At 39.5% G+C, this 144,179-nt stretch overlaps 1 protein-coding gene and 1 long non-coding RNA gene across 2 annotated transcripts; both read left to right on the top strand.

Annotated features, from left to right (window-relative positions):
* The first annotated feature begins 32,634 nt into the window (after window positions 1–32,634).
* On the top strand, window positions 32,635–33,432 carry LOC127645105 (uncharacterized). The gene is made up of 3 exons (XR_007970761.1): window positions 32,635–32,799; window positions 32,950–33,165; window positions 33,331–33,432. It is a non-coding gene; the product is annotated as an uncharacterized LOC127645105 (long non-coding RNA).
* A 22,117-nt stretch (window positions 33,433–55,549) lies between these two features.
* On the top strand, window positions 55,550–141,785 carry LOC127645103 (cadherin-7-like). The gene is made up of 12 exons (XM_052128633.1): window positions 55,550–56,007; window positions 65,999–66,446; window positions 86,370–86,664; window positions 88,687–88,806; window positions 90,304–90,471; window positions 93,112–93,299; window positions 100,795–101,048; window positions 105,451–105,587; window positions 112,757–112,878; window positions 122,826–122,943; window positions 123,127–123,378; window positions 139,945–141,785. The coding sequence occupies exons 2-12, from the start codon at window positions 66,204–66,206 to the stop codon at window positions 140,451–140,453; spliced, it is 2,406 nt and encodes an 801-aa protein (XP_051984593.1). The 5' UTR covers window positions 55,550–56,007; window positions 65,999–66,203; the 3' UTR covers window positions 140,454–141,785.
* Window positions 141,786–144,179: the final 2,394 nt, after the last annotated feature.

Below are 144,179 nucleotides of genomic sequence, written 5' to 3'. Positions count from 1 at the left end.
GTAGAGACATCAGATTCATAGTGTGATCCTTCTGCATCATTGGAAGTGCTAGGGGTGGGCCACCAAGGCTTAAGCCTTGAATTGTTTTTAGTAAAGCCCCAAATGTTTTTTTAGCATCATTTGGTGACATCAGAAAGTACCAGTGCTCAGTAACAAGTTAATACTGTATATTTTAATATTAAATATTTATAAATTAATGAGACCAGTCTTTCTACAGTACTGTATCTTGTTGATGGCTTCTGTGTGCATCAGGTGAATCGGGATGTGTGTGAATGTGGTCAAAATGCCTTGTCTGGCATTTTTTGTCTAAAACGGTGTTGAGCTTTTCCATTAAGATGCAGTGAGTACCACATATTTAAGGCAGATGCTATTTGCACCCTTTTATCCAAAGCGACTTACAGTGCACTTATTACAGGAACAATCCCCCTGGAGCAACCTGGAGATAAGTGCCTTGCACAAGGACACATTGGTGGCGGCTGTGGGGATCGAACCAACAACCTTGTGCTTAACAGCTCAGTGCCTTAGCCCACTACACCACCACCACTTTTAGACATTAGCCAGTTTTTGTCAACACTTTTATTAAGACAAGATACCAACCTAGCAAACTCTGGCAAAACTAGCAACTACATTTTCCTCATAAGCACCTGTTTCAGCCTATTTACTGCCTGTTATCTTCTAAACTAACTTAAAGCACCTGACGAATCAACTAAATACCATAAAACTGTGAATTGTACACAATGTCCACTGAACTATGGAAAGGCAAAAGGGACAAAATAGTGTTTGTTTGTTTGTTTGTTTTTAAAATCACATTTTAAAAATAAATAGAGTTAAAGGAAGTGAACATTTTGAGTAAAACTGAGTTAAAAAGTTTAGTAGGTCCTTTTAGTTTGAGTAATATTAGATATCTACTACATACATTAAACCTTACACATGTAATGTTTTAACTTTTATTATAAAGTGTATTATATTGTAATAGTACATCAAAGATCATACATATCCACAAAATTATTCACTGACCCTAGAACCACCCCTGGTCTGCATTATAAGTGGACTTCAGAGAGAGAGAAAACAATAAAACGATTAAAGAAAGTGTTAAATTACCCCTCTAAATTTTATTAGGTACATGCACTTGTACTACATTAAAAACACATTTTTTAAAAAGGAGCTAGTCTGTAAGTTTTAGTCTGCAGTACTTGGATAATAAACACTGTGTTAAAAATACATGGCGTGAATAGTTTTGTTGTGTTTTAAATCACTTATCAGTTTTGTCTGGGATTTAGTGCTGTTTTGTTGCATCTCATTTAAAAAAGTGTTTTGGTTTCTACTATGTGGGTATGTAAAAGAAACATTAATTTCTCAGAATTAACAAACAGGGTTCAGAAGAATTTGCAAACCCCCAATTTCTGAATTTCTGGGATGAGGCAAGGAGTTACTGTGCATTTATATGAGGGTATTAAGCAAATAGTTAATTCCACCCTTTTTTGCCTTTGAAAGGAGCTCATTCACTAAGCTCTTAACAAACTTCACCTGCTACTCAGTCCACCATTCTTTTTTTCAATTAACGAGAAGCGTCTGAATGAGTGAATCATTTCATAGTCCTGTCATTGTTGATTATTAACCTTCCACTGACCTCTCAATTAATCCAACCAGGGGTCATGGCAAGCAGGGCAAAAGCAAAACAGCCCACCATAGCCAGACAAGCTTGCTGTATTCAAACAGCCTGATACCATCTGCTGATGCACATTGGTATTCCGCTCAGTGGAGAGTGTGTGTGGAGAATTAATTTGTTACATATGTCATGTTCCTCATGCAGTCCTGGCACACATTATGGCAGGGTCTTCTGGGACTATCCTCAAACCATGCTCCGGGGCTGTTTCCGCACTCCCAGGGGAGCTGAAGTAGATAGAAGGGGAAGAAATAAGAAATTAAAATGATGCACAGCCCCAGGGGATTAGCAGCCAATGCCTGATAGCACTGTAGCAGGGAGAATGATGCACATGATCCAATGCAAAAGCAATACACTCTGAAAAATAATAAAAATAGTGCAGCATAAGCAAGGTAATGCTTTGTCTGATATTGATATGTTGTCTACAGATGGACTCACCAAATTCCTCACAATAAGAGCTGAACAGAGCTTTGATGCAAACACAGCCATCAGCAAAATCTTTCTCTATGAACAGAGCACAGATTAGGTCAAGGAATATTTTAGGTACCTCACAGCAAAATCAATAAAGACAGTAAAAAGGTGAAAGCACATTATGCTACTCTGTTCAAACACTTTTCACAGAGATTTATGATGTACTTCCACTTTTGCAGGGTAAATTAGCTTTTTCCCACTTCATGTACATTATTTAATGCATGTCTTTATATCAGTGTACTTATTACTCTGGCAATAAAGGGAAAGTTCACCCAAAAATGAAAATACAGTCATCATTTACTCTGTGTTCCAAACTCTTTCTTCCATGGAGTGCGAAAGAAGATGTTGGGTAGAATGTTATTCTCAGTCACCAATTAATTTCATTGCATCTTTTTACATGCAATAAAATTAAACGGAGACTAACATCTTCTGTTGTGCTCCACAGTAGAAAGTCATTCAAAATGGTTTTTAACAACTCAAGGGTGAGTAAATAATGACAGAATTTTCATTTTTGAGTGAACTAAGCCATTAATAAATTAAAAGGAGCAAACTAGTCATCAATAATGTGAAGTTTAATATACAGCTGCTAAAAGCAATTTTTTTTATTTTGCTGTTGGCGTAAAAGGGAACATTTAAAAAAAAAAAAATATTTGGTTAACTATTTACATGTACACACCATCTACACCGTTTACCCTGCTATAGTCCATTGCATTCATAACCTGGACATTTGGAAATGGTCCATTGCACCATAACCTCAGCAAAACATAAGAGACAAGATCCTTAACCTCTATGGTGAGGGGAAAAAGTAATAATAAAAGTATGAGATGAAATATAAAAGAAGAGGAAGAGCCTAAAAAAAAGTTTCAGTGTTTTTCTCAAATGTAAGATAATTGAATGTCTTCAGCACCGGAAAAAAATAAATAAAAAAAATATCTTGCTTCTCTTCAGTCTCATCTATCTCTTATTTCTCTCTCACTCCCACCCTATCTAGGGTGAGATGAAGTGCTCTAACTCATTAGTGTCACATCTGTTCGCAGTGGCTGAGGTGAGAGTCGTCCTTCTAGGCGACTGGGTGATTGACACATTTTGGTGAGCTCTACTTGATCGATTGCTCCTAACCTCAAATCACAATGAGGGCTCAGCACTGAAATTGCTCTGAGTTTTGGCTCCAGCTCAGTTGGAACACAATGACAGAGTGTGTCTTAGTGATGCTGTCCCATGGCCAGCCTCTCCTATACTCTCATCCCCAAGGACTCTCTTTAAGTGACATTCCCACAATGAAGCTTCCGATGTCCAACGGCTCTAAAAAAAAAAGAGGCTGGCGTTCTCATCCGAATGACCAAGCCTCTGCTGGAAATTGATTTCTGTCTGAGCACCTCGAGTTGTCCCCATTTCCTCCTCCATATATTTAAATCATTTGGGTCATTTACTGCAGCAAGAAATAGAAAAAATGTTTAAGATAAGTTTTGTGGAACATTAGGGTCACTGTTGCCAGTTAGAATTTTTTATCTTCACCTAGTTCATTAGCCATTCTGAGCTCAGCTGTAAAAAAACTGAGACCTACCTATTAAATATAGGACTTATCCACTCATCTAGTTTACATCCAATTTTCACCTGCAGGGTGACTTGTGTGCTATTTTAATATTATTTTAAGGTGCTGTAAGAGATGTTAGTCATTCTGGATCAGAGTGCAACTGTGTCCATACACAGCCATCTGTCATGTTCCACAAGTATTTTCCCCATTTATTTTTTCCATGGGGATTTGTTAAATTCCTTCATAAAAGTGTACGAATTTATGGACAATACTGACCATGACACTCTGAGGTGAATCACCAGATTACAAGCTTTGATTTGAAGCTAAAAAGTACTTGAAAATCTAAAAAATGTACTTGATTATGTGTGCCTATGATCATTCATGATGGAATCAATGAACTACAATCCCATGAAGCATTGAGAATGATGTGTTGCAAACAATGGAAATATAAAAAATGTAGCGATTTTAGCATTCTGAAGCTTTCACATGACTAAGCCATCGAATTAGCCACACCCCCTCATTCCAAAACCCGGCCCTCCAAAGATAATTTTGAGACCAAAACTATTGGTGCACGATCAGGAAATTTCAATACCGATATCTGATTTTTTAACACTAAGATCAGCGAATACTGATACCATTGTTTCATGTTCATATTTGTTCATGATACCTAATGCATTAACTAATGTTAACAAATGGAACCTTTTTATAAAGTTACCAAAATTAAATTAAAATTACCTTAATCCTGAATTTCTAACATTTATTTGATTTGAAACAGTTATGAATAGTTCTGTTGTCAATATCAAAAGGTCATTGTGACATACTGGTAAGCAGTAAAAACCACATCCCACACAGCAGAGATACGTTCAAAAATAAGAATAATAAGTTAAAACTGCTTCAGTGAGAAATCTTTAATATCTATGATTTGTTTACCATCTTTGAAATTTTGCTGTAACACAAATCACTAATTATTAAGCAAATGCATGATGCCGTTGTGGATAAAATGTAATTGCTGTGATTAGTGGTATTGTGACCGACATTAATCTGATTTAAATAGGAATCCTCACAAAATAGAGCTGATATTAGTGAATGATGAAATATTGAGAGCACCTGGAGAGTGTGCATGTTTGACTGACACCACGAGTAAGCATATTGAAAGAAGTGAAGCTGATTGCTCAAACAGTCACTATCATTTACATTTATGCATTTGGCAGACGCTTTTATCCAAAGCTACTTACAGTGCACTTATTACAGGGTCAATCCCCCTGAAACAACCTGGAGTTAAGTGCCTTGTAAGGACTATGGGGTTCAAACCAGCAACCTTCTGATTAACAGTTATGCACTTTAGCCCACTACGCCACCACAACTATTGCTCAACCCTACGTCTGATTGTTACAACTCACGTTACATCATGTATACGCTTGCAGTCTCTTTATCCTCTCCGTGCTCACAGTGCAGCGAGTCAGAATTACTGCCATAATGACTCTGGAAAATGGGCAATTTAATATTCATATATTCATATTTTCCATGAAAAAATAGCTTACAGCACCTTTAATTTTAAGTGTAGAAACAATGCATTTTAAGTTTATTGCTAAATGGTCTAACATATACAAGTATATTAGTCGTTTAAGAGTGTAGGAAGACATAAGAGTCGCTTACATCATTCGCAGTGAGTCATGGAAGTGGGTGGTCGCTGTTGGGCTTTTTTGCGCTGTTCTCCACTAAGAATTCTGCTATTAAACTTTAAACATAAAATTATTATTATTATTGAGTGAAAATAATAACAATGGATGGCTTAAGCAGAAGGAAATATATGCTCATGCTCATCATAGACTGTAATAATGCCATGTCTATGCCCTAAATATCACATTTGAAGCAATAGCACTTTTGAAGCTATCATCATGGGTCTATTTTAAAAGACAGGAGGAGATTACTTAATACTTAATTAATACCTGGCATTGGCCTTTGCATGTAACAAGACATTTCCTGCGGCAAAACCAAGCAAAGGCCTCAGCAGAGAGTAAGAGGATCTGCTCAGTGTGGAACATTTGTGTGTGTGTGTCATATCAGATGGTGTCATCTTAATATAATAGACCGATGTCACTCGTAAGTGTTTTGACCCATCACTTACATAATTGAGTGTTATAAGAACTTTGCTGGGGATAAAGCCTATTCTTAGTCCTTTAAGTACCGAAAACGGATGGGAAAAAAGGACACAACAGGTTATATAAGGCAGAATGGTAGCCTTATACTAACCATTCACTTTCATTGTATGGAAAAAGTTGCAAGGATAGTGAATAGTGGCTTAATCTAATATTCTGCCTAACATTTTCTTTTGTGTTCCATGGAGGAATGTATGTCACATGGGTTTGGAATAACCCAAACATTTTTGTGTGAACATCCCTTTAAATATAAAAAGCATGTGGTGCCACATAAGTGCAATCCTTTAATAATGGTCATGAACCAAATAGATGGGCTTTAATCACTCTAGACAGTGTTTTCTATGCTGTCGCTGTCTTGCAATATTCCATAGAGTGCATGGCAATGAATATCTCTAGGTTTAAGTCAGGTCTTCATTTTAGCGTAATTCAGTGTGTCATCTGCATTCTCAGACTTTGCAGACACAGTTATAAATTAGATCGGGGAGCTAGTGGCAGTAGGACGGTCACTCAAGTGCAGAGCCACTGTGCCATGTCTGCGGCTATAGGGACAGAATGTGATTTAATAAAGACTTTCATTGAGGCAAGGAACTTGATATTTCAGGCATAGCTATGATGTCAAAAGAGCCATGGCTGTTATGAACTTTTATGACCTCGTGCTAGGGCATAGACGTCTTGAGTGTTGTTTTATGTGACCTTGAGCTCTGGGCTCTATATCCAATTAATTTCAGTGTTCCCATTAAACATGCTTCTTATGGGACAATGGCTCATGCCACGAGCATTACATTGATCAATACATTCCTGCTCAAATGAATGATTACTCTTGCATTGAGAAGCACCAAGACTTTGTAATCCACACAACTACTGTATTTTTACCCATAATAAATTGATATCCCTGAGTGCATGTAGCATTAGACTGTAAATCAACTCTGACCTCCGCTGCATAAAAGGTTAAGAGGATTTTACTTGTCCAGATGTCGATAGCTAAAACAAGCAGCTGGGAAAGTGGCTGTGGGTGAGCAGATTTAGGTGATAAAGTCTGTGTGGAGTCAGAGGACCATTGACTCAGACAGAGGGGGTAGTAATTCTACGGCTGCTGCCGCAATAGTCTCTGCATGCCCATCGGTTGATGGGGACTAACTTGGGGATCCTTTGATCTGGAAGGTCACTGTTGAAGTCCTCATTAAATATAGTTTTATTTGCCTCCCAGCCGCTTGTCTTCCACCTCACTAACCTCTGCTGCCACGTTCCATTTGCATCATAGTGCTACAAACAATTTCAATAGCTTTCTCTCCTGGAGTGTCTTGTTACCTGGGCATTCATTGAGATGACCTCAAGATAGAGGCTTTGTTGCTGTCACTTTGAACCGATGATGAGTCAAAGGGACCCCTACAGTGAGAAATGATATGTGAATTGAACTTCAGGTTCTGTGGAGGTGAAGCATGGCTGTATAGAGAGGTATATGTGGACCTGTAAATGTCAGTTTATATTTGGTCCTGAAAGATGAGATTCAGACTGTACAAAAGACCATGTTGTAAAATGATATACTGTGGCTGTTTATATGATGTGACAAATTACTGTGTTTACCAAGAAAAATGCTTTGGAGTAGTATATGTTTGACACGGAGAGCAAGTTTTGAAGGCTGTATACTTCGTGATCAGCAAGAAAACAATGAACACTATCAGAAGGGTGTGGAGACATGTGCATGTGCTTTAGTGTAGGGGTTTCATCTCGGGCTATGCTACCCCTTAAGCCCCCTAACACCACCACTGCCACCAGAAAAACTACAGTAAAAAAATTGTGCTTTGTGTGTTATTTTCTGTATGCATTTACTGTAAATTAACTGATTTTATTCAAGTAAAAAATATTATTTAATATCAATGAATCAACCTAAATACATTAGGTGACACCAACAGAACTACTTGTAAGGGCTAGATTAGGTAGAAACAGTTCATGAACAATTGCAGGTTACTACTTTGAACATGTAAAAAAATGTCAGAAGTTATTAAAAAATTATGTAGAATACTGTATATTAAATTCATAATCAAATTAATTTACACATTATATTTTTGTAATTATCCACAGTTTTCCTGAGCAACCATTGGGTGGTAATGTAAAAACTACCAAAACGAGTGATCCAGATGGAGAACAACAACCATTTAAGTCTTATATGTGTGGCAGTTTGTATTTGTTTTAGGTTAATTCCAACTAAGGCGTCAATCTCTAAAATAAACAGAAGTTTAAAATCTGAGTCTGAAACGCTTGCTCGCACTGTTCCGACCACCACGGCGCCAATTCCTGCCTCCGTCTACTCACCTTCCCTTTGTTTGCCTCAGTCACTAGCCGATGTAACGGAGCTGCTACCTGAGCAAACCCCTCTACGAATCGCCTGTAGTAACTAACAAAACCGAGAAAGGTCCGCAGCTCTGACACCGTCTTAGGGCAGGGCCACTGCGCTACGGCCTCAACCTTTCCCGGGTCTGTAGCCACCCCCTGGGACGATATTATATGTCCCAAGTACTGCACTGTTTCCCTGAAAAACACACACTTTTCAAGCTTAACTTTGAGGCCAGCGGCTCGTAGGCGACCCAGCACCATCCTCAATCTCTGCAGATGGTGTTGCACAGATGAGGAGTACACAATAATGTCGTCAAGATACAATAAGACAGACTGGTGTCGCTGGTCGCCAAAGAGCTGCTCCATCAAACGCTGGAAGGTTCCGGGTGCGTTGCACAGGCCAAAGGGCATACGATTCCATTCGTATAGCCCAAAGGGTGTGCAGAAGGCCGTTTTATAACGATCAGATTCCGCAACAGGGACTTGATTATACCCGCTGGCCAGGTCTAATGTAGTGAACCAGCGGGCCCCTGTTAAAGAATCCAATGTTTCCTCGATTCGAGGCAATGGAAACGAGTCTCTTCGAGTCTTAGAATTGAGTTGACAGTAGTCTACGCATAAGCGCAGGCTACCGTCTTTCTTCTTTACCAATACTACCGGGGAAGCATATGGACTGCAACTCTCCTGGATCACCTGAGCATCTAAAAGCTGACTAATATGAGTCTTAACCAACTTATATTAAGATGGAGGGATTCGTCTATAGTGTTGTCGGACTGGAGTCTCATCTAATAGAGGGATTTCATGAGACAAGAGGTTAGTGCAACCCAAATCTCCCTCGCCAGTGGAAAACACACTCTGGAACTCCCAAAGGGGAGCCCTCACCTGTTCCTGCTCTTCATCTGACAACCCTTGCAATTCTACCTTTTCGACGCACTCTGCCCGATACCACAATCCCATCACAGGTTGCTGTCATAGCAGTCGCTGTCGAAACCTCAGTCAGTCCCACAGGAGGATCCACGAAATACACCTCCTGCAGCTTCGCTAGGATTGTTGTGGGATATAAAACAGCATCAAGTATACCAACGTTAACCACAGGTACTAAAACTGTATCACCGCTTACGCGCACTAAAGACGGAGAGGCTAATAAGCCCCCAGGTAACCCGGTCTCAAGGGGCTCAAATAATACTGTCTTACCACTAAACATGGACGAACATGTAGCAGTTACAAATCTCAGAGTGCCGCCTGGAACTCGACACACTCGACACCCATGGATTTTGGTGTTACCTCCGCATGTAAGAACGCCATCCACTTTTTGACAGGCTTGGAGAGCCTGGGATAATTCCGCATCCTGCGTTACTAATGGCAAATCAAATAAGGCTGCTCCGTGCTGTCCGAAGAGCTCACTATAGCAACGCCTAAGAACATTCATTCCTAGAACGCCAGGAGTAATCGGATTAGTGCCTGGGGGGTCACGAACCACCAATATTCCACACCCGGATATAATACGACCACACAGTCCAATGTCTAATTCTATATAACCAATGTAAGGAATTTCCAGTCCATTGGCGGCTCTAAGCCACAACCAGTGACATGACTGCAACCGATCCTGGCCCTACGGTTCAAACAACGACCTAAAACAGCTCTCTGTAATGGTCGATACCATGGAACCAGTATCTATCAGGCAGGGCACTGAGACACCCCCAATCGTAACAACAAGGTGTGGGCAAGAGGAGACTAAATGAGACGTGGAGACGCCATCAAAGAATACATGGGAGCCATTCGTAACCCCAACCGGACTGTGGCTCTGCAGCCCGGTGGGGGAGACCAGACCTAACGTCGCTGGATAACCGATCGACATGGGTATGAGCTGGAGGGCCAGGAGAGCGATGTTGCCGATTACACTCTCTAGCAAAATGCCCGGGCTGCTGGCACCGCCGGCAAATCACGGACGTAAGACGTGGCGAAGGACCGCGAAACTGGGGACTTTGGCTACGGGTTAGAATCTGAGTAAGTTCATCAATTTGCTTTTGCTGCTGATGCAGTATTTCCCGTAATTTCCCTCATTCGGATGGATGCCTCCCCTGTTTGGAATTGATCCCCATATCGCCTTGAACCCCACATTGATTCCCGTGCACTAAAGGTGCAGATTGGCTCCGGCCCCTGGCACCACCTGGCATCCCCTCTCGCTCCCAGCGAATAGCTTCCCCTCGCACCTCCAAAAGTGTTGCAGCAGGCTGACGCCGTAATAGCTGTTTTAATTCCCGGCGTAACGCATTATCTAGCACACATTCAATAAATTGGTCCCTTACTATGACATTTGCATTCAAAATAGTATGCGGTGACTGTTGTTTAAGTTTATCGAAAAGACCCAACAATACCAGGGAGAATTCTTGTAACGTTTCTCCCTCCAATTGTCGCCGCGAGTAAAAAGCCTCTTGAAGTGCAACGTAAGATACTGCACAACCATACAGCTCACGTAGTGCTGAAATACTTTTTGTTGGGTCATCTTTATCCATACTTGGTCGGTATTTAATTTCATCACGAGCCTCTCCTTCGAGATGATCGAACAAAAAGAAAGCCCTTTCGGCAACAGTCATAGTCCACATGCGCATACATGCCTCTGCTTCTTCGACCCATTCTTCAATGCCTATACCAGATCTACCATTGAATTTTGGACAACGCCGTTCCCGCGGAACAAACACGAAGCGTTCGACGGTACCAATATTTGAGTCGACAGAACTGGGCGTTACCGGTCGCGACGCAGTACCAGAGGCTGCGCCAGGATCAAGCAACTCAACCGGTGCCCGCTCCTGTCGCAGTCTCTCATTGTCAGCCTTTAACTGAATCACAAGATCTCTCATTTCCTGTAATTCAGCCTCCATTCCCAAATACTATAGGGGGCACTTACCAGATGAATATCCACCATATTGTCACCACTCAAACACACACAATGACCAAAAAACAAAAGCAATCACCATGTCTGAATCTGTACGACAGCCACAAAACCCTGCCGAACTACGCCAAATGTGGCAGTTTGTATTTGTTTTAGGTTAAGTCCAACTACGCCACCCGGAACTAACCCGGGAACCCACAAATCATTCAGGTACACAAAGCACACAGATACGTTGTGGCTGAGTCAGATAACAGACACCGATGATAGTATAAAACAATTTATTCAAGAAAACACCATTTAATAAAATACAACACGATCTTTAGTAATAAATCCTAAAATAGATCAAACCTCACATTCACACACACATATATCCTACCACTTCAGAACCTGGGGAATTCGTCTTGCCTATCAGCTGGACACAGCAACCACTCGTGCTCTCTCACAACACTCCACCCATTGTGAACACTGCAGACTGTCAGTCAGTCCACCACCACACCCAAAAGACTTCAGGAACCACAGGTACCCCAGATTCTGAAGGGAAAAGACATGAACAATCAAAATAACAATAAACAAAAAAAACACACATATACTTTCCACATAAACTCAATCAATGAAGCGTATAAATCACACAGCCACAAGGCCTATCTTTCTCTCAACAGCAACACCAGCTAACCTGCTGATGTTCGTAGACCGTGATCAGCACAATGGGCGATAATGGGTCATTCCCTTACTACTTGACGACAAAATGAACCCAAAATCACAAACAGAAAATCAATGTAACACAAAAGAACAGAAAATACCAAACCCAAACCAAACCAAACACTACTATAGTATACAAGTATCAGGGTGACACACATAGACCTTCGTCCTGCAAGATTACCCCCCGTCCTCAGTCCATCAGTCAAGGAACACTGTCCCAGCACCAATTTGGATGTATCCTGGCAGGCTGCACGCCCGAAGCGTGTCTTGATCCGCTTGGGAGTCGTCCTCCACCAAATGGAGACCGGCACACTGTCGAGTTAGAATTAGCATACAGTTTCACATAAAGAATGCACAGTTTGAACAAGAGACGGAAGGGTGGGCAAACACGGCGACTGGTAAGTGAGACACCATCTAATCCGTCCGGAGTCACCGTTGTCCCACGCAGATACGGATTACGAAAAGTAGCACGAGCCGACAGCGTCCTCAAAGCCTCTCAAAAGTGTGCTAAGCCTGCTGAAACACCTCCACGCCTTGTACCACTGCGTTAAATAACTCACACTGCGCAGTGCACTTGAAGACGTGTTAATAAACAGCTCGCTATAAGCGTTCACTCCACGTGTCTTCCATCCTCCTCAGCCACACTCCTGAACCTAAACCGGCGCCCCAACAAATGATGTCATTTCCCGAACCCAGGAATACCACGCTTGCCTAGATGTCCGTCGCACCTATTTTATATGTTCACGGAACACCATATTTGGGAATTAACCCTATAATGGCTGATTACATCACCACATATGGAATAACAAAATTACTTTATGTCAACTTGGTTGGCTGTCATAACTCATAGTATGATATCAATGCTTCATGACATCACACTTCCTGCTAAGAATATGCCCAGATGTGAGTGAAAACACTTGAGACAGGATACAATGGATTATTCTGGTCCTGGACGCTGATTGGTCAACCCCCTCCACATGATGTGCTTCCTCTGCTGACCGGTAAGACCATGTGTGTATTCAACCTACCCCCTCCCCTCGGGGCCGGGTGTGGTCTCCGTGGTGTCCTCCTCTTTGGAGGGACACCCCCCAGCTTGGACCATATATTTGGCCCCCAGCCGAACGATTTCGTTCATTTTACAGGGGAGAATAATAGAGAGAAGGCCCCGGCTAGGCCAGTCAGTCCTTATACTTCTGAGCAGTTAGTCGTTCCCTTAGGTGCAGGGGACCGCTTCATGCCTGCCAGTGTGTTGGGGGTAGTAATGCGACGGCTTGCTGTGCTGGCTACGAGGCACACAGAAGTTTGCCCGTCTCGCACGGCCAGTCTGCGTAACTCGGTTCAGCTCTATGCCATTTTCCATGGGGACCCCTAGTGTCAACTCATCGACACAACGTCGAGTGAGTGACAGACGGGGAAGGTCTCGGTTACTGACGTAGCCTCCATTCCCTGATGGAGGGAATGAGACGGTGTGTCCCGCCAGCCACAATACTGAACCAACCGCTGAAAGCGCCGGGTCTTTGGCTCGGCTCCTCAGTGCGATACCTGATGTGTATTTGCAGCGTCACTCCTTTTATACCCGTATGTCCGCGGGAGTGGCATGCAAATTCCACACGCCAATTCTCATTGGCCTTTTCTCAAAATCAGAGATGTCTGGGCTCTGCAGGAGCGACCCCTAGTGTCAAATCATCAACACAACGTCTCATTCCCTCCATCAGGGAACGGAGGTTACGTGAGTAACAGAGATGTTTGGATAAATGTGTAAAATTGATTGAGAAAAATTGTAATGTTAATTTCATGTTAATTTGTTAAAATGTTAAAATGTTAATTTTTATCTAAAGTTTTATTTGTTAACATTAGTGCACAATGAACTAACAATGACATTTTTTTTACAAAGATGAACATTAACAAAGCAAATGCTGTTAAAAATATATGGTTAATTGTTTGTTAATGATACATATGCATTACCTAATTTGAACAAATGGAACCTTATTGTAAAGTAAACAATTGCAAGTAATGGTATGTTTTATTTGCTTGCCTTATTCTCATTCTGTACTCACAAGTTCTGTACTAACTCGAATTATACCTTTTCAAGAGAGTTCCAGTAATTGCAGCAGGAAAGTTTGCATGAAGCAGAGAAACACCCCTGTGGCCTTAAATTGGAATTCTGACAACAAGAGTACAGACCAGGGGCAATAACTGTTCATGTCAAGCCTGCATGACTCCAAATGACTGGACCCTTTAGGCTGTGTACCTACAGTTAAACTACTTTACAGCACCTGACCTGCTCTTACAAAGGCTTTGCATTTGTTTGGTTATTTTCTTCCTCACTGAATTCTGTTGAAGCTAGCATTCAAACAGTGACCTGAAGCTGTTGATCATTACTTTGTGTGGAACTATTTTTTTTCTGTCAACCCTTATATTACAATTTTTCAGAAAAGGGTAAAGCCATTTGTATGTTGAGTTTCCAACCTGGTCTCATAGAATGAACATTACTCTATATACATTTTTGCAAACTGACTTATACATGTCGCTGTCTACATTTCGCTGCAGTTTTCTGGTGAAATGAACACTAGAGGCACTACAACAACTGTGCGGTTTAATAATTGTCTCACAAATCAGTACAATTGCAGATTTTGATCTTAGAAAAAAATTGTTTTCACTCACCACCCACTATGTTATGATATCAAATCTCTTTTACTTTAACACATGATATGAAAAACAAGACATTTTAACACTTGTATTACAGACCCATTTACATAAACACACTTATCACTATGCTATTAACTTTCTTGATAGCTCAGTTGATAGAGCATTTGACCTTGGGTTTGATGGCTGTGGTTCAAGTCCAGCCAAAGTGAAAGTGGCATAGAAGTGACACAAAGGTATGTGGTTGCTTCACTTAATTAGTTAGTTTATTTATTTTTTATTTCAGATTTGCATTTTAAAACACTGTCGGTTTGGGTTAGGTGCTGGTTAATATAAAGATGTCTGTTTTGTAAAACTAATTTATCTTTTCGGACACTATTGGTTAGTTTAAACTTTTAGGTTAGGGAGTTACGTTTTACTTATTAAAAACTTCATCTAAAGTTCACCTTAAAAACCTCATCTGATTACAACCTAATTTCACTCAGTTTTGTCGCCCCCCCTCTGGAAATATTTTCCAGATTTTTCCAAACACTGTGGCTCTATGGCATAATCAGATCAATGCTGTTTGTTTGAGCATCCTCACCAAAACGACACCGCAACATTTGCTTAACAAACACTGTGAGTTTGGAGTGGGACTGTCTGTTTGTGCCACAAGTGGCAGCTTGAAGGAGCATTCAGGGGAAAGCTGTTTGAAAACAATGTTCAATTTTGCAATTCCTTTTGGTGACACTGGTGGCACAGAAATTATAAACATACACAGCTTTAATTTAAGCAAATGAAAACAGGCTGTGTTCGAAAGAAGAACAGTCACAACATCATTTTCATTGCCATGAAATTAAATATGGCACCTACCCTGACCATGGTCCATGGAATACTTCATTTTTCTTATGCACTGAAGGTTAGTGCAATTATCTGCCCCTAAATGATAATTATTATTATGTCTAGAAAAAGAAGGGATTAAACACAACACAGGGATAATACGAGATGAGGCAATTATGGAAAACGTGTCCCAAACTCAAAGTGTGGTCCAGTATGCAATTATTTGTACCTGTTTTATCAGGCATCAGGTTTAGGAGGAGCAGGGCAATGATTAAACTTAGCCAATCATTACTGCACTGAGAAATACCAGTCAACTCGCCGGTTGTTTCTTCCCTGAAAAAAGATGTTAGCTTTTTCACAAATCCAAGCACCTCAAAACATGGTAAGTTTCTGAGAATGACAATGCATAACCCATATTCAATCCAAGGAACACAAATTTGATAAGTACACAACTAGAATATTTCATTTTGATTGGTCAATCACAGCATTCCATGGTCAGATTAGTTCGTAAAGTGACTGCTACATTGTATATTTGACCACTGCAGTGGTAGTCTTTATTCTGATCCCAATGGGCAATTTGAGTGCAGCATGTGACTTTATAAAAACATACATCGTCCCTGGTAACCAATATCCTATTCTGTGGATGTTTCATGTTTAATTTTTCTCATATAATAAAATAATTCAGTGTCTCAAATTAGTATTTCATGTCCATTTATGAATTTAAGATGCAAAGATGATACTTTCTTGATCACCCTGTTTGGGTTTATTTCTCAATAATTACTGGCTGATTGTCCATTATTTGTATTCTTCATAATCAAATTTAAGATGTACTTGTCACACAGCTAATCAAGGAAATAGTTTACTTTTTTGTCAATTATATTGCAGCATATACCAGACACAAATTCTCATTAGAGGCCTCATTGCTTCTGCTACCCTTTAAATAAAGTCCTCTACTAGTCAGTTCAGCTTGCATTGGAGAGTGTTATGATCTGCCGTGTCGTGTAATGAAATGTATCCAAAAACATAAGCAGTCATTTCAAAGTGTGGCCTTGAAACGGTCACCACCATATCCTCCTTATTGTGTTTCCTGTGGTAACGAGGCGAGCTGGGAATGATCCTGATCTAATGGAGCATGATTGAATGAGAAATAATTGAATTAAGAGGGGACAAATCTTCACAGCTGAGAAAATGAATCAAGGCAAAGCGCCTCAGCTGTTGACTGACTAGCAAAACTATTTAGGGCTGTTTATGTGCGTTTCAGCGGCTTTTCACAGATGCAACTTGACTCAATCCCTTCAATCCCTCTCAAGAAGCATGGAAAGTCGACCAGAAAAGCTTCAAATATTGAGGAGCCACTTCAACTTACGATTAGTCTCATGAAAACCAAACTCCATTACATGAAAAGTCACTTCATTCAGTGATCCCTTTACATAGCATGGTGGCATTAATACAGTTCCCACAGCATGCTCCTTAGAGGCTAATACCTTGTTGGCCTAGGCTTTTTCAATAAGATCAGTAGCTGAAGTGAAGGCTTTGTGCATTAGTACTATCACTCCCTTAGTTACTGTCACCTACCAGCTGTCATAATATAAAGGAAACTGAGCATCGCTAAAGAGCTTGTCTATGGAAAATTTTAAGAACAAACACTACCAGTCAAATGTTTAGGCATACTTGACTGAGTTTGTTTTTCTCAGTGTCTTAAAAACATTATATTAATTTATGTATGTATTTTTAATTCATAAGCATTTTTGGTCATGTGTTATTTCATAGTTTTGATGACTATTATAAAATGTGGAAAATAGTCATTATAAAGAATGAGTAAGCGTGTTTAAATGTTTGACTGCTAGTATAATTAATATCATGGATACTTTCAAATGGCTGTGGACTTACAATTAACATTCATTAGAGGAGGAGTCTGATGCATGATAAGTGCTGTAATCTGCATTTCTCTCCCCACTAGAGAATACGTTTTCACTTTACAAACACTGATATTTTTAGACCTGTGCAAGATTACATATCTTTCTTTTCCATATCAGAGGTTGTAGTATCTCTCTCTCTCTCTCTCTCTCTCTTGGTTTGTTTTAAGCGGGACTCACAAGCCACACAAATGGATGGCAGGGACAAATGAGGCTTTATGCATAACATTAAGAGGTGGACAGCTAGGCCCTTTAAGAGCATTTCTGTCACATGAACAATGCCTGCTTTGCTGCATGCCTCATTATTTTCCAGCATGCTCATGTGTTTGGCATAAACATTCAAAGGTATGCTGTTCCGCTCATAAGAGTGGGAGATTGCTGCCTCTTGCCATTTGTCTGTGACAACAGAAGGGGAATTCATGACCATGACCTCAAAATAGCTTATGTATAGAATACACAACAGATTTTTGAGTCAAGGGGATTTTTAATGCAACATAAAGAAAAAAAATATTTGTATAAGCTATTTGATAATTAAGCTGCACAGTTAAATTAGGTAATAAAAAGTGTTTTTCTACAGTGCTGTGAATGAAATCAGTCATTCACTTAAATTTGCTCCATCCAGTCCAGTTTGGATTGTGTTTGGTGTTCCATGGACACGGACCCTAAGTAACTGATTTAGGTAATGCAGGCTACAAAAGATAATCAGAAGACATTCTTTTCCAGTCCTAATCTTGCAGGGGGAAAAGACCCCGCGGAGACCACATCCTGCCCAAGCTGGAAGGAGGTGAAACGTGGCAAATACGTCACATGGGTTTTCAGGCCACATGTGGAAGTGGTGCGGTGGTAGATCCTACCTAGCTAGGGAGGATTTGCTACAAACACGGCGACCGGGGCAGAGGGGACTGCCCCAGGGAGACGCGGGATGCCTCATTACCGCCTGACAGGAGGACCGTAATGCAGAAAATACATCACAGGGGGTTACCATGATAACCGGCACTTATGGAGCACCTATTCCAGTACAGAGTAACTAGTACCCTTAGTGGGTCTGGTCGAGAATTCCTCCACTGAATTCACGAGCCAGAGGGCTGGGGAGGAGGAACATCCAGGGAGCGTGAGTTTAAGGACTCACCTGGGAGTAAAAGCGCATGTATTTGCCTCAGTGGTGGGGAAAGGCGCTAGTGCAAGTGGTACACCTGGTCAGTTGTCCAGTGTTACTGAGTTCTACATACTCGGACCTGACAAAACACGTGACGAAACTGACTCAATTCGGAGATTGTAGAATCTCACAATACTATTGTGTGTCTCCCAGCCTGCTGCTCTACAGATGTCTGCTAGAGAGGTGCCATTGGCCAGTGCCCACGAGGATTCCACACATCTTGTAGAGTGTGTTCGAACCCACAAGGGGGCACGGCCTGGGTCCGATAGGCCAATGCGATAGCATCTACTACCCAGTGGGCAAGCCTCTGTTTGGAGACAGCGTTCCCTTTCCGCTGTCCGCCAAAGCAAACAAAGAGCTGCTCAGAGAGTCTAAAGCTCTGTGTGCAATCCAAATAGGTATGCAAAGCATGTACCGGACACAGCAACGATAAGGCTGGGTCTGCCTCCTCCCGGGGCAGTGCTTGCAGGTTCACTACCTGGTCCCTAAAAGGGATCGTCGGAACCTTGGGCACATAGCCCGGTCAAGGTCTTAGGATGACATGAGCATCTGCCGGACCGAACTCCAGGCAAGTGTCGCTGACAGAGAACGCTTGTAGGTCTCCAACCCTCTTGATGGAAGCGAGCGCAATCAGGGGGGCCATCTTCTGGGAGAGGGCACTTAGCTCGACTGACTCTAGAGGCTCGAAGGGGGTCTTTGAATGCCTGAAACAACTATGGAGAGATCCCATGAGGGGAACAGGCATGGCCTGGTATGGTTCAACCTCCAGGCGCTTTAGAAACCTGATAATCAGGTTGTGCTTCCCTAGGGACTTACCGTCCACCGCATCATGGTGGGCCACTATAGCAGCAACATATACCTTTAAGGTAGAGGGGGACAGCCGCCCCTCCAGCTTTCCCTGTAGGAATGAGAGCACTGACCTGACTGAGTACCTCTATAGGTCTTCAGATCAGGAAGAACACCAATTTGCGAACAGGCGCCACTTTAGGGCCTAAAGCTTTCTGGTGGAGGGAGCTCTGGCTTGGTTGATGGTGTCTACAACAGCTGGTGGTAGACCACTCAGATCTTCCACTTCCCGCCCAGGGGCCAGATGTGGAGGTTCCAGATGTCTGGGCACAGTCGAAGGTCTTTCCTCAGGGATATTGCCAGGGAGGTGCTGTCGCGAGGAGCATAAGATCCGAGAACCAAGTCCGATGCGTCTGGACACCTGCTGCAGGGGGACTCCTGTCTTCAGAAAACAGAGGTCTGACCAGGGGTTGAATAACTGACGCCAGAGGGGATGAAGATCACAAGATAAATGCCACTGTGCCATGCCCATCTTGAGACTCGAGTCTGAAGCCAGTGCTGGAGCAGTCTCATATGCATCAATCCTAGCGGCGTGTCCACGGCTGAGGATACCATATGACCAGGGCCGGAGTGGCAATCGGGAAGATCGGGAGAATTCCCACTGGGCCGGCCAAAAATTGGGCCGGTAAGGTCTGCATGTTGATTGACAAACTTTCATCATATGTCGCATAACAATTGCAAGCAGTCCACAACATCCTGTATTTAAAGGATCAGAATTGCGTTCTGTATTATAGCAGACACAGTCTATATTTTATCATCTCACACCCAAACAAATGAGAGAGTAGCCTGTGAGAGATGAAACTGATGTTGAGCCGCTTCATCACAGCACGGGAAGGATCACAGAAGATCCATCGAGAACAGATAAACTTCTAATAGCTGAATGAATGAATGTGCTTCAGGTACAACATCATCTTAAATTTAATAATGACAGCAGTCACACAATCTCAATAAATTAATCTCTGAAATCTTCTTCCCTAGCAGTGCAGAATGATAATAGCTAAATGATAATTCTTTTGTCACATAATAAGAGTTATAAACATTTACAGTTCTACAGTGTAATCATGTGCCTAGATAGTCTTTAAAATAAACTTAGTTTACCCAAAAATGAAATTTATCTCATCATTTATTCACCCTGATACCACCCCAGATATGTATGAATTTCTTTTTTCTGCTGAACACAAATTACACTTTTTAGAGAATTACTCAGTTCTGTTGGTCCTTTCAATGCATGTGAATGGTGATCAGAACTCAGAAGGCACAAAAATCACATAAATGCAGCATAAAAGTAATCCATACAACTCCAGTGGTTTAATCTATGTCTTCAGAAGAGATATGATAGGTGTGGGTTAGAAACAGTTAAATATAGAAGTTCTTTTTTACTATAAATTGTCCTCCCTGTCCAGTAGGGAGCGATATGCTTATGTAAAACCCCCAAAACAGAATAAGAAGAATGAAGCGCTTATGAAAGTGGAGATTTATAGTAGAAAATTACTTAATTATTTATCTGTTTCTCACTGCTCATTTACTTGAAATGAATGGACCAACAGAGCTGCGATATTCTTCCAAACATGTTTCATGTTCTGCAGAAGAAAATCATACACATCTGGGATGGCATGAGGGTGAGGAAATTCTCAAATATCCCTTTAACATTCACTTATTTTTACAACACATACAATGAAGCCTTACGACAAAGTGAAAATCTTAGTGAATGCCATATGTGGTATAATGACATGGAGAGCTTAAATAATTTTCAAGTAATTTACATTTATTAATTTGGCAGATGCTTTTATCCAAAGCGACTTACAAAAGAGGAAAACATAAGCAAATCATCTTCAGGAGACAGTGGTACGAAAAGTGCCATACTACAAAGTTTCACTATCATCAGAATAGTATACAAAACAGATATAAGTGCAACAAGAATTGTAAATATTTTTATTTTTTTAGAAAAAGTAATTGCATATATTGCATATCTATTGTTATCATCTTCATCTCCAACCCCCATTTTGGGTGTGGGCTGACTTGAACATGACATCCTGGGCTGAATATGAAACCAACTCCGGCCCTGTATATGCCTCAGGAGCCTCTGGCACTGTTTTAGAGTGACTGCAGTGCCTATTTTGAACGACGAGATGTAATTCAGCCTTGCGAATTTGTGTCCTGAGACATGTGTGTTGAGAAAAAACTCAAGGCACTTACCTTGCTCCGTGTACCCAGTAGGGGGTGGGTTAGTGACTGACGAAAAGGTCCTAGTGAGGCGTCCTCTGGACTAGTCAGAGCCAAGCCAGCCGGGGTTGTGAACACTGTACAGACATGGATGTGAAGGTGAAGTTTCTACATCCAGAGTGCCACTTTGCCTGTAAGGTTTTGTTGCCGGGGCGCCATGAGAACTGCGTTTGCGGGCACCGGCTAGGTGACCCAGGGGATGAGGAAATCACTCTTTTATTGAACAAGTGGGAAATCAAGGAGTGGTCTGGCTACCAGCTCCTGAGCGAACATCTCGTGCCCTGGGTAATCCGTCTCAGGAATGCTTGGAAGCTTTCCGGGTCCTTGAGGAGGTTCTTGAGATGGGGGTATCCGCTTCATGCGGATAGCTCTATGCTGGGGCTGAGATCTGGGCCCAGGTTGAGGAGGAGCTACCTGCTGGTTTCTTGCCGCCGCAGGGAGACCATCGCAATGCGTGACTTCGAGCAGCGCCCTGACCCGAGGAAACAATCGTCTAGCCATGAGGGTTGAGGGGAGGACGGAGGATTTCAGTCCAGCTCCACATTCATGCCGGCCTGGGCAAGCATATCGGACATCTGGGCATCAGCCTCAAACTGGGGGGCAGGCCAGAAGCCAGAAGCCCAGCTGAGTCCTCCGCATCAGACGCTGTGAAACACTCTGATGCAGCGGCGATGTCATCATCCTGCTCCATGGCACCAACAGAGATATCAGACTGGCCGTGAGGCAAGCCGGTCTCACGTCAAGCCTGGACGGAAGCAATGGAGCGTGCTGGGGGTGGGTGGATCGTGGGGATTAATTTTTTTAATTGCCGACCCAACAAGCATTGTGAATACATTGATGTCAGTGTTGTCAAATAATGCCGTAGGTTCTCACAAGTCTACTGACCAATTGTGACATGCAAATGTTTAGATTTGTATTTTTGAATGAGAGGTGACTGTCTTCATGGACAGAAATATTTTCAGTGATTAAAACCTTTAGCTTTCAATCTGTTCCTCAGATGGAGCAATCGCATGGTTTGAGAAGACATTAAATGCAGCATAAGTCAATTGGAACTTTTTTTTTAAATAATAATTGTGACTGTATTTGCATCTGCTTATTACATCTTTTATATTCTTGGTTTGATGTATTGCTTTACTGTAAATTATTGGTTAGGTTTAGGTGTAGGGGTATGTTAGGTCTTCAGAATTAACTATATATTATAATGTCTAAACACAATCAACGTGACTACATTTACCTGCGTGTTGTTTAGTAATAGGGTTGGGTTAGGCCATCTAAAATATCGATATGACATCAATGCATAACTTAACCAATATATTTATATGTACAATTAAACATATTGCAGTTAAACACGCACAATAAAACCAAATAATTATTTTCTTCTTTAGCCGCAAAGCAGGAGGAAAAAGCCCTCTTCAACTTTCATGGAAATCTACTCCTAGATTTCATGAGGTATTAATCACCAGCATTTCACTCACGCCTGACAAATGCCACACCTGAGATACAATGGCTTAATTCTTAATTCTGAAACCCCCAAATGTAATGACAGCAGCGGCAACATCTGGGAGTACTTTTCAGATGTGTTTTCAGATGTGTTGAGTGTTTACTCAAAACAATCATGTTACTGATTTGGGCAGACAGGCTTCTTGAGAGACATCATGTTGCCTGACATAGATAAACACCCATTTATCTTTGTGTTTTCTTTTTGGGATGGGGGAGGGGATTGGAAGAATTCAGATGATAAAATTAAAGGGATCCTGAAACTGTCAAAGGGATTCTGTGGGGCTTTTTCATTTACTAGCGATGTTGCTGGCAGTTCACTAATCCATTCTAGTTCCTTTTCATCTTGGCCTTCATCTGACTCTCCCCTTAAAATTTGGATTTCATGCTCTAATTATGTGTATCAGTGTAATCTCGGTAGCCTCCTCCATGTCATGTAAAGATGGTCACTTAATTGTACCCCTGACATATCCCTTAGCCAGAGTGCATTACATCTCTCCATATTGACTGTATCAAATCCAGTCACATGGTGCTTTGTTGAAGTGACACAAAGTGTGTGTAAAAGCAGCTTAAATAGCTTTGGTTCCTTTGAAACTGAAGCTAAATATGTTCACACCCTCAGTGGTGGCCTGCACCACTCTGATTGGTCACAGTGTGTCTGTTTGAAGGAAGAGAGTGAGGGTGCAGAAACAGAGAATGAGTGGTTAAAGAGGAGGATTTGTTTGGATCTACGCAAGCATGATGACAGGCCCAACTGTGTGAAAAAGAGCAAGATGGGGCCCCTGTCATTCAGCACGACCATTGAAGCATGTGCTCACCACACACGCCCTGCAGGACATAACCAAAGACACACAAAGACCCCAATCTTAAAATCCACCCTCTCCCTCTTTGTGTTTCCTCATCAATAGAGGAGAGAGATGTGTGTGGTTCAGGGGGTGGGTCATTGAGTTGGTGCCCCAGTGTTGGTGACATCTGCTAGTCTTCACTAAGAGCCTGATTGATTGAAGACATGGTCAGTCTACAAAAGAAGGAGAAAGCCACTGAAGACTAAAAGAAAAAGCATTGAGATAAACGAAAAGAACAGTGACAGTTTTGTCCTCCTCCTTTTAATCCATGGAAGGAAATTTATGCAATTTTTTGGTTTTTTGAAAGCCATTAGAGTTGGCTTGGGGTTTATTGTGTTCTGCCTGTCACTCTTTTCACTGGTCAGACACCTCCGTGAAGTTGGCACCCCATATAATTAAAGAATCACCAAAACTATTTAATTAGTTTTTTGCTGTGTTTGTGCTGATTTGTGCCGCAAAAATGAACGTTGGTGCCGGTTTTGGTGTTTGAGATATTAAGCATTCTTTTTTGATCTGTGTGACATCACTCTCCACCCCATCTTGCTCAAATCGATCCAAACCAGTGCTGGTCGTATGTGCTCGGTTTGTGCCATTAAAATGAACACTATCTTTTTCCATTCCTTAGAAATAACAAATTTGATTTGGGGCTGTGATGTCACTTTCCACCCCATGTTGTCCGAATCGTTCCAAACTGTGATCGTTTTTTAAATATAACCAAAAATTATTTTTTAGAACAGTGAAGTCACTCTCCACCCCTCTCCGCATCTGCTGCGGTTTCGATGCGCTGACATTAGATTGTAGTCGCACAACTGCCAGCTGAAGATTTTTCTCCCCCTTTGCCTTGACTTTGTCTTTCTTTGTCAGCAGCTGTTCCTCTGCACAGCGTGTGCCAGGGTGGAGGTCAGCCGCCCGCTCTTCCATTCAATGTAACTTGTTTTCACCGCTTGCGTGATCTCAGGTCTCAGAAAAAAGTTCATTCAGGTCTCAGAAAAAAGTTCATTCAGGTCTCCTTTACTGTCCGAGTCGGGAGAAGCTGCTTGTGGTGCTAAGAAGATCCTACAGGACCTCCTCCTCTGTCTACAACCCTCCCCCTGCCAGGTGCACGGAAGGAGGTAAGTGCTCTGAGTTTTTTCTCAGCACCCAAGCCTCGGGACACGCTTTTGCCTCCCGACGCACTATTACCTGCTCCCTCCCACCATGAGGCCCCACCCGGTACGTCCAAAACGATCGACCCATTAGTGCCCGTTGCACGGGGCTTAGACGCATGGCTTGTGCTTCCCAGCTCGTCGCGATGGCTGGCCAGGACCACCCGACTTGGCTATCCGATTCAATTTGCCAGCCTCCCCTTGTGTCACTTCAAACGACACAATGTCTCATTCCTTCCATCGAGGAACGGAGGTTACAACAGTAACCATGACGTTTTGGGGAGTACAAGTTCAGCCCTTTTTATGCAGATTCTATTATCCCTATAAATTTATTAAATTCAATGATTATAGAATTATATTATAAATAAAATAATAATAATATAAAAAATTTAAATAGAATATAAAAAATTAGATAATAAAAAGTACTTTTTATACAGATATTATAATTCTTATAATTTATAAAGTCTCTCTGTAAGTATGACCTGATCATCAGGTTCCTGAGAGGTGCCAGGAGGTTGAACCCTCCTAGGCCGCACCTCTTTCCTTCATGGGACATCACCGTGGTTCTTTTAGGCATGCGGAGAGCCCCGTTTGAACCCCTAGAATCAGTCAAGTTAAAGGCCGTCTCATTGAAGACTGCCCTCCTGACCACGCTCACTTCCATCAGGAGGGTCGGGGACCTGCAAGCATTCTCTGTCAGTGAAGAGTGCCTAGAGTTCTGTCCAGAAGACTCTCACGTGATCCTGAGACCCTGACTGGGCTATGTGCCCAAGGTTCCCACGACCCATTTTAGGAATCCCGGAGGAGGCAGACCCAGACTTATCATTGCTTTGTCCGGTGCATGCTGTGCTCATCTACTTGGATCGCAAGCAGAGCTTTAGACACTCTGAGCAGCTCTTTGTCTGCTTCAGCGGACAGTGGAAAGGGAACACTGTATTCAAACAGAGGCTTGCCCACTGGATCGTGGATGCCATCGCTTTGGCCCCCTTGCGGTTCCTCGTGGGCACTGGCCAATGGCAACTTTCTAGCAGATATCTGTAGAGCAGCAGGCTGGGCAACACCCAATGCCTTTGCGAGATTTTACAATCTCTGGGTTGAGCCGTTTTTTTTCCCGTGTTCTTTCAGGTACGAACAAGGGTGTACCACTTGTGTATAGCACCTTTCCCCTCCACGAGGTGAAGCCGTGCACTCTTCTCTCCCATGCGTGTTCACGATCTGTGAACCGTGGATATCCTTCCTCCTAGCCATCTGGCTCACGAATTCAGCGGAGGAATTCATAGTCGGACCCAGTATGTGTGCTAATGTGCCCCGTACTGAGGTGTTTGCTCCACAGCTCTTGGTTACCCCGGTAACCACCTGCGATATATCTTCCGTGGTACGGTCTCCCTTTCAGTAGACCCACTTCTACCTTGGCAGAGCCCTCTCTGCCCTGGTTGCTGCGTTTGTGGAGCTACTCCCCTACGAAGGGCAGGACCTACCGCTGTGCCTCTCCCATATACGGCCTCTGGCACATATGACGTATTCGCCATCTTTTACCCTCCCCTTCAGGGCAGGGTGTGGTCCCCATGGGGTCTTTTCCCCCTGAAATTTTATGAGTATTTAAATGCCCCAGCTGAATCTAATATTCTGTGCAGTGAAAAAGCAGGCACAGCCTGCTCCCATACTAGATACATCTGCATCAGTTGCTTGGGATTTACTTTTGTTTATTGAACTGTTTATCCGTTGTTGCAAAGCCTCCACCAGCCTTCCTGGAGACCTCACCTCCCTAGTACACAACACCGGCTCACTGGTGAGTGTTTAGATATTTTCTCACCTGTCGCTGACCGTTTGGCAGACTAGTGCAGGCTATTCTTCTGCGTGGGGTGCGTGGGCTAAAATGAACTGAATTTTGGGTCTGGTAGAAGGGCCAGCAAGGATGGATAATTTTTGGTGTGTCTCTCTGGTCTTTTTTAGATTTACTATTCCTTCACGCAACCTGCAGCTTGGAATACGCTGCTTTAATATGGATCCAGGCTCTGTTTTTCTTCCCAACATGGCCCTCAATTATTCATTCTTGGATTTACATCATTTTAATTCATCATATCATCTCTCTGCTGGAATCTACTCTCATTGTGCTACCCTGGGAATCACACATCGACCACAGTATGTCCACCAAGGATCTTGTCATAATTCATGCAGGTAGGTGTCTGATATCTCCTCTGATGGTTCCCACATTCCGGCAATCCCACATTTGTGTCATCTCACTGTCCCCTGCCTGGGTTTTGGATAAAACAGTGTGTCAATCCTGACAATCCTTACGTATGTTGAAGCATGCCTCTCCTATCACTACCAAGAACTTATAATGATAACTTTTTTTAAAGAACTTTTAATGAGACTTGGCTCAGCCCTGGTGACCCTTGGTGAACTATCCCCTCCGGACTGCACTTTCTTCAGTTTTTTTCTTTTCCACAGCCTGGGTGTGATAAGCCAATGAAATGGCGTCGACAACCCAGTGGGCGAGCCTCTGTTTGGAGACAGCGTTCCATTTCCGCTGTCCCCCGAAGCAGACAAAGAGCTGCTCAGAGCGTCTAGTGCTCTGTGTGCGGTCCAGATAGATACGCAAAGCACGTACTGGACACAGCAACGAAAGGGCTGGGTCTGCCTCCTCCCGGGGCAGTGCTTGCGGGTTCACTACCTGATCCCTGAAGGGTGTGGTAGGAACCTTGGGCACATATCCCAGTCGCGGTCTTAGGATCAGGTACGTTCCGGACCAAACTCCAGGCAAGTGTCGCTAACAGAGAACGCTTGCAGGTCCCCGACCCTCTTGATGGAGGCGAGCGCGATCAGCAGGGCGGTCTTGAGAGAGAGGGCCCTGAGTCCAGCTGAATCTAGCGGCTCGAAGGGGGGTATCTGGAGGCCCGTGAGGACGACCGAGAGATCCCAGGAGGGGAACAGGTTAGGCTGGGAGGGAGTCAGCCTCCAGGCACCTTTTAGGAACCTGACAATTAAGTCGTGCTTACCAAGAGACTTGCCGCTCTGCGCCAAAGCATCTGCCCCGAGGGGAGCCTCTGTCAGGGCATACCAGAGCGGGCAGTGGGAGGTTTCCTGGGACTCAAACAGGTCTATCTGGGCCTTGCCGAACCTGTCCCAAATCAGCTGGACCGACTGGGGGTGGAGCCTCCACTCTCCGCCGGGTAAGCTCTGTCTTGACAGCGTGTCCGCTATTGCTTTGAGGTTGCCGGGGATGTGAGTGGCACGCAGTGACTTGAGTCGCTGCTGACTCCAAAGGAGGAGACGACGGGCGAGCTGTGACATGTGGAGGGAGCGTACTCCGCCTTGGCGGTTTATGTAGGCTACCACCGTGATGCTGTCTGTCCTGACTAGGACGTGCTTGCCCCGAATTAACGGGAGAAACCTCTTCAGGGCAAGAAAAACAGCCAGCAGCTCTAGGCAGTTGATGTGCCAGCGCAGCAGGCCTCGGTTCCACCGGCCTGCAGCTGCGCGCCCGTTGCACACGGCGCCCCAACCCAGTTTGGAGGTGTCGGTTGTAACCAGAACGTGTCGGGACACCTGCTGCAAGGGTACTCCTGCCCGTAAAAAGCAGAGGTCTGTCCAGGGTTTGAAGGCTTGGCGGCAGGCAGTGGTAACTTCCACGTTGTGCGTACCGCGGCGCCATGCTCGTTTCGGGACTCGAATCTGGAGCCAGTGCTGAAGTGGTCTCATATGCATCAACCCCAGCGGCGCTGCCGCCGCGGAGGATGCCATATGCCCCAGGAGCTGTTGGAAACGTTTTAGAGGGACCACGGCGCCTGGCTTGAAGGAAGCGAGGCATTTCAGCACTGACTGAGCACCCTCGTTGGAGAGACGTGCTGTCATTGAGTCTAACTCCAAACTGAGAAAAGAGATGCTCTGGACCGGGGTGAGCTTGCTCTTCTCCCAGTTGACCTGAAACCCCAAACAGCTGAGGTGCTTGAGCACCTGGTCTCTGTGTGCACATAGTAACTCTCGCGAGGGGGCCAGAATGAGCCAGTCGTCGAGGTAATTGAGTATGCGTATGCCGGCTCCTCGGAGCAGGGCAAGAGCTGCCTCTGCTACTTTCGTGAAGACGCGAGGGGACAGAGACAGGCCGAAGGGGAGGACTTTGTACTGATACGCCTGACCGTTGAACGCGAACCACAGGAAGGGTCGATGTCGAGGGCGAATCGAGACGTGGAAGTACGCGTCCTTCAAGTCTACCGCTGCGAACCAATCTAGATGCCGGACACCAGATAGAATTTGTTTCTGGGTGAGCATTTTGAATGGGAGTTTGGACAAGGTCCGATTAAAAACTCGCAGGTCCAAGATCGGTCGTAAGCCGCCGCCTTTCTTGGGTACAACGAAGTAAGGGCTGTAGACACCCTTCTTCGTTTCGGTTGGAGGGACAGGCTCTATCGCGTCCTTGGTTAAAAGGGAGGCGATTTCTTCGCGCAGGGACTGGGCATGTTTGTCGGAAAAATGAACGCCCACGAAGGGGGGCGGAGGCCTGGCAAACTGAATTGCGTAACCGAGTCGAATGGTCCGGTGCAGCCAGCGTGACGGGCTGGGCAGTGAAAACCATGCCTCTAAGCTCCGTGCTGGGGCACCAAGGGGACGAGTATTTTGGACATACCCGGCTGGGCTTCCCAGCGGTGCGGAACAGGTAACGTGGCATCGGGAGGCAACATGGCATCCCAAGGCTCTGGTGCTGAGAATAAACTCAAAGCACTTACCTTGCTCCGCGCACCCGGCAGGGGGTGGGTTCGTGACTGAGGAGGAGGTCTGATGCTGGCGTCCTCTGAACTTCAGACAAACTTGTGTCTTCAGTGCCCAAATGCTTAATAAGTATTATTTGAACAAATGGTGATGTTTCACAGTGGTAAAAACTCGACTGTCCCAACTTTTTTGGAGCGTGTTGCACTCATCTGATTTGAAATTACTGTACATTTTCAAAAAAGGAAAATCATCATATAATGTGTAATTTTAGTGCTTTCAGTCTAGCAAAGGGTGAATATAATTTACAAATCACTCCTTTTTGTTTTTATTAGCATTTTTCATACTGTCCCAACGTTTTTGACATAAGGGTTGTACATCAAGTTCTTCTAGACTTTTTGGCTAACTGAGTATATGAGACAATCTTCAATACCAGTGAAGCTATCTTTAGTGGTCGAAAGAATAGTACTACCTGAACGATTGCATGGTGTAGATTGAGTGACATTAGCTCATCGCAACAAAAAAGAGATGAGATAATGATCCGAGATGTCATCGCTCTATGGTACAATTTCTATATTATCGACATTAACTCTGTAGCATCTGGACCAATCAGACACAATTATTCATTATTTAATGGATAAGCCAACAGATGTCTCAAGACTGTAACGAGCAAAGGCCCAAGTAGGCCCCAGCTGACTCCGTTATGTCTGCTCCCCCACTGATCATTATCAAGCCTTTACACATCTTTACAAGGTCCAGCATTTAGTGGATGTCAGTGACATTCCAAGCGGGGGAGGTTGGGCAATTTTAGAGCAATTTTTCCCCCATAAGAAATGGACCCAAAGCCCAGAACAACAGATTTTTCTTCACTAAATTATAGACAAACTGTCTATAAATTAACATGTATATCCACAGGACTTAGGAGTATAGGATCATTACTGTTTTGTAAAATCTTTTTTGTACTGTATACTATTTTATGCATGACTTGTGACAGGACTACTACCCAGATAGCAAAAAATATCCGCACGGCTTCTTTTTGCCGCCGTCCCTAAGCTGTTGGCTATAGGTGCGTCCCACTGACGGGGATGAAACGTTTGCCGGCGAATTCGTCACTCCCATTTCTTGCGATATGCCGCCGGCGGTCAGACGGCGGGCCGCCCGCTTCATTTTTTCTGGCGGTTGCCTCGGGCTGATCGACCACGGGCGGCTGGCGGCAAGCCGCTTTGAAATACAAGGATTTCTACTCTCAAAATCGACCAGCCATGTTGGCTATTATTATTTTTTGCTCCAAAGCCATTAGGGTTTATAACAGAGTCTTGACTCTTGATTCCATGATAAGGTAAGGTTTAGGAAATTACATTTAAATTACTTTGAAACTCTGAAGCGATTATACAGTAATATATGTAAAATATGTTGAATTATTTTATGCACTTGAAAATTGTTTACATTTCTTTGATTGCTGCGCATTTGAGACATACACCAATAAACCAAAAAGAATTCCTTTTGTAAAACTTACTTGGCAATAAATATCTTTATGATTCTGATTAGGTTTTAAAATAGATATTTAATTCATGGTATGAACAATTTAGCAGAATAAATTGATTAAGTTAGACTTTTCACGAATGCCTGACTATCAGTGAACAGTGAAAGACATCTGCAACATGGCCAAAATCTCGGGTATACTTTAATTTTTTTATTAATTTGCAACCATGGTGATATCTGTCATAAACATGAAAATCCCTGTTTTGACGTGAAGGATAAACTCAATGAAAAGCGAAATTATCCTCTGGTTTCACAGTTGCTGCAGAAATTTCGTTTATGTCTACATTTTTTCCAACCTCGATTTTTTTTTTGTTATTTTACCTTTTACAGGTTTTGCAATTATGACCTGTACAAATGTTTAAGAAAGTGTTAAAGTCCAAAAAATCTAAACGCATTATAAATGTTAAAAATGTATTGCTAAAACACATTACAAAGACTGAACTGTGAAGTTCCGCTATCGCCATATCTGTTTCCGGTTTACTTGCGCGTCACCCAAAATGTCTGTTTTTACTCGATGTCTCCAGAATCTTCCGAAAATACGCGTCAGCGATGTTCATCGCATTGTTGATGCCTGGTCCCCTGCTTCGACAAGCAAGAGGGACAAGGGCTTTAAACTTTACATATCGAGTTATCTGCACAACTACAAGGGTAAGTATTTTAATCTAATGTGGTGTGCCGGCAGATAGCGGCTAAGCTAGTTCGCCACGTGTTCATTTTTTATGTAAGGTTAGTATAGAAGCTTGTTTTTTCTTAGTTTTAAATTATATTAACTTGCTCTCCTCTCAGTTTCTAATAAAGATCAGGGCACAGGTGAAGTCACTGTCAGGGCATTGTGTTACAGGTCCACGAGTAAAACAGATAAACCTCACATTTTGAGTGTATGATGAAGCTAGAATTGACAAGACCGCAGTTACAGGCTTGTTACTTTAATAGCCCGATGTTCCTGGGGACTCGGCTAAGGTTATTCATGTTTAATGTAACTCAAATCAAATAAAAACAGTTATTGTAGGCAGTTAAGTTTCCCTAGCTGGTCCCTTCTGTGTAAAATGCGTTCTTATTCAAGTTTTCAACTCAGTCATTCGTTTAAGATGCAATCTTGTGTTATAAGTATTAGGCTATCATGATTATACAGTGAGCAAGCTATATAAATAAGTATTTATTATAATAAAAGTGTAGAGCAACAACCGAGGGTGTAAGGTAAAGGCTGAATATTGTAGATTTATTACAGTATGTTGCATGTTTGAATTACAATACCTGTGGATATGCAGGAGCACACACTCTACAAAGGCCTGACTGGAGATTTGCCTGATCTATCCATCCTTCAGGTGAGTAGGGATACAACAATAGCAAATTTCACTGTACAATATGATATATCAACCAAAATCTGTATACCAATATTTCATTATTTTCTTTTTCCTCCCCTTTTACAAACAAATATTCTGCTTCAAAGAAAAAAAATGAAAATTGATGTTATCACAAGGGTTCTTCATTATGAACTTGTATGCCATGCATAACATACTGTGGATAGAAATTACAGGGAAAGTTACTGGTATGATAATTGTGGTTATATTATATTACTATTATATTTAGTGTATTGCTAATCAATATATTGTTACTTCCCAGGTGACAGCGGCTCACTTCAAGAGCAGGTGAAGCAAGTTGGGACAATGTTGAAGACATTTGCTCGCACTGGGCAATCAGGTACAACTTGCAAACAACACCTGTGGTTGTTGGTTTAATTCCCACTGGGGCCACCTGTACATGTAGTAGACCTAGATATAAATGTCATAGTTTAGTAGTTGAAGGACCAGGACTGACTACTTTATTCTTTTATTCTGGGAACCCCTGTAGGTGCAGATCAAACCCTAATGCTGCGACGTCTTGGAGTTTGGCGATGTTGTGCGTAGCATGGACAACAAAATGCTATGCTGCAACATTTCAGTGCCAATGTGTCTGTTGGAGAGTTATCCCTGCCAGGGGATCTGTTACTCCCCCCTAGACACCCAGGAAGATTTGGCGTTGCTTGACAACAGTTTGAGGCAGGATAAAGAGCTCCAGCAACGATTTGTAAGTGTGCCGATTTCGTTTATAACACCATAGGGTAATCTAAAAAGTAAAATTAAGATCGTACACTGCATATTCTACAGTCTGAATCCACAGCCTGTCACATTTTAAATTTATGAGAAGCTTCAGAGAAATGTAATTTGTAACATGTTTTTTTTGTATTTTCAGCTTCGGTTTTTGGCAATCAAATGTGGGAGGGACCTAAAGACAACCGTGTGGCGAATGCTTCAGAGTATCTTCTCTAATCACCTTTCCATCAATACAACCTGGACTGGTGTAGGGGATAAAGCATGTTTTCGAGACATGTTCCTGAAGACCATTGTTCAAAGTAAGTTGGATATTTTTTTAAGTAGATGTGTATGACCTTATGCCATTCAAATGGAATGACAGATCTTTATTTTCTACAGGAGCCATCCGGAAGAACCCGGCAACCCAGGATGCCACTGATGAGGCGATCCAGGTTAACGTTACGCGTTACCTGAAAGGATCATCTGAACATGAAGGTGGAAAAAGGTGCCGCACAGCTGAGAGGGACCCACAGCCGACCCCTTAAACCTAGGCTGACTACTGACACCCCAGCATCACTGACAACTGGAACCCTTTCTTTATCCTGCAGTCAGTAACATCAAGACCCCTAAAAAAGCCTGCAAAAAGTGTCAGACTACACTCACCCAATCCACACTGTTCACTGTGGAAATTGCTTCTTTTTTTTTTTTTTTTTTTTTCTTTTCTCTCGTGACCCTGCTTTGAGGGCAGCTCCTTGGATGAATATGGGATGGTTTGTCCTTTTATACAGGCGCACGAGGAATCACTGAAGATATGCCAATTTGCACTGCCTCATTCTGGAGGTCGGGGAAAACCGGTGATCTTAGCCCACTACGCCACGCAGTCCCCAACCTCTCCAAACATTCTGATTGGCTGTGTTCTCTACAGCCAGATTTTCTGCTGTTAATTATATTTATTCCCACTTGTTGTCATGTGTAAGTTGAATGTCAAAATGTATATTATACCTGTTATCCTGGACATTCCTTGATACCAAAGATCTCAATTATTTCATATACAATTTGCTGCTTATTTCATTGTTACAGTGCTTAACTATTCTATTTTTAAATATAGCTTGTAAATCCTAGATTATACATCTAATACTTGATATTTGCACATTATCTGGTATCAAATATTCTACTTACCGTGACTTTAGTATTGGCTTATTTCATTCCGTCAGTGCTTAACGATTCTATTATAGTTTGTAAATCCTATTTCATGCCTGATATTTGATATTGCACATTAACTAGTACCAACAATTCTACTTTCATTCCGTCACAGTGCTTAACTGTTATTCTATTGTTAAATATAGCTTGTAAATCCTTGTGCCACAGGTCAGCATTGCAGTTATAATGGTATATTCTACTCCGGAGCTTTACTCTAAATTATTACCACTTAACCTATTGTTAGAAATGACTTGTAAATATGATGTTATACCTCAATTTATTTGGTATCCTGCACTTTATTTGGTACCAAATATCCTCATTGCTTATGTTTACTGGTAATTCTTTTCATCCCAGAGCTGACCTCTTTATATTATTAACAATTATTGTAAGTGTTACAATAGTGTTGTATTATATATATATATAAAATAAGCGGCGGCAGATCGCTCGAAAAAAGCGTTTGCCTCCGACGGTCCGCCTTCGATATAACGGCGGCGGAACGGCGGATAGCCAGCAGGCCGGCCGCGGAACGAAGGTGGTAGGAAGGCGGCTGCCGCTTTTAAAAAGCGCTGCCGCCAGCGGTGCGCCATCAAACGTGTTTGCGATATCGCCATTCTGCCGCTTCTACTGCCGCCGGAGCACCGCCAGCGGCCCGCCGACTTATTGCTATCTGGGTAGTTATTATTTAATATCATGTTTCCTACCAAATGTATCCTTGTGTGACATCCTGCACAATAGTATATATATATATATATATATATATATATATATATATATATATATATATATATATATATATAATTCTGACAGCATGCATTGTATGCTTGCTATATTAATCAGAGCATAAATGGGCTTAAACTAACCCCAATCATGCAAATGAGTCAGCTTCCAAACAAAGAAACATTTCCCGCTTGGAAATTGCACCTTTCTCATTGGTCAAGCCAAACTTGAGAGGAGGGACCTCCAGCAGAAGTTAGAAGACACATCTGCATTAACTGCTAGATCTGATAGAAAATTTGCAAATTCACCAAGGAAACCAGAGTAAGGCCTGGGTGATCTATATACTGTAGTAAGGGCACAAGATGACAGAGTATTTTTTTTTTTTATATCTGACGGTGTCATATTAAGCATTATTAGTTTTAAAACGTAAACTTATATCCTGTCCTCTGAGTAACACCAAAAACTTCAATGTGAATTGTAGAAATACCTCCTCCTCAACCCTTCAGATGAGGCTCATGCTTATAACAATAACCTGGCGGAGCATATTTATTAAATCTGGGTTTTTCACACTAGCCTCCATCAAGAGGGTTGGGGACCTGCAAGCATTCTCTGTCAGTGACACTTGCCTGGAGTTCGGTCTGGCAGATACTCACGTCATCCTAAGACCGCGACCGCGCTACGTGCCCAAGGTTCCTACGACCCCCTTCAGGGACCAGGTCGCTGTGTCCGTTACGTGCTTTGCGTATCTATTTGGACCGCACGCAAAGCTCTAGATGTTCTGAGCGGCTCTTGTCTGCTTTGGTGGACAGCGGAAAGGGAACACCATTTCCAAACTGAGGTTATCTCACTGAGTTGTCGATGCCATTTCCTTCTGACGCCAGTCCCTCTGCCCCCGGTCGCTGTGTTTGTAGAGCTCCTCCCTCACCAGTTAGGACCTATCACCACGCCACTTCCACATGTGGCTTGACAACCCATGTGACGTATTGGCCACATGTCACCTCCCCCCAGTCTGGGCAGGATGTGGTCGCCACAGGGTCTTTTCCCCCTGAAAGAATAGGAATGGAAAAGATCGCCTTCCCCAACGCATTTCATAGCATTAAGATAGCCCCAGCTTTATGCTCTATGACGAGAAACATAGTGAGAAAAGGCAGTGGCTGGCCGGTTTGCTCACATGTTAGTCATGTCCCCTTTTCCCCCATTAGGTGCGCTGGAAACCTAAGGTCTGTATATGACGTGGGTCTAGTGCATGGTGTTTTTAAATGGGACACCTTGTGTCACTACATTCGACACAACGTCGAGTGAGTGACAGAAGGGGAACGTCATGGTTGCTGTTGTAACCTCCGTTCCCTGATGGAGGGAACGAGATGTTGTGTCCCCCTTGCCACGACACTAGACCTACCACTGTAAATGGCCGATACAGTCTCTATGTATTGTAGTTTATGTGACCAGTGTGACATCTCAAGGCGGCTAGTAGACATTTGGATTAACCAGTTTGTCTGCTTCCTGACAAGGGCCCCAGTTAGTCACATACTATAATTGTTAAGACTATGAGCCACATTACCAGAGAGGTGAGCAGCATCTTCTCAGGACGGATGGAGTCCGTCTCTCTTTAGCAGGTCAGGTCTACCCCAAAAACTCCTCAAATAGTCTATAAATCCTATGATATCCTACAGACACCAATCAGACATCCAGAAATTCAGTGACACTAATCTACTATAAACCTCATCCCCACGATGCGTGTTTCTAACTCATTAATCTTCTCCATCAGCTTGACTAATTCCTTACATTTATCTCATGTAACCCTCTCACTGCTGACGGAAGAAGCTATAGTAAATATGTGGCATGTTATGTAGCAATAACATGAGTGAATGCCATGACTTACTGCAATTGTTTGTTGTTGTTGTTGTGGTTTTTCTTGAGCGGCGAGGGTTTGAGAACGATGTGGTTCCTAATGAGCAGATGTTTGAGATTGATGCAATAAACCGTGTAAAACACAATGTAGAAAAATAATGCACGCAGTCGAGATGTGATATATAGGCAAGCGGAAAAAAGAAAGAAAATAAACGAGTGCGCGTGGTAAAATACACACAGCTGAAACAGCAGAAAAGTGGAAAAACCTGACGCACACGGTAAAATGGCAAAGGATAAAACGATGAAAGTATGAGCAAGCTACAAACACTCGTGCAGCGTGCCATCAGCAACAGGAACAGGTGCAGGTGCAGATCCAGGTGCAGTAGAGTTAATACAAACCCATTTAATAACATTTGTGACTTTATATCTATTTAGAAACATTTAATCTTTTTTATTTTGCATTAAAGCTTATTACATCGGAACTGTTGTAATTTGTATTTTACATGAAAGCAGAGAAAATTCAGATAGGTTGTAAAGCAAATGAATCTGCATCTGTACATGTCAGGGTTTGAATAGGTGTGAATAGGCCTTTTTGACAGTTATGTTTTTCTATATACTTCCTTTGGTTCTTATGTTGCAAAAGAAGACAGAAAGACAAGTGTGTGTTTGAAGTATCAATCATGTTCTCCACACACAACTTCAACTTTAAGGCAACCCTTAACATTTTCTATTCAGCTTTACAATAATCAGTGTACTAGCTGGGTGTATTTGTTAAACTGTGCACTTAAAGTAAATGCAATATCACAAGGCGGGCACTTACTTGGATAGCAAACTCCCCCCAGATTGACAGTCTCTTTAAGTGTCAAGGGCAAACTGTGGGTCGATCTATGAATGCCACACACTTGGACAAGTCTATAGCAGCCAAAATGAAATACTAAAGCACATCACCTTCTAAAGATTCCAATCTACTGCATATCCAGGTACAAATTAGCTTGGCTACATCCTTGCACATGAGCTGAAGATCTGCTCTAACATTCACTACTTCAAACAACTACTTTTTCTCTGCCTCAGCTCTTCTCAGCTGCAGGATTAAATGCAAGAACATTGGTCTCAGAGTAGCTCTATGAAGCTCAGGGCTCGCCCGTGTTAGTTAATCCTGGGGAATGTGACACCAAAGTGTGTCCCTATGTAATTGAGGTACTGTTGCATTTTTGTGGTTTTGTCTGGCTCAGCACTGCTGTTGAAAGCATAGGTCTATTGATGGTGACATAAGCCAGCAACAGTTAATTAACTTTTTCATAAAGTAATGCTTGCGGCTGGATTAGAGGACTCTCTTCAATAAAAAAGTTTTTCTTGTTTGTTTTAGGTCACAGAGGGATTGAGGGTTTTGCTTCCCTGGGGAACCTTGCAGCTATTTGACTTAAATCAGTGGAGTGGATGATAGACACAGGCACACACATTCTCACTTGGGACGTTTTGAACACATCATACTGTACATATCCAGGCAACTGAGTAATTCACTCTGGCAACAACAGACTGCAAACTCAGCAGCGGATGCATTAAACACACTTAATTTTTCTCTCTCTCAACGTCAGAAATCTAGGCAGGCTATTAAATTGGAAGTTCAAAATTACATTTATTCCAATAAAAACAGTAGGCTAACACTTTCTCTCTTTGGTGACAGGGAGAAAAGAAGAGAGAGGGAGAAAGGGAATATTCTGGTTAATGGAATAGTTCACAAGTTAAAAGAATAGTTCACCCAAAAAAGAAAATTCTCTCATCATTTTCTCCTCCTTATACCAGTCCAGATGTGTATGTTTTTCTTTCATCTGCTGAACTCAAATGGAGATTTTTTAGAAGAGTTTCTCAGGTCTTTTGGTTCATACAATTCAAGTGAATGGGTGCCAAAATTTTGAAGAGCTACATAAAATCACAAAAATCAACAAAAAAGTAATGTTTAAAGTGTTTCAATCAATATATTCAGAAGTGATATGATAGATGTGAGTGAGAAACAAATCACGTTCACATTCTTCTTCTTTTGTTTTTGGTGATTCACATTCTTCCTGCATCCCACAACCGACTGGGCAGAGAGAAGAATTTCTTGCAAAAGAACAACATAAATATTGATCTCTTTCTCACCCACACCCATCAAATCACTTCTAAAAATATGGATTAAAATACTGGAGTCGTCTGAATTAATTTTATGATGCCTTTGTGTGCTATTTGGAGCGTTAACATTTTGGCACCTATTGCCTTGCATTGTATGGACCTACAGAGCTTAAATATTCTTCTTTAAATATTTGTGTTCTGCAGAATAAAGTCAAACAGATCTGGGCTGACATGAGGGTGAGTAAATTAAGCTCAATTGATAGCATTTGTGGCATCATGTTGAGAACAACAACAAAATTATTTGGCTCACCCCTCGTTTATTTACAAAAAGCAAACATCACGGTTACAGTAAGGTAATTACAATTGAAGTGAATGGGGCCAGTCCATAAATTACACACTTGCAAACCTATAGCCACATGATATAAACATTAAACATGATGGAAAACACTCTTAAAATGGAATAAATAGACTATCAATGAATTGCCAACAAAAGCCTTCATCAGCCAACTAATAAAAGACAATGCATCTATGTGAACTTCTACAGTTAATCCAGGATGAACTTCAAAGACATTAGTCATTAATCTTACAGTTCACACAAAATCTTTATTCAAACACTGGGCCTTAACACTTCAGAATCAGAATCAGTATCAGAATGAGCTTTTTTGCGAGATATGCTTACACACATAAGGAATTTGTCATGGTGGCTGAAGCTTCCAGTGCAAAGAGAATGCAACCATATATACATACATACATACAAACATATACATTTAAACATATATACATATATTAACATAAAATATAACAGATATAAATGAGACGTACACAATAGAGCAATAATGTTTTATAGCAAGGTGGGGCGTAGTGGGCTAAAACACATAACTGTTAATCAGAAGGTCGCTGGTTCAATCCCCACAGCCAACAACATTGTGTCCTTGAGCAAGGCACTTAACTCTAGGTTGCTCCGGGGGGATTGTCCCTGTAATAAGTGCACTGTAAGTTGCTTTGTATAAAAGCGTCTGCCAAATGCATAAATGTAAATATATTTTATATATATATAATAGGGCTGTCGATTTAAAGCGTTAATAACGTGCGATTAATTTTACGAAAAATAAGGTGTTAAAAAAATGTACGCATTTAATCGCAATGCTCTCCTGAGAAATTCCTGAGAAATGCAAACTTGTAGTACCACCTGTTTACTCCAGAGGGCAGTAAGTGAAATTTCAGCTGTGTGAGCAACACACAGTTTATTACAGTGAACAAAACATTAACAACTCTTCAGCGGACACACAACACAAACGTGCATTACGTTCTTGTGTTCAAAACACTTGAAGGAGCGCAAATGCGAACTAAGGGATCTCAAGATGTGTTTAAAGATTGAGTATAAAACTATTTTTAACTTGACACAGTGACCTAAACATTTTACTTTTATGACGCAACTCACCCGAGATGCGACACAAGCATGTCTGACACAAATATTTAATTACCAACAAGGTTAAGGAGGTGTCCTTTATACTGTTACACTGTTTTTACTCAGTCAATCTTTATGTATGAAACATGCTCCCTGAAATAGATCCACTGTGCTCCTTTTGTAATGCTGTAGTAGATGAATCTGCCCCTCACCTTTTTTGGGAATGTGTCCACACTGTAGTATTTTGGAGAAAATGTTGTTTGTTTGTACATACCTCTATTTTAACTAGTTTTTCTTTGCTTTATAAAGACATTTTAATTGGTTTTCACAATTTTGATAACTTACGTTAATATTTTCGGAATAATCTGTTTATTTTTCTTGCTAAGTCTTTTATACATAAGTGTCAATTTATGTCTATAAAGCCCCTATTTGCACTTTTTTGTAAAGACATAAAATATTATTTAAATATTCTTTGTACCTCCAACAACTCCAAAGTATTGAAAACCATTGCACTATGTAATGAATATAATGTCTTGGCATTATTGTAAAATATATCTGTAGTATTGTGTACTATGTATACCCATGGCTTGTTTCTAAAAAAAAAAAAAAACAATGTCTGATGCAGGTGTACATGGATGGGTCCTTAAACAAGCCCTCATAATAAATCTCCAACTGATTGACAAATTTACTTGTGAAATGGATTGCTGTGAACTGTATGCCAATGATTATTATCAATAATATGGTAGGAAACAATACATTGTATTCTAAAGCTGCTTTTTGAATGGTCTTATCAATGATTAACTCTTCTGCCACAATAATGTAATGCATTTAAATTTTTATTTTATATATATATATATATATATATATATATATATATATATATATATATATATATATATATATATATATATTTTTAATATTTAAAGATAACTATGTATAATTATTTCATCATTATATATTGAAATATTGTTATATGAGGAGCTTTCTCAGCAAGATAATCGGGACACCATGTAATTAATTTGATTAAAAATTGTAATCGATTGACAGCCCAATACATATATATATATATATATATATATATATATATATATATATATATATATATATATATATATATATATATATATATATATATACATACACAAACAGTTATGTGCATGTGATTTAATGTATTAAAGAAGAGGTATGATATGTAATAAAATAAAAACTAAATATAGATATAAGCAGGCATGGATGGAGTGAATATTGCACTTGGTTGTGTTGACAAAAAGAAAGTATCTGGGGGCAGTTTTAACTGTTCATGAGGTGGATGGCATGAGGGAAAAAATTGTGTGAATGGCTGAGGGAAAAAACTGTTCCTATGCCTGGCTGTTATAGTTCTCAGTGCTCTGTAGTGCCAGCCAGAGGGCAACAGTTCAAAAAGGAATTGTGCTGGGTGAATATGGTCAAAATCTTCAATATGAAGATTTTACCAGCCCTTTTTGTTACTCTGGATGTCTACAGTTCTAGCAGGGTGGGTAGGGGAGTGCCAATAATCCTCTTAGCAGTCCGAACTATCCTTTGAAGTCTTTTGATATCTGACTTAGTAGCTGAACTAAACCAGAGAGTTATAGACGTGCAGAGGACAAACTCAATGACTGCTGTGTAGAACTGTTTCAACAGTGCCTGTGAAATGTTAAAATTGCTAAGCTGGCGAAGAAAGTACAACCTCTTCTTGGCCTTTTTCAAAATTGAGTCTTTGTGGGTCTCCACCTTCAGGTCCTGTGATACAGTAGTGCCCAGGAACCTGAATGAATCCACTTCAGCCACAATACTGTTCAGAATAATGAGCGGTGCGGTGCTCCTCTTAAATTCACTATCATTTCCACTGTTTTGAGCATGTTCAGCTCCAGGTTGTTTTAACCTGCTGTTCGGCCTCCCTTCTGTATGGAGACTCATCATCATCTTGGATGAGGCCAATGACTGTAGTGTTGTCTGCAAACATCAAGAGCTTGACAGAGGGGTCCTTGGCAGTGCAGTTGTTAGTGTACAGGGAGAAGTGTAGTGGGGAGAGCACACATCCCTGGAGGGCACCATTGCTGATTGTATATGTGCTGGAGGTGAATTTCCACATTCTCACTAACTGCTGCCTATCTGTCAGAAAGCTGGTGATCCACTGATAGACAGAGGTGGGAACAAAGAGGTGGGTTAATTTAGTCCATTGAAGAGCTGATTTAACCCTCTGGGGTCGACGGACGTGCCGGCGCGTCCTGCTGGATATTTTCGTCATTACAGCAGAAACATCTTAAAATACTCCGTCATTTTTGGGTATACAGATAAGTGTAAGACATCATTAGAGACCATAAAGGGTCTACTTTTATTTGTGTACACTCACAATAACAACAAAATCTTGTGCTTTTGTAAAATAAAGAAAATAAAAAGGGTGAGCTTTCAGCAGTCTCTGTGTTCACGAGCATATTTCAGAAACAGGTCACAAAAGTGAACTTAAACTCTGCGAATGCTTATTGCACAGACATGAAACATGTGTCTAAAGAAAGCTTAAAATGTCTAATTTTAAATAAAACAATTCAAATTTAAAACAAATATTCCCCTGCAATGTAATCTGTATGAAACAAAGCGATGTACGGTTTTCCTGGCTCAGCTTCATTATACAGTCAGGTCCATAAATATTGGGACATCGCGATTTTATATGAAAAGCCCAGTCTCACACCCTCAGACCACAGAGGGTAGATGTTGTTAAAAGCTGAACTGAAGTCCACAAAAATTATCCCTGCATATGTCCCTGGTCTGTTTAGATGTTGAAGCATGTAATGCAGTCCCATATTGACTGCATCCTCCAAAGATCTGTTAACTTGATAAGCAAACATCAGGGTATCCAGAAAGGGTCCAGAGATGTCCTTCAGGTGGGCTAACACCAGTCAGAGCAATGGGTCTGTAGTTATTAAGTCCTGTGCCTTTGGGTTTTTTTGGGATGGGGATGATGGTAGAGTGTTTGAAGCAGCAGGAACTTCACATTGCTCCAGTAATGTGTTGAAGTTCTGTGTGAAGAAGTTGGTCAGCTGGTCAGCACAGGATTTTACACAAGTGGGTGAAACATCATCTGGGCCATGTGCTTTCCTCTTGTACATCCTCTTCACAGATCCTAAGTGCAGGTTGAATAGCAGAAGAAGGGAGGAGGGTGGTTGCAGGAGGTGTAAATGTGTGTGATGTGAAGGTCAGAGCAGGTCTGGGGTGTGAGACTGGGCTTTTCAAATCTAAAGTAAAACACATCCAGATTGTCAGCCAGTTGTTGATTCCTTACAGAGTTCGGGGATGGTGTCTTGTAGTTGGTAATGTCCATCAGGCCTCTCCACACTGATGCAGGGTTGTTAGCTGAGAACTTTTTTTCAGCTTTTCAAAATAGCCTCTTTTAGCCACTCTAATCTTCTTTGTCAGTCTGTTTTTGGCCTGATTCTACAAGATTTTATCCCCACATGTGTAAGCATCTTCTTTGGCCTGACGAAGCTGCCTGTGTTCTTCTGTAAACCATTGTTTGTCATTGTTGTATGTTAAATAAGTCCCTGTTTGGATGCACATATCCTCACAGGAACTGATGTATGATGTCACAGTATCTGTAAGCTCGTCCAGGTCTGTGGCAGTAGCCTGAAAAACACTCCAATCAGTGTAGTCAAAGCTGGCTTGTAGTCCCAGCTCTGCTTCTTTGGTTCATCTTTTTACAGTATTTACTGCAGGTATAGCTAATTTTAGTTTCTGACTGTAGATTGGAAGATGATGAACCAGACAGTGATAAGAGAATACCAAAGCTGCTTGAGGGACAGAGCGATATGCATCCTTTATTGGTTTGTGTAGCAGTGATCCAGTGTATTTCAGCATCCAGTGTATACAGTATATCCAGCGTAGAGGAGGGAGAGACTTTTCGGTTGTGGGTCCTATTTTATGGAATAGTTTGCCAGTATCAGATTGTCACCTTCATTATCTGTTTTTAAATCTTCTCTTAAAACTCTTCTCTTTTCACTGGCTTTTAATGGCATGTAATGTCCTGTCTTAAATTGTTGTGTGTTTTTATAATTTTGTATTGTACAGCCTTGATGCTGTTTTAAATGTGCTAAATAAATAAAAAGAACTTGAACTTGAACTTTTCTGTCTCTTGTGGGGCATGTAATGGGCTGTCTGTATTTGGGCAGTTCACATGTGAGATATGCCTTGTTAAAATCTCCAAGAACAATAATAAGTGAGTCTGTGTCTGCACTCACACACATGTTTGTGGAGGAATATAAACACTCAGCAGAAAAAATTAGGAAAACTCCCAAGGTGAGTAGAAAGGTTTGCAGTTTATGAAGGGGACCTCTAAATTAGGACTGCACAACTTCTTTAATATTGTTACATCTGTACAACAACATTCGTTCATGTAAAAATACATTCCACCACCTCTCGTTTTTCCTGTTAACTCTGTGATCCGATCCGCTCTGAACAGCTGGAAGCCAGGCAGAAGTAACGTGCCATCCGAAATGGCTACATTCAACAAGGTTTCCGTGAAGCACAATGCAGCAGAATTTGCAAAGTCCTTATTTTGTGGATAAGAAGTAATTCATCTGTTTGGTTAGGAAGAGAGCAGAGATTCGCTAGATGGATGCAGTATGGTTTGAAATCTGCGCTATCGAAGCTTGACCAGCATGCAGGCTCACTTCCCTTGCTGCTCCTCCGACTAAAATGTCCAACAAAACGTCCGAGTAATCAAAAAATGGTAAAAGATTGTCTGGCGTGTGCTGCTGAATATTCAGCAGCTGGTCTATGGTAAAACTGATCAGAAATAAATGACTAAACATAGGACAAACAAACAAAAACAGCAAAAGAACCGGAAAGCTCCATTCCGAGGCGGCCATCTGTGGCACCATCTTCTTAGTTTACTAATTTTAAACCGTGACTTGCACTGGACCTAAATAACTAATATTGGCATTATATTCATGCAGTTTTTTTTTGTCTCTTGTGGAGCATGTAATGGCAGAAAAAAAGAGACAGAAAAAGGTTTTGTTGGACTCAAGATGGCGCCGAGTATGGCTGCTGCATTGCGAGCTCCGACACAACACTGCAGTTTTTTGTTTGTTTTGTTTACAGTTTTTTGTTTTTTTTTGTACAAGCTTGGTTCACTCTCCATCTCTGTTGCAGTGTAACCCGATCCTTCCGACGGGTGAACATCCATAAAGCCATCAGAGCGTGCGAGAACCAACTGGCTGAACAACGCAGTGCTGTGTTCTCAGCCCACTCCTGTATTCCCTGTACACACATGACTGTGTGGCAACATATAGCTCCAATGCCATCATTAAGTTTGCTTACGATACGACGGTGGTGGTCTACAGATACAGATACACACTGGTGTCAGGAGCACAACCTCTCCCTCAACGTCAGTAAGACCAAGCTTGTATTGGACTTCAGGAGGAATGACAGAGTACACAGCCCCATCACCATTAATGGAGCATCGGTGGAGAGAGTCAGCAGCTTCAGCCTCGGTGTCCACATTACTGAGGAACTCACATGGTCCGTCCACACTGAAGCCATTGTGAAGAAGGCTCACCAGCGCCTCTTCTTCCTGAGATGGCTGCGGAAGTTTGAAATGAACCACCACATCCTCATACGGTTCTACCCCAGCACTATAGAGAGCATCCTGACTGGCTGCATCACCACCTGGTATGGCAATAGCACTGCCTACAAACACAAAGCCCTGCAAAGGGTGGTGCAAACTGCCAGACACATCCTCAGAGGTGAGTTTCCCTCCCTCCAGAACATATATACCAGGCAGTGTGTGAAAAAAGCTTGGAGGATCATCAGAGACTCCAGCCACCCGAGCTATGGGCTGCTCTCATTGCTACCATCAGGCAGGTGGTATCGCAGCATCAGGACCCGCACCAGCTGATCACGTGACAGCTTCTACCCCCAAGCAATCAGACTTTTGAATACTTGATCTCTCATGATCAACATACATCAGCACTGCACTTTATTAATCTTATTATCCCACACTGGACTGTCATAATTATATTCTCTTCACAATACATCTACTGTATATATATTTTTTATATACTTTTATTTTGTATTTTTATTGTATGTGTATTCTATATTGTGTGTATTGCTTATTGTACATTGTATATTATTATTGTGTTGTGTAATTATGTGTACATTTGATATGTAAATTTGTGTTGTTTATTGTAAATTGGTATAGGTCTCGTCACTGTCATAACTGCTATGTTGCTCAGAACTGCACACAAGCCTTTCACCCACTGTTGCACTTGTGTATATGGTCGTATGACAATACAGTGAATTGATTTGATTTGCTGTATAGCCAGAGGGGAACTGACCCTCACAGTGAGCCTGGTTTCTCCCAAGGTCATTTATTTCTCCATTAACCAACATCTTATGGAGTTTTGTGTTCCTCCCAAAGTCACCTTTGGCTTGCTCACTGGGGTTCTAAATACCAGGGATGTAGTGCAGGGTATATGCAGGTATATGGCGTATACACACTTCTTTATAAATCTGCATTGCGTATACCCACTTCTAAATCCCCTCTGATGCGCATCACTCAGTAGTGTCCTGCATTAGCCAAAAACATGGCAGTCAGAATAGCTAATCCAATTGAAGTGTTTCCCATTATTTGACTAGTCTAATTTGCCCCGCCACGGTCTCATAATGAACCTAATTTTTGTTTACACATCTCATCAAAAAATTGTTTCATTCTCAGTCTCACAATAACATCAAATAAAAGGCTGTGTTCCCTTTCAAAAAGCTACAATTATGATGCTGCGCTGAGTAAGCACTTTGGGAACAACTTTAGGTGTGACCAGCTGTGAATATGTGTGTAACACTTCAATGAAAATTGACCGGAATTCATAGCCTCTGCCGGTGACATCATTGGATGCACCTTTAGCAGGGCTATAAATAGATGCGTTACAGGTGCATCTTCAGATCTTTTGTTTTCAGATCACTCTGTGTGTGTGTGCTTCATGAGCCTGTCAGAAACTTTCAACTAACATCTGTCAGGAGTTTGAATTGTTAGGCAGTGCGCAGAAACCTTTCCATTTCTTTGGGAACAAGGACAAAACTTTCATTCTCGTTGCCCCGGTTTCGCATTATGGCTTATTTGGTGATGCTAAATAGGTTTCAGGAGGCAAATCCTGGAGCCTTCAGGCAATTCCTTCCTCGCCACACTCAGGGGGAGGGGCCGTCAGCCACCCAACCCCGCCCTGGTCCTTCTAGACGTGAGGCTCAAAAACAAAGCATGGCGAATCGTGCTCCCTCTCGTAAAGACTGGGGGCTGGTTCGTCGCCCTCAGCAGCCCCCAAAGCAAGACATCAGGGCAGTTATTTCTAAAAAGAAAAAAAAAAACCCTGACGGTTTTGCACCCAGCTTTGTGGGGGTAGCCCCCCTTGAGACGGGTCACGTGAAATATCCACCTGTACCCTCCCGATACCCCCACGAAACCGCTCCATTCACGCCACCTCTGGTGTTTAGGGAGTTAGCGGTTTCCAGCAAAATGTTGGGTGTTCCGTTGTTTCCTGCCTTAGTCCAGGACATGTGACACTTGACATCCCCTCAACAGGAAGTGTCAGAATCGATACCCATCTCAGAGAACCTGGCAGTGTGGAAACTACTGGTTCTATGTGGGTCCTAAGAACAGTAGAAAAAGGCTACAGAATTTAATTTGTTCGCCATCCTCCGCTTTTCAACGGCGTGGTTCCCACTACCGTGAAACCGGAGCAAGCATGTTTACTGTTGAAAGAACTGCATAGAACATGTTCCCCATCCAGAGGGAGAGTCAGGTTACTACAGCAGATAATTCCAGGTTCCCAAGAAGGATGGGGGGTTGCGTTCGATCTTTGACCTTCGAGGCTTGAATTGCTCCAAGGGCGTTCAATTTCAAGATGCTAACCGTCAAGACGGTCTTGTCTCAAATCCAACATCGCGATTGGTTGTCACGATCGATCTCATGGACACGTACTTCCATATAGAAAGTCTGCCACAACACAGGAAGTTCCTGAGGTTCGCTTTCGGGGGTGAAGCTTTCAAATATCGGGTTCTTCCATTCGGTCTAGCCTTATCACCCCGCACATTCACGGAATGCATGGATGTAGCACTGCCTCATTTGCGACTCCGGGGCATCCGCATTCTGAATTACATAGATGACTGGCTGATACTAGCACAGTCACAAGAACTGGCATTACAGCACAGGGATATCATCTTAGCTCATCTGGTTTCTCTGTGGTTGAGGCTCAACACCAAGAAAAGCATCCTCCCTCCCACTCAGAAAACTATCTAGGGATTGTATGGAATTCGATCACAATGCGGGCACAATTGTCTCCCGCTCTAATGGAGTCCATTCAGAACACCCTGAGCAATGTCATGCTAGGCCAAGGTTGCACTGTTTGTCAGTATCAACGAATACTAGGTCTCATGGCAACTATGTCCTTGGTGATCCCTTTGGGCCTTTTTGCACATAAGACCATTTCAGTTGTGGCTCAAAGCCAGGGGATTTCATCCAAGGGCCAATCTGGCTGATAAGGGTTACGCGGCACATGCTACGTACCCTTTCTATATGGTTCAGACCCCAGTTCCTCACTTTGGTCCCACTCTAGGTCCGTCTTGCCATCGCAGGTTGCAGGTTAATGACAGACGCCTCCCTGGTGGGTTGGTTAGCGGTCTTAAGTGGTCGTCCAGCTCAAGGGGAATGGGAGGGTCGTCAGCTTGATTGTCGCATTAACTGTCTCGAGTTGATGGCTGTATTTCTGGCCGTGAAATACTTCATCCAGAGGCTGCCATGTCTTGGTGCGGGTGGACAACACAGCGGTAGTCTCTTACATAAACCATCAAGGAGGTCTACGTTCACGCCAGCTGAAAAGACTGGCACGGCATATGCTCCTTTAGGCCCAGGGCAAGCTCTTGTTAATCAGAGCAGCTTTTATCCCTGGATGCCTGAATGGGAGCAGATTTACTGTCCAGACAGAAAATAACGACGGGGGAGTGGAAACTTCACACCGAGGTAGTGGAACAAATCTGGGTGAGATTTTACAGGGCAGAAGTGGACCTCTTCGCCTCTCAACAGACAGCGCAATGTCCCCTCTACTTCTGTCTGAGTCACCCAGCCCCCTGGGTCTGGACGCGATGGCGCATACATGGCCCAGAATGCGTCTGTATGCGTTTCCCCCGGTTTCTCTGCTCCCGGAAGTCTTGGCCAGAGTTCGACAGCAAGGGTCCTGCCTCTTACTGATAGCGCCGTGCTGGCCGAACAGCGTATGGTTCTCGGAGATAATGTCTCTACTCGACGGCTCGCCTTGGGCGATTCCGGACAGGAGGGACCTTCTGTCTCAGGCTCAGGGAACAATATTTCATCCCCGGCCCAAGCTGTGGAACCTTCATTTTTGGCCCCTGAAGGGTACCAACTGAGGGACACTGGGTTTTCACCTGAGGTTATCGAGACCATTTTAAGTGCTAGGGCTCCCTCTACCAGAAGAATCTACACCAATAAATGGGGTGTCTTTGAAAGATGGTGCAGTGCACATAATGCAGATCCAGTTAACTGCCAGATTGCTTCAGTTCTGGACTTTCTGCAGGAAAGAATGTCAGCAGGCACATGCCCCGCCACTCTCAGGATCTATGTGGCTGCCATTTCGGCTTGCCATGCCTTGATGGACAGGGTGCCGTTGGGGGGACATCCTCTACATGCTCGCTTCATTCGTGGAGCTATGCGACTGAGGCCTACTGCTAGGACCAGGACTCCTTCATGGAACTTAGCAATAGTCTTTGTGGGTCTGGTTGAGACCCCCTTCGAACCTCTAGATTCAGCGTCTGATAAACTTCTGACTCTCAGGATGGTTTTTCTTATGGCAATAACCTCTCTAAAAAGAATTGGGGATCTACAGGCTCTGTCTGTCTTGCCAGCCTGCTTAGATTTTGCCCCAGGAATGGCTAAAGCAATTTTGCACCCTCACCCTGACTACATGCCTAAGGTTCCTTTCTCGATCTTATATCCAATCACTCTCGAAGCCTTCTGCTCCCCGCTGTTTACAACACCGGAACAGGAAAGACTTCACAGACTTTGTCCACCGCACTAGCCAGTGGCGTAAGTCAGGGCAACTATTCGTTTGCCATGGGGGCCGCAACAGGGGGGTGGCCGTCACCAAGCACACTATGTCACATTGGGTGAGGGACGCTATTGCCCTGGCCTACGAGGCATGCGGTCAAGCTTCGCCAGTAGGTATCAGGGCTCACTCTACCAGAGGGGTCGCCTCCTATAAAGCCTTGGCTAGAGGTGTCCCTCTGCAGCATATTTGTGATGCGGCAGGCTGGTCCTCTCTGCACACATTCATTAGATTTTATAGTTTGGATGTTCATGCCACTCCGGGCTCTTGAGTCGACATCACAAGCACATGTCTGAGACCTCTCGTGCTCTTGTGAGCACACTACACAACTGTGAGGGGTCCGGACATCCACAGTGCGGTGGCATGGGTATTCTCATTCCCAAAGCGCTAACTCAGCGCAGCATCATAAGTGTAGCTTTTTGAAAGGGAACGTCTCGGGTTACTTAACTTTAACCCCTGTTCCCTGATAAAAGCGGAACGAGATGCTGTGCTTCATTGCCGCACTGGGATGCCACAGGACTGCTGTTCAGACAAAATTCCTGACAATGCACCTGTGACGCATCTATTTATAGCCCTGCTACAGGTGCATCCAATGATGTCACCGGCAGAGGCTATAAATTCCGGTCAATTTTCATTGAGGTGTTTCACACATATTCACAGCTGGTCACACCTAAAGTTGTTCCCAAAGCGCTAACTCAGCGCAACATCTCGTTCCGCTTTTATCAGGGAACAAGTGTTACAGTCAAGTAACCCGAGACATTTTGCACTCTCTCTAGTCAGTTCCTCATCCGATGCTGTAAACTCACACACTCGCAGATATCTGTACTGCAGTATTCCGTCCGTTATTTGGTTGAGGACGATGACAAATCTTTGAGGTAAGTAACGTTAACTCAGCCCTCTACATTGCGAATAAATCACTCACATATGCGAATAAATTACTCACTGTGCGACCAAAAAAACGTCTGTTATTAGCCACTGTCAACTAGTAAAGTGAGGCATAATAAAATGATGCCGCACTTTTAATAATGAAATTAACATTTCACTTGCCAGTGATAGAGTTGTGTAGTTTCGAACACCAAGTCCCTTTTACTGAATACAAAGAGTTGAAGCTGGATTCAGCCTCGTCTTTCCCTGAATGCTGTCTGATGAGCGCAGGAAAATGCACTTGTGTCATTCAGTTGTGAAGATGAATCACTTCTCAACGTTCTGATGTGCACGCCGTCTACAGAGACTTTCGCCAAACTCCCGTGAAAAATAAACAAGGTATAAACGTATTAATTTTGTAAACGCAAAGGACTCCAGTTTCAATTAACGGCCATGTAATGCAAATGGGGTTTATTCCCGCAGTGCAGCAGTGAGACAGAGGAGATGTCCTGCTCTATATCTGTGGAGTTGATCAAATGCAAGAAACACAATCTCAAAATCTTCCTTCATGAGAAATAAGGGCTTGTGAGTTAATCAGAGAGCCTTAAAATAATGTGTGAAAGTGAGGAATTTAAGGCAGAAATATTTTACTATTACACAATACAATACAATATAATATAATAGATATACAGGTTGGCTGGGTGAGTTTGTATGGTAATTAATCGTCATATTAGTGAAACACCTAAAACAGGCAATTAATCATCATAATCGCAATTATTTGTTTGACAATTAATTGTCAGCCCCTAATTTTCATTATTAGGTTCCCACCTTGTGAATTGTTTTGTTAATAATATGTATGAAATTTCAAACAGTGACAACAGCTTGTCTCATTAGTAAAAATATAATTTCATGACATCATAAAAATTTATAGAATGTGACATTTTTCAAATTTTTCCCAACTCCAACCATAAGATGGGATACTTCATATGCCATTGTCTGATCCTTGGTTTTAGGATGGACCACACCAAACCTCACCAAAATTACCGGCCAGGTTGAACTGCCTTTCACATCCCTGATCTCTGCCTGCATCACCTCGGTCTATTGATGGACTACGATCTTGAAATGGAATGCATAGACTAACAATTGCCAACAAAAGCCTTCATCAGCCAATTAACAAGGACAATTGCATCTATGTGAATTCCTGCAGTTAATCCAGGATGGACTTCAAAGACATTGGTCATTAATTTTACAGTTCAAACAAAATCGATGTTTAAACACTGACCCTTATCACTTACTTAGTTTAATCATTTTAAACCATGATTTTAACTATACATAAGTAATATTTACATTATATTCATGGTGTTAGCCAGAGTGGAACTGGCCCCCACAGTGAGTCTGGTTTATCCCAAGGTTATATTTCTCCATTAATCAACATCTTATGGAGTTTTGTGTTCCTTGCTACAGTCGCTTTCAGCTTGCTCACTGGGGTTATTAATACAATTATTATTGAATTACTTATACACGATTAACAATCATATTTTATCTAATTACACAATGATGATTCATCGACATTATAGACATTACTGTTTTATCGTCTGTTAATGCCTGATCTTCTGTAAAGCTGCTTTGAAATGATGTGTGTTGTGAAAGGCGCTATACAAATAAACTGACTGACTTGAAATTTTTACATTTTTAAAAAGCTCAAATGTGATTAAAATTATAAAGCAAAATCAAATATAAATTACATTATAAATGTGAATATATATGAAGAGGATCCCTCTCTCAGTTTGCTTAATATATTATTTAGTTAAATTGTGCTTACATAAGTTCAAACGTCTGGCGAGTAAAAGCAAAAATGTACTATCCAATGGCGATTTTTTTCTCCAACATGATCATAGAGGGTTGTTAACTAACATTAAATGTATCCACGGCATTTATACACTACTCCACACACAATTTATCATCAGTGTACAAGAGCAAACAGATAATATTTCTGCCGAAGTTACAATCATGATGATTAAGATAAATTAACATTAGCATACTAGGTTAATTGGCATAACGTTACACTGCTTACGCCTTCACTAGCTAGCTATCGTTAGCAGTCTGAGGTAACGTTAAAAGATAAAAAGCTGAAACTTATATCCCTAGTTTTTACCCTGCTTTTCAGATTGGTTAGAGCATGAAATTGTTAATGCTACAGTATTTATTCATTGAGAAAAAAAATTATATATAAAAATGTGAGAGATTAGTTGTGAGAGATTAGTTAGCACCACAGACTCTAGCTCTGAATGAAAAATGTGGATCAGGTAGTGTCAATCTAGGAAATTTTAGCCAATCGGTTTTGGCGAGGCAGGCCTTGGCTCTGTTTGTGAACAGCTGTCAATTAAACCCTGGCTGGGGGTGAAGAGCATCATGTATATGGGGAAGAATTGGGGGCGCTGTTTCTCAATTCAATTTATTTCCAAGTTGCCTACTGCAGCTTTAAGAGCACAAAACTGTTTACAAGAGCACAACACTAGCCTCTTTATTTTGCTCTCAAAGTGCACCAGACGGAAGTATTTATCTTTATTTTATCTATATTTTCTTACGGGTGAGCATGCCCCTGAACCCCCCTAGAGAGTTGGAGGTCCACCCCCATAGTCTCACAAAATCCCATTGGAAACACTGCAATCGCATGTCAATTAATGCAAATATACCCTAAAAACACCCAGTAAAGACTGCTGTATACTACCTGCAAGGTTAGAGAATAGTTGTCCAGTTTTCATGTGTGGATGGACTAAGGAATAAGGAATAGTTCACGCAAAATTCATAATTATGTAGTTGTTTCTTTCTATAGTCTTTGTGCCAGTATCAATTGCAAAATCTGCACCTCTTCTGTGTATAATATTAATTTCATAATGATCCTTACGCCGTGAAGTCAAGCAGCAGAAGTTAAGTGACAGTGTGCAAATACTACTGGACCATTTTGGGGTGAACTAAATATGCAAGACTAGTCTTACATGTCACTGTTTATAACACAGGGCATTCATTCTTTCATGGGCCGCTTTAAAAAAATGGGGGGCATAAAATAAGAGTATACCCACTTCTCCAGGCACCACATTTATTTTTATACACAATTTACATTCATATTAAATCAAAATACACAATGATGACTCTAAGACTTTATAGATATTACAGTTTCATTTTTTGTTAATGCATGTGTGGCATCCGGTGTGTGGTCCAGCGTCCGTCCCGAGAGAGAGAAAATGGTATGGGTGCATACACCTGAGTCAGATAATAATGAACACCTGTTTCCAAATGCAGTGAGCTTGGGGAGAGTGGTATATAAGGGACCAGAAGGAAAGAGAGCTACCCATCTGAGACAGACTGACGCTAATGAGTGTGACGCTGAAAAGTGATTTTGAGTTTTTGTATTAAAAGTTTTACCGCGATTTAAAGAATCAAGTTCCCTGTGTCCTCCTTTCCTCTGTGAAGTCTCTACAGCATGCTTTTCTGTAAAGCTGCTTTGAAACGATGTGTGTAGTGAAAAGCGCTATGCAAATGACAATGACTTGACTTTTTCGTGTTAACAAGATTTTAATATGATAAACTCACTTACTAACCTCATCTGTGTAAAGTTATCTCCAAAACAGGGACTAAAGGGATTACATCATCTTGACAGCATAGATGTAATACTGAATAACTTTACACAGACATGGTTAATGAACAATTTTATCACACTAAAATCATGGTAACACATATAATGTTAATGTCTTATGGCTATGCTTTTGAAACAATGCGTATTTTAATGTTTATGGATAGGCCCTTTTCACTTCCACTAATTTAAATTATTATTATTATTTCTGCAATCAACATTATGCCACAAAAGCTGCTGATTGAGCTTATCTTGTAATGGATTTTCTTTAAAGGGACAAGATAAAGCATGTGTTACTACTTTTCATTCATTACCTTACATTAAATCTCAGGTAATAATCTCTTTTCGTAATATGCCATGCTTAAAACGTCTTGAGGAGTCGGAGCGTGCAAATCCACCTTGGATACGCTGACTGACATCGGCACCTCCCCTCGATGCAACGTTTCCCTGATGAGCTATGCTTGAACAGCACACTAAAAGAGACTTGTTCATTTTGTTAGGGTAGAGTGGGCACTTTCTCCACAGAAAAGAAGTTATGCTCAACCACTATTTTTACTAGAGTTTATGGTGACTGCGGCTATCGGGGCATGCTTCACGGTTGCTTCACAGTGTTGTGGTCCCTTTGTGAGTCTCTCTCAGTGCTCGGTGCTCTCCCCTGGCTGAGGTTCGCTGCAGCTGTGGCTTCTCAATAGGGCTTATTGTAGCTGCTGTGTGTGTTATAGACGCGCGGAATCTGCACGAGCAGCGCACTCAATGCGATCACTTTGAGCAGGGAAGGACGTCTGTAGCGCAGGGATGCTGCTTTTGAATATGTTTCCTTGACTTCTTCATGAAGAGCGCGTGCAGAGCGGCTACAACGAGACGGAATCGTCCTCAATTTTCCACAGAACGTTTACAATTTACAAGCACGCCGAGGACCAGGAGGAAAAGGTACGATACTGATTTATGCAGTGTTTGTTGGTGTGCAATACCGTACGGACAGTTGGAGATTAATGTTAGTCATCTTTAGTGTAGTGTGGCTAGTGCACATTTAGAGGCATTACAACATCAAGCAATTTTGTTAGTGATCTAAAAGTTGTGAAAGGCTGACATTGTGGCATTATTCTCTCTCTCGCTCTCGCTCTCTCTCTCTCTCTCTCTCTCTCTCTCTCTCTCTCTCTGTATGTGTGTTAATGAAAGGTCAATTTAATTTAACCTAACGGGCTGCAACTATTGCCTGGCTACTCCATAAGGACTGAAAAAAACCACACTGATTCGTTAGCCAGATTGCAATAAATTATTTTCTGTACTTTCGGCTAATAATAATAATTATATATATATAGCTATAGGCCTATGTTCATTTCGAATCTTTTCCGGAGAATGTGGTCAGCATTAAGAGCAATGCTGATTTTAAGTGCCACACTTTTCAAAGTTTCCCTCACTGCCTGCGATGTTTTAATATTCAGTAGTTTCCCCTCAGGAGCACTAGATGCGATGTTCAAAAGTTTAGTTCTGATAGTCAGCATATTAAACGACTCGGTGCGATGTGCAATTTCTCAGTCCTAAGAGCAACATTTGGGACCTTGCCAGAGTCACATCTGTAATGCAAATAATGTCGTCTGAACTGTGTGAAGGACTTTATTTTGATGGCAACACTTAAACCATTTCCACTGTGAAAAATAGGCTTGTAGTCTTTTTATTGAGGTGTACTGTGTTTGTAATTATAATTTGTTGTTTGTAATTTACAAAACAAGAGCAGTTATCAGATACAGAGGCTGATTTTCCTCACTTCAGTATCGATCTCAAATGCCTCCCTGTCAGGACGCCACTGCAATGCCAACAACAGGTTCATATTGGAGTCGACTATTTATGTCATGCAGTGGTCGCGCGGACCACTAGGTGGCGCATCGAGTGGACTGTGAGGCCAACTGAGAGGGTCCAAGCCACAGACTGTAGCGCGATGATGCAGTGGGTCTAATCCTCTGCCTAGGGGATTTTGGTGACGTAGTGGATATTTTAGTTTTTATGCGCTACACTGAGTACATTATTTCTTAGTATTAATATAATAATATAATAATTATATAAATTATGCAATATACTCCTCACTATAATGTGCTCCTCATTTGAACATCTCCTCCATAAATACCATGATGTGAATTATTTGTGTGTATATATTAACATTTAGTGGTCAAACATACTAGGAAGCAGTGACGGTTTGTGTATTAAAAGTCTAGGCCTTCAGTGTGATTCATGCCATTAAGAAAACACAGTTTCACAATGAATAAGACACCCTGTGCCTTTGGTCATCATACATTATGTCACAGCTAACTAATAATTCCAATTGACATTTTAAAAATAAGTCACGAAAGCCAGAACTTGAAACGACACTTAATGCTCAAGCAAGCCTAATTGTAACAGCAGCATGACTGTTTTGTGAAATGAACGTCTCCCAAACAGACATTCAAAAATCATCATTTTTCATATGAATCTATTAAGGAGGTCTATAATACCTGGAAAAATAATAATATTAATGATTTAAATGTTGCTTGCAATAAATTTCATTTATGCTGCGTTCCAGTTGGATGTAGGATATTCCTACTTGATATCTCTGACCATAAATGCATTCCATTCCCTGATATTCAGCAGTGACGTGCGGTGATGTCTTAAAGAGGCTAGGCACTGAGTTATGAAAGCCAGATTACCTGATTTATTGTTTAAGCTAATAATACGTAATAACAGTGAACGTTACACACAAGCGCGGCATATCAAGAAATGTACAAATCAGGATGTATATATACAGAGTGTACTCTCTCTCTCTCTCACGCACACACACACACACACACAAGCGCGTAAACAGTGAACGTTACGCACAAGCGCGGCATATCAAGAAATGTACAAATCAGGATGTATATATACAGAGTGTACTCTCTCTCTCTCTCACGCACACACACACACACACACAAGCGCGTAAACAGTGAACGTTACGCACAAGCGCGGCATATCAAGAAATGTACAAATCAGGATGTATATCGTGTATTCTCTCTCTCTCACGCACACACACACACAAGCGCACAGCCACATAGCCAATCTTTTCTTACATACCAATCAGTTTGAAATGATCGGATAAGTTTTGGGCCCTTTTGCTGTACTAGTCCATCTAAGGCTGGCGAAGACCTCCCTCTTGCAATTAACTCATATTTGGAATTAAAATCGAGCTTGGAAAAATTTCTTAATTCCGTGATTACGGCCGGTGCTGTCATTTTGATTTTGAATTTGGCTAGCTGTGGTGTAATGACGTTAGCTACGCAAATGTCCAGGAATATCTCGATTTTAATTGGTCCATGTCTGATACGTAACGGAGATGATTACGGGCATAACATATTTACGTCAAAAGGCACAGCAGATTTGTGCTTTTTGCCGTACATGTTAAAGAATACAGGATCGAAGTGCGCATGCGCAACATGGGTTTTCCGCTTGTCGTCTGCAATGAATGGACCGTAAAAGCACTGCTTATTCTACCATATGTTTTTAGTTGATTATGCGTAACTGCTACATTTGTCATCATAACGTCTAAACAATTGGAATAACACACATATTGCATATATAAATCACAAGAATAAAAAGTAAAAATATAAATACAAGTTTATTATTTAATAAACATTTTATTTTTGAATTTTGGCAGGGTAGGCAGTGCCTAGTTTGCCTACCCAGACCGCACGTCAGTGATATTCAGAACTGCAACGCTCCTGTTACTTAGCATGGGTTTGACTCACATTAGAGATGTGGGATCCTAGTGGGATGTTGTAAAATCAGACTTTCCGAGTTGAATGGAACGCAGGACTACTTTTCAAAACTTGATCCGACACTGAATTTTCAAGCAGCTTAATTTACACTTAGAAAACTCCTAATGTTGCTTTAACAATGAAATAGCACTTACCACTTTGCTTGAAGTAAATATCAGTCCCCCTTTCCTGTTTAATAAATTAAGCAATCACACAGTCATGCAGAACATCTCAGGTTTGTAAATCCATAAGGATCTCTTTCTCAATGGTGATAGAGGCAGTAATGACAGTCGACTCGTCAACAAGATCTCACCCTCTTCGCTTTCAAATTACATCACTTAAAGCGTGATTGCATCACTCAAGGCCAGCTAGAAGGCATCGACATATCCTAAAGATCACACCCACCAAGAACAAAAAAATCAATCTGACTGGCTGATGAATCTGACAATCTGACTTTAGTTGCGCATTAATTTGCACCGTTGAGGGATTCTGTGGAAATTCTGAAGGCCAGACGGGGTGGAGCTCAGACTCACGTGCTGCTTCGGCTAAGGAGCTTGGCTTTGGGCATGTGATTTTTTTATACAGTTGTCACGCTTCGCTTGTAAGCATCAAGGAATAAATTCTGACTGGATAAACTTTTAGTTTACTTTCTATTTGTTTTTAGATTAATTAAGAGTGGAAAGTGATTAAAAATACATAGGCAAAAAGGTGATTAAGAATGAAAGGATGAAAAATATTTATTTATTTGGAAGAATGCAAAAGTGAAAATAAAGTGAATCTGGAGTGCTTTAAAAATGACACGCTCAGCATATGGATCCGAATGGAGCACTTCTGTTACCCTGAGCACGAGATTGAGTTGTGGAGCACAGAACCACTCTGAATGCACTGTATAAAGGCTTATACACAGTACAGACAGGACAGAGCAACGTGCATAGACTTTGAAGCAAACAGCTTGATTTATTTATTCATTTAATTAAATCGTTGTAGCCCTTTGCTGTTAAATAATTGCTCAATGTCATATTGCGATTTTATTTTAATTAATTGTGTAGCCCTAATATGTAAAGGTGTGTGTTTGTGTGTTATATGAATATATATTGTATTAATGACCGTTAAGCAAGCTACAGTAATCTACAGTAATAAAACAAAACATTAAATTGTGAATACGCATGCATTAAAACATCCACTACATCACTAAAATCCAATACGCATGAGATTAGTTCCACTATGTCATCGTGCTACAGTCTGCATCAAGGAGTACTTGGGCCAACCTGCCATAGAACAAAATTAATATTGTGAGGTTCAGTTTGAATGAACGGTGTGTGAATTCTGAGTATTCTGTGGAGAGTAATTGTTCAGTTCTCTTGTGCTTCATTGAGTAATGTTACTATTATCTTATTTCCCAACTTAACACATGGCTGTTGACCTATAATGATGACGACGTTGGTAATCTATCCTTTTAATGATTATTTTATGGGCGGACATGCAGTATTCTAACCTAATTTATGTCCTCATTCATTTAAAGTCTATTTAAACAGTTGTGTACACCTAATGTACTTTAGTACACTAATGCATTTTACACCTAATAACATTTATTAATTTAAAGCAATTTAAAGGCTAAATAAAATGATTAATGTCTTCCTTACAATATAATCTTCAGAAAATCTACATATTTTATTTTTTATAAATAATTATATGAATTTATAGCAAAAATGTAAAATTAATCATTTAGCAAAAACATTTAAATTAACAATTAATATATATACTGTTGATAGATGAAATTTTGTGGCATAACTGACTAGAAACAGAGATGCAGCTGCTGTGTTTTCTGCAATTTGGTTTGGTCCAGTTGCCATGGCAATTCCACTGCTAACAGTACTATATAATGGTAAAAAACAGGTTTTACAGGTTACAGGTTTTAGTGTCTTTCCAAAGCTCAATGAACCTTTACACCCACAATATTTCAGTGATTTTTTTTAATCCCCTTTTCTCCCCAATTTGGCATGCCAAATTCACACTGCTTACTAGGTTCTCATGGTGGCACAGTTACTCACCACAATCCGGGTGGCAGAGGACAAGTCTCAGTTGCCTCCACTTCAATCCGCGCATCTTATCACGTGGCACACTGTACATGACACTGCAGAAACTCACGACGTGTGGATGCTCATGCTATTCTCTGTGTTCCACGCATAAATAACCCAGGATGGATTCCCATTGAGACCGAGAATCACTAATCACTACCACGAGGAGGTTACTGCATGTGACTCTACCCTCCCTAGCAACCGGGCCAATTTGGTTGCTTAGAAGACCTGGCTGGAGTCAGTCAGCACACCCTGGATTCGAACTCGCGACTCCAGAGGTGGTAGTCAGTGTCAATACTCGCTGAGCTACCGAGATCCCCCTTCAGTACATTTTAAACTCAGTACAGTTTTCCTGGTGTTAGACGAGATTCTGTCAGGCTTAATGTAAATATGGAAATATTATAGTGTTATGTTCATAATTTCTGTTCAGTTCAGATGATGCGCACGCAAGAGTTCCGGTGGAGGTCCGTGCTGTTATAATTATGTATTGTATGTATTGTGTATTTACCATCCCTCACTATATTATATAGTGCTGCAAAGTAGCAATTATTAAACTGTTACAACACAAACCTGTCATAGAATTGCAATTTTCCTGTGTTGCAACTGGACTCTTTTAATGCTTTTTTATGCTTTTATTTAAAAAAAAAAAAAGCATTTTTGGATCACTTAGGAGAACGTAAAAAAGTGGAATTGGTTGATGTGGAACATATAATAGGGAATTATAATGTTGCAGTTATGTTGCCAATAAATCACTGAAATACCCAGACATAACGAAACATTTCTTAACTGGACCATTCTGGGTAAGCTTGCGACATTAGGAGGATGTAAAGATGACGTTGTGAATTAGTAATTTAATGGTAATGAAATGACAGGCCTGTGAAATTGCTGTTACGTTGCCTGTTAGTAAGTCATGAAATTACCAAATAGAACGTATAAATTAGATAAATTGAATGTTGTTTGTTAGCAGGGTTACCCTTATTTTTCTACACACATATAACTTTCTTTTTTTTATAGAACACAACATGCAATATTAGGCTGGGTTTTACTCTAGGTCATCATTCACTTTCTTTGCTTCCTTTTTCCATTCAATCAAAAAGTGAATTGGGATTGAGGCTAACATTCTGCATTACTTCTACTTTGATGCTCCACAGAACAAGAACATTTATTTTTTTATTTTTAGATGAACTACCCCTTTAAGTTTGTGCAGGACCATTTTGCAATAACGGGATGAGGGCCCCTGAGCCAATAGGGGTCTCAGCAAAGCAAGATGATTATTATAATTTTTTTAATATACTAAAAGCTGCGAGAAAGACTCAGGTAGCTGTTATGGCTTAATTAGACAGTTGAAGGGGGCCCCCTTGTGGCCCGAGAGGGAAGGGAGGGGGTCCTACAAGTAGGATTTCGCTTAGGGCACCGTATGCCCAGAAACGTCCCTGAGTTTGTGCACATTTACAATAGCTTTATATATATATTTAAGGTTTTTTTGTGACGCGTGTTATGACAACGAAGAAGAAAATAAATATATCAAGTATAAATACTTTATATAAAATATTTATTTACTGTAGCGACCATTTGCATTCTCATAACCAATCATTTCCAGTTCAGATCCTTGCATAATCTTGCAATTGCCACCCTCAAGAGACTGCATGGGGAAGGGCAGCCATAAAAAGAGGGCCATATGCTACTAGTCCTCACTGTGCTGTTTGATGTCCAGATGCCAGTAGCCTTACTTGCTCTGTGTTTGAGCATACTGTCCCTGGTAAGCACCACAATCGCTCTTACACTACAGGGGGGGCTATGACTAGAGTGCACTGAGATCGGTTTTGGAGCTGCATCTCTGGCTGTGGCTGTGGATGCTCTCTCACAGGGCGGTCTGTTTTGGAGCCTTGGCTCTTCTCGTCAGATAGCATGGGGGCCTAATGAGACTTCATCATCCTGTCCCAGACCTTTTGGCGATCTGTGCTGAACACAAAGTCCGGGGCCTCAGCCAAGCCTGACAGCGAGTAGATTCGGGCAAAGAAAAAATTGTTAGTGGGGGTGCTGGAAGGAGAGAGGAACAGATACAGTACACTCAAGGCATGGCATTGTCACATTATAACATACTGTACAGTAATTCAAGATTAGTCTTATTGATGGTTTTTCCATTGATCTGTCTAATTTGCAGCAAAGACACAGATGCTGTCTTTGTACCCTGTATGTTTTAATTTATAGAAAGTGCCAGAAATAAGAAGGGAAATATTTGTTAAATATCCTAATGCCAGATGCACACAGATACAGGATCTCACTGACAACATGACTTGCAGACCCCACAATCTGGTTTTATTTAAATATCATTGATTGTCATTGGAAGTGTTTCATTTTTTTTGTTTTTAAACTCCAGCCAGTCCTAGACTTGGTCCTAAATGATTTAGGCACATTTTAAATTTGTCCTGTCTTGTAAACCTATCCTAAGATATTACTTTGGAGCATAGCATTACTAAATCCTAGGGGTTGTTTCCTGAGTCCTTGTTTGCCGTGTTTTAATGCAAGCCTGATAAATGATCCATATCACCTTCCAGCTCTCTTTATTAGCCTGCACTACACTATAAGCATTCCAGAATCAAGCTCTTTTATTTCATAGTGGTGTCATGTAGCACTTCAGTAAAACTCTTGGAGGTCAGAGATAATTGAGACATGTGGAGGACTGTGTTTTTCTTCATATCTGTTTGCCTTTTTTCAACTATGTTGAATCCACTCAGTCAAACTTGTAGAGATCTAATCATTCCTAAGCACTTGTAATTACCTAATAAAGTCAAGCTTATGATGGAGAATACAGGCTTTAGATGAGACTTTTCCCCACTGAGGGGTCCTGGCACTGTGGACTTCAGAAGCAAAGTTCAAGTCATTCTATTCTCCTCCAGCAGTGCTACAATAGTGCTTTGAGATGGGAGGGAATACACAGAGTGAATGAATTCTCTGAGGGATTCTTTGTGATTTACTCTTCTGTTCACCTTCAGAGCTCTACACTCATATATACAATTATTTAGCATTTTCTAGCACATTCACAGTGTCTGTCATATAGCTTAAATGTTAGAATATCGGTTTAGCATCTCATATTTAAACCCTTTGACATTCATGCTGCGATAATCATGGAGTTGTGTTTTTTTCCCCATAAACTCCAAGCCAAATAAGTTGTGCTGTTCTGTAATATGGAACGCTTGGGTCAGATATTTTCTTGGACATCGAGAGGTTTCCGTGGAGATTTCAACGTCCTCTTCGACATCAAAATAAGCTGTTAGTGCGTGAATCCTTCTGCAGTGGGTTTTGAACTGCTGGAAGGACAGATTTCTCTAGAGAGTATCTATGTGCTCTAACCAAAACCCTTTTGAACATTCTTTTCCAGACTTGTAAGTGTTTGACTTTAAAAGGATGTTGGAAACACCTAAAAGGCTCTCTTTAACCGAGAAGCTCCAGGGACCCCTTAGGAGGAATTTGTGCCTGAACTTTTGTCATTTCAACTTAGAGAGCACACTTTCAAATTGTTATTCATTGCAATTTGGAGCATGAGGGTTTCTGTACAACACTAAAAAAAATCTAGTGTCACTGACAAAACACATTTTCACAGTGTGGTGTGGATCAGAAGTTGAAGATCTTAAGTTATGTCCTAAGGGTGAGTTTGGGCGAGTCATTTAACTACAGGTTGTTCCTAAAATATAAATGTACTATAACTTTCAGAGGATAAGAGAGCGCCTGGTAATAACTACTAAGCAATATTACAGCACTGATATTTAGTTCAACAACAATATTGCTCCTGTGATATTTTGTTCTATAAAACAGTTCAAAGGTCAAGGAATTAACAGGGTAATTTATATTTCAGACACACAATGGCCAGTTACTGTGCTTGCAAAAATACAGTAGTTACAACAAAAACAGGATCAACCATTACATGTCACAGATTGACAGACAATGAGTGATACAATAGGGGTGGGAATTGCCGATATGCTATTATACCAATACAGGTGTACGGGTATTTATGTTTAGAGTACTGTGATTCAAAACTGTTGTATATTGCAATCTTTTTCCATTTTACTTGTTTCTCATTCAGCTTCTCAGGATAAGTGTGAATCATCCTGCCTAATGTCATTGTAGAACTATAGAAGTTGCTTAGAACATAGGCACATCAGTTTGATCAAATTAAACGACCTGAGAGAATAGTGCACCTTGGTAGCAGCGTGTATTTATTATTACCTTGGATCTGTATGGACATCCTTACAAATGAAACTTGAAGTTTTAAACTTGCATTTTAGTCAAATAGAAATAACATGTTGTTCGTAGACCTTATGCTGCAGTATTTTTCATGGTGATCTCATTTTGCCTAATAATATTAATAGTTAGATTTTGTATAAAATCTAATATAAATATAGATTTTGGCATTAAAATATAAGGTAAATATACATATATATTCACCCATTGCCATCATACAGCAAAGCATGGCATCTCAAAGAATGCTGCTTGTCCAATTAGAGGACCAGAACTAACAGTTCTACATTAACATAAACTTATGCTAAACGATTATTACAAGCTAGCTACACTGATAGGCTGAAGCCAAATATGATAACTGAGTTACTCTCTCCTATTTTGGAAATGGGTTGGCATATAGGCCTTTATTTGCTTTATTTCTCCAAAACTTTGCATTGGAGCTTTGCCTCTTCCCCTCTCCCTCCTTCTCTCCCTCCCTCACTGGCTTCCTTCAGCCCAAAAGATTAATGTGCTGCACATTCAGCAGCGCTGTCAAATACCCATCCAGAGGAAAAGGCTGCATGTCCGTTTTGCTCACCTGTAGCGGTCTGCCTGCACCTGCTTCTTAGAATGCTGTCTCTGAAATGCCAAAAGTCATGTTGTCTTAATCTGGGGAACAAATGTGATGTGATATTATAAAAAAATTCAGAAAATCCAGCATGCATCTGTGCTGAAAGACTAGTTGTTTTCTATATTTTTTTCTTTTTCTCACTGTCTTTTTCATTGTCCCTCATTCTCATTCTCACTCTCTCTCTCAATCTCTTTCTTTTCAACATCTCACCCTGATGTCTATTCTCACAACAGGTTTGAGAGCTTCAACTACAATCATCGTTCATTCCTGTGGTCTTGTCCATCAATCACTGGTCGGACTGTCTCCTCTACCCTTCTACCCAAGCCGGTGCTGAGGGTGGTGCACAGCTTTCCATAATCTACCGCTAAGCTTTGAGATCTTTGGCAACTATTCATTACGGTGGAGTGTATTTTTTGTTTCCTTTTTTCTTTTGTCCAAATGATGCATAGGGGTTCTGCAATGTGGAGTGGACTGAGTGTAATGACTATGCTGCTGTTGGCCCAGTGGGACATGAGCTGCTGGGGAATGACTCTGAACTCAGTCCCTCTCCGTCCGGCTTCTCAGAGGCATATCAGGGCTAATGTGGGCACACCACTTAACAGACACAAGCGCAACTGGGTATGGAACCAATTCTTCGTCCTGGAGGAGTACACAGGAGATGATCCTCTCTATGTTGGCAAGGTAAAGCACAATTCTTCCATTTAAAGAGTTCATATTTCATATAATTTTAGAATGAGATAAAGGAAAACACATTTGGCTTGTTGTCCAAGATGGAGAACTCTTGCACAAGACTTGACTCAAGCTCAAAAATAATACCCCCTTGAATACTTAAAGCTGAAGTGTTTTTTTTTAAATGTAAAATTACTTTCTTCTATTCTAGTTTAAAGTGCAGAGACAACTAAAAATATTTGTACAAGTAAGCCATTTTAGTAAGCCAGACAAGTAAGTAATTTGTAGGTTAAATATCACCTAAAAGTGTAACACTGTCGCTCTGTGGCACAATCAAAACCTTTCTCTGTTTGTTTGGGTATCCTGTCCAGACCAATACAGGAACATTGACTCAACAAATGGTGTGAGTTTGGAGAGGGACTATTAATGGAAAAAATGGGGACTTTTCTGGAATCTGTTTGAAAAGAGTGATCATTTTAGCAATACTTTTAGTGCATATAGTGTGACAGAAATTACACTTTAATTAATATTAAATATTAATAGCGTTAATTAATGAAGACTACAGGGAAATATCATCATTTATTAATCCTCATCTTGTTCCAAACACATATGGATTTATTTTTGTCCTGGAAAACAAAAGGAGATGTTAGGCAGAAAATTGACAGTCTCAGTTGCCATTCACTTTCATTGTACAGAACAGATTTAATGAAAGTGAATAGTGACTGAGGCAAACATTCTGCCTCCTTTTGTTTTCCATTGAAGAAAAAAATGTCATACAAGTTTGTCAAACAGCATAGGGGTCAGTAAATTATTTCAGGATTTTCATTTTTGGGTGATCTGTCCCTTTAATACACTTGCAATGGTAGTGTATAGAAGTAGACTTATAGTTGTGGTATTTTGAGTCGCAAAGATGCTGGACAAATTTACACAGGAGTGAAGTAAGGGGCTGTCTATGTACCCCTGAGTTGTGGTTAACAAAATGAAACAGACTCCTCCTGAATTTTCAGTTAGATCTGTATTAGTCTCTCAGATATATTAGCCTCTAACTATGCATGATGTAATAAAGCTAATCAATCAATCTCAATTTACTTTAAAGGAAGTTTAGGGTGTGCATAGACTCTTTTGCAGCCTGCTGTAAGTTGCCTTACCTGTCCTGTGCTTAGTGTCATGCTTTAGTGTTAGAAATACATCCAGAGACTGCCTGCTAACTGAGCTGACATGTTTATTTAGATAATGTGTTTTGGGTGCCCATGAAGCCAGCGGAGCTGTCCAGTCAAACAGACTTATTTCTCTGGAGTTTCTGGCAAAGCCTCCTGCCTCAAAACCCACCAGCTGCACGTGATCACTGGTTCTCCTTACCATATGACAGTTATTAAACATGACTACCTATTGGGTATGGACTATGCATACAGAGCTCTCTTAAAGGAATAGTTCACCTGAAAATGAAAGTTCTGTCATTATTAATTTACTCATGGCATTCTGTGGAATATAAAAAGTTAATTTTCTAAATATTTCGTCTTTTTTCCTTATAACGATAGTGAATGAGGACTGATGCCAACATGACAAAATAGCATCATAAAAGTGGTCGATTTGACATATGGAAGCTTTGTGGGGAACACACCAAAATGTCATGATTCACTAAAATTACCTAGCTCTCTTTGGCACGTTCATGATTTCATAAAAGAAGTTACAATGTTCGATTTTTTAACAAATCATTTGTTTGAGTTAAATCTATGCCAAAAACGGTTGATTCAGTTCTAAGTGGTATGACTGATTTGTTTAACAAATTGGACTGATTCTGTTCTCAAGTTCAACTCACTGACAACTCACTGATCCAGTCGCAGTTGCTGCAGCCTTCTGGAGGGGAAGATGTTTAGTGAATAACCACTTAAAATGGGGTCTGTTCATTAAACAAAGCTATCTTATGACTACAGAAGACTTGGAACATAATGCACACGAGTCTTTTGGACCAATTTTGTGACCACTTTTGTGTCCTTTAAAAAGCTTAAAAGCCTGAAAGTGCCAATTTATTGCAGTTGTATGCAAATGAGTGACCATTACACTTATTCTAAATTTCTGCTTTTGGGTTCCACAGAAGAAAGAAAGTTATATGGGTTTGAAAAGACATACATTTCGGTGAACTATCTCTTTAACACAGACTCTTACAGAGGAATAAAGAACTAATAAAAGTAGAAGATACTGTACTTTTGTAAGAAAGTACAGAAAATGCTTGATATTACAGTTGTTTTCAGATCATCTTTAAATGGTACAGAATATTGAAACATTTTAAACACTTATGTTCTATGTGATTGTCACAATTGCTGATATAATGTGTGGAAATAGCAGAGTTTTTTTGACTGCATCTGCCAATTAGAAAGCATCCCCTCTTCATTACTGCCCATCAAAGTCACATAAAACCTCACATGCATGTAACTCTTGCTCCTGATGTTTCTATAATGCTCATCTAGCATATCAGTACCTTGTAATGATGTGTCAATCTGTCTCCGTAATGAACCGCATGTAAAGAACATATGCTTTATCTGCCAGCACACTTCATACATGTAGCGTGCGATCAGAGTCATTAGGAATTATAATCAGGCAATTTTAAAAGCTTCCCTTAAAATTAAATGTCACAGATTTTAAGTGAAAGCTTCAGAGATTGAAAGTTGACATATGCATTCCATTCAAAGCCCACCGTAGACTTTTAAGTGTTTCTTGGTTGTCATTTTCCTCATATTAATGCTTGAGTGTGCAGATGAGCATGTTTGGTATATTAATCTCTCATGCATTATTTGATCAAAACTTTTTGGCATGTGGATGTTCATGCGTTTAATGTATATTGCATGTGTTGTTTGATCAAAACTCTTTCGTGTGGATTTTATAGCCTGCACTAAATGGTCCTAAATGAATTCTTACACTCAGAGAGAGAGAGAGAGAGAGAGAGAGAGAGAGAGAGAGAGAGAGAGAAAAAAGCCTCACCACAGAAAGGATGCTGCTCTTCTTTTATATATTGGCTCCAGTTCACAAGCAGTGTGATTGCTTTATATGCTCAGAATTGATAGTACTGTAGTTAAATCAATGCAAACACAGCCAGATACTTTCCTCTTTTCAAGATAATGTGTCAGATACTCCAACATGCCACCTGTTATATTCTTTTTTTTGTTTTTTTGTACAATACATTATCTCTCAGCCGCAACATCACACACACACACATCACTACCATAACACACTCAAGCCCTGACTGCCAGGTTGAACCTTATTCGATTTTAGCTCATCTCCAATTCACTCAACCCGGAGGGATCTGGGCAAAATTGAAGTGACTGAACACAAATGTTTCCCCCTCATTGAATGATGATCAGCAGAGTAATGTGCAGTATATGTCTGTATTGGATGGACTCTCTATCTTTCTCTCTGCTGAATCTATTGTGCATAATGGTCACTGGCTTTAACTTTTTGTTCTACTTCAGACTTGTCTTTTAAGTAGTCATCCATCCTTTGATCACAAGTGAGCGTGAAATGTGGTCTTGTTCATTAGACTGTCTATTAGCTTAATATAATACTGACATAAATGACAAGGTCTTCAACAACAATTGACCAAGTTATGAGTAGTGGTTGAATGACATGGATTCAAGATTTATAGAGCAGGGTGGCTGATGGATGATATTATAACAATTTAATTATACAAAAGTGTTAAACGTATATATATATATATAAAAAAGAAAAAAAGTCTTGCACTAGTTCTCAAAAATTCTGTCATAATTTACTCATGTCATTCCAAACTCGTGTGACTTTCTGTTTTCCATGGATCACAAAAGGTGATGTTTGGCAGAATGTTAGCCTGAGTTAACCTGCTGACTGAGAACTCATAAGGGTTTGGAGCAACATGAGGGTGAGTAAACAACATAAATAGTATTTGATGAAAATGTTTTTTTTATATATTTTAGTGAAAACAAAAAATTTGCATTACCCAGGCAGAATCCAGTAACTAAAACTGAAGAAATATTACTTTTGTTTTTTGATTTTGTAGTTATTTCAATGTTTTTTTTTTTCTGACTCTGAGCATAGTTAAGCCAATAGCTTCTGTCACAGGACAGAGAACAGTCTGAGAGACATGATTTCGGTTAACTCAGTTTTGAAAAAAAGAGTAGTTACTGCATTTTGATTCTGCAATGCAGCATCGACAAGTTGGTAGAATTTGGAACTGGCACTAGGAATGACCACTTCTGTTAATAGCCCAGTTGAGCACAGTCATCGGTCAATGCTGAGAATCTCAAAATGGCCAAATACGGTATAAGCCAGTTAATTGGATTGACAGATATGTCGTTCTATTACTAGTTATAAGAGCAACCTGGTCTCATAGTGAAAACGTGACTCTATTCATTTTTGCAAAACTTATTATATGTGCCTCCAGGTACAATTCCCTGCAGTTTCCAGGTGAAATGAACACTAAAGATGCTACAACAACTGAGTGTTTTATTCACTTTCACTCAAATCCATAGGCGGAAATCGCGACGTGCCTCAAAATATCTGATGGTTGTCCCCCCCTAAAATATCATTAAAATATGTGTATTGTAAATAATATAATGATATATTCATAAAATAATTGTTTAAGAAATAAAATAATACAAATGCAAAAAAACGTTTTAAACATTTTGAGTCCCCCCTCCCTTGCCTCACAGTGCTTTGGTCCACTGCCTCCGTCCCTTTTACCTCACCACCGACACTCACACATTCCGGTGGCGGGAGAGAAGAACAAAGTTTTTGAGTAGTTGTGGAACTCCAGTAAGTCAATGTTATTTTATTCACTTTAAACATCGGATGAAGTGATTATTTTGTCTTTAATATAGATGATGCTGAGTCATTAATAAATCATGTCAAAAAACAAATATATGATTGTGTACTTGTGTACCAATGTACTTTTGTCACTGATGCAGTCTGCTATGTTAGCGATTATAACGTTTAACGTTACCCTTGTTTAATACAGTCTATGCGTTTACCTAGCTTGTTTAATACAGTAGTATATCCCCACTCACACACACACCCATAGAGTGTACGCATACACTACGTGATGTAACGTTAGTCTTGTAGATTAGACTAGTCCGGGTGCGCTTTTAGATTTTAACACTTTCACTGTGATTTAGTCGGTTTATATCATTTAATATAGTTAATCTAATATAATATCACACGAAGAGTGCAGTTTTTCTCCAGATATCAGCATAACAAATGTGATTTTGATTTTATACAAGTTTAATAACAAGAAGTTGATATTATGTGATGTACATTTTAGACACCATATTGCCTGTTTTAGCTCCATGCTACACTAATAATAGTAGTAAGGCTTTCCTCGGTGTACACGTATCCTTGCAAGTACAATTTTGCCTCTTACTTTTTTTTTTTTTTTTACCAAGCTTATCTAATGTTAATGCAGAATTTTGAAAGTTGTGTGCTGTTATAAATGATTAAACAAACACACTTCACAGCCAGAAATTCCATGCTGACACTCCAAAGTTATTGAAGGATGTAAAATTTTAGATATTTTTTTTTTTTTTTTTACAAAAACCACCAGTGTCCATTATCCACAACCTTGCCATTTAAATATGTCTTTGTCAGTTTAAAGACTCTTTACAAAAACAGAAGAAACCTTTAATATACATCTCCAATCAACACTTCAAATAAAATGTTATGGTCTTGGTTTAACACTTTATTGATTGTCTCTCACTTGTGATTCACGCTGGAAAACAAGTTTTTTATTACTCTGAACAAAGAGCAGGGAAGCATACAGAGAAGCTTATACTGAACCAAACATGTGGTTGGACATACAGCACATGATCTACTCACCCTTTATTATCTGGGAAATTATACCAGAATGAATTTAATGAATATGTCTTTGCCATATTCATATTGTACCATCAGCGACTGGGATTATTGCCCATGGTGACCTCTTTGCAGCCTGATGAATATGTATATGACAGGTCCAGCTTGAATAAAATGCTCAAATGAGGGGATGTCACAGAGAGTGCAATGAATAATGCATATCCGTGTCTCCGGGGTGGGTTCAGTAATATCAACAATTATTAGAAATGACCCCAGTGTCTCCAATGAAAGTACACATTCATTACAGCACTTCCAGGCTAGTTCACTTCAGAATAAGCATAAACAAGTGTCCGGTGTCGTTAATAGTTCCACTGCACTAAGTTTTTGGGACCTTAAATACTGGCATATTGTGAAAGCTGACATGTTTTCAATGTTAAAATACTTTCTCCTGTCCCAGCTTAATATGCAGAGACTACGGTAAGTCATTTGTACGCTGATTTCCCAAAAAAGTGTAAACACTTTGAAGTGCTATTAAATCTTGCTCTGTTTGTGTGTCCCGGCCTGCTCGACAGTGTTCGATCAGTGTTGACTCAACCAATGGCATGAGATTGTGGCAAGAGTATCTGTTTGTTCAACCAATGGTAGATATGTGGAGATTTCAGGAAAGCTGTTTGAAAAAAAAAAAAGCTAACAAAAAAAGTTATGTTTGCAATTTCATTTGGTGACGCTAGTGGCACAGAAAGTACACATTTCAGCTTAAAAGATCTTGCCTGTAGTTGAGAATCACAGGACTAAACGGTACTGTATCGTGGGCCTCTCAGCTGCTTATTGTCCCACCATTCTCAACTTTGAGCTTCATAAGATCTGCTGTGCCTGTCAGTTTGAATCCCTTAGCTGGGCGTTGAGTGGCCGATCATATTCTTCCTGTATTCACTGAGTGCACCAGAGAAAAAGGCTTTGAAACCAACCTTAATTGGGGGTATCCTTTGATGGCGAAGTCTGTGTAATAGCACGGGTGTAGTGTTCCCAAGCCGACTTCCGATGCAGCCCATTTGCATTTCCTTCTTCTTGCATTTCCTTTCCCAAAAACAACTCATAACTCACCTTTTAAATGTGTGTTTAATGAGAAGCAGACCAGGAGTGCCGCTGTAACCCCTCACCGGGGATGCGAGATCCACATTTCTCTCCCCTCCGGCCACTGGGAGGCTTTCGTCAGCCTGGCCAAGCAGATTAAACACACTCTCTGTCGCACTCGCCCTCCCACCACATCAATGATTTGCACAAGATGAATTAAACAAAATGAAACAGAAGAGAAAGAGCTCTTTTCATGTTGTGGATCAACAATCATTCCCCAAATCCTCTTTGGAGTGATTTATAACATATGCTGGGTAATTAAATGCAATACGGGAGGAGATGGGCTGCTTTTCATCTGCGTCCCAGTCTGTACTGGTCCATGCCATGGCTATTTGTCATCAGAACAGATGAAAGTCATTGGGTTGGCAGTCACGGCCCGAGCACTGATGCCAATCCTGTGTGTTTCCACACAAACTCTTGTATACACACAAAACAAAGAGGTACACAGGGTTTGAGAGTCAATATATAAAAAATAGTGATGTAGCTAATATAACAACATTTTAAGAGTAGTGTAACAGTAGATCTGGCTGTTTTAAAAACAGTGTAGCTTATACTATAACAAGCTATTTTTCCAATGAGTAGTGGTGTAGTATGACAAAATTTTACATCAGTGTTTTTCATGTCACATTGTTTTACATTTACGCATTTGGCAGACACTTTTATCCAAAGCGACTTACAGAGCCCTTATTACAGGGACAATCCCCCCGGAGCAACCTGGAGTTAAGTGCCTTGCTCAAGGACACAATGGTGGTGACTGTTGGGCTCAAACCAGTGTCCTTCTGATTATCAGATTACCAGTTATGTGCTTAGACCACTACACCACCACCACCTCATACACATACCATTTGCACATACAGTTCCAAAGCTGGGCGAACTGATCAATCTGTCTGTCTGTCTGTCATCTATAATGTCTATAATCAGTTGTGTATTAAAAAATGTATTGATATGTAGTTAGCTACTTTTATTTAGTAACTTGTGTAGCTAAATACATGTTTAAAAGAGTAGCTTGAGCGTAGTTTAACTACTTTATATTATGAGAAGCGTGTAGGATGCAAAGCTTTTGTTTCAAATTAGCTTTCCCAACACCGTTGGCACCTATACCTGTACACTCACCGACCGGCACACATTTATATGGGTATTATACAGAAACACCCACAAAAGGGGAATGCGAAGAAAGTGAATCATGTCTTTTTTTCAGATAATTAAGGGTAAGGGCATTAAATGTGTCTAGACAGAGGTGCTTTTTAATAGAATCTGGCAGTATTTCTCATATGGAGAGTGATATAAGCTGACACCTTTGAATCTAGTGACTGAGGATAAGGAATCATCTACAATAAGGGTGTGATGAGGCTCACACTTCTTCAGTGAAGAGCAGCTCTATAACACAATAAATTACCATTTGCATTTATATAGCACTCTGCAGGTGTTGATTCAGGTGAAATATTAGAACAGGGGGAGGAATCACACACCACAAGACCATATTGAAAAGGCACTGGCAAATAGATCCAACATGTAAAAAGCTATCTCGTACAAATGACTGGCTTTTCTCACCGATTCAGCTGTTTGCCTTATTATAGGCTGGATTTTAGTCTGGCTCTTGTTTACTCTGGGTGGTAAGGCAGTTTTAAAAGGAGAGGAAAATTACATTGCAAAGTGCTACATTACCTGAGCTTGGAATAGTAGACAATACTCGTCCTGATTCTGTCGTTAGATATTAGAAGTCTCAAACAAAAAACACTGAAATATGAACAGCGCCAGAATGCCAAGCTAGGTTTCTTTCACCTTTAAACAGTGAGCCAAGGGTAGCGCTAAGGCAATTGTTGATTTAATGAGACTATGTAGGTCTATACTGTGCTTATGTGCTTATATGTCAAATAATATCTAAATAGCTTTGCTGTGATTTTCATAGAATATATGAAAATAAAACCAGAATGGAATCAAATATTCCTTTAAGAAACTAAAAATAAGTATTTCACAACAAAGTTATAATACAACATTCATAACTACATTCGAATGAATTTTAACAATTTATCCTTTAAAAGGATGGTTCACCCCAAAATGAAAGTTCTCCCATGATTCACTCACCCTTGTGTTGCTCCAAATCTCCAAGTCTTACTTTCTTCTGTGGAACACAAATAGAGATGTTAGGCAGTATGTTAGCCTCAGCCACCATTCACTTTCTTTGTATGAAAAAATAGATGCAATAAAAGAAAATTGTGACTAAGGCTGAGGGTGAACAAATAATTACATAATTGAAATCTTTAGGTGAACCATTTCTTTAAATCCTTAGCTATTTGCAGTATTACTATTTGTAGTATAACCAGTTGCCACATAGAACACTCTGAAGCTGAGTCACTGTGTTCAAACTCACCCCTGTTCATCAACCTGAAACAGAACGCAGTCATCCTCAAAGAGTATTGCTAATCATGCAATCACTGCAAAACTAGGTTACCTTCTCCTCTAGGAAATGGCAGAAAGAAAGAAGTTTGTTTGTACCACTTCTTGAAGATAATGCTACCTAGAATCACAAACAAAGCACATGCTATCTTCTGCCATTCAGAGATAAAATCAAATATGGTACATTTTGTGAAAATGTGCCATAGTTCTTACATAATAGAGCTGTTCAGTTTATAGTCCTAAAAACTGGATGAAAATTACAGGTCAATACAATGCAATTTGCAAAAAAGGACTCCCACAAGGTTGCAATTTTTCCTGCTTGATATATCAAACAGCCATTGTATGTCTAATGTAGCAACATCATTTTTTTTTTTATAAAGCACAGTGTCTAAATTTAAAAAGATCATGTTTGAAGTATGACTTTGTGTAATTTATGTTGTAGAGTAAAATGCTAAAGTCTTAAAACAATTAAAACAATGCATGGCACCTTATTGCTAGTAATCTAACTATGGTTTCCCTGAAACAAACTGTGGTATATGTAATGAAAAATAGTACCCCAAACAAGTAGAAACTACACTCACCTAAAGGATTATTAGAAACACCTGTTCAATTTCTCATTAATGCAATTATCTAATCAACCAATCACATGGCAGTTGCTTCAATGCATTTAGGGGTGTGGTCCTGGTCAAGACAATCTCCCGAAATCCAAACTGAATGTCAGAATGGGAAAGAAAGGTGATTTAAGCAATTTTGAGTGTGGCATGGTTGTTGGTGCCAGACGGGCCGGTCTGAGTATTTCACAATCTGCTCAGTTACTGGGATTTTCACACACAACATTTCTAGGGTTTACAAAGAATGGTGTGAAAAGGGAAAAACATCCAGTATGCGGAAGTCCTGTGGGCGAAAATGCCTTGTTGATGCTAGAGGTCACAGGAGAATGGGCCGACTGATTCAAGCTGATAGAAGAGCAACTTTGCCTGAAATAACCACTTGTTACAACCGAGGTATGCAGCAAAGCATTTGTGAAGCCACAACACGCACATCCTTGAGGCGGATGGGCTACAACTGCAGAAGACCCCACCGGGTACCACTCATCTCCACTACAAATAGGAAAAAGAGGCTACAATTTGCAAGAGCTCACCAAAATTGGACAGTTGAAGACTGGAAAAATGTTGCCTGGTCTGATGAGTCTCGATTTCTGTTGAGACATTCAGATGGTAGAGTCAGAATTTGGCGTAAACAGAATGAGAACATGGATCCATCATACCTTGTTACCACTGTGCAGGCTGGTGGTGGTGGTGTAATGGTGTGGGGGATGTTTTCTTGGCACACTTTAGGCCCCTTAGTGCCAATTGGGCATCGTTTATATGCCACGGCCTACCTGAGCATTGTTTCTGACCATGTCCATCCCTTTATGGCCACCATGTACCCATCCTCTGATGGCTACTTCCAGCAGGATAATGCACCATGTCACAAAGCTCGAATAATTTCAGATTGGTTTCTTGAACATGACAATGAGTTCACTGTACTAAAATTGCCCCCACAGTCACCAGATCTCAACCCAATAGAGCATCTTTGGGATGTGGTGGAACGGGAGCTTCGTGCCCTGGATGTGCATTCCACAAATCTCCATCAACTGCAAGATGCTATCCTATCAATATGGGCTAACATTTCTAAAGAATGCTTTCAGCACCTTGTTGAATCAATGCCACATAGAATTAAGGCAGTTCTGAAGGCGAAAGGGGGTCAAACACAGTATTAGTATGGTGTTCCTAATAATCCTTTAGGTGAGTGTATTACTACATATGCCATACTCATAAAATGTATATACATATAAATTAAATAAATACATATAAATAAATAAATAAATATAAAATCCCATTAGCGATTATTTAATGTTTTTACAACATTTCTGCCATATGACCTAGTTACTAGAGCTGCTATTAGGAAAACTATGGTAAATTTGCATGTCACCATACAGTTCAGAATGTTTTTTATATTAATTAAAGGTGCACTCAGTAATTATTTAGGTCATGTCATCTTGGACTTCAACTAACACCTAGGTGCTTGGATGCAACATCATTCAAGCTCAGTAGTTTTCAGTTACAGATGCCATTGTAGAAATCACGCATGAAGTCACACATGATTAATTAAATCCATGAGTGCAAGAGTCCAATAACAGGACGGTTACTAAGTTTAAGCAAGTAGTATGAGGGGAACCTCTCCATGTAATGTAGAATAAAACTTCTTTTCTAGGGTTACTGATATTACTGGAGTCTCCATTTCATCACGAGTCAACATGATTATATACATATTTTTCAAAATGACTATAATTTTTTTTAGGAATAAAACTCAGTTTCCTTATTAATTAAATTAGCCCTTTGGAGGAATCTTTAGAAATTATAACAAGGAATTTCTACAGATTTGTTGGTAAGATGTGGCTCATTTTGCTGCGCTTGATCTTCAGACAAGAGGCACGTTGAATGCTTTGAGCAGATATTGTTAATTAAGAGAGGCACCATCTGTAATGTAGCTAGCTGTGCAATTTCAGTCACACTTTCTGAATCGCTATGAAGAAATTACACTAAATCAGAGTGAATGCCTCACTGGTGCCAATCACTCCAGAAATGACACCCATATGAATTGTGCTATTTTTTGCGAAGTTTGTTTTAGTTTCAAAGTCACTCATTAGGTGGGATTTTGAAAGAAGTAATTGATGTGCGCTGGCAGGCAAAAACTTCGCATTTGCCATATTCATATTCATATTCATTCCATATTTGGAGGGAGTGAGAGCGGTTAAGTGGGGGAGCGTCATATTAAGGGCATCCCTGCAGGATGCAAGAAGGAGACAGATGAACAGTAAATTAGCTGTGTGTGAAACAGACAGCGTTTGTAATCTCACAACGTAATTGGGCTAGCTGGTTTGCCAGAGACAAATGACAAGGATGTAATGACAGTCTTCATTTGTCTTCTTTATTGCGGTGGAATGCACTGGCAGCGTGAGACTAGTCCTGATCCAGTTGAAGGAAATGTTGTGTTGGTGGGGATCATCCGCATCAACAACCACCCACGTAGCAGACTCAGAGTCAGACATTTCACGTAACATGACTCACCCGAATAGTTAATTAAGGCTTGCTGGCAGATCTCACTAAAGGCTTACAGAGAAGGTGAGCGTTCATCCCTAAACTTCACAGTTCTAACTGGCTCCCTTCAGTAGATCCCCTACTTTCTTCTTCTCTCCCACACTTCAGATGTTGTTCATCCTCCGCTTATTCTCATTTTTAGCCTCTTGTTCTCGACAGCACATTAACTTGCACCTTTTCGCCTCTCCGTCTCTCCACTTCTTAGATGTTTTTGATGGCTTTCTCTGTGCTGAATAAGAGGCAAAGGCCAAGAAACAGAGGACTAAGTCAAGAGATGACCCCGGTACTGCATTCCTGCATAGCAGAGTTATTCACACATCCGCTTGTATTCACACGGGCACTCATATACAAAAGGCTGTCCTCAAGGAACTGTCTGTGAACATACAGCTTTGGTGTTATAGTAGATATGAACATCAAAACTGAAAAGTGACCAAAGGTGTTTCAGTCAAATCTTTCAACATTAAGAAAATGTCCACATCCTTAAAGACATAAGATATAAAATTTAAAAACTGAAAATTCTGTCATGACATGTTTCAAACTGCAACATGATGTCATGACGTTTGGATATGAGACTTAGAATAACTAATGAGATTTGCTGTTATTGATGTAGTCACCATATTGGATTCCAATGTTGTTAATGAACATGATTGTTAATTTGATTTGAGAGTTAAATGTTAACTCAAGTTGCTCAATCGACAGCTTTTGCACTATAATGTTCATTACCACAAAAATGTATTTCGACAGCTTTCTCCTTTAAAAAAAGCAGAAATCGGGGTTACAGTGAGACAAGTGAATGGGAACAATGAAAGTGAATGTGGCCAATTGTTGGGGGGTTTAAATACAGAAATGTGAAGCTTATAATTATATAAAAGCACTTAAATAATTTCTTCTGTTAAAACGTGTGTATTATTTGAGCTGTAAAGTTGTTTAAATGGTAATTTCTACAGGGTTTGTTGGCATTACATCTTAATGGTATCGAAGTTGTACAATTGGCTATAACTTCACACAGAAAAAAGTTTGTAATTGTTTACACGCATATCCTATGTCTTGTGTCTAAACTTTAGAAACTATTAGTATTTTAACATTCCAATTTTTTTTTATTGTTTTTTAACTAGCCCCTATACACTTCCATTGTAAGTGCCTCACTATAACCCAGATTTTCTTTTTGTTTTTTGTTTTTTAAAGAAAAGTAGGAAAGAGTCTTTATTCTTTTTTGTGGTAATAAACATTATGACACAAATGCTGTCGATTGAGCTTAACTTGTACTTAACCTGGAATATTCCTTTCATTTCTATTTTTGTGAGAACTATTCTTTTAACAGCATAATATACTGTGAACAAATGAAAAGAACCAAAAACAGTTTTAAGCATTTTTTTTTTGTGAAAATATTGAACTTATTTGGCAGTGAATAAACGTATGTAGGTTAAACATTTTATCAACATGTGTGTTCTCTGGGAATCAATCCTATGATCTTGGTGTTGCTGGCGCAGTGGCGCCATTCTGTACCAAAGGAGCTAAAGAAACCTAGCTAAAGAAACAGATGGTGTTAGATTATCTTTCATGAAATGTTGGCAGCGATTTGGAAGTTTAATGCTTTACATACAATGGCAATAATTTTGACAGCTTTAATTATGTATACATTTAGAATTATCATGATGATTCTGCGAGTTTTGGGCAATAAAGCTGAGTCCACAAAGACTAATCATCTGCAGTCATCATCACAGTAAATTATGGTTAGAGAGTAAACATTTTGAAAAGTAAATTCAGACTGTGAGCACAGATTCAGACCCAGCCACACAACAATTATCACACTGAAGTTGGCCTTGGAGAACTGCCAGTGCTGACATCCAAACACACATTTACTTTGATTAATTTAACTCAAATGGCATTAGCACACTAAGTTCCGGTACTGAAACCATAGTTTTTTTGATTAACCAACGTTATATGTGGACCAGTGCTGATTTATTGTAAACTGCGTCCTAAACCAGATGTGACTTGACAGAAGCTTTGATAGGACTAGAAACAAATGGGTCATTGACAACATGGATGTGATTTATTTATATATATATATATATATATATATACAGTGAGGAAAATAAGTATTTGAACACCCTGCTATTTTGCAAGTTCTCCCACTTAGAAATCATGGAGGGGTCTGAAATGGTCATCGTAGGTGCTTGTCCACTGTGAGAGACATAATAAAAAAAAAATCCAGAAATCACAATGTATGATTTTTTAACTATTTATTTGTATGATACAGCTGCAAATAAGTATTTGAACACCTGAGAAAATCAATGTTAATATTTGGTACAGTAGCCTTTGTTTGCAATTACAGAGGTCAAACGTTTCCTGTAGTTTTTCACCAGGTTTGCACACACTGCAGGAGGGATTTTGGCCCACTCCTCCACACAGATCTTCTCTAGATCAGTCAGGTTTCTGGGCTGTCACTGAGAAACACGGAGTTTGAGCTCCCTCCAAAGATTCTCTATTGGGTTTAGGTCTGGAGACTGGCTAGGCCATGCCAGAACCTTGATATGCTTCTTACAGAGCCACTCCTTGGTTATCCTGGCTGTGTGCTTCGGGTCATTGTCATGTTGGAAGACCCAGCCTCGACCCATCTTCAATGCTCTAACTGAGGGAAGGAGGTTGTTCCCCAAAATCTCGCAATACATGGCCCCGGTCATCCTCTCCTTAATACAGTGCAGTCGCCCTGTCCCATGTGCAGAAAAACACCCCCAAAGCATGATGCTACCACCCCCATGCTTCACAGTAGGGATGGTGTTCTTGGGATGGTACTCATCATTCTTCTTCCTCCAAACACGGTTAGTGGAATTATGACCAAAAAGTTCTATTTTGGTCTCATCTGACCACATGACTTTCTCCCATGACATCCAAATGGTCATTGGAAAACTTAAGATGGGCCTTGACATGTGCTGGTTTAAGCAGGGGAACCTTCCGTGCCATGCATGATTTCAAACCATGACGTCTTAGTGTATTACCAACAGTAACCTTGGAAACGGTGGTCCCAGCTCTTTTCAGGTCATTGACCAGCTCCTCCCGTGTAGTTCTGGGCTGATTTCTCACCTTTCTTAGGATCATTGAGACCCCACGAGGTGAGATCTTGCATGGAGCCCCAGTCCGAGGGAGATTGACAGTCATGTTTAGCTTCTTCCATTTTCTAATGATTGCTCCAACAGTGAACCTTTTTTCACCAAGCTGCTTGGCAATTTCCCGTAGCCCTTTCCAGCCTTGTGGAGGTGTACAATTTTGTCTCTAGTGTCTTTGGAAAGCTCTTTGGTCTTGGCCATGTTAGTAGTTGGATTCTTACTGATTGTATGGGGTGGACAGGTGTCTTTATGCAGCTAACGACCTCAAACAGGTGCATCTAATTTAGGATAATAAATGGAGTGGAGGTGGACATTTTAAAGGCAGACTAACAGGTCTTTGAGGGTCAGAATTCTAGCTGATAGACAGGTGTTCAAATACTTATTTGCAGCTGTATCATACAAATAAATAGTTAAAAAATCATATATTGTGATTTCTGGATTTTTTTTTAGATTATGTCTCTCACAGTGGACATGCACCTACGATGACAATTTCAGACGCCTCCATGATTTCCAAGTGGGAGAACTTGCAAAATAGCAGGGTGTTCAAATACTTATTTTCCTCACTGTATATATATATATATATATATATATATATATATTTTTTTTTTTCAAAACTAAGATTGTAGGTTGTTTATATATATATATATATATATATATATATATATATATATATATATATATATATATATATGTATGTCTACATGTAGTCTCTCAATTAATGTGGTCATAAAAACTGCAAGCATAAGTATAAAATAATTAAGAATATGCTGTTTAAAATAGTTTTAGATGAAGTATAACATGTTTCACCACAGGATTCATCTCTCACTGGTAACTACAAAAATTCAGTTGTTGATTTGTGCCATGAACGTACAGTAATGCAGCTAAGCTGTTTAAACACTAAAATATGCCTTGATTCTTTGGGTGTCTGTGGAAAATAGCATTATAAATACAGCTGCCTTATATGGAATATTAAATATTGGATATTATAACTGGAATATTTAAGTGAAGCAAACAAATTGTCTTTTAAATCTGGCAAGATCTTGTACATGAAAGTAGTGCTCCACAGTGGAAGACAGGCTCTTGAGAAATGTGGAATTAAGGACCATAACACATTAGATTTGAATAAAGGAAGACAAAGGAAATCATTAAAAGTTAAGGGATGAAAAGCTAGGGACTTTTTGTGGCTTATGAGCACAATAAAATCTCTAAGCTACAATACAAGAAATAAACCAAGTTAATAAAACTATTCACTGTTGGTGAAATACCAATTCACTTACCATAAAATACCAATAGCATGAGAAAAAGGCTCATAATAAGGAATTCTGGACTGTGAATATAATTTGATTCTGTTTGTAATTTGGTGCAATAGAACACTTTTAAAAAATATATAAAATAGGATTACTAATGGCATTGTTGGCACTATTTAAACACAATGGTGAAGATGAAACATTTTAGAAAAGTTCATGCTGTTTTCCACAGCAAAGTTAATATAATTGTTAGGCTTTACCCAAAGCAACTTTGGACTTTTAAATTTGATTAAATATTCAGGGAAAAAAGGCTTGAAATTAAAACATTTACATTTATGCATTTGGCAGACGCTTTTATCCAAAGCGACTTACAGTGCACTTATTACAGGGACAATCCCCCTGGAGCAAACTGGAGTTAAGTGCCTTGCTCAAGGGCCCAACAGTGGCATCTTGGTGGTGCTGGGGCTTGAACCCCTGCCCTTCTGGTCAGTAACCCTGAGCCTCAACCACTGAGCCACCACTGCCCCATCTCATTGTGTCAAAACATTGTGAGATCACTCCATCTCCAGCACCACTGTTGTTCAAGTCCTGAAGTTTATTTGTCTTCAGAAAAGTAGCCTAACACTGCAACAGGACCTAATGGTATATAACAGCGTTTCTCAACGGGGGCGGTACCGCCCCCTAGGGGGCGTTTGGACAGTGTTGGGGGGCGGTGTGAACGAGGCAGCAGAGAGGGGGGCGCTCAGGCACAAATGGGGGGTGTTACTCAGAGTTACTCAACAGGCGGCCTGCGCAAAAATCTTTTCAGCTCTTCTCCTTAGCCTATGTCTTCGTCTTGCTCGGATTACTGCTGCCACTTCACCAGGAGGATATGCCAGGAGAGCCGCTTCCTAAGTTACACATGCTTTTAAGAGGCGGAGAATTAGAGGCGCGCTTTCACCGGCTTTTTCTGTACATAACGCGGAATACATAATTAGCCGCATAATTAGTGCTCAGGGCTCACACTAATGACCGTAATTAATAAAAAAAAAAGTGCCTGTTTTTGACGTCGTTTTTTCTTCGGTTCAGTTCAGGTGGCCGAGCTGTTGTCGTCTTTGTTCGTCATTTGAAATCAAATGACCGTTTGTAGGCTATTCAAATTTGAAGCCTAGTATATATTGCCTAATTGAGTGCGCGAACGACCGCTGCTTTTTCATTGGCCATTTAGGTTAGTTACGTTATTGTTCACGTGATTGGTTCATCTTAAAAAAATGTGTGTGTGAGCCTGAATTTGTTTGAATTTCTAAATACATTTGCAATACCTTTCAAACAATCCATGTGTTTTTGCATTTTTTTCCAAACACAATATTACTCAACTTGAGGCTTTTACATGTAGTTTAAATACAATAAGAAACTTTTGTTTCAGTTTTTTTTTTTTTACCAAAAACTCAGGCTTCAGGTATCAGTGTTGCAATTGTTTGGCTGTAATAGTATTTCTGAAGTGTTTTTGGTTTTTTTTGTTTTTTTTAGGGGGGGGTGGGGGGCGTTAAGAGGATCATGAAGAGGTCAGGGGGGCGTTTGTTCAAAAAAGGTTGAGAACCACTGGTATATAACAAGGCACTAGACCAGGGGTGCCCAATACGTCGATCGCGGTCTACCAGTTGATCGCAAAGGCAATGCTGGTAGATCGCACACAATTTAAATGTACTTTCGTTAAATTTTAATAAATATAATGTCTTTCCTTCTTTTAGTTTCTGTCTGACTTGCACTTGACGAGTAAATATTGACCAGGCGAGGTTTTGTTTATTCAGTTGCCATGACAACTAGGTTGAAATTGTGATGCTACTGCCCGGATTAGGCAAAACTGAATGGAATCAGACAGTTTTGCCTAATCCGGGCAGTAGTATCGCAATTTCGCGCTCTGTTCTCAGAAGTCCTTGGAAGGCGTGTATGCGCAAACCTAGTTGTCATGGCAACTGAATAAACAAAACCTCGCCTGGTCAATATTTACTCGTCATCAGAATATGGTAAATGCCCTGGCTATTGTAATCTATTGTGCTGTAGGTGTTTTGGGTTTAGTTTTAAAACTGAATGATATCAACATTGAACATTATTATATATTTTCTTATTAATTAGAAGATGAATTCCATGTAGGGATACATGCAGTAGTCCCAACAAGCATTTTCTTATTTTAAATGAAACTGTGTTTTTTAGTTGGTAGATCTTATTGAGTTGGTCATTTAAAAGTAGATCATCACACAAATAAGTGTGGGCACCCCTGCACTTTTTTCTTTCTTCTTCTTCTTTTTGTAATTTAGGCTCTTTTTAAATTAAACTTAAGATGTTATGCAATGCCAAAAGTGATTACATTTACATTTATGCATTTGGCAGATGCTTTTTTTATCCAAAGCGAATTACAGTGCACTTATTACAGGGACAATCCCCGCTGAGCAACCTGGAGTTAAGTGCCTTCCTCAAGGACACAATGGTGGTGGCTGTGGAGATCGAACCAATGATTAAATTAAAGGATAATTGTAACTGAAAGTGAAATTGTTGAAACGTTTATTTTTAGTTAAAAACTTTTAAAATTGATTTACACATAATGTCACTCCAAAATATCTTGCAATATCATGTTTTTGAATATACAGTAGAGACAAATTTCCCCTATTACAATTGCTCCATGTAAATTGTTTAACTATAGCCCCCTGGAGGCATTTTACCCTAAGCTGGGTTTTGATTTTTTATAAAAACCGGCTTCTATTGCCATTTATTTTTACTCAAATTATAATATAAATATCATAAAATATTTAGCGAATAGATTTTTATCTTTCCATGTGTTATGAGATAATGTGAATAACTTGAGAGTTTTGACATATTTATTAATTCGATTCTCTTTTGTCAACATGAATATTTTTTGTGCACTGATCACACTCAAATCTGCTGGAGATGGTTTATACCCATTTATTATTTAAACCACTACAGAAGTACATTATCATGAGTTATCAAAATGACTGGATTTATTCATTACTATGCTAACTAGACAACAAACACAATTACAAGGACAACAGATATTAATAATAGTTTTCTCTTTTCTTCTGATCTGTCCCCCTATAGCTTCACTCTGACGTGGACAAAGGTGAGGGGAAAGTCAAATATGTGCTCAACGGTGAGGGGGCAACCTCCATTTTCACCATCGATGAGAACACAGGTGACATACATGCCACTAAGCGCCTGGATCGGGAGGAGCAGGCTTACTACACGCTTAGAGCTCAGGCCAGAGACCGTGCCACCAACCTGCCAGTTGAACCCGAGTCAGAATTTGTGATCAAAGTGCAGGATATTAATGACAATGAGCCCAAGTTTCTGGATGGACCATACTATGCCCAAGTTGCAGAAATGTCTCCTGTTGGTGAGTGCCATGGATTTGTCATGCAAAGTCAGTCACAGTGAAGGATATATTGACATGTCATGCTTCACAATGATTTTGAGTTGCAGTCCCTGCTGAAAAAAGTGCAGCTTAAACCAGTCTATACTAGTAAAAAGCAAAAAGTTTATTTAGATGTTACCACACAAAAAGTATTTTTTAGGTTACCTTTTAATAATGATAAGCTGGTTTGCTGGTCTTTACTGGTTAAGCTTGTATCCCAGCCTGGCTAAAACTGGTTGGTGTTTTTAGCCAGGGTGTCACATTTTTGTTATTGGGGGTTACATGAGAAAACTTAATCAAGAACAGTGATATTCACAATGAATATCCCCAGAACAAGGCAGTTGTTTGTCTGTCTGACTATGCAGAGCATAGTACCTGAAAATCACACAAGCATTGACATGCTTCTTTTTTAAATTTTTTTTATAAGAGAAATTAACATGCTGGCTGCTAGTGTCTGTCCAACGCCGTGAACAAAGCCATTACCCTCTGTGAATGCAAGCGACCCTTGTCCTCGATGACTGCTTTATAGATCCATTTAAATTCATTAGCAGTCAAGCGGTGATGAATGGATTTGATTAAGGCGAAAATGATTAATTTAATTTGGTAATTAAGAAACAGGAGATTGTTTGCAAGTGTGGGAACCACAACCTAACCCAGACACATCAGACATCACTATGGGCATGAGCACAAATTCATAACATATGCCTTTATACACTCACCCAGTCACTTTCACACATGTGATGTGTGTTTAATGGCTTCACAACAGTCCTGACCAGATGTGTGTGTCCTTTGAGGGATAGGTAACTCAAAGATGAAAAGTCTGTCATCATTTACTTATCTTCATTTTGTTGCAATACCATATGACATTCTTTCTTTTGTCACTTTCATTGTATGGAAAAAAAATGCAATGAATGTTAATAGTGACTGTGGCTAACATTCTGCCTAACATTTCCTTTTGTGTTCCATGAAAGAAAGTAAGTAATACGGGCCTGGAACAACATGTGGGTTAGTAGGAAAAATATTAGAGGATTTTCACTTTTAAGAAATTTCACATTTAACTGTCTACAAATGCTCAAGCCTGTTGAATCTGTGAAAGCCTACAATGATTTTGCAGTACAAGGTCATATATTGTATGAGAAGCAAAATCACATCACGCCATCTGATAAAGAATATCACTCATTTGGCTTTGGTCCCTGCGGTACGGTGTTGCCTTGGTAATAAATTTTTTGCAGATGCCTCCAGATGTTTAGGTTACCAGTATGACAACATCTGGGCCTGTCCCCAAATGTCTTTTTCAGATTTTCTATTTTACGAGCAAATGCACTTAAAGATAATCTGCGATATCTGAGGAGCACCGCAGTCTGGACTAGCCCATAAATTGTATTTAAATGAATGCCTGGAACTTTCCATTAGCCATTTTACAGTTTAAATAAATCTGGGAGATATCAGTGAGCCAGTAAAGTAGCATTAAACTTGCCTTTGTGCTGCAGAATAAATGGTGAAGTACAGAATGTATGGATGAGGATCATTACTGCACATGTCCAATTTCTGTTATTGTGCAAGAAGCCTTTGCTTTAGAGAGAAAAGGCAGACATGAAGCCTCATGTCTTCGTTTACATTACATTTATGCACTTTTCAGATGATTTTTTTCAAAGCATATAGGGTCCAAACAGTGCATTCAAGATCAGGTTGAGTGTTTCATGAGAATCAATTCCTTTACCTTGGTGTTGCAAGGGCCATTCTCTGCCAGTTAAGTGACCGGGGCACTAATTTACTGGAGGAATATTCAAAGATTTTTTTTTATTATTATTTATTTATTTATTTATTTTGTCTGGTTAAAATATCTAAACATCCTTAAAACAACATAAATTTACTTGACAAGAAAAATGGCATATGATTTTAAGACTTGTTGACTACTGCAGCAATCGAGTGAGCTTTATTGATTATGATTGGAGTGCATTTCTGGTACCATTTTGACCAGACTGGGTGGTTGATTTGTTTCAGGCACATCTGTGGTTGAGGTTAAGGCGACTGACGCAGATGACCCCACATATGGAAACAGTGCCAGAGTCATCTACAGCATCCTTGAGGGACAACCCTATTTTTCAGTGGAACCGAAGACAGGTATTCACAAATTAGAAATATGTTTATCTCTTTGCAATGCTGTCAATACAGTTATTAGTCAATTTGGTGTACATTGTTGAGATGTAAATCTTATCCATCATGACAATTTTGTGTCAACTCACTAAAGTAGAACCTATTCTGTTTAACTTGCACATCAAGTTCTTTAAGTAAACAGTTTACAGTGTCTATTTGCATTTCATTCAGATATAGTTTGATTTGATCTCATATGGAAATAATGTGAAAGTTCAAAAAAGCACGCTTTCCATTTTGTAGACTTGACTGACACTTCTTTGCATGGCTTTGATGTGATAGCTGCAAATTCTTATAATGAAAGATAGAAACAGCAAGAGACCAATGTTTTGATTGACTCACTTAAACATGGTAAAAGCTGATGGGACTTGTGATGAAGTTACTGCCTCACATTTCCAGCTGATTACAAGGAATGAAATCCTTAATGTAATCAGCACTCTAGCTGTAACTGAGGTCATTTTCACATATGGACTCAATCAACGGGGTAAATTACAAACCTTGATTAAACTTTTTCTCCTTTTTCTTTTAAAGCATAGGGTTAATTTTAGAGATGATCTACGACACCACAACATGTGGAGGAAAAGATGCCAGTTATAGCAAATAGCAGCATATATTGATTGAGATTTATTGCCGCTGTCTGCACACAAAAACGGAAAGATGAGATATTTAATCACTCTTGGGTGTGCTAGGCAATGATAATTCCAGAACTAACAAAGGTTTGGAGCCTAAATTGATTTAAAGTCCAACACTGGCACTAGTAAATTTGATTCATCAATGAGAGATCCATTATGATATGGCCTAAGAAATTTGGAAAAGGTCATTGCTGAAGAAAGATTATAAAATGGTAATCCTGTTTTAATTGATAGAAAGGACAGTGATCCATTTTGTAATCTAGCTGCATTTTCACAATTAACAACCCTCCTCTTATTGGTGCACCTTAAATTATAAAGTTTTCATTTTGTTTTATTTAAAAAAAAAAAATGTTTGCCTTGTCTTTAGTTTCCATTAATTTCACTCCATGATAATTTGTTACTTTAGTTTTTATTTTAGGTTTTGTTTTAATATTTTAGGGCTGCCAACATTAATCCATTAACAGATATAATTTAAATATTACATTAATCTTCCCAGGGTTGTAAATTGTTATTGTATCTAGTGGCATTTTCATGTTTAATGAAGGCGGGTTGTAAAGGCTTCGCATTGTATAAAATACCGTGCATCAAACATGGAATCTGACATTCATTTTTGGTCATTTGTAATGTATTTTAGTTAATTTTGGGGTCATGGCAATGGATTTTGTTTAGTTTCAGTTATTCCAATTATGTTAGTTTAGATTTTTTTTTTTTTCAGTTAATGAAAACGTTTTCATTCAGTTTTCAGGGCATTTTCATTAACAGTAATAACATTGTTTCAAATAACTTAACTGAACAATACAAAGTTCAGTAGAACAGATCATACTTCTCTGTGCAGGCATTGTGAGGACAGCTCTGCCCAACATGGATCGAGAAGCACGGGACCAGTATCTGCTGGTGATCCAGGCCAAAGACATGGTGGGTCAGATGGGAGGGCTTTCAGGAACCACAACAGTTACAGTCACACTGATGGACGTTAACGACAACCCGCCCCGCTTCACACGAAGTATGTTTCTGCAACCAGCTATAACATAAATGTGATCCATCATTAAACAGAAAGTTCACCCAAAAATAAGGAAAAAAAATCCTGCTGTCTTCATGTACTCGCCCTCATAATCTTCCAAACCTAGGACTTTCTTGATTTCTTTCTTGGAACACAAAAGATTTTTGGAGGAAGGTTAGACTTTGATAATCACCTTTTTTTCCCTTAAAATAAAAGTGAATGGTGACTAAGCTGAACATTCTGCTCTTGTATTCAGTGAAGGAAAGAAAGTCATAAGGGTTTGAAACAACATGAGGGTAAGTAAATCATTATTACATTTTCAGTTTTGGATGAACTGTCCCCTTTTAATTTAGTGCATACTGTCTCTCCATTTAATTTGCTTGTGAATAATTAGAGATCCTTAATGACATCAAGGTTGGTGTTATATTATAGAGATCAAGCGTTTGCATTTTATTTTACAGTATTTGCATTTTTAGTACCCAAGAAAGTAATATTAGGTAACTACATGTAATTAATATGTGTTAGGTTAGGGTTAGGTTTAGGGTTAGTACCTAGCAGTGGCGGGCCATGCATTTAAAGACTAGGCCTTCAGTGTGATTCATGCCATTAAGAAAACACAGTTTCACAATGAGTAAGACACCCTATGCCTTTGGGCATCATACATTACGTCACAGCTAACTAATAATTCCAATTGACATTTTAAAAACACGTCCATGCACGAAAGCCAGAACTTGAAACGACACTTAATGCTCAAGCAAGCCTAATTGTAACAGCAGCATGACTGTTTTGTGAAATGAACGTCTCCCAAACAGACATTCAAAAATCTAAAATGTTCATATGAATCTATTAAGGAGGTCTATAATACCTGGAAAAATCTATCTAATAATATTTGCAGCTGAAATGTTGCTTGCAATAAATTTAGTTTCATCAGGGTACACGGTTAAGCTGCGGTCCATTCAAGTTGGATGAGGGATGTTCCTACTTGATATCTCCGACCATAAATGCATTCCATTCCCTGATATTCAGAACTGAAATGCTCCCGTTAGCTTAGCACATGTTTGATTCTCATTACAGATGTCTCCTAGCAACCCAATTGATCATCAATGCTGCAGCGCTAGTATTTATGCTGCAGGTGTACGATTATCAAAAGAGATTATAAAGTTTTATACACCTGTTTGTTAAACAAGCTTTAATATCATGTAATGTGGAAACGAACTCATTTATCAATAGTACTTAATAAAGTGAATGTTTATCACTTACTTTGTATCTCTCCCTGAGTGTCGACATGTTTGTGTGACATCGTGCCCCTGCATCTCAGCGAAATCCGAGTTGAGAATTTCTGCACGAGCCTACAGGTTGTAATTCTGACTTCAAGATGCATTCCATTGAACTTTTCCTAGTAGGAAGTTGTAAAATCTGACTTTGATTTGAATTGAACGCAGCACTACTTTTCAAAACTTGATCTGACTCTGAATGCTCAAGCAGCATTTACACTTAAAAGTCACATGCAGAACATCTCGTGTTTTTAAATCCATTAGGATCTCTTTCTCAACGGCAATAACAGCAGTGACAGCCGATTCGTCAGCAAGATCAGTTGGAGTTGGTGGTGGCGTAGTGGCTAAAAGCACAGGGCTGTTAATCAGAAGGTCACAGGTTCTAACCCCATGGTCACCACCATTGTGTCCTTGAGCAAGGCACTTAACTCCAGGTTGCTCCAGGGGGATTGTCCCTGTAATAATTGCACTGTAAGTTGCTTTGGATAAAAGCGTCTGCCAAATGCATAAATGTAAATGTAAATCTCACCCTCTTCACTTTCAAATTATATCACTTAAAGCATGATTGCGTCACTCAAGGCCAGCTAGAAGGCCTCGACCGGAACATATTCTAAAATCACACCCACCAAGAGCAAATATATCAATCTGATTGGCTGATGAATCTGACAATCTGACTTTAGTTGCCCATTCATTTTTAGTTGCCCATTCATTTACACTGTTGAGGGATTATGTGGAAATTCTGAAGGGCAGAGGGGGTGGAGCTCAGACTCACATGCTACTTTGGGCATGTGATTTGTGAAACTATTTGTTTGTAGATTAATTAAGAGTGGAAGGTGATTAAAAATACATGATGATGAAAGGTGATTGAGAAATATATTTATTTATTTGGCGTGTTAGGCCAGCAGAGAAGGCTTTGCTGGCCCTTAGAATTTGCCACTGGTACCTAGTAATTACTGTAGTTGTTGTAAATATACTGTACGTAAATGTTGAACTGTACTGTAAAATAAAGTGCTACTGATCACCTACTGAACCAAAATATAAAATCTTATTTTATCAAAAGAATTGTTTTTTGTTTTTAAATCATCATCATAGTAATTTCCATCCCTATTTTAGCAGTTTAATACCATCACCACCATCAGTATGTGTTTGGGAAAGTGTCAAATGAGTGTACAGAGCTTAGAATATCCTTGCGTTAGCTATATCTGTAGAGTGGCTTACCTGCCACAGAGCAGAGATATACATTATAAGCTCAGACCAGCCTTAACAGCTGTGTGATAAGAAAGGAAAAAAAGAAATAGCATCATCAATAACCTCTGTGTTTTTTTGTTTGTGTGTGTGTGTGTTTGTGTTTGTTCGGCCTCTTTTGCAGAATCCTATCAGTTTTCTGTGCCGGAATCCCTGCCTATGGCTTCGGTGGTGGCCAAGATAAAAGCCTTGGATTCTGACATCGGACCAAATGCTGAGATGGACTACAGAATTATAGAGGGCGACGGCCTTGGGGTGTTCAGGGTCGCACCAGACAAAGATACCCAGGAAGGAGTCATAACTCTGCAGAAGGTAGGCCAGGGACAGCCCAAATCTGATTGGTACTTTCAGCCCCATCGCTATGACAGCATATAGATGCAGGTGAAAGCTGTGCCCAGTACAAACAATTCCATAATCCAAACACTGTGTAAAAATAAAGGCTGATGTGAAGTGGGGTCCAAAAGTCCACAATGAAAATCTCTATCAAATAAAATCAAATCACTTTATTGTCACACAACCATATACACAAGTGCAACAGTAGGTGAAAGTCTTGTGTGCAGTTCTGAGCAATATAGCAGTCATGACAGTGACGAGACATATATCAATTACAATAAACAACATATTTACACAACATAATTTACATATCAAATGTAAACATACTTATACAACACAATAATAATATACAATGTACAGTAAACAATACACACAATATAGAATACATATACAATGAAAATAAAAATAAAGCGTATATAAAAAATATATGTACAGTAGTTGTATTGTGGAGAATATAATTATGACAGTCCAATGTGAGATATAAGATTAATAAAGTGCAGTGCTGATGTATATTGATCGTGAGAGATCAAGTGTTCAAAAGTCTGATTGCTTGGGGGAAGAAGCTGTCAGCGGCTGGTGCGGGTCCTGATGCTGCGATACCGCCTGCCTGATGGTAGCAGTGAGAGCAGCCCATGACTCGGGTAGCTGGAGTCTCTGATGATCCTCCAAGCTTTTTTCACACACCGCCTGTTATATATGTCCTGGAGGGAGGGAAGATCACCTCTGATGATGTGTCTGGCAGTTCGCACCACCCTTTGCAGGGCTTTGCGGTTGTGGGCGGTGCTATTGCCGTACAAGGCGGTGATGCAGCCAGTCAGGATGCTCTCTACCGTGTGAGGATGTGGTGGTTCATTCCAAATTTCCTCAGCCGTCTCAGGAAGAAGAGGCGCTGGTGAGCTTTCTTCACAACGGCCTCAGTGTGGACGGACCGTGTGAGTTCCTCAGTAATGTGGACACCGAGGAACTTGAAGCTGCTGACTCTCTCCACCGGTGCTCCATTAATGTGATGGGGCTGTGTACTCTGTCTTTCCTCCTGAAGTCCACTACAAGCTCCTTGGTTTTACTGACGTTGAGGGAGAGGTTGTGCTCCTGACACCAGCGATCAGACCTTCCACCATCGTATTGTCAGCAAACTTAATGATGGCATTAGAGCTATGTGTTGCCACACAGTCATGTGTGTACAGGGAATTCAGGAGTGTGCTGAGAACACAGCCCTGCAGAGCTCCAGTGTTGAGGGTCAGTGATGAGGATATGATAAAATGTATTAAGCTCATCCAGGAGAGAGGCAGCGGTGTTCACGGCAGAGTTTTTATTCCCTTTGTAGTCTGTGATGATGTCTAGAGTCAGTGGTGTTGAACTGTCCTTCAATTTTGTGCCTGTACTGGCGTTTGGCTGCTCTGATAGAGTTGGGGTAGATCCGTATTGTTTTGGTCAGAACAACGTCCTCTATGCACTTCCTGATGAAATGCATTACACTATCAGTGTAAACCTTGATGTCGTCATCAGAGGCGGACCGGAACATCTCCCAGTCTGCGTGATAAAAACTGTAAGCGGGCAGAAGCAGAATGGAAGAGTGGTCTGATTTGCCAAATGGTGGGTGAGGGAGGGATTTGTAGCCATCCCAGAAAGGAGAATAGCAATGGTCCAAAACCCGGTCCCCTCGTGTGTTGAAGCTGATGGATGTGTTGGTGGTATTTTGGTGCGATTGTTTTAAAATTGGCTTTGTTAAAGTCCCCGGTAACAATGAACGCAGACTCGGGGTGCGCGGTTTCCTGCTCACTTATGCTCCTATACAGTTCCTTGAGTGTGGTATACAGGTCTGTGTTAGCTTGTGGGGGGGATGTACACAGCCGCGATAATGACTCCTGTGAATTTCCTCGGTAACCAGAATGGTCGACACAGAAGCATGAGATATTCCAGATCAGGAGAGCAGAAAGACTTGATAAAATGTACATTCCTCTGATCACACCATGATTTGTTGGTCATAAAACATACACCACCACCTCTGCTTTTACCCGAGAGGTCTTTCGCTCTGTGCATGGAGAACCCCGCGGGTTCTATGGCCGAGTCTGGAATCTCCGCAGACATCCAGGTTTCTGTTAGGCAGATAACACGGCAGTCCCTCGTCTCTTGTTGGAAAGAAATCTGCACTCTCAGCTGTTGATGTTGTTTGTCCAGAGACTGAACATTTGCCAGTAGTATACTGGGTAGCGGGGGTCGATTTGCGCAACATCATACTCTGATGAGAACGGCGGATCTTTTCCCCTTTTCCTTCTGCGTTTCCACGGCCGGGCATCCCAGACAAAGGGCTCCGGTGGCGTGTTTGTAAACAGCGTGTCAGCATTGAGGAATTTGAAGTCCGGTTTTCAGTGTGTAATTGCAGAACCAATGTCTATAAGCATTTGTCTGTCATATACAATAAGGCAGACAACATCCAAGACAAAAAACTAAAAACTATTAAGAAATCAAACAATAAACGGCAGTGTTGTGTCGGAGCTTGCAACGCATCAGCCATACTCGGCGCCATCTTGAGTCCATCTGGGGTTCAATATCTAATTAAAACCAGAAACAGCCAGAAGGTTTTAGGATAAAAAAAACCCAATGAGCTAAACTAAATATTTAGAATTCTGCACTATTTGTAGGTCACAAAATCAAATGATCAAACTTTAGACAGTGGCCATTTTAACTGTACAAAAGATCAAATTTCCTTTCTTCCCCTGAAACATCCTTAAATCATAATCGAACAACATCAAGGGATGTGATCATCAGGTTTTGCACAGCTTTGTGGAGTCCATGCCAACTCAAGTGTTAATTCATCTTTTCACTCAAATTGTTATGCTGATAATATAAATTGTAATTTAAAATGCAAAAAATAATTATTTTCATTATAGTCTGACTGAGCCTTTGACTGATGCCCTCAGTATGTACAGCCCTTCTTTTACTGTCACACTTTTAGCTATTTGCAGTAATAATGTGTTGTCTGGGTTACTGGATTCTGTATATTTTTGAGCCAGTGTAGGCTGAAAAAAAGAGAATGTGATTGATGTAAAAACCATGTATCTTCGTACACTGTCACGGGTTAATCTGAGGCTACACGTACATAAGATGCTGAACAACAACTGGGATCAGTTCCAAAATAAGACCCCTTTGAATATCTGACAAAATCGATTTGCTCATTTGTTCTTCTACCGAATATGCTCTGAAGAAGCCAGCAGTATCATGCCTTAATGGTTAGCATCCTGTTTCTCTCACACCCATAACAATGAAGTGCCTCTAGCTGCTGGTCATGACCCATATCAAGACCTCCATACCACCCACACTGGACTCCTGACTTTTCACTCACAGGCAACTGTGAATATCAATCTCTATTTGATTGAACATCCCATTTGGTGTCACTAGATCCCAGTATTTACACACTTCACCTTTAAATTAAGCATCAAATTGCAGCTTGGCAGAGGTGGGTAGAGTAGCCAAAAACTGTACTCAAGTAAAATTACTAGCAAAGGAAATAAGGTTTGTTAATAAGGATTCTCCTCCTGTCCCTCCACCGGGGATGGAGGGGACTGTTTACCAGATCTGGAGCAAATGTTTCGTTTCCTGGGTCATCCGTCTCAGGAGCGCTTGGGAGCCTTCCGGGTCCTTGAAGACGTCCGAGAGATGAAGAGTGTGTGCTTCCTGTGGGGCGCTCAATGCTGGGGCTGAGAGCTGGGCCCAGGTTGAGGTGGAGCTGCCTGGCATTTGGAAGCCTTAGAGGGACGTCCTCGGCGTGCAGACGGAGCACGGCTCGATATGGAACGGCGTGGGAAATCGCCTACGTCTGTTTCTTCACCGCCGAAAACTGCTGGGCGAAGTCGTCGACGGGGTCGCCAAATAGGCCAAGCTGGGAGACAGGGGCGTTGAGAAAGCGGACTTTGTCTACTTCCCGCATCTCGACCAGGTTCAGCCACAAGTGACATTCCTGGACCACGAGGTTGGCCATTGCCTGCCCAAGTGTCCGCGATGTGATCTTCGTGGCCTGGAGGGCGAGGTCGGTCGCAGAGCACAGAGCCTGCAACGCGTCGGGGTCAGGATTGCCAAGTGCAGATCTTTAAGTGCCTTGACCTGATGAACTTGCAGGAGGGCTATGGCATGCGCGGAGGCAGCCTGTCTGGTGGAGCTGTAGGCTTTGGCGGTCAGTGACAACGTCATCCTACAGCCCTTGGAGGGGAGCACTGGGCGATTCCGCCAGGTGGCACTGTTTTCCAGACATAGGTGGATCACAACCTCTCTGTCTACCTGGGGGTCCTCCGAGTACCCGTGGGCCACCCTGCCGTCGAAGGTTGTGAGAGCGGATGAGCGAGGAGGTCGGTTGTGGGCAGTGAAAGATACCCACCATGACCTTGTCAGCCCATCATGCACCTCCAGGAAGAAAGGGACAGGGGAGGGAGGGGGGGCATGGCTATGAGCGGCCGGACCCGAGGAACCAATCGTCTAGCCGTGAGGGCTGCGGGTTAGGACGGAGGGTTCTAGTGCAACCCCATGCACACGGCGGCCCAGGCAAGCATGTCAGCCATTTGGGCTTCAGCCTCAGACTAGACGTGCCGACCCGAATGTGGCAGTCCAGTCGAGTCTTCCACGTCAGACACCGGGATGCTCTCCGATACAGCGGCGAATTCATCATCCAGCTCAGCGTGTCCGAGGGGAGTAAACAGACTGGCCGTGAGGCGAGCTGCTCTCACCTCCAGCCTGGACGGAAGTCAACGAGCGTGCCGGGGGCGGGTGGTTCGTGTTGATCTACCCGGCGAAACCGAGCCCACTGCCATTCCCAAATAGCATCCATTGCCAGCCGGGTCATCCTCAAATCCCATGGGAAGAAGGATCAATGCGGAGGGCGGCTGGAGTGGTGTTCCTTTTTAGGAAAGGAAAGCCGCGACCGCAATGTTGCCATGGTTAAGTTCTCGCAGTGAGAACATGAACCATCCACAAACAGCACATCAGTGTGATCGTGGCCCAGACACACAAGGCAGCATCTATGACCGTCAGGAGTGGAGAGATATCGACCGCATCCAGGAATTACCCCAGGAAGGGCATCTTTAAAAAGGCTAGTGTCGCTTCATTCGACACAACAATGAGTGAGCAACAGATGGGGAACTCCCTACATTTCATTACGTAATACACATTTAACATGTATTACAGAATCATTATTATTATTATAAATGTAAATCAATCTGTCATCATTCACCATCATGCCGTTCCAAACCTGTATGAGTCACTATAAGTTTCTCTTCCACACCTGTTATATCACTTCTGAAGATATGGATTTAACCGCTGGAGACTTATGGATTACTTTTATGCTGACTTGTATGATTTTGTTTTAGCTTTAAATGTTTGACACCCATTCACCCATTCATTGTATGGACCAAAAGAGCTGAGAAATTCTTAATCTTAATCTTAATTCTTAATCTGAAAAATCTTAATTTGTGTTCCACAGAAGAAAGGAAGTCATACACATCTGGGATAGTTTAAGGGCTCTTGTCAGATCTGGATGAATTTGTCAATAAGAAGAGAGGTTTGGAAACCTTTCTAGTAATTATTACGGTGAAAACGTGAACAATGTCCCACAGGGAAATATAAACAAACGCAAGATCATGTTTTATTAATGCCTATTTTCGCTACTTCATAGCTTTTAGTTGTTTGTTCACAACCAACTTGTTTAGTTGTTTTTTTTATTTTTATTATTTATTTTTTTATTTTTAAATTACTCAAGTAAATGTAATGGAGTAAATGTAGCACGTTACTACCTACCTCTGCAGCTTGGTCCTAGACTTCCTGACAAAAAGAACTCAGGCAGTCAGGATCTGCGACTGGACCTCCTAAACTGTCACCCTGACTACCAGTGTCCTAAAGGGATTTGTCCTCAGCCCTCTATTGTTCATGTTGTTGACTCTGAACTTGATTGCCAGGCATCCCTGCAACCATATCATACATTTTACTAATGACACCACAGTGTTAAGGCTCATCAAAAACAATGTTGAGAGAGCATGCAGAGAGGAGATGAGAGACCCAGAAAAATGGTGTGGAGTCAAGAACCATCTCTTAATGTCAACAAGACAAAATAAATAATTGTTGACTTCAGGAAATCAACAGTGCTTGGAAACTGCTCTTAGTCAGACTGGAAGCCCCTGCAGTGAAGACTACTCAGCATGTGACTTCCCCCAAGCAGTGTATAAAGAAAGTCAATAACAGCATGAAGGACAGTGCTTTGGCCTTAAGCTTTTTTCCCCCTCTTCCTTTTGGGAGAAGACTTAGGAACATACACTTCTAAACCACTGGAATCGAGAAGAGTCCCTTCCCGCACAGGCTATCATGCAACTCAACCCACATTACACCCCCACCAATACATCCAACCAGTGAGCATTTCATGTCCAGCTATTTTAACTTTAGTGCAATATTCAGTGTTATACTCGTGACAACATATCATTTCAACTCTCAAAGTTTTTTATTAGGTATTTAGTCTTACACTGTAATGTAATTTGTGACATGATACTGAATTGTTTTGTCAAAAGGATAGTTCATCCTGAAAATGTTGTCATCATTTGCTTGCCCTCAAGTTATTAAGCAGAACATTAGCCTCAGTCACCATACACTTGCATTATATGGAAAATAGATGCAATGAAATTAATGGTGACTAAGGCTAATATTCTGCCTGACATCTTCTTTTGTGTTTCCTCGGAATAAAGAAACTCATACAGGTTTGGAACAACATTGGGGTGATTAAATGATAACAGAATTTTCTTTTTTCAGTGAGCTATCAATAAATAAAACCAATAAACTTCCCGTCTAAGCATTTATGCTAATAAAATCACTGTAATGCACATTGTGGCTAATCCAATCATAATTTAGAGTCTGAAATCTCAGTTTTGCAAACAGTGTTAAATATTTGATCTGTGGTTTCCAGGGAAACTACATATTGTTTCTTCCCCTAATATGTAGGATAGAATTTACAATAAACCAACTTCGACTTCTCATTTTACATCCATATCTAAATGTACATTAAAGCTGGATCTGGCTTGGTTGCCCCCTCAGGGAAGTTATGAATTGTCAGTGATATGAAGTAGGCACGGAAGGTTTTTTCAATGCACTGCAAATTACAGCAGACAGGAGTGATAAATTACTATATGAGAAAGTATTCCACAAGACATTTTCAGCATCATGTATCTCTGTCTTAAAATCAATGTGCTGCTTTAACACTATTCTATTCTGTCCTGTCAATCAATAGCAATACTAAAATGAAATATGAGAGCTAAGAGAAGAGGATCAAGGGTTCTGGGTGCATTAAATATGTACAAACATTACATGGCTAGATTTCAAGTGTGAACTTTATTTTTACTTGTCTGGCTGCCTACAAGAAACCATGCCCTTGTTTATTAATTCAAAACTAACTGTTCAGCACTTTTTGTCATATCTCCCCTTCTTTTTGTGCTCTTTACCTCAGAATCTTGACTTTGAGACTAAGTCAAGCTACACTCTGAAAATTGAGGCATCCAACAGGAACATAGACCCACAGTTCTTGTCTCAAGGACCGTTCAGTGATACGGCGATGGTGAGGCTGACTGTGGAGAATGTAGATGAGCCTCCCATTTTCTCCTCTCCACTCATTAAAATGGGGGTCTCTGAAGCTGCTAAAGTGGGAACCATCATAGGAACTGTCTCTGCTCTGGACCCTGACGCAACCAATAGTCCCATTAGGTAAGGCATTGCCAGGTGGAATGGCTCTACACACTGTATTACACCATAGTTACAATGTTTTTATGAAGGCAAGATTAATTCACAATCTTGACAGCAAATAATTATCTTATTCAGTATTTAATCTAATCTAATCTAATAATATTATTACAATTTAATAATATAAGCTGTAATATAAGCTTGACTGACAGCACTTATAATATAATATAACAATAATATTATTATAATTTAAAGCTTCCCTATGCAACTTTTTTTTATTAAAAAATAACAAAATTATATTAATAAGAGAGTGCAACAAAAATCAAATACACTTTGATAAACCTATAATAATTATTTACACTTTAGAGCTATCGGGACAGATTTAGCAGGAAATTGCATACATACGTCGTTCGCCCGTGCGTGTTCACGTCATTTCCGTACACAGAGAAAATAAGCTGTGGCTACTGTAGTGTGTATGGTGTGGGAGTAGCATGAAGCGGAAAGTTTGTTGTCACAACGAACAAGAACAATTTTCCATGGATCATTCAAACGGCGAATCACCAGTTGTAAAAACAAAGAAACCCCAAACAGAGCCGAGTCTACAAGCAAAAAGTGTAGGCGACATAATAAAATCCATAATAAAACCCGAATCAGCATCGGCTTGCCTTTTCAGAGGTGGCGAAAACTCTGAGATCTGAAAGGATTGAAAAGCATTTTTCTTACTCAACAGGTAAAATATTTTATTGATATGGTTTATGTATAGTTGTGTAATCACAAACACACACATATGTGTGTGTGTGTGAGGTGAAATACAATAATTCTACTATAATCGGTGCAGAGCATTTCACTTGCTAGCACTCGTGTGCATTTTTTCTTTATAATGGCAATAATTTATGTAAATAAAGCCTTTAGTCCTAGGCTTGCCAAGGACATGTGAGTCTTGAAATTATGTTGACCACTGGTTGGTAACAATGACAATCTATAAATTAGTTACTACTGTGGTCTATTTGACCTGAATATCCTGCAGTTATAAAATCTTTACAACCCAAAACATGTGTACACCGGTGCCTTGACCCACACTCATCCACGCAGAGCAGAGACGAAGCACAACCAAATCAATGTTCTTCCGCAAGACACATGCAGTTTTATTTTTTAACCACTAGAGGGCCAAACGTTACATAGTGTAGCTTTAATAAAATAAGCTAGATGTGTCTCTTTATATATATTTTTGTGAAATCACAGATTTTAGCAAGCAGGCGACAAAAGACAGTGACCTGAATTTAGTCATCGGCAGCGCTGTCAGTCTGTCTGTCTGTCTGTCTGTCTGTCTGTCAGTATTTTAATTAATCTGCACTCCGTGATTTTGTAAATTACTACTAAAGCTGGGAAATAACTTTAAACAGCTTTAAATTAACAACATCAGCATTAAAGCTCAGCACAGTTTAGAAACATAACAGACTCATTAATTACACAAACTCAAGGAGCTCACCTCTTATTGGAGTTTCCACATTGAAGAGGACATTGTTCAAAATGGAGGAGGAGATTTTGGTTTCTATAGTGATTGACTCTTGCGCACCAGCTACCGTGAAATAGGGAGGAATAACCCCTCTAGGATGGCTATTTTTCCACAGAGAAAATAGGATGCATTTGACCAAAATGGTATTATCTTCAGAAAGCTGACTAACACACTACAGTATCTCTGCTTGAGTGTGGCAACAGACAGACACAAGTAATCGCACATGGTCAATCTCTCTCTCTCTCTCTCTCTCTTCTCTCACACACATACACACAAACAGGTTTGTTTCACTATATTAATGAGGGCATTGATTTCATAGCAGGCTAAATAGACATTCTATCCCCTAACTGTAACCCTACCCCTAAACCTAATCCTACATATATGTAGATTTAAAGCTAAACATAATTCGGCTGATTTAAAAGCCTTTTTTACAAGTGAGGACCACCTAAAATTACTGGGTTTTCTACCAGTTTCACTAATATTAGTGAGGACATTTTCAAACATTTGGCAATCAGAAGTATAGCCACACACACACACACATGTTGTGTTTCCATGTTTTATGGGGACTTTCCATAGACATAATGGTTTTTATACTGTACAAACTTTATATTCTATCCCCTAAACCCAACCCTACCCCTAAACCTAACCCTCACAGAAAACTTTCTGCATTTTAACATTTTCAAAAAACATAATTTAGTATGATTTATAAGCTGTTTTCCTCATGGGGACCGACAAAATGTCCCCACAAGGTCAAAAATTCAAAAAAGGTTTTACTATCCTTATGGGGACATTTGGTCCCCACAAAGTGATAAATACACACACACACACACACACACACACACACACACACACACACACACACACACACACACACACACACACACACACACACACACACACCATTTAGCCTTAACAGACTGTAGTGTTAGCGACAGACAAGTGCTGTTAGCAAGCACCTATGAAGGCCAGAACAGTATATGAGGTACTCATTTCAGGCTGAGTCGACCTAGGGGAGGCCCAGGACCAGTTCAGATAATCATCACTGTTGTTGGCCATGAGCAGGAATCGAACTCAGGTCGCCAGGTTCATAGCACAGCTCGCTAACCGCTACACTACCGCTCATCTTCATAGACATAATGATTTCTATACTGTATGAACTATAGATTCTATCCCCGAACCCTCACAAAAAACTTTCTGCATTTTTACATTTTCAATGAAACTTTGTTTAGTATGTTTTTTTTTTTTAAGCAATTTGAATTATGGGGACATAAGAAATGTCCTCATAAACCACATTTAATAAAACAAATCCTGGTAAACCACCCAAACTCCAATTTTTCCAATAACTTCTTAAAAACAGCCCAAGCCATGATATTAGTTCTAGTGACATTTTTGAGAGGCTTGAACGCATCATTTGGTTTGAACCAGCAAGGCAGATTCGGATCCATCGTGTAAGAAAGTCGTTCCATGCACAAATGCGTTTTTTAGTGAACGTAGTCAGTTTTTCATAATTTTAAAAGTTGACTTGTTCCTTGAACTGTTGTATATAAGCAATATCATATTTGCAATATGGCCCTATATCAGCACTGCTGTGATTACCTACGGCATTCAGCCGGCAACCTCGTGCCTGTGGCCGAATCAGAGCAGTGCTGATGTAGGGCCATATTGCACTTTTGCTTGTGTGATATTGTTTAATAATATAATATAATGTCAGTTTATTAAAATATTTAATCTTGATTAATCACATGATTTTTATAGTTAATATATTGTATTTATGATTATTTAAATTGTTATATTTTAAATTATTTGCTGGGATGGCCCCCAAAATAAATGTATTGATATAAGCGATTAATTAAGGATAAATCTACACTTACGCAAAAATCTACACTAAAAAACAAATAAATAAAATTACTGGTTACCTGAAAATGTAAGATCTAAATTTATTGGTATTATTCATGTCAAACATATTTTTTGACATCAGCATTTGCTTCATGTAGTAAGATCTAAATTTATTGGTATTATTCATGTCAAACATATTTTTTGACATCAGCATTTGCTTCATGTAGTAAGATCTAAATTTATTGGTATTATTCATGTCAAACATATTTTTTTGACATCAGCATTTGCTTCATTTAGTAAGATCTAAATGTATTGGTATTATTCATGTTAAACATATTATTTAACATCTCTTAATGAACCTGAATACGTTAGGTTACACCAGCAAAACACATTTTAAGGGTTAGATCTGGTAGAAATGGCTCTTTAAGGTAACAATTGCAGGTAACTACTTTTTACTGTGTACTTTAATGTGTATTCTCTAAAAAAAGGTATTTATATTAGGCTTTATATTATATTAGATAGTTAGATGGATGCTTATCTCTGTAATTTTAAGGATATTTAGATGTTTTGTTTTTTTATCTTGTTTTATGGATACATTAATCTCGTTTTACGCATGTTTGTGGAATTGTTCATGTATTTTTAGTGGAAAACAATACAAAAATACTAATTAACAAAATAATTGTATATGGTGATTAGGAAGACTACAATTTTTTTTTATTTGAAGCCTCTTTAAGCCCTTTATTTTTTTTCACCTTTTATAAAGTACTTTGATTATGGTGTGTTACAATAAGATAAACACATGCAAGTCATGAGTGCCATTATGATTGTATTTTATTATTTCCTTAGTTTATACAGGAGGGGATGTAAATGTTGGCTACAAATGATTTGTTGGCTCAGGTGTTATTTAGCTAAAAATGAAATGTTCATAATTTACTTGTTCTGAGCCTTAGGGCTTCTAGAAAATGATTTCTGATTTCTCTCTTAGACCTATGGCATTAGGGCATATCCATAAGACACATTAAAATGTAATGCTTGAAATTCATAATTGTTCTGATTTTTTGCACCTTTCCACAGGTATTCCATAGACAGAAACACTGACTTGGAGCGATTTTTCAACATAGAGGCAGCATCAGGGGTCATCAGCACAGCTAAACCATTAGACAGAGAAGCCAATGCCATACACAACATCACCATCCTGGCTATTGAAAGCTGTAAGTGAACTCCCAATCAAGTCATTTATAAAATGATGGAACTATTTTATTCCATTTCTGTTATCTGAAGATCTGAAAGTCTCTTTGAAATCTTTGAAGGTTACACTGACAATAATTGTCTTTCTTGGCTGAAAAAAAAAATGAGATGCAAAAAATGGTATATGAAAGAGGTTTGAGTTTTTCAGGTAAGTGCTCCTTTTTTTCATCGAACATGGTATGTTCGTTACAGAAACATCCACAACTTGATGTATCCTTCATGATTGAGCCTTCAGACAGTCTTTTTATTAAAAGACAGTCAACTAATTTTTGCTTTAAAATATTATATTTGTATTGTGAAAATTTGAGCAGCAGCATTTACATTTTTGCAATCCAAATTTCTACTAGGATGAAATGCAAATCAAAATGCAGGCATTCCCAGTAATTTCCCAATGAATATAATTATCTTGATGGTAGCAGACTTTGCTTGGGCTTACGGTTAGCACTGCTGTGAAGTGATCAATATATTTCAAACCATTTGCTATGAGCATGTGTTGTGCTGCTCTCTCCTGAAACTCAAACACGTGATCACGGAGCTACAGCTGTACAGTTGATATAGCGTAAGTGTTCAATCTGTGTAAGTGCTCTGGCCAGGCTTCGAACAGATGTTGGGCCATGGTGGATACCGCTGTCCACTGTCACCTCAACAATTTGTGTATTTTGATCGAGTCTTGTCCTGATTGTAGCCGATGGTGAGAATGGAAGCTTCCTCCTCACCTAGCAAAGTTTTGCTTCTGATTTTCACCATGACCTTCACTTTGCACAGACAGCCATAACCATATTGACTTGAGTGATGAAAGGGAATAATATCCATCAGAGGTTACATTTTTAACCCATATCCATAAATGTGGACACACTTAACCAATGTTTGCAGTTTCCCCTCCAAAGACAATCAGTCATTGTCAGTGGCACTCATGGTCTCTCAAATGGGTCTTGGCAGAGAATATTGAAATGTCCTCTTCTATTTATTCATAAAAATGAGGCTTGCTGGAACCCAAAAAGTCTATTCAAAGTCATTTGTCTTCAAGCAATGTTAGGTAAGGTCTTAATGGCTCAGAAAATCATAAGGGAGGAAATCTCAATTTTGGAAAATGGATACTTTAGATTCTGAGGGCAGCAATATTTGAAAGGGGCATTCAGGATAAAGTTGGCACTGTGTGCCATAATCTCTTTTTCTGGTCAATAATTTACAACCTAATATATTTGTGACTGCACTTAACATGGCGAATTATGAGTCTATGCCCAGAGGCATCACTTGTATGTGACATTATAGTCACTGTCCGTGCCATCGACTCTGAGGTAACTTATCACCCATTTTATTGTTTAGAGCATTGTAAAGCCAGTTATGATAAAAATCCAGCGATGGCAGGCTGCCGGGGTTTTTTCCGATCTCGCATCCTCTAAAAAGTCAAATTAATAGATGAATAAGCTCAAACCAAGCACTGGCTGCAACTCAGCATGTTTCCTGCAGGTGGGCTCTATATGGAGTTTTATAATCTAGGTTCAGGAGGAGCAAGGTCATTTAATCCGATCAATCACATCACTAGAGTAAGTGTATATAAACAGCCATTTACCTCTGTGCATGCTGTTAAGTCTTATAGGCATTCTGCCCCAGCCATTGCCCATGAACAGACCAATGCAAGTGACTCTGATCATCAGATGCAACTTCGCTGTAAAGCATTCACCTTCATCAGAACAGCTCTTCCATCCAAACTATCTCATTATTCAACAGAAGCTGACACAGCAGCTCATTTGTTTTTTTCAGTATTAACAGCTACCACGTTAAGTGTTATATTTTTACTATGTCTTTCTTTCTGTGCTCCATTATGCTCTGTATACATGCCAAACAGCTCTCTACGACTGCTCATTCGATCTCTTATCTAAACTTTCCACCCGGAACGGTCCATCTTGTAATCCTGCCTCCGTGAATGGGCGCTGCTCCGGCTTCATGCCACTAGAGTTCTATTACAGCTTCATTTGAACATGAGGGAAACAAAGATTAACTATTTAATTAAATCATCATTCCAACGCTCCCCAGCATTTCAATCTGGTTCTCCTGCACAGGTGATTCCTGTCATCCTCATTACCTCACCATGCAGCTCGTTTAGGGCGTGATCCATTCAGTGATTCTGTTCATCATCTTCTAACATGAATATCATGATTGTTCTCTCTTCAGTGTGCCATTTGGAGTGCGATTAAATCCATTCGGAACACAGGGGCAATCATATAAATGCAAACTCCTTCCAATCGACCGATACTCTAATTACAACTTCTTTTCAAACCAAAGCAGACATTTTAGTGCCAGGTCGCTGCCGCGCAGCACTTGCTCTGACCATTTTACAGCACACTGCAATTATACACAGTGACTCTGTCTGAACAGACATGAGCCAAATTCGGCTCTGCAAGAGGCGGATCAAGCAGCAAGTCCCAACTCATTCATTATCATTTTGCGAACTCGTCCCGCCTCTCAGCATTCGAGCTCGCCTCACTTTTATTTTTTACAGACCGTCTTCTCTACTTTTGCACGAATCGTTGGATTATAAACTTTTTAAACTTTTTTTTTTACAAGCTTGACCATACAAATTAATTGCTGCATGATTTTAAAAGCATTCAACAATCTTTCATAATTTTAAGCTCCACCCAAGTTTAAAGTAACCGGTTTAAATCGATGCAAATAATTCAGCTTGGCACCTTGCTTCAAACTCCAACATAAGTCATCTTTATAAGTTGTTTTATTTCACCTCTATTGCAAACAGTGCTCTTAGAGTATCTATTAAATCCAGCTCTCAGGCACAAACTCCTTCTATTTCATATATCCTCGTCAAAACGAGACAAGTCACCCATGCCAATAATATAGACTTGTGAAATGCTTATGACTCGCATTACATTGGAAACTATCAACAGAGGTCCAAACCAGACACTTAAGTTAACAAACATCAGACTACGGTATGCATCTGGGCATTCAGTTTCAGGTGCTTTCTAATTTCATGACTAACCAAATTTAAATTACATTGTTCATAAGCACAAGCAAGCATGTTTCCTGACATTATTTCACATATGTTCCCGATATTTAATCTAGCAAACAATCAGGCATCCGCAGTTTCTACGTTTACCACAATACCATGTTTTCTATTGGTTCAACACATTACTAAGAAAAACAAATGTGCTGTCCAGGTGCCGCAACTGCTGCTTCTTTCGGGCTGTGCGACTAAACCTCCCACGACACCGCAAAGAGTGCAATGCGCTGTCCAAGTGCTGCAACTGTGGCATTTTTCAGGCTGTGCGACCAAACCTGCTACGGCATCTCAACAGTGCTAATACACTGTTCAAGTGCTGCAATCTGCAATCTGCAATCTGGCGTCTTTAGGGCCATATAACAACTCTCACTGAACCATCACCCACCTAGCAACTAGAACCTAATCTGTTCTCCATAAGCCTGCATCTCCGCATCAGTCAGTTTCATTCGAACATAGCCTACCATATGCCCTTATGTCGAATGCCGTGCTCAACTCAGTGTGAGTTCTTGCTTATTTGCAGTGTAAACTTTTTACATAAAAACATGGGCTCTTCCTGTTAAATGCCGCATGAGTCCGTGCTTGAGAATTCATCCCGTTCATCCTACCATCGAATGCTGTGCAGGCCCACGCCTGCAGGTCCAGCCACTCGCAGCTTTAAACGAGCTCAGTAAAATTCAGCATAAACATTCTTACACTAATCGTATGCTCTCCCATTGAATTCTGTACAGTCATGTGCCCAAAGATTCAGCCCATTCATATCACAAATGCCATGCAAGTACGTATCCTGACATTGCCTCACATATGTTCCAGATGCCTTAGTTTTTCCACGCAACCCATTTTCTCTGCCAACATCCACTCCTCTACCCCTTCCTATCCATGGACCACTAGAGCCAATTCCCACGTGATGCTGCCTCCGCTGGAGAACCCCACTCAAGACCCATTTCCCTCTGCACTTTTTCCCCCTTTTTCACCCTTCCTTTCTATCATTTGAATCTTTCCTACTTCCTGCATTAGGTCACCTCTGCAAGCAAACTTCATCCCAAATCCCTCCTCCGCTAACCATAATTAAAGAAGAACACATTCCAGGCTCAAAAAACCACATTGCTGACTTTTCTAATTTTTCCTTTCAGAGATCCAGAGCCTTGGCCCTTGAAGCAAACCGAACACCAATCCCAGTTCCTCCCCATTCAGAATTGAAATTCCTTGGAATCACCCTCTTATACTCCTTCCCCATGTCCCCCAGGACTTCATTCTTCAAGCCATTCCCCGAACCCTACAAACATATCCGACAGCTTGGAAATGCTTCAGAGATCTCCACCTAAATTACAATTTGCAATTTCTCAATTTTTCTCCTCTCCATATTCTCCTTCACCTCACAACTCAACAAACCCAAAAACCTTCACCTCAGTATTATTAAAGGATACCTAAATGGCATCAATTTCTTCCACAAATTAATTTTTGGAAAAAAATCCCCCACAGTAAGCCAACCCCAGATCTCACTCCTCGTCATGGGCAATCACAATCCCAACCCATCAGAACCGATACTAGGCTACCCCTCATCATCGACCTTCTCATCTGATATCCAAATACCCTCTTCCAGGGCTACATATCTCAATACACCTCAAAAACACTAGACGCAATGTTCATTCCAACATTCTTCAGTTTCCTCTGATGTTCAGAACTCAAAATTTGACCCACGAATAAATCCCACCATTTTGGACCTCCATATCATAGATCACAAGAAAATCAGTTGCATTATCAAATAGAGTAAATCAGATCAGACGAAAGGAGGGCATCCAATTTTCATTTTCAACCTGCCCACTCTCATCCAGCCCTTCCAATCACTAGTACTTTGCCTCCACTACAGAGGTGCACAATTCAAAAACCCTCTTGAACCACTCTTCGTAGACAACAAAAACCAAGCAGTTTCCAACACAATCATGCCAAGGGCTCTCCCCATTTGATTTTCTGTAAGCGATTCCCTGTCTGAACGCAGCATAAAACATTTACGTTCATTTGTATCATGGGCTCCCTCGTTCACGGCTCGGATGACACCCCCCCCGAATGCTGTGAAGGCCATTCCCATTCAGCGACTGGGCTTGCCTGCTCGAGTGGCTGCCGAGTCTTCTCCTAAGGGGCTCGCACCGTTTGCCGCATGAGCCCACCCATCGAACTACCTGGAGGGAGACTTAGGGTCAATCTGGGAGGTTAGGATTTACGCCTCTGTCCGGGGAGACCCTGCCCTATCGTTAAGGTGTAACGATCCCTCCAGCACATTTCCCTGCTGCCGATACCACCACTGTCCCTTCATTGCTTTAACCAAAATTCACTCTTCAATCTCCTCTTATCCTACACCTGCCAATTTCCTATCCCTCAATGTGGACCCTAGCGTGAAGCTGCCTCAGCTAGCAGCCCCCCTCGAGTCTATCTTCTTTGGCACATCTGCCCATCTCACACAAGATAAGTCATGCAACCTATTTTTTTAAATTCCTTTGGGGGGCACAAGAGACTTTGCAATATATTTGATTTCATCTCAAACACAAGGATCCCTAGACAGCAGCTTGCTGTCCCGTTTTGCTGGCATCTCTTGGGGGGTAATCAAGCTCAGGTCAAGCATCGAGCCCTTTGCCCAGGATAGCAAGCCACACACGTTTACACTATATTCTAAGCAGGGTTACATTAACTTGCGAACTACTGAAATATATTGAGCTGAAGATACTAGGAGGTGGGAGACATACAGTATATTTACTAGCACAGTTTTATTAGGAAATGCATTTTCCTTAAACCTGAACTGTATTTGGTTGACCATTAGGCTGAATTCTGCTAGCCATGTAAAGAGGCAAGATAGTTTGATACATAAAATAAATCACTGTGTTTTCATTGAAAATCAACTTGGAATGAGCCAGCATATTTCCGGTCTGTTGCCACTGTGTTCACACCTGCAGAATTGATTTATTTTTGCTCTCCATCAACTCATTTGGCTGAAGACCACGACCGCATTTTGTCCTCCTCAATGCTCTCAAAATTATCATTGGTGCCAAAATTACCCTGAGATCAAAATGACAGAACAGCTTGCAAGAGTTTTTATTAAACCTAGTTGGTTAAAGGGATAGTTCACCCTTTATTTCATCATTACATAAAGCATAAATGGAGATGTCACGCAGATTGTTAGTCACAGTCACCTTTCACTTTTGTTGCATTTTATTTTTTTTCAGTACTGTGAAATTGAATGGTGATTTAAGGCTAACATTCTGCCTAACATCTTTTATTGTGTTCCATTGAAGAAATAAATTAATAAGGCCTGAAACATACTTTTTGCAAGTAAATGAAAGCGGACATGAGCATGGTCAATGGACAGCCTGGTTGAACATACTGTACTTAACTTGTCTTTTTGCTTTACTGTGATAGTAACAAACCTCGAAACTGAAGGGGATGATATAGTGACCTTTAAAAATCTCTGCTTTAAAACTATCTTGCTATAAATGTTTTGACTTCAGCTTAGTTGTTCATCATTATTCTCTGTACACTGTTGCTCTGTCATGACAGTAGTCAGCTTGAAAGAGAAAACTCACTGTAGAAGCGGACAGTTCATACTAATGTCTGTTATAGTGCCCCTTGCAGCAACACTGAGAATGCAACACATACTTGCAATGTGTTATGTATTGCGTGACATATTTTGGAGCACAATAATGCACAAAATCAAGCTTGCATTGCTAGAAGCATCTGCATTCACACACTTGCATACACCATAGTATGCTTCAGACTTAAAGGAATAGTTCACCTAAATATGAAAATTTTCTCATTTACTCACCCCTATGTCATCCCAGATGTGTGACTTTCCTTCATCCACTGAACTGAAATGAAGATCTTTAGAAGAATTTCTCAGCTCTTTTGGTCCATATAATGCCACTTGCGTTGGAGTGGAGATGCATTAAAAGTTAACGGAGACTGAGCGCTAACAAATTTTGCATTTTGGGCTGAACAATCCCTTAATTGTAACTCCATCATCTGAACAATGTAGATTCTGTAGATTCTGTCTGGGCCTGCTAATGTGTTGTTATATTTAAGTGTGTATTATCCTGTTCATTCATGGGCATTGTCTCTCTTTGATTTCAGTGGATCCTTCACAGGTGGGGAAAGGCATGGCTCTTATCACAGTGATGGACATTAATGACAATGCGCCAGTCTTTGCCATAGAGTATGAAACATTCCTGTGTGAAAGCGCTGGACCAGGAAAGGTATTGCGACGAACTCTTTACTCTTTAACAAAAATTATATATATATAAAATGTGATTACATACCCATTGAGTGCAATAAACAATGATTTATTCATAGCACAGCTTCTATGATACTGCAGAAATGAATTCTCCATTATTATTGTGGAGCATATCTAATAAATGAGAATAGCTATTATGTACTGCATTGTGACCCAATGCACTGTAAAATGTGGAAACCTGCAACTGTTACCTAAAGTAGATCTTTTTACTGCACCTGATCTAATGCATAAATTAGTTTTGCTGGTGTACATTAATACTGTTGATTATTGAAGTTGATTCAGACATGTTAAATAATCTTTTTGACACAAATAAACCAGTTAATTTAGATTTTACCATGTGAAGGACATTAGATATTTCCGAGTGAAACAGGATATTTGACGAGAAAAACATATTGGGCAGTGTCTTTATTTTATAAAGAAAAGTGGTTGTTACATACCAAAATGGAGTTAGACCTGAATGTGAGTTTGCTGAAAAACAAAATATGACTATTAGTTAACATTATCCAATACCCCAGTCTTTTCAGTGAAGAGCAAGTTATACAATTTTGATTAAAATTGTGAAGACAAACAATTTTTCTTTAAAATATCATGAACCAATGAATCATACACAGTAAGCCCAAGAGCATGCAATAATAAAATATTCAATTTATGATTTCACTGATGATTATAGATGTATATAATTCACATCCTTCATTAGAAACTCAAACAGAAAGAATGTGGGATTTGGTACTGAAGCATAGCCAGTAAAGAGCAGAGAGAGACACACAGATGGACAAAATGATAACAACGGGATTCTTGTGGCTCTCTGCTGCAGATCACTCTAATCAGGGGATCAAAACAGTGTGCGCTCATGTGGAAAAAGCTTTACACCAATGCAAATGAGACAGAGGTGACTGTGGCATGAAATTGGTTTGTTGGGGAGCGTGGCATTGTGTCATGTAGCCAAATGTGAGGTCCTGCATCGGCCAATTGCAGCAGCCAATTGCAGAGCACACAAAAACACATCCTCATTTTAGAGTCAGCAACAAGCCACATTCTCTGTCACATTCATATTCGAATGTTTGTCAGAATGTCATTACTTAGATGAATGTAGTGTAAAGGGCATAACGAATGGCACATACACATTATGGACCTTTGTTGTTCTAATGGAAATGATAAAAGCCACTGTCTAATTTTGTTTCACGATACACCAAATGATCTAGAAAGTTCTGTGTAATGTCAGAGCGTGAACATTGTATTCAACTCGATGCACTTTACACTTAATGTTGGATCACACTACACAACTTTTAAAATATAAACAGATTATACACTATACTAGGTATCACACACACTGTATCACACAGACAGAAACTGGGCATTACAGACCAAACGACCAGACTGATCACACTTTGAATTCGACAACAGGAATTTGAAAGTTCTGCTGCTAAAATCGAAATTGAAACACCTGCCTCAGTGGCCGAAGTTGAAATGTTGTATTTTTAGTTGTAAATTATGTTACAAAGTTAACAGTAATTCACTTTATTAACTGTACTCGCTAACCCAAATCCTTACCCTAAACCTAACCGCCAGTGGAGTACAAATCTGATTGTATTGTGAAAATGTAACCTCCGAATCACATTTCCTATTGTTTGTGTGAACGTGATTACTTTCGAAGCCTGTGTCTCAGAGATTCAACGTACTGTCGGTAGCATCAAAGAGAAAGATAAACTTGTTTGAGTTGATGGAAAAAAATTTCTGATGGGGGATGCTGCTTGTCAGTTATTCGGGAGATGGGTTTGATTTCAAGGTACATGAACATTTGGAAGCAACATGTCAAATTCATGTGATCATGTTGAAATAACTAGGACTACACGACTGTCAAATCAATCCAATTACAAACTGACATGGATACACACAAACTCCTCTTAACTCTTGTCATAAACTTTGTTAGAGGCACTAATTCTTAATTCTTGCCACAACTGAGTTATCTTTTCCTTCATCATGGAGCTCCACTGAGTGTTTTTTCACCATTTCCATTTCTTCATGGCAAACTCCCTTAACTCTCAACATAGGCTCGTTTTCCACTGGGTGTTCTCCATATGACTTCACATTTGAGTCAGTAAGCAGCTTCTCACAGCAACATAATTTTCCTGGGATGTTAAATAACAAACATGGGAGCCGAGGAAGACTTTGCTATTTTATTCTCCATTGCCTTGCTTTATTTCCAGATATTATATATAAATCCCCATCATATACTACTCGATTCTGTCAACTCCAACTGGCCCAAAATGTGCTGACTAGAGCCGACTAGCACGGGCTAAAATCAGTGTTAATGTTGTGAAGTGTAATCCAGCCTTTAGAGAGCATCTACTGCAATACAACTCTCTAAAAAACCAATTGGAAAATAAGTAGATTTTTATCTTATCAGCAATTATTAGAATTGATTTAATTTTCATTGCTCATAGATCTTTTATGGATAATATACACTGAAAGACAAATGTTAACCCAAAAATGTGTTTCAGTGGTAACATCTAAATTAATTAGGAAAAAATTATATTTAACATCACTGAATCGACCAGAATATATTAAGGATTGGATCAGGTAGAAATAGCTCTTAAAAATAACAATAGCAGTATAGCATTTTCTACAACGTACTCTCTTAAATCAAATTTCATCTGGTGTGCAGTAGCTGGAACCCTACTTGGTGACTGTAATCAGTTAATTTACATGTTTGACAGCAGGTGTGTATTTAGTGGAGAATTAATAGTTATGCATTGGCAGAGGCGTTTGAAACTCCAACTCATTATGTTACAATATTATTATTTGTGTATCAGAAACTGACTTGATCTAATCAGTAATTCTGGGAGCAATGAATGGATAATGAAAGATGTTTTCCTTTTTCTTAATAAAACAATCTCTCCCACAAGAGCTCTCAACAGAGAGAGAACAAAACAAGGCTACAGGGTCCACTGTGTGAAAGATACAATCCCCTGTAGTGGCATCATTGTCTGAGCCATAACAATTAGACCTGGCCTCCTGTGTCCCTAAAGTAACAGAGAATCATGTTTGTTTTTCCTAAGTGAAAAGGTGCTGGTGGGTTTTCTTCACAAATGCTATGATCTCAGCCTTGAAATGTATTACTTAATTCCCCAAGAACATTCTGTATGTGTTTTGGACAGCTCTTGCTCATATAAAGGCTAAATTACTTTGCTGTCTCTCAGAGGAACAGTGGATCAGCCTCTGCTTTTTTAATCTAGATGAAAGCTCCTGTATGTTTTCATAATCATTTAAGCTTCCCAAGTGAAAAATCTTTAACCATGGGACCTCTTGAGTGATGCAGCAGTGATAGTCAAATGGCATTCTTGATAACACAGATCTCTCTTGGGATTCTTAGCATGATGACATGTCCTTATCATAGCCCTTAAACCCCTGTACCTGCAAAATGGACACTCTCCGACATTCTGGAGTGGTTTTGGTGACAGTCATGAGGCTGAATCTGACAGTCAAAACCTTTGAAAGAGTTGTTCTGAGAGCCGTTAGACAAGGAATTATGTAGTGTATGCTGTGAGATGCAATATTATCAACTAACAGTGATGACACTTTTACGTTCTTTGTCACTTCAATGCCTTGCAAAATAGCCGTGACTGCCGTTCGCCTATTTGCGGTGGAAGCAAAATTGGTTATTTTCCAGCAAACGTGTGTGCTTGTTGTCACATTGTTATCTACAAGTGTATCTCCACTTTGTTGTTTTCATACACCTCATCTGCACATTTGTATATTTAGTTTCACACCTGCGCCATCAAGAAGCCAGCCCCTCTGAAAGAGACTATATAGAGCTCTTGAATTTGAATGAACTCCTCAGAATTGCCTGGAGAAAGAATGAATTGTTGCATGTAGTTGCATGGGAAACCTGTTCAGAACCAGCTAATTCAGGTTTTGAGTTCAAATGAAATTGTTTTGCTTTCCCAAACCAGGTTTATTTTCATTTTTTCTCAACGTATTGGTAGACCACAGTTTAGTAGAAGATTAAAAGTGCAAAAAACAAAAAAAAACAACAATGTTGAATCAGATCCAGATCCGCTTTGCTCATTTTCTGACCCATGATAATCAAAAACACTCACTACAAAAAGGTTTTTTAAGAACAAAATATTTTCTCTTTAGGATTTCTTGTAGTGACTGACTGTTACAGGTTTAATGTCGTTTTTATTTCTCTTTCATTAAACTGGTCTTTTTAGTTTAGTTTATTTTTCTTTAGTGCTCACTTTTGATTGTTAGTTTTAGTTTCATCAGTGTTTCCTAATGTCAGTTTAGTTTTAGTTTTACAGTATATTTTGTGTTTTATTTTAGCAGAAGTATTTTAGGGCTGCCAAAGTTAAAGTGTTCACTGATATAATTTAAATATGTTTATTACATGTTACTTTGGAATACTCTATTCTAATTGGTTGATGGCGTCTGATATATCTGAGTAACAACCGCACATCAAGGGATTAAAGCTACTCATCCAGGTATTGCGAGTCATCTTTTATTCTTCTCAGATCACTGTGATCTCTACAAGTAAGCTAATAATATAATTTAAGCTCAAATCAATGTTTCATATCCATTAATTGAATTACTCTTATAATAGGCTGGATAATGAGGAGTCTATAGAACTACAGAACTATAGAACACACTACAGTAATGTAATGCTCATCTGCCATTGAAAGGGGTGATATGAGATGGAATGGGATGATATGAGATAGAGGTAACTTTCCTCATCAATGCATCCGAGTCTAAAACAGATGGCTTGTTGAAAGAGGCCCCCGGATCCCCATCCAACAAGTGCCTATAATGGGGTCACACCAAACAAATATCTTCACCTTCCGTTTTCAGCTTACATATCTTTCCTCAGTGCCCTTGGTTTCGCTTTTGTTCCTAATACGACTTTCAGAATATAATAGAACCTTCAGAATATGAATGGAAGCTGCAGTCTCTAAATGAGCCAGATGATTTGTTACAGGTGATTTAGCCGATTAGATTATAAGGAGCGAGTGTTTGCCCAGGGGCTTTATTTTTTATCTCTTTAAGGTCGTCTATATTCTGCCTTTTCTCTTTATGCCTCAGAAAAATGGTCAGCAGTGACGGGCTGACAGACCGATGCTTTAGAGTGCACGTGACTGCTGACTCTCCACAGGCGGTCTCACTATAGTGAATACTTCCCCTGTACTCTCTATGAGTGATATTCCTTTCCCTCAGCCAATTTCACATGCTGGAGAAAAGACTAAAATCACCCATATTTTTTCATATTTTTAACTTCTTGCCTTCGTAAGGGGTATTTTGTGATTTTTAAAACTCATGTTTTGTTGAGATTGACTACTGTTTTTATGGTAGGAGTCTTAGAGTCCCCAGTGGTGTACAGTAAGTGAAAAAATAATAGTACATTTTAAATTAACCATTTCTTTTTTTCTTAAATTCTTATATGTTCCTCTCACCTGATCAAAATTCAGTACACATATATTTTTGAAGCTTAAACCTCTATTTGATAAGAAAGTAAGTTTGCACTTTCATGTATAAAAATGTAAATAAATGTTAAAATGTAAACTGTTTTGGGTCAGTTTGAGCCCGGCATAAACACATTCTAGAAAAATACAGTAAAACAAATCAACGTACCGGTAAATACATTTCAGGGATGTCAAAGAATGTTAGCAAGTCTAAATCCATTGCATTTATTCATATTTCAAACCTGGGGTCATTGAGAGAGTAATGTTTTTAAATGGTTGGAGCGTATTATAAAGTTGAAATTTTGTTTGCAATAAGTTCTCATAAACATTAGAAAAAGTCATAAAATATCAACCAGATACATCAAGAATTTATTTTTTATTTTTTTTCAAGTTTTATAAAAAATTTTTTTAAATGTTTTTAAAATAAAAACATAGTATTTATGTATAAGTTTGGTACTTTTGCTAATGTTTGCTAAACCTCATACCCCCCAAAACCATTTAAATTTAAAATGGTTTTGGGGGTATAAGGGTTAATACCCTGAAAATGACTGGATTCTCCATGTCTCCGTGGTCGGTAAATGCAAAATCAGGTTTTCTTTAAAACCTTAGGTACTCTGCCTTGGCAAAGAGTTCTTATTCATTTTAAATGAACTCATTGCCTCATTGATTTTATCAATACACTTTGTGTTTGCCTTAATGGACTATCTGTAATTAATTTTGTGACAGTTTACAGTAATCAGCGCTCAGTGTGGAGGGAACATCCTGCACTGTGTGTCATTTAAGCAGGAGAGTTTTTAATAGCATGGTGTTTTACTATTTCAAAAATATTTACAGATAAAAGATAAATCCTTCATAGTTCCTATTGCCAAATAATCACTTAGCGTAAGTAGGGGGGTGGCGTTAAATATAATAACCCAGTGGAGAATTAAAGCTCTGAAAAGCTGTTGGACAGTACAAGGTCAAATTCCTCCAGTGAACAAGGAATATATATGGATATACAGAGCCTGATAGCTGTGGCTCGGCTGCTTGACCTGTGCATAGGGTTTTAGGAGATTTTCTAGCAGATTGAGTTTATGCTGACTGCAGTCTGACACAAGGGAAGAGCTGTGCACACACTATTTAACCCAGCCAAAGCCCACAGATTGGCTACAACAGTGTGTCAGGAGAATCTTCATAGTGTACCACCTGATGGTTCACCCTGATATTCATCTGTAAATCATAGCAATTTGCCGCGCTTCGGGGGTTTCGGTCCAGCTTTAACACTGGGATGGCCCTCTACTTTGCTAAATCCCTGGGTGCCTTATAAGCGTTAGCTTACTGGCAGTCTATCCTCATGATGTTGTTTGCGGCACAATTTAGAATTAATGTGAAATTTGACATTGTGAAATGTGTATACCACCTTGAATTCAGTTGATAGCTGAAGTTTGTTCCATATTATAAAAAGTTTGCTCCAGTCCTCAAATTTGATTGGACAATTGGGTTCATATATATATATATATATATATATATATATATATATATATATATATATATATAACAAAAGGGAGATTTGGTATAACAACAAAAATAACCAATATATTTTTTTCATGATGAGCTTTTTGTCAGTGCAAGACTAATTTTGTTCTTTTTAACCCTGTTTTATTGTGAACCCTTGTGTTTTTATATTTGGGGTGCCAGGGATCCCAATGATACATGTGTAAAAATAGTAGTTATTTAAAAATTATTTTAAATGTAGTTCTTTAAATATATTTAGATAATCTTAACATGTGAGAATTAATTGCATTTATTCATGACGGCAATCCATGATTTCTCTGTATCTACACTGGAGTACCCTGTAACATGTTTCACTACTTTGTCTTTGGGCTCTCTGTATGTTGCTTGCTTGATGCTTTGCTTTGGCTTCTTTTGGAGACATTTCTGTTGATTTAGAAAAAAATATAAAAATTAATATTTTGTCTGAAACGTAAATTACAGTGGCCTCATATCTATGGCAGAATTACAGCCATACTGATGTTCATTACAACAGTACTCTTGTTCAATATTGCTTAATATTAGAGTGAAATTTTCAGGTTGCACTGATTCTTGAGATAAGGGTCAAAACATGTTTTAAATCTTAGTTTATTAATTTATTTTATTTATACTAAATTAATTTGAAATTAAGATATTTGTAAACAAAGATCTCAGCTAATGAACCAAGCAAGGGAACAGGCTTTTCTAAAAACATTTTCTGAAAATTTATATGTATTCACTTCATACATTTTTGTTACGCACTGTTAGTTTGTTCATTTGTGTCAACTCAGTCAGACACACTAAAATGCATGCTATTTTAATTTTAATAAAGATCCATCCAACAAGAGTGTGTCGTTAGCAAGGCTCCAGACTAAAACATGACTTAAGAGCCAAATGGCTGTTTTTAGATTGCTATTCAGAAACAAGATAGAAAGCTGAAGAACAGTTAGACAGCAGATAACCCATTAATAGGAGGTTTAATAAACAGTATTCATAGTTGAGAAGATAAGTTTGCATTCCCTTTTGTCTCATAAATATTCACACCACTTTCATAATTTATACAAATATAAGAGATATATTTTTTTAATTAGTACTACCCTTCAGAATCTACATTACAGATAATTACATAATGTATAGTATGCATATTGTACTGTGTTGTCTTATTGAGCATCAATGAATGTTTGCACCTTGTGTAATCTTTGTGTTCAAGTCCCTCAACTCTCCTAAGTGTCAAAAGCTTGATCTCATACACCGATCAGCCACAACATTAAAACCACCTGCCTAACATTGTATAGGTCCCCCTCGTGTCACCAAAACAGTGCCAACCCTATTGTTCACACCACAATTGTACAGAGCAGTTATCTGAGATACTGTAGACTTTGTCTGTTCGAACCAGTCTGACCAGTGTCTGTTGCCCTCTCTCATCAACAAGGCATTTCTGTCCACAGAACTGCTGCTAACTGGATGTTTTTTGTTTGTGTCACCATTCTGAGTAAATTCTAGAGACTGTTGTGTGTGAAAATCCCAGGAGATCAGCAGCATCTGAAATACTCGAACCAGCCCGACTGACACCAACAATCATGCCATGGTCCAAATGATTGAGATAATATTTTCCCCATTCTGATGGTTGATGTGAACTTTATCTGAAGCTTCTGACACATATCTGCATGATTTTATGCACTGCACTGAATCGCATGGATGATTGTTGGTGCCAGATGGGTTGGTTTGAGTATTTTTTAACTGCTGATCTCCTGGGACTCTCTCGCGTTGGGTTTGTTGTTGCATGCGGTGCAGCAAGCTCGTCAGAAACAGAATGAGAGAAAAGTGCCATGAGACACACTGGTGCACGCTCTAAAAATCTATACAACAAAATGATGTATGAACACACACAACCTGACTGTCACCAGCGGCAACTACATTTTAAATTATGGTCGCAATCAATTATTTTTATAGAATTGCAATTTAAATTATTATATTCACATTTGCAAACAATTTAGTCGCTGTCTGGAGCCCTGCATTAGTTATATAATAATGGTGTTCAGTAACGGAGTTACAGTATGTGAGAAAATACATTCTATATATTTTTTTCTTTTTTCACACTATTCTGAAAATTCTGACTGTGTTGTACTCAGGAGCCATTTTGTTTTTTTCCTCAGTTAAAGCTGCCTCTATTACCTAAACTAAAATGCCAAATATATCCTACAATTCTAACAGAAATTATCATAATGAAAATGACAGAGTTGACATGTTGAAGCTGTGACTGCAGAGACTTAAACATTGTTTAACATGTGAAAAAATATCAAACTTACCAGACCACGTGTCCTACTGTTGCATCCACCATGAGCAGGTGATGGGAAAGTGGTCCTCAGAGTTTTAGCTGACCATGACAATGTCTGATTTATTCAGGATAACAAAAACATCTGATGGAGTTGACGCAAAGTGAGGACAAGATTGATAAGCAGTTTTTTATGGAAAATATAATTTAAAGTTTGCTTTATGTATTGTTTGATATCTTACAGATACCTACCTTTCATTTGATATTTATATTTATTAATTTGTTGCATTTAATCCCTTTTTTTGGCAGTTTAACATTTTGACCTCTTGTTGAGGACAGGTTAAATTACATGTGCTTTCAAGTATAGAGCACGCATTTTAAAAAACTCTTGTGAAATTATTAAAAAAATACATGTAATGAATATACACATTTTCTTTTGATTTACATTTTTCAATATTTTTATAATTATGATTTTTTATTATTTTTAACGTAAAGATGACTTGAATGTAGGACATGTTTTGTCCCTTATCTCAAGAATCATTGGTTTGCATATGCAAACTGACTCTAAAGTGTTTTTGAGCAAAAGATCTGTGAAATGTTTTTTCTGAATGAGGTAATAACACCCATATTCATCTTTCTGTTTTTATTCCTTCTTCGACACTGTCTCAGGTCATTGAAACCATTAGTGCAGTGGATAGAGATGAACCGCCGAGCGGACATCGCTTCTTCTTCTCTCTCACTGCAGAGACAGCCGGAAACATGAACTTCACCCTCAGAGACAATAAAGGTACGTGATTTCATTAAGACAGTAAGATTTTCTGGCAAAGCCTGGAAACTCAGCTATTATTCCTAATAAGATAAAGCATAGGTGTCATTTTATAACCTATTCATAAGAGTCATTTTACATATTTTCACAATTTCACCTGATATCACCTCCACATAAGTCATTTATATCTCTCTTTCTCTCCAGACAATACCGCTTCTATCCTGACTAAGCGGAGTGGTTTTCAGAGGAGGGGACAGGCTATGTATCGACTACCCATATTGATAGTGGACAGCGGCACCCCTGCGCTAAGCAGCACTAACACACTGTCTATAAGAGTGTGTGACTGTGACTCTGATGGGACTCCACAGTCATGCGGCACTGAGGCCTTTATGTTGTCAGCTGGACTCAGCACCGGTGCTCTCATTGCCATCCTGGCCTGCATCATCACCTTGCTTGGTAGGAGATAAATCTAACCCTCATCAGCAATGTTGGTGAAAAGACTTTGGAATTGTAGTACAACAAGCAATACTCTTTGTATAACTGAGAGTTGAAAACAAGTTGATGAGTAATATATATATTTAGTTATATCAGCATATAACATAATATTATATTATTCTGTAAAGTTATTTTCATAAATATTATTATTAAAAAAAATAGCAGTAAAAGTTTTACCTCAGTTTACCTGGCTGTAAAGCTGTTTACACAATACATTGTGACAAAAAACAAGTGTGACAAACATGTTGTCATACTGCACAGTAGCATGGAAAAAGCAGTGTCTCTTGTATAATATACATTGATGAAACAATTGCAATAAGGACAAGGACATTGATTAAGTCAATTTTGATTGCAGGTTGTCCTAAATAAGACCAAGCTAATGTGAACATATCCTGTTTCAGTGCCAGTATTTAAATACAATTTAGTGCTTTATGGACTTCCATTCAAAGAATATTTGTTCAATCATTGTTATTGTTCTCCATTTTTAAACCATTTTTGAACCATTTTTAAAGAGCTTCATTAACTTTCCACCTCATTTTGCACACAGTTGGTTTGCCGTTACTTTGGCATGACAGCTCTAACAGGTGGGACGCGGTGAGCTCTGAGAGGCCTGCTTGGCCACAATTGACTTGTTTACCCTCTCCTGGGAGTCTGATTGCTACATTTGGAGCCTTAATAGCTGATTGTTTGATGAGTGACCTCTACCCAGTATGTACCATTCACTTGGTCTGATTGGTTGACAGGTGTGTCTTTGTGCTGATTTGTTAGCCTGAAGACTGCAGAGAGGGACTGAATGCAGTCCTGATGGTTGGATTGATTTCTTGATTATACCATTGATAGGTTATCTCTCCGGCTGGGCCGGCGGGGTTTAGATCTGTCCACAGACACTGCTACAGCTCTGTTTGCTGACAGCTGTTGCCTCTGTCTAAGAAGAATCCTGTTATTGTGACAAGGTGGGGATTTGTATGTGTACACACATTTTATTCTGAGTCTCAGTGATTTTCATTGTTTGACTATCCTTTTTTTGACAAATAAGATGACAAATAAGTAAGAAAGAAACTTCTTTCTGCCTCCTTGGTGCTATTACATCCAGTGCCCGAATTGATTCCAGTCTTATGGCGGATCCCCACCCCTCGATGTTTTGAGTTGGGACGGGGGATGGGGAGGGTGGGTGATGGTTATTCAGGGGCTCAGTCGGTGTTCAGATTGATACAACTGGTAATGTATCACAAGAGAGCATGAATACATTAAAAATAATTACAGAATTCATTAACAAAAGATTCTTCATTCATGACAAAGGATGTCTTCTCTGAAAAACTCTTTTCAAATTTTTTATTTCTTAAATTAATTTTACAGCAGCACCAAACTACATCAGTCCTTATGGATCTCCTTAAGCTACTAATAAAATAATAATATATTGATGGCACTTTATACTTCCATTTGCCATTAACAAACATATACTGTAGGTACGCCTAATTCTTAGTATCTAGTTCTTAAATATTACAATCTTTCAAATCAAACTTTCATGTTCATAACTAAATTAATGTAGTTTCAGTGTTAACTGTCTATTAAGTTTTGTATTGTAATGCGTTATTCATGAAAGTTATACAATGTTAATATACTATATTTTATGACATAAACTACCACAAAGAAGCAATTCTGCATCTCTATATGCTGTTTTTTTATATTATTTTTCTATGAAAATATGCGCCAGGCCAGTGGTTCCCAAACTTTTTACCTTGAAGCCACCTCTACTTATATATATACTGTAAGTGTACACATACAGTATATCACTGCCATGGATGCGCGCACTCTCTCTCCTCGCGGGCTATGTATTTGCTCGTATGCCCGCTAGAGAGAGCACTATCATCGATCGTCGTGAGGAATGAAATAGAATACAATGATTTTTGGGAACGTGCATTGCCACGGATTTTGCATAATCACGATTGACATTATACTTGATACATTTCTAGCGGTTGACATTTCTACTGGTCTATTGCATATTGATACAGAGCCATGCAGATGCTTGTTGGTCTCGTTATAAAGCATCAACAAGTTATTATGATGTTATAGAATTTTCATGACCATTGAGAATCCAAAAAAAGAAACCCACAAGCACTTTTCCATGCAACAGTCTGCATTAGAAGCAGAATACTGTAAATTTGGTGGCCATCATCCTCACGTAGTTGTGCAAAGAGGCTGTTATTGGTAGAGTGACATTTCATAATTTTTTTATTTTTTATTGTTTTTATGGTTAAGATTTGTCTTATCACATTGAGTTAGATGAGGACGCTGACATGTTGTTTACTGTTATTGTGCATATTATGGATTTGCACATTTGCAAAAATAACTAACACGCCTCTTTTAAAAGTATTTGCTATATGAGGGAAGATACATTTGGAAGTTTTATTCTGATAGTAGGCTGCAATAATAAGTTCCTAATTTTGGGCATTAGATCAACTGTTACTCACCCTGTGCGCTCAAAATTATTTTCGACATTAGCAAACAGTAATTTTAACTCACACTACAAAGCCTTGATTATTGTAAATAATTCACAAAATGTACCATATCTTAACTGTGTAAACTAAATAGTATTTGTCATTATTATCTTTACAAAAATACAAATATTTGCGGACTCCCCTTCAACTCCCCCACCCCTCAATTCGAGCACTAATTACATCTAAATATGAAATTGTTAATTTCTATCTCCATAGTGACAATACTAAACTCTACATGTGAAATAATATACCCAGGTGAAACCTAGTGCATTGTTTTAATTTTATGTTCCCTAGGAAACCTACTCTCCTCTCTGCCGTTCTCACACACAAGATGCTGTACCATACATCAAAAATCTCTAAGATACAACAGATTCTTATACAATTGCATTGTTTTGCTGAAGGAGGGAAGGAGAGAGCATTGCTCTGTCCCAAAAACCTAGTGAGCTGCCTACGGAGGCAGCATTTTAAGGCATCATAGGCTGTTCCTAATATATGGCATTTTAATTATGTTACTTCCTAAGATACCTTTTTTTAAAGCCAAACTCAAAGGCAGCATTGCAGGTATTATTCATGAAGAATGCACTGTGAGGAAATAATCCAAGATGGTGATCAAGGTGAGATAAATTTTAAGTAAACTTATTTAATTCAATACTGAAAAAAATGCTGAAGTAACTAGATAGATAGACAGACAGGCAGACAGACAGACAGACCGACCGTGACATTTAGGATGCTGCCTCAGAAGGCAGCAGCATAATTAGGCAGTAGGCAATGAGGCAGCTCACTAGTTTTTTATAACAGAGCTCATCTGTCATCTCAGACTCTGCCTCTAATTAAGATCGACAGGGACCTGTGAGAAATACCATCCTCTCAATACAGCACAGTTTGGGGCTTGCAATAGGCTATCAGACTCTTTCCTCATGTGTTGATTGATCACTGTCTTTAATTATTTATCATGGGAATGTGAGCTCAGCTTACTTGTTAACAGCTCTAATGGATGTGAAATAGTCTTTCCTGTGGTTTGCCGTCTCGTGTGAACATAGGACTCTCCTGTGCCACCACCCCCACCCACCTCTCCATCCGAACTACAAGAGTTGGATTAGACCAGTGCTCTGCCTGATCTGAGCAACACAGTTATTTTTGGCAAACAAAGTCCAACCCCAGGGGCTCAAGACTTCTCACTCATGGTTGAGGGAGGAGGAGGATGACTTCAGAGGAGAGATCTTTCTTTCTCTCCTCTTTCCCTCCTTTTATCCTTTTTTGAAGTAATAAATCAACAAGCCTCCTGCCTGCTGTTGCTGTACTTATCAAAGCAACAGTCATCCAAACCTGCCAGACAATGAACAGTACACAAGGACATGTCAGCTTTGAATGTTGTTTGTCTTTTTCTATCTTTTTGTTTCCAGCTCACCTAACATCATACAAAATAGCTTCTCCATTAACTTGATTACATGCTTTCATTGTGTCATTACAACGTCTGAGTCATACTATGAGCTCCAAAACTTGATAATGGCTCATGAAATATTTGATACAGAGAAAATTGATGGAAGGATCCAGCAAACTCTTGTGGTATACAAATGAGATTTTATCAGTGTTTGCATAAAAATATACAAAGAATTTCAGGAGTACATCTCACATAATGACAGCTGCTGTGCAGCGCTCAGTATTGAATTGAGTTGATCCTCATTATTCCACAGTTTTAGCTAGAGGAATAGATAGAGAGATCAGTTAAGCCTGGGGCACTCTGATAGATTCATGACCACACACTGTAAAAAAAAAACCCGTAAAAAAACGGTAATTTTCTGGCAGCAGGGCGCCAGAAAATGTCTGTTTAAAAACAGAAAAATACTGTCATGAAAAAAACAGAGATACACTGTAAAAAAACAGTAATTTCTTATCCTATAATTACGGTTTATTACTGTTATTCTACACAAAAATCTCCTTATAATACTATGAAATCTTTTAATTTTAACATACATTAATTGTTAAAATACAGTCATACACCTCTAAAACACAGAAAAATTATCTTTAAAGAATGATAAAAAAAAAGTTGAAGTACAGATAATATAAATATATATATATATACACACAGAATGTTTTTATAACAGTACTTAAACTTTTGCAGTTTAGTTAAACTGCAAAATTAACTAAGATTTGCTTTAATAAAAAAACAAAAGAACAACAGTAATTTTAATTTTGTTTTATTTGTTATCTGCAAATACATCCTGTGATCAACATTTAACAAAGCACATAGCATCGTTAGCAGCAATATTATAATTTTATTTATTTTTTTAAATGTAATTGGTTCTCTCCACTGGTTAAAACTAACCAACTTCCATAAACAGTCTTTACTGTGAGAATGACAGCTTTTTTTTTTTAACCCTGTACTTTGAAATGTACACAATTTGCATTAAAGCACACATTAAAATGCCGCACTCACTCAAGATAACAGCCAGCCACAAAACACAAGCAGAATGAACCCTTTAAACATTACAGAATAGCATAAACAAATTGGATATGTATGAAAGCTGGCATGTGAGATGATGTCTACTCTCTCCATTCAAAGTTTGCAATGTTTGTAATCAATGAAATTGATTAGGATTTATGGACTGCTGTTTTTTAGTTGGCTTCTTCTCCACTTTGGTCCCCCTATCTGGATTTATCCTGAAAAGGCATCTGTGAAGACAGAAATACACTTGAATATAGTGCTACAAACATTTTTCATAATCAGCAATTCTGATGAGCCATATAAATGTTTAGCCATATAAAAAGTATTTAAACTGAGCAAGAGATGTGACAGACATATCTAAAGGTATAGTTCACACCAAAATAAAGTCATCATTTACTCAACCTTAAGTTGTTACAAACCTGTATACATTTATTTCATCTGTTGAAGACAAAAGAAGATACTTTGAAGAATTTTTTGTAACCAAACAGTTGATGGACCCCATTGACTTCAATAGTATGGAAAAAAATACTTTGGAAGTCAATGGGGTCCATCAACTGTTTGTTTCTGGCAATGTGGCTTTTCACATTTCAGTGGACCCTGTACGGTTTCACAGTGTGACACGGATGACCGCCTATGGTGGCGCAACATATGACTTTTAAAGGAATTATACTTGGTAAACCTTGATTTGCACCCAATTACACAACAGGCATATTCACCATGTGTTTCATTTGTGTGTATTTTTTATGATTTACATATCCTTTCACTGTTTACGTAGAAATGCCACATATAGGACATGTGAAAGCATTTAGAACACTTGCCATATTGCAAACTTACTTTAATATAATGTTTGAGCTAGAAGACTTCTGACTTATCTCAATTCCAGAAGTTCCAGATGTCCCAATTCCTGGTATTGCATCAAAAAACTGAGGGGGAAAAGAAAGAAAGAAGTTTGCATAATGTTTGTGCAAAATTACATTACATTAAATTGTAACACAGCAACATTGCTTTTCTTTATTGAAAGCTGTTGCTAGCAGTGGTCAACTTTAGTTGGCAAGCCACGTGCTGCCACACAGACGCGGCCACAAAAATACAAGCTAACACAAATATAATGTTCTTAAATGCAACGTTAAACGGCGTTTAGGTAACGTTAACACAAAGCTAAAATGTATCTGCAACCTAGCTAATGTAACATCTGACATACATTACTTGTTTTGTTTTCGGTCGTCAATCTTAAATGTATACTTTAGCTATGTGTCGGTATTGCGTTGAATTTTTGAATGTGTCAGTAAATATTTTTGACGTTACCTCTCACACGTGTTGCTTCCTCGAAAACAGCAGAATAGTTCTCCAGCGCGCCACCGTCTTCATCCTTCATGTCGGCGCTTCTTTCTGCGTGCACCCACTTAGCAGAGGTGTCAATTCTGATTGGCTTAAATAATTATTGCCCTGAAAATGATTTGCTGAACACAGAGGTTTGTGATTTTTCATTTGCATTGGTTTTCGTAGCTTATTATTTAAATTGCAACGGCCTTTTTTTTTAAACAGCTAAACTTGTTTTATTGAAAGTAAATAAACTTTCAATATCTCTCTTTTTAACAGATCTCTGATAATCTGTGACAAGCTAAGGGGTGTCAGAAATCGACACAGTTGTTACAGTATTTCATGTGTTAAAAGAGGCCAGCAGGTTAATAAAAAAAAACTTTATTTTTACGGTTAGTTTTGTTAAAATTATCATTGAAAATCTGTTAAAAAACAGATATGTAGTGTATTCCATTTATACATAGTTTCTCTGTTAAATTATGTTACACATGTCAATTAAAAGTTTTTTGTTGTAATTTTAATAAAACATTTCTGTCATTTAAAAAAACAGGGAAAACACTGTAAAATTTGTTTTTTACAGTGCAGGTTACACTCGCAAGAGTGACATCACCTTTTCAGTCTCTGCTCACCTGATTGCAGGGTGTCCCTCTTCCAGGCATGCTTCCCCTATTGCGTCCGGCAGTGCACAAGGACTGCAGTCAGTAATACTTATGAGGCCCCTTAAGGCGATGTAGTACACACTTGCATCACCCAGAATAAATCACATTTTAGTTTGCAGAAAATGTCAACACTGTGAAAACGCAGGGACAGACAGGTGTCATAAAGCACAAACACCCTGTGTCGGGCAGTGGCATAAATGTCAAAATCCAGATAGATTTGCGTATCGCCAGTATATCTTGATTAGTCTTCACTGCCACGGGCTATTGGCAGTGGTTGAGATATGTGGAGACGCATGAGTGAGAGAGAGAGAAAGAGAATGAAGGGTAGTGCGTAATCTACTAGTCACTGGCTCATTTTGAAGAGGTCGATGAGAACGAGGCCCCCACAAAATATCCCACTTGTTGTTTAATTGATTCTGGATGACGGATTGTTTTCTCAATCCAATTACTGCAAATCGAGGATAATGTTAAATTGATCTGCTGCTCCCGTTGAACATCCATCTTGTGTCAAAACTGCAGTGAGGCTAAATCAAGCCTTAAAGTGGGTGCAGTCTGTTACAGTTAAGACTTAAGACTCTGCATTAGATCTATATAACTCCTCGTAATCGCATAACAGTGGCATGAAAAATCTAACCCCCATATCTTTAAACAGCTTTTTGGATTGGTGAACTGCAAGGAAGTCCATATCATCTCGAATAAAACAATGATTACAGTGAATTAACTTTCAGCAAAATAGATGTTTTTGCTTTAAGCTTTATCCTTGTGCATTTGAGGCACACTTGTAAGCAAAGATGTGTTGAAATAATGCTTTGTCTTTGTGGGTATCTTTGTTTTCCAGTAAAAATATATAAATATCTCTATAGGAATATTCCTAAATTAAGCTCAATTGACAGCATTTGTGGCATAATGTTGATTACCATAAAAATGTACTTCGACTTGTCCCTCCTTACAAGGCATTTACAAAGTGAATTAGGCCAATCTATAAATGTTAAAATATTCAATATTTCAAAAGTACATGCATGTTAAAATTATTTTAGTGTGATAAAATCACTTCTTAACCTTTTCTGAGTAAAGTTACATCCAATTTTACAGCTTCGATGCTATGACGACGTAAAACTGTAAGCCCTGTAATCACGGTAAATGACAATTTAAACAACGAGCTCAAATAATACACAATTTTTAACAGCGGTATTAATGTAAGTGCTTTGATAAAATTATGTTTTGTCCCTTATCTCAAGAATCAGCGATTTACATAAGCTATGAAATATCTACTGCTAAACTGAAAATAAATATTGTTTTACTGCCTTTAAACCCTCCAAAAATGTGCCCCATTCACTTCCATTGTAACCTCTATTTCTGCTTTTTTTTAACAAAGTCGAAATTTTCTTTTGTGGTTACCAACATTATTCCACAAATGCTGTAGATTGAGCTTAACTTGTTTTGAACCCATTGTATTTAGTCAAAATAAGATTTAGCTGATAAGCAACACTTCATAAGATTTAAGGGCTCTATTTTCGTGATTGCACAAAGTGCAGTGCTTCACACAACAACTGTGCACTATGTGCAACGACCATGCACTATGTCTTATCCAATTTCCATGAGAACTCTAATTCTAAAGCACAAGTGGGTGTGGGTGCGAGTGTTTGCACTAACTGTGGGTGTATGCGCACAAACTGTGGGTACATTGTATGTAAATGAAATGGCACAAAAAGCACAATTTGCTGTTTTCCTTAGAAACAGGTCATTGCACTAATACGTTTCAAAAGCAGGACTGTTTTCAGCACAAAGTCTAAAATCACTTTCTACACTTGAAATATTGTGGAACATCGAATTGTGTCCCTGATGATCAGAGTTTTAGCCGTTTTATGTAACAAAATTAATGAGATTTGTGTTAAACTATGTATATATAGGTCATGGTTTATTTTTCAACTATTATTATTGTTATTTTTATATTTACAATTGTATTTATGATCTAATTTGTATCTATATTTTTCCACCTGTGGTCATAGAGTGATTTTTAAGTCACTGCAATCGGTGCCAGTAAAAGAAGTGGAGAGGATAAATGGAGAGGATAAAATGAGACCATTTGGTTATTTTGATTATATATATATATATATATATAAATTGTCTGGTACAATAAGTATTAATACTAGCCATGATTTGTGTGTCAGTAGATGAAAAGTATTAATCTAGAACAAGCCTTAAAGGATAGTTCTTCCAAAAATGAAAATTCTGTTATCATTTAAACACGCCATGTTGTTCTAAACCCATATGACTGTCTTTTTTTACTGGAACACAAAAGGAGATGAATATTATTCTCAGTCACCATTCACTTACATTGCATCTTTTTTCATATAATAAAAGTGAAAGGTGACTGAGGCTTAAATTCTCCCTAACATCTCTGTTTGTGTTCCACAGAAGAAAGAATGTCATGCAGGTTTTGAATGACAGTGAGTAAATAATGACAGAATTTTCATTTTGGGGTTATTTATCCCTCTAAAATATACAGTTTTATATTTATCTTTTTTTAATGATTATTAGTGGAAAACAAGAAATTAATGTTAAAAAAAAAAAAAAAATAATAATAATAATATATATATATATATGTATGTATAATATGTATATAAAAAAATTTCAGTAAACTGCAAACATATATGCATATATGCATGTACATTGGCATCTGCATTTTAATAATATGTTTTTTTTTTTACTTGTTTACAAAATAAAATAATGAGCCGCAGAGTCCTTGGCACCAAACATTCCCATAGGCAACATAAACTCCCATATAACAATATTGCGCTTGAATGTAAGGTCGAAAGTTGGCTTTGGTTTTGTTTATATCATTGTTGGTGTGTGTGTGTGTGTGTGTGTGTGTGTGTGTATATAAGCTGTGATTATGACTGCACATGTGCAGCCGCTGCCTCGCCGGCCCACTCGCCCAGCTTGTCTGACTTGTAAAACGACACCAGGCCCGAGGATGAAGTATGAGGCTTTGGCACCATATTTCACACTCGCTGTGGCAGGCCTGAAGGATGGATCATTAGACGCTTGCCTCCCTTTTCCCCCTACTCTATCTTTCTCTCACTCTCTCCCTTTCTCTTCAGCCTGCTCCCACTTACACCTCCTCTTTCTCTCTCCTTCTCTTCATCAGCTCCTTTTCTCTCCTTCTCAAGCTTGTTATCGGCAGCCAAAAACACATATGTGGTGTCTACATTGAGAGAGATAGACTCCCGTGGGAGGACTGTGTTGTGGCTGTACTGTAAGATCCTGTGCATTCATTGGTCTGAGCGGTGCAACACAGAGAATTGGGTTTTGCATTTTACATGCCACAAATTTTTTTGAATGTGTCTTATGTTCTTTATTTCTTGGCATGTCCCCCTTTTTCTTATTTTCTATTGACTGAATTTTTCCTCTTTCACAAAATCATTTGATCCCTGGTTTGCAACGATGAGACATGAGCCTTTGTTCGACAGCACTGCCTTGCCTCTTGTTGATAGTTTTGATGTGTGAACATGAGGTCTTTGCATGCTTTCTGGAAAGGGTGATATTTTTGACTAACACATAATCTAGTCTTATTTTACAAATTCAGTAGGCGTATGCTGCACTCATTAAAAGGATTTAGTGCTGGCCTTTTCAGAATAAGCTGCTTGCATGCAAGTGACCATAAAAGCCCCATATTCACAACACATATCCTGCTCTAAATCTTTGGGTGCTTGCATGTATGTGTATATCTCTGTCTGTTTGCTTGTGTTCACACATAGCAGAGTTACGAGTGAGAAGACCAAAGTGCTTGCATATGCTTAATTCTCAGCCATACATGTGCTTGTACAATTAAAAAATGTTGTAAACAGAAACACATAATAGGATGATATTAAATTAAGACCGTTACTCCTTCAACACCTCCTGCTCCCAGCAGCACCTCCCATGATGAAACACCTCCTGCTCTGGATTTGTCAGCAGCATTATTAAAAACCACTACAGCCCAATCTGATGAACTTATTGATAAAACTAATGTACCAGATCTGGCCTGATTGAACTGCAGAGATAATTCAGGTTATCTTTCATGTTTTACATAGAAGTGTCAGGCCATTGGAGGGTAAAAGAGATGTTCTATAGGGCATAAAACAATGGGAAAGTAGTATATTGGCACAGTGTCATAAATACCGAAGAGATATTGTCACGGCAGTGCTGTTTATCTGGTTCAACACATCTTATGTCTTCTCTTTTCTTGCAAGGCAAATAGACTGCTTGAGATGTGCAGATGTGTTTTTTTATAGCCAAAAGCGCGGTGTCTCTAAATTGTACCCAGTGCTTGACATCTCATGGCTTTGTTGTTTATTGTGACAAGGGCATGAATATGTAATGAAGCAATTTATTAAATTCTCTTGTTGTATCATTCAGAATTTTTTCTTTGTTCATATTGTAAGCCTTATTGCTCCACCCCTCTTGGTTACTGTTGCTTGCTCAGAACAGCTTTACAGAATGTCCCATAAAAATGAATGGGAGATTGTGGGAGGAATGGAAGAAACATAAGTTGAATGGATGGTATTCTTGCATTAGTTGCTGTTTTTCTTTAAAAAACTATTTAATTATGCAGTAACATTATTAAAACTATGAATCAGAATCGAGGCAAACGCTTATCAGTCAAGAAGAAAATAGAAAGGCCTCGCTTCATTGCAATTACTGCAGATAACATTGGTGAAAGAGATGGGTAGCCTACATTTAGTACCTGAAAACAAATCCTAATAGTCACAATGTTAAAAATATTAATGACCCTAAAAATAGGCCTAATTTTCTATATACAAACTATTGTTTTGTTTTTTTGGGGGAGTACAGGACCAGGACGTTTCCTTTACAGGTTTTTTGAGAATCACTCATAAAGTAACACTGAATGAATCTGTTTCTAAATTTTTTATAACATAACATTTTTTTTACTTAATTTTATTTACATTTTTTTGTATTTCTATCACCTTTACTGTAACTGAATCAATATGTTAATTAATTAATAGTAACTTAATTAATTATTAGTAATACTGTGTATCCTCTCTTGGTACCTTGTGTATCTATTAGAAGTGCAACAGCAACAACGTTTTAACTTATATTTGGATAATTTCTGCAAGATTCTATTTCAAAATATCCAAACACACTGGACTTTCTAGAATTACATATTTGATAATATGAAGGATGGTAACAGTTGCTTAAGTACAATTGGTTAGTAACATTTTAGGGCTTAGCGAAGAGTCAATAAAGCGCAACAGTCGGGTTTTGGAAGTAAAAACCCTATTCATTCTCTCTGTAGGAGAATTGATTTTGAGGATAACTTATAAACATTAAAAGACAGACCTACCATGAGCTCCAGGATTGTTAATTGATAGTATATGCCACTGTTAAAGAGTCTTTTTTTCTGGTGAAAAACTACGCTAACCATGATCCAGCAGAGGAAGACCTATCAATCAGAGAATCTCAGCAAACAAAGCACACCAAACCAGCACTGCAGCGACTGCCCACTCTCATGACGCACAGTGAATTACATGATCGAATTGGTCTCGCCACATTCTCTCATTACAAGGGGCCTATTTTAAGAGTGCTTGTACTAAGTGAAGTTTTGGAATTTTTGTGCAAGCATGTGCGTAGTGGTCTAGGTGCTAGTGGTCTGGGTAAAGTGCAGTTTAAATCAGAGGTTCTTTTACTCTTATTGCACCGTCTGCGTCCTATTATAGAGTCCATTCCCTGTAAAGCACCAGAAATATTAACAAAGTCTGCACATTCAGTTGGTAAGAAGTTGGTAGTGTAAATGAACAGTATGCAGTGAATTAGAAGAATCAAAATATGTACCCATGCCACAAAGTGTTATTCTCATCAGGATCTGGATGTACGCTCTGTTAAATTATAGGGAATGTTAGTATTATTATACATTTTCTTCTACTGAAACACAAAACATGGCTAGAATTAATATTAATTGTATTGGCACAAGTTCACTTCTACCGGTCGATTTTGATTTTGAACAATTAAATGTATATATTGAAACACGAAAGTATTAAACCAAAATATTTCTAAATTAAAATGACACTTTAAGTGAAACTAAAATAAATGCAAAATGTACAGAATATACCAAATCCAAACATTTTATCCTCTCCAACTTCTTTCACCGGCACCTTTTGTAGTGACTTAACAAATCACTCTAAGACAACAGGTGTTAAAATAACAATTCAAATAAGGTCATAAATACAATTGTAAATATAAACATACTATTAAATATAGCTGCAAGCAGAAATAACGAGTTCAAGCCAATTATCAGCAGCATGAGCAGCGAAAGAAGCATCGTGACACATTTTAAGTTAGAATTCTGATGAATGCAGTAGGAGTTAAAGATAAAAAAACAAACATCTATGGCCATGTTTCTCAAGATACACTACTGTTCTATTTGCATGTACTTGTAGCACATTAAAATCTCTATCATCAGCAGAACAAAAGTGCTTGCTCTTTTGGCTATTAGTACATTGATAAAGAGCATTTACTCAAGGATGTGCAGAGGGTGTTAAGTGCAACATTGCACACTATATATTGTTTTGTGTATTCTCAAGCACTTTGTAGGATGTTTTGGGAAAAAATGGAAAAAGTCAGTTTTTACATCCATAGAGTTATATGCAATACATTTATAGACATCTAGGCAATATTTAGGAATTTAATCCAATTTAAACTAAAGAAATTTTTTGATTATTTCCATGACACTATCTTAATTGAAAACAATTGGTCTAATTGATTGACATATTTCAAGCAAGCACATTTAAACATTGTTTAGTACAGGGCATGCAGAATTCACCACATAAACCACACTAAATCACATAACTGGTAAACTGGTAATCAGAAATTCATTGGTTCAAACCCCACAGCCACCACCATTGTGTCCTTGAGAAACACACTTAACTCCATGTTGCTCCGGGGGGATTGTCCCTGTAATAAGTGCACTGTAAGTCGCTTTGGATAAAAGCATCTGCCAAATGCGTAAATGTAAATGCAAATGCCCCCCCCCTGCATATGGCCTTCAAATAATCAGCAGATTTCAATTATAATGTTGATTGGAAAGATTTTATAGGAGTAATAGCAATAACAATACATTTACATAAAATCATATAATGGCCAACCATGTTATCATTGTTCTCAGCATGACCCACACAATCTAACAAAAATACTGCAAAAATACAGCCTCAAGTCCATTTTGGTGTGCTCATTGTCAAATTTGTTGATGTTTTGTTGCCATGTTTCTCAATGTATGCAACTGTCCTCATGATCTATTATGGCAACTCCCACAAAGACACAAAATGAAAATATACTGCAGTCAAATTTTGAAATTAATCAGACCAATGTTTCTATATTTAGAGCCACTGAAATATTGTTCCCTGTTATAGTGCCACCAAATGGCCAAAGCCTGCAACTTTTTCTGTGTGTTATCAGGTTGAGCCCTTTTATAAGTGTGTCATGGTTGGTGAAAATATCTCACTTCACAGAAGAGTTATATCCATTTACGTAAAAGCAGAGACCACTTTTAAAATGAATCGGCCTGTTTTTGGCATTTACGAGTAAAATTTTGCCATGTTGTTTATTGTCTTTAGAAATGTACTAATGATGCTTCTTATATTGGTGGTATTGTTCCGATCAGACGAACGGCTTTGGAGCAATTCCCTAAAGTAGTTTTGGAAAAATGTTCGAAGTGGCACCAGGCCATAAAGCAAACCATAGCAATTATGGTATCGTTGCGCTCGGCAAGTCCTCCCAAACTTAATGAGGCCTGTGAAAATAGAGCAACGCCACTAAAAGTTATAAGATCACAAATTAAAATAATTAAAATAATAATTTCTACCACTAGGTGGTGCCTTACCCAAACTTCTCAGTCATTTTCAGGGCATGGTCCTGATGACACATATGATTCGCCCTTTCTGGGCTTGACACCTAATAATAAGAACACTAACGATTACAATAGGGGTCTTGCCCTTTCAATGCTTGACCCCTACTAATAGAAAAATAAACCATGACCTATAGATAGTTTAACACAAATCTCATAATTCTTTGTTTCATAAGACTCAATAATAATGGTGCTCTTGCCCCATATAAATCTCACTGTGGCAGAAACCTGGATGTTCTGTTTGATAATTATCTAAAATTTGAGAATCAGAATAGTACTGTTATAAAGTCATGCTTTTTCATCTTCGCCTTCTCACTAAAGTAAAACCCTTTTTTATCCATGAGTAACATTCAAACTGTGATTTACACTTTAATATTATTGCAACTTGCTTTACTACGGTGTCCCTCAGTCTTCCCTTTCCCTTTTACAGCGGTGCAAAACGTAGACTTTTCATGGGGAGTACGAGCATGTTACACCTATTGTAATCGCTATGCACTGGCTTCCTGTTAAGTACAGAATTTATAAAAAATTTTTTTACAAAGCCCTCAATAATTTAGCCAGTCAGTATCCGACCGATTTGCTCCATCTGTTTATTCCCTCTAGAACTCTGAGGTCTTGTGATCTTGGTTTACTCTCTATACCTAGATTTAGACAAAACAAATGAGGTGATCGCGCCTTTGTGATTGCTGGTCTGAAACTCTGAAACAGTCTACCTCTCTATATCAGATTAGCTCCTTCTATTTCAACCTTCAAGTCTGCTCTAAATTCATACTTATTATCTCAGCCTTCAATATTCCTTGATCATTGTAAACTGTTTACTTTTTATCATAGTATTTGTTATTTACTTTTTTGTATATTTTATCTCTTGTAGTTATTACTTTTCCTTTTGTGCAGCGCTTTGGTCAACTTTGGTTATTTTTAAATGCGCTTTATATATAAACATTGAATTGAATTGAATAAACTTTGATCGTCAGGGACATAATTTCATGTTCCACTATATTTTCAAAGTTTGGACATTTATTTACATCTTTATTACCACCTGCTGGTGGAATCTCCAAGCTCCAAACAATAAGTAAAATAGCAAACTGCTTTTTGAGGTCAATAACATACAATAATCCCACAGTTTGCAGGCATACACCCACATTTAGCGGAAACTTATATCCACTTATGCTTTGAGCTGCCAGTGAAATTACATTTAGAATTAGCGCTCTTACGTAAATTGGATAAGACGTAGTGCATGGTCATTGTGCATAGCGCTGCGCTTTACACACTCACAAAAATAGAGCCCCTAGTATATGTGAAAAATACTTCAATATTTTGCACTAATTTAAAACTAAATTGTTTTTATATTTAGAATCACCAACTTTTTGTATTCTTTTGTAAAGTTTTATATTCTTCATGGTATTGTAGTTTATGCCACACAGTCTTGTAACTTTGTCTTTTTGTCTGATTTTTAAATTCAAGTTTGTAATAAAGTGATTTACCTTGCCAATGGTTGGTTTGGTTCATGGCTTAGAACTATTCTATGAAGGGTAGAATCCCTATGGAAGAAATGAAATGATGAAAAATACTTCTGGAATCAAGATGGTTGAAAAGAGGTTGCAGTATATTGCAATACTAATGTGTTTTGTTAGACTGATGACAGCTCAGGTTTGATTGTGCTGTCTAACACTGTATTGTTCTTCTGTATTCGCTTGGCAGTTCTGGTGCTGTTGATCGTGACAATGAGGAGGAGGAAGAAGGAACCTCTGATCCTGGATGAAGACCGGGATGTGCGGGAGAACATTGTGCGCTACGACGACGAAGGTGGAGGCGAGGAAGACACGGAGGCCTTCGACATGGTAGCATTGCGAAATCTCAACATAGTTAGGGAAAGCAAAGCCCGAAGAGACGTCACCCCGGAGTTGCCCACCCTTTACTGTTCCCGCCCTCCCCCTTACAAAATCACTCCCGACAATGGGATCTTTCGGGAGTTTATATGGGACCGCCTGAAGGACGCTGACATTGATCCTTCTGCCCCTCCCTATGACTCCCTGCAGACATATGCCTTTGAGGGCAGCGGCTCAGTGGCCGAGTCCCTCAGTTCGCTGGACTCCCTGAGCACAGACTCAGAGCAGAACTATGACTATCTGAGTGACTGGGGGCCACGCTTCAGGAAGCTAGCCGACCTGTACAGCCATGGCGACAGCAGCAATATATTCTCCTCTTAGCCAGGATTAAAATTCCTGCCAAGGTCTGCTCAATCAAGGGCGTAATGGAAATGAACAATGATCAAGAGAGCACCACTGACTCATTGCTTGAAAGAAGAGGGGAGCAAAAAAAAGGGAACATTCAATGTGTGGGGGGATGTATATCTGCATACAGCAGCGGTTTTGTTAAAGAACAGACAGTGGAGATTCAACTCTGAAGCACTTCTATTTAAAATTGCTGTTAGATGCCAAGTCTGGATTGGGGCGTGGTTGCAAAAGCCAGAGAGAGATCTTCAGGCCCCAGAGGACCATGGGATGTAGGGCCTTGTGAGCTGGTCCAGGAATACCTATTGTTAAGAAGAGACATTTGAAGTGCCCTCCCCATGGTTATAAATGAGTACAGTGTCATCCAGCTATCCACACAGCACTGATGCTTGAAAGATCAATGTTTCTGTTCCATCAGATGTTACTATGACTCATGGATTCTTTGTAAAAAAAAAACAATCAATATGTATTCAGCAACTGAGAACACCAATATCTTTTCAAAATGCTTCGCCTAGTGAGGAACTGCAACTTTTGCTTTGTAAAATATCCTTAATGCAAGCTTCACATCTGTTATCAGGCCTTATTTACACATGAAATTGCAACTGAGGCGCATTAAAATAGCAACTTCTGAAATATCCTGCAGAAATGCTGACCAAAATACAAGTCAAACTCATAGAGAACAGGCTTTGATGTATCGAGCAGGACAGGCCCAAGTTGATTTAATCATTGAAAATGTATAGTACTTGCCTTTCAGTTGAGGCTGTCAAACTGAGTTATTTTGAGATGTTATTTTGTAAGTTTGTAGAGAGAAACCGTATGACAGTGAAGGTTTTTGAAGGGAAGTCTTTTGTATTAAGCCGATTCCTTTCTTGAAAACCTCAATGACAGACTCAAAGCAGCAAAATGTTTTTGTAGTTCTCTATGCTGTCCCGTATACAGTTTTTGCAGTGGTTCTTGCTGAATATTGTGAGATAAAACATTTAAAAAAAAAAAAAAAAAAAAAGGAGGCCTATTGTTGATATGAATTTCAGTGTGAAACCGTAAGGGGAAAAAAGAATGTAAAGTAATTATCCTGAATAATATTACTGGTGAAATGTGAACCAGCGTATAAGATTAGGACAATGCAGAACTTATAATACAGTATATTATCAATGTTTAACTGTTATCCAACAGGTTATTATGATTTTTAATTGTAACAATAAAAAATTACAGTATCAGTCTACAATATAATACACATGCTAAATTCTAAAGCTGGGAAGACATTTTGTACAGATTTTGTAATAAAGCAAATTACAGCACACAACTTGGTGTGACCACTTCATGATGACTGCTGTCATTCATTTGGACAGCCAGACGGAGCGTATTTTCATCTGTGCTGTATGTGGAGGACTAACTGCTAAATTAGCTGCTTTTGTTTGTGAAATGGGGTGGTTTGCACAGACATGATGTGTAATCAAGTCCAACACAGAGAGCCAACAGGGCCTTCAGTTTGATGAATGACACAAGGCTTGTCAGAGCATTTAAAAGGCCTTGGCTAAATTAGCCTCTGCAAGAGGAGATTGATGATTCTGTTAGTGAACACAAACATGCATCCAGAAATACGATCACACATCTAAACACAGGCAGACAGAGTGTGTGACAACATGGCTGGATGTGAATCTTTGCCTATAAATTGCCACGACCGTGCCAGTTAGAACCCTCGAAACAAGCCTTGTTTGTCTGAGACATACACAGCTTGATGCGTTAGGATTGCAGCCTTTTCACGAACTCCCATTGCAGTCTGGCCTACACTCAATCAGAGTGTGATCTGTTCTGAGTCATGAAACATGTTCCATTTTGTTTTCTTTCCCTGCAAATGTTGGCACTTGGATATACAGCGTAAACTGTTGTTCAGACTGCGTAAATGTTTAGTGATAGAATTTCAATACTCTCATTCATAGCCAAACAATGCACAAAAACATAAAGTATAAATACTTGGTGCAGAAATCAGTCGCTCAGTTTTCACCAGGATGATGGCATTCCATTTTCCATTGCATTCACAAAAATGTCACAAAAAATGCCCCTGAAATTTTAAAATGTGTTAATGGCCTTGTAATGAATGTCTTTGTTTGTTGTTTGTAACCTTTGATATATTAATTAATATCCTATTTTATGCCAAGTTATACACAAACTTGCACAAAATGAGTTGATTTTGATTTAAATTTAAAGGTAACTGCCTGTCTCATTATTCTGATTTATTGATTAAATAGAATTATTTGACAAGATAACACACAGCATATTTCAGTAAAGTTATACATAAAATACCCTAAAAATATGCCCTTGAACAACAACTCAAAGCATGGGCATGGCCAGGAAATTACTTTTGGGTAGGCCTTAATAAAAATTGATGGGCAAGATTTTTGCCTATTTAAAAATGTCCTTAACAACGAAACACAGTCAAACAGTTCTTTCACATTTGTCAGAAATCAGCATTTATGCATTTGTAAACTATTTCATATATATATATATATATATATGTTTGAAGTCAAAGAATAATCTCTAATATTCTAGGTGGGCCTGGGTCTAATTTGGGTGATGTAATTATTTGTTAACTGGCTCACTAAATGAAAACTAAAAGGGCAATTGAAATCTCGTTTGACTTGGCACTATCTAATAATAAATACAGTTTTAATTAAGCAAGTCACTGCAGCTAGCAGATAATGCACACAAAGGAGGATGGGGTCAGCCCATCGTTGCTCTCCTTACAGACATGAGACTCTTTAACACATATCAGATGGACTGGAAATCAATGTAGTGGTTTCTTTTCAGTATTGACAGGCATTCATATGCTTGATTCTGTTTTCTGAACTGGTTGTGCTTGGTTTGGGATTATGCACATTCAAATGGTAATATAGAATTGAGCACATGATACGAATGCTGGGCTGATTACAGTTGGCTGGTAACTTGATTACTAATAGCAATTGAGTTTAATTAAACATACTGGTGCTGTTTTGCTATGACAAAATGTTTATTTCACTGCTCAAGATGAATGAATATTCCTGTATGACTTTGTTTCTTCAGCGGGATACAAAAGTAGTGCTAAGCACAAGGATGGCCTCAGTCACCATTAACTTTCACTGTGTGGAAAAAATATGCAATCAACAAAAATGGTGACTGAGGCTAACATTATGCCTAACATCTCTTTTTGTGTTATATGAAAGAAGGAAAACAATCATACAGGTTTGGAACAACATGATGGTGAATTTTTGGGTGAACTATACCTTTAACCACACATTATATCAGACAATATATAGAAAAGAATAACTGTAAGAACAGCTATGAATAGAATACCCTGATCCTCCTGTCCGCCACTTTGTATTTACTTCATGTTTTGTCTTTTTTAATGGCTTAACATTTATTTTCATTTGGTGTAATGTGGACACAGTGTCAGACGGAGAGTGAATGGGTATCTAAGTGGCCTTTCCTGTCTGAACAGAGGAGAAAGCTTATCTTCAGTCTGGCAGACAATCAATGCCTCGACATTCAAAAGCTTCTTCTCGTAGACTTTATGTAAATGTCCAATTTTTGTAAAGGAATCCACTCTTGACTTAATTTCATATGTATAATTTTCAATAAAGTAATACATAGTGTTTCAAAGTGAGTACAGAGCAAGGTCATTTCCATTGCACAGCTAGTGAATGATTTAAGTGTGTGAAAATGACA

Source organism: Xyrauchen texanus, chromosome 6 (assembly GCF_025860055.1).
Source record: "Xyrauchen texanus isolate HMW12.3.18 chromosome 6, RBS_HiC_50CHRs, whole genome shotgun sequence".
NCBI classification, from domain to species: Eukaryota; Metazoa; Chordata; class Actinopteri; order Cypriniformes; family Catostomidae; genus Xyrauchen; species Xyrauchen texanus.
Note: the sequence above shows the minus strand (reverse complement) of the source record. Positions and strands in the feature narration are given on the sequence as shown.

Excerpts from the sequence above, each read along its gene's own strand:
- LOC127645103 (XM_052128633.1), top strand. The coding sequence starts at position 66,204 with ATGATGCATAGGGGTTCTGCAATGTGGAGTGGACTGAGTGTAATGACT. Across the intron at positions 86,665-88,686 it reads TGCAGAAATGTCTCCTGTTG|GCACATCTGTGGTTGAGGTT; the intron begins GTGAGTGCCATG and ends GATTTGTTTCAG. Across the intron at positions 88,807-90,303 it reads TTCAGTGGAACCGAAGACAG|GCATTGTGAGGACAGCTCTG; the intron begins GTATTCACAAAT and ends TTCTCTGTGCAG.